Consider the following 142926-nt stretch of genomic DNA (forward strand, 5'->3'; position numbering starts at 1 on the left):
AATGCGGCACAAACATTCCAACGATATATGCATTCCGCACTGGCAGAGATGGATTTTGTCTTCGTTTACGTCGATGACATTGCGGTTGCATCAGTCAATATGGAGCAACACCAACTTCACCTCCGCCAAGTCTTTGAACGACTACGACAATTCAACCTCACTATTAATCCAGCCAAGTGCAGCTTCGGAAAGAAGTCGATCGATTTCTTAGGCCATCACTTTGATCCAAACGGCATCAAACCACTGCCAGAAAAAGTTAAAGCCATCTCGGATTTCCCTCTGCCCAAAGTCAAAGATTAATTTTTACAAGCGTTTCTTGCCAAATGCAATTCAACACCAAGCACCTCTAAGCCAACTTATCCCTGGAAATAAGAAGAAGGATTTAACTCCAATCACTTGGACTGACGCAACCATCAAAAATTTCGATGAATGTAAACGAAACCTTGCAGAGGCAACATTACTTGTCCACCCAGCACCGGCTGCGCAACTGTCTCTCTGTACAGATGAAAGCGATTTCGCTGTGCAGTGCTTCATCAAGTCGTCGATAATCGGTTCAAACCAATGGGATTTTTCAGCGTAAAACTATCAGAAACGGAACGCAAGTATAGCACATATGATCGAAAGCTGCTCGCTATATACCTCAGCATCAGACACTTTCGCGACATGCTAGAAGGAAGAACATTTGATATTCGTACAGACCATAAACCTTTGATATACGCTTTCTCGCAGAAACCGGAAAAATCCTCTCCAAGACAACTCAGACATTTGGATTTCATTAGCCAATTCACCACCTCTATAGTTCATATAGCCGGCATTGACAACACTACCGCCAATACTCTTTCTCGCATCTCAACCATCGAACGCGAAATGATCGACTACAAGCAACTAAGCATCGCACAAGCAAATTGCAAAGAGCTAAAGCGGCTAAAGTCAATCAGCATTCCGATCTGTCCACATCCAGCGTGCGACCTTTCGTTCCAGAGCCACTAAGGAAGAGCGTCATTAGCAAACTACATAACATCTCTCACAGTGGAATTGGATCAACAATAAAACTCATCAAACAAAGTTTCGTATGGTCCTCAATGCACAAGGATATTGCTTAATTCGTGAAACACTGCGTTCCTTCCCAAAAATCGAAGATTTCCCGACATGTTCGCTCGCCGCTACAACACTTCACGCTTCCTAGTAAAAGATTCGACCATATCAATTTGGACCTTATCGGACCATTACCCCAATCAGGTCAATATAGATACTGCTTAGCAATCATTGACCGTTATACACGTTGGCCGGAAGCCATCGCAATCGAGGACATGCACGCTAACACGGTAGCCTCAGCACTTAACGGTTCGTGGATCTCAAGATTTGGAGTTCCTGCTCGCATCACAACAGACCAAGGAAGACAGTTCGAGTCCAAATTGTTCCATGAATTGTCAGGAATGCTAGGATTAGATCACCTTCGCACAACAGCATATCACCCGCAAGCAAATGGAATCATCGAACGCTGGCACAGAACAGTAAAGGCAGCCATCATGTGCAAAAATCGCGTAAATTGGCCACAGAAACTTCCAATGATCCTGCTCGGGTTGCTATCAGCATTTAAGCCAGACATCCAAACAACATCAGCACAACTTGTGTACGGCACAGCCCTTCGCCTTCCAGGAGAATTTTTTCATCAAGAGTCTAATTTCCAACCGCAAACTGATTTCGCAAAGGAATTGGAGGAATTATGCGAGAAATACGGCCAATACAGACGGCGCATCACGACACATCTAAACCTTTCGTTTTTAAAGAGCAGGAACTCGCAACTGACGTCTTTCCACGCAACGACACTGTCCGTGGATCCCTTCAGCCACCTTACGATGGACCCTTTGAAGTGAAGGAAAAACAGTCCAAATATTTTACCATAAACACCGGCGCCCGATGCATTAAAGTATCTATTGACCGACTCAAGCCAGCCTTAATAGAGGTTCAACAGCCTACACCTTCATCCCAAAATCCATACGGAGACTCCAGAACCAGGACTGAAGACATCGCGGCGACCCCTGCGGTTAACCAACCTTCAAGACCTCGTCGTACAATTAGACTCCCTGTTCGTTTTAGAACATAAAGTCTAGGAGGGAGTACTGTGGCGGTCAGGTTTTGCCATCTGGCATCTCTGAAAAACTTCCCTGACTTTTAGAATTTAAGATTTATCCAGAATATATTATGGTCACTCTCTACCAAAACCGACGCTACGAAAGCCCACAAAAGAGAACACAAAATGTATAATATTTCATCAAGTTAACGGTTACAAAAATAAATTATAGTTTAAACTTAACGTTTTTTATATTTAATCAAACGCAAGATTGTACCTTTGTTGTTTAGCCAACCATAAATTTGTTGCTGAGACTAGAGTCAGATGGTGAGCTTGCAACACTTTGCAGAGTAGTATGAGTCCTTGCTTGGATCTTGTTGTATCTATCCACGAGAGGAGCGGCGAGCGGTTGTTTTTTTAACAGGATAATAAGTCATCGGGCGTCTAGGCCTCAAGTTTAGTTTCTTATTTTTTTCTGCTCTGACAGGGCAGCCTTTGTCTGTCGAGGTGAGTACGGAGCCTGACATTTGGGGAAAAATATTATCTGGACGCAGTAGTTTTTAGAATGCCCAAAAATTTTACATCCTTGACATTGTAATTTTCTACGGGAAGCACGTTCAACAGTGACTTTGTATCTACCAAATTGTGTTATTGTTAGAGACTGCAATTTTAGGGTCTTGCTTAAGGTTGATATAGAATTCATTTTGCCTAGTTATTTAATTAATTGTAGCTTCATTATCTTCCTTATTGAACTTTATTTTCTTCCAGTCTGCATTTTTGGGGCAACATGTATTTAGTACCACAAAGCCGTGGTCACTAAATAATTGTTCTTTCTCTGATTTGGAAACTTTAGCTTGGATTCCTTTGAGAACTATTCTGTAGGGTTTTTCTTCCTTAAGTGGCATTATGATAGAAAAAAGGAAGGAGGAAAGTAAGAAGAGGAACAGGAAGTAAAGGTGGTGTGGGGAATGCCTGTTCAATGCTATTTCCCATTTTTTATGACTATTAGTTAGTGAATATTTAACTTAGTTTTTACTCTTTCACTAATAAACGAATACCAAATAAATTAATAAATTAAATCTGCACTACCTGTAATGACCGGTAATCCGGACCTATTTTATTTTCATCAGACAGATCAGATGTATCGACGTCCCTGGTGGAACCACATCGCCACTAACACCTTCGGGTACAGAGTCAATTTGAAATACTATTTTAGCGGCGACTGCATTTGGCTGCATTGTTGCGATTCAAAGATCTGACTAATATAACACTGGTGATTTAACTTTTATAACAATGCTTTTTGTGAGCCGCCTTATAGATATCGTCGATGTCATTAAGACCCAGGCCAGAATAACAAAGCATTATCACTAAATGGGAAGGAACACTTTGTGAAATACAAATCTGAAGCTCCAGAACTTTAATTTTATTAAACCAATAAAATTTTAAAATTAGCAAAAGTATGTTTGATATAGAGCAGTTTTCTAGTACTTATTTTTTTTAGTATTAGTTGCGGTACATGTGACCATTCAACCCTTTTATCATTTATTTAATGCTTATTTATTATGGAAACATTTTGTAGAAAAATTTGTTTAGTAACTATAAGTTGAACTGTCCAAAATCCGTCCTTAAATGGCTCTTGTTTAGTTTTATTTTTAGCCAAGTTTTCCTTTTAGCTTTTCCCAAAAGGAGGGCTCTGCGGTTGTTTCTACCTGAACCTGCTAAAAGAGATAATTAAGTTAGTATTTTGGCAACTATTGCTAATTAACCGCTCACTTTTGACTGTTGTTGCGGGAGCACGTTTTTGCTTTTGGGTAAATATTGATCTTCGATCGCAGCTTGGTGCTGCCCCAGATCCTCCAACTGCTGGTTCCAGTAAGGCTCCTCAACCTGCTTCTGCTGCCCAAGATCGTCCAGTTTTTCCACCCATTCCACCTCCTCCACCTGCTGCTGTTGGCCGAGATCCTCTACATGTTGTAACGGTTCATCTCCAGCAGACCGATTCCACTTCCCTATGGTTACGGAGGCACTGGCTGGGGCTCCGGTGGCTCCTCCGCTAGCGGAGGCCGAGGACGAGGCTGTCTCTACTGGCACGTGGAAAGTGTAGTCCTGACGCTGGTACTCGTACCCCCCAACTGGCCCACCCTTGTTGTAGGGAACCGGCGTGCTCACATTGGGGGAGGCATGTAAAGGTCGAGAACGGGTCATCTCGACCTCCAGACCCGGTTCGTCACCCTCAACAAAGGTCTCCTCGTAAGTGTGCGGCGGCTGGTCACCGCGGTCTTTGGAGAATATTGGTTTGTAGACAGCAGTGGCGTTGGTGCTTCCTAAATCTATCACGTACCCACCGCCGTTGTCCGACGGAAGGTCAATAAGTCCCTGACTAAGTAGGAAAAGGGTTCTGCGCCAGGTGACCAACTCTTCTCCGAGTTTACCGTATCGATTCTGTAAACGGCTTAGGGACCACTGGTGCCGTTTCTCCCAATTTTGAATATCGGCGGTAGACATTAGAATGCGATGGTTCTCGGAGGCCAGATGGAGCAGTTCGCCCTCTCGAAATTGTTGCAGGTCGCTATTAGACATGCCGTAGTATCGAGCCAACTGGTTGATGCGCCCTAGCTCCTGCTTTTGCCAGTCCTTGAGCTGCTGCTCCGAGATTTTGTATCTCTGTGAGAAGTCTTGCAGTAAGCGGGAGTCCTGGGTCTGCCAGCTTATTAGCTCTGCCTGCGTCATGTTTTGGTTGCCGATGAATTCGTAAAGGCGGTCTCGCTCCCGCTGCTGCCAAGAGCTTAGATGATTTAGGCGGCGCTGCTCCAGCACCTGCTCGAGCGACATTTTTCTGATAAAGATGCGTTGCACTGGCGCCAACTGATCCAGACCCACTTGATAGAGCTGGGCCATTTGCTTCTGAAAGCTCGTGTCATGTGAGATAAACTCGAGGAGCTCCTGCTCTGTTATTACAACGCTAGCTGCCACTTTTCGCAGGCGGGTTCTCTCCTGATCGTGCCAGTTGGTGGCCTGCTGTTCGTTGTCCTCAATTAAACCCAAGTTCGAGAAACGACGCAGCTTATCCTGAATGAATAGTTGCAGCTCTTCGATATTGACTTGGTACTGAGGGGCTAAGAGGTGGACATCACGCAATAGTAGATTTTCTAGAAGCTGACGACTCTTTCCCGTATTTTTGACGGTCGAGTAGATCCGTTTTAATTCAACAGCCTGCCACGAGAGGCCTGGACCGCGGTCGATTCTGCGCTGCTGTAACTGTCTATTAAGCTCGTTCTTGTACCACGCCTTCAGCTCCTCCACAGTCACATGATACTGGGCAACGGCGTCCTGCACGTGCTTCTGATCGTTTTCCAGAAGGAGTTCCAGCTCCTCGATGGTCCACCTCTGCTGCTTGCGCTGTTGCTGGTTGATCAGATTTTCGATGTGTAACCGTTCCTTATCTTGCCACGGAGAAGTGACAAGGCCCTCATTACTGGCGCTATTTTGCAGCCAAAAGTGAATATCTTCGATAGTCACGTGGTACTGACGTGCGATCTGCTCAAATATTGGTTTGTTTCGGATCAAGTAGCTCTCAAACTCTTGCCGAGAGAAGGGTCGCTGGAGGGTAACGCTTCGAAGACGGACCAGTAGTTCGTTTTTCCAGGAGGCAGACCGGTCGCCAACCCATATATTGCTGATATCCTCGTATTTGACGTTGTCCTGCGGACGATCGATTACTCCGATGATCGAAAGTCGAGCGGCTTCCCTTTGAACCTGTTTATAAAAAGATTTTGAGTTGATTTTAATTTTAAATGTACCATTGCCTGCCAAAACAGACCAAAGTTACCTTTGCTTCATAACCTTCAACAATTTAAAATTTATTAATTTTAAATTTTTCAAGAATATTCTTTTATTTAATTATACCCGTTACTCGTAGAGTAAAAGGGTATATTGTATTCGTGCAAAAGTATGTAACAGGTAGAAGGAAGCGTTTCCGACCCTATAAAGAAACTATAACAACTAGAGGATTGGCATTTCGCATGTAGATTTTAGGAGTTCCTACGCAGCGCAAGTTTGTTTCAAAATGGTGCCACGCCCCCTCTGACCCCCACAAGCCACAAGCTGTGGCCACAGTTTTGATGAAATTATGAAAATGTTAATTGATATGTATTTGTTTCGTCAATACCTATCGATTGACCTAATAAAAGTTTGCAACGCCCACTCTAACGCCCAAAAACCCATTAAACGCTTAAGCCTGGCTAGCGCCTACATTTCCGTCTTTCATGGTGCCATCTAACGGATGACTTTGGATCAGCTGGCCAAGGTGCTCAACAGAGTCCACGTTAATTCTCGATAAGGATTTCTATTAAAGGAAATTGCGATGGTTTTCATTTGTCAATACCGAACTATATCCCAAGAACTATGCAAATCAAATCTAGTTAGCCACATTGGAGGTCTGAGTCAAACAATGGCGTATGTGTGTATGTATGTAAGCATATACATATGTATGTATTTACATTGTACACAGTTGCAATTGCCCGGCAAAGATAACTCCTTTCAAAGAAAGCTATTCGCTATACCCGTTACTCGTGTTGTGCAAACATTTAGACTTTAATATACATAATACTATTTAAGAATGTATGTGTTTAGCCAATATAAGTATGTATGTTCTTGGTCTGAGGAACTTGTGAGATGGTTCTGAAGCCGCCTAGCTGGGCGCGACCGAGCGGGTCGCAGGTTGCGGATAGCGGACGACCGCACTCGAGGCCAACTGCGAATAAGCTGGCGGTGGAAATCAAACACGGAATCGTGGACGGAAACCCCAGCAAATAAGCAGTCCCGGACAACCAGCGGGTATCTTGCAACGAGGCAGTACCGACGATGCGATTTGTTCAGCCGCATCTAAACAGTTGCTTTACACAAACCCAATATCCCCCATACACACCTACCCACTTCCTCTCCCAAACAACATCTCACTCCGGGCCGGACTACGGTGTAATTCGGACCGTGCCAAGAGTCAGCCTGGCTGGGGGCCCGGATCAACAACTAGCTCAGTCTCAAACGGTGGGCTCAGGGAGATGGCGACCCCCTGTTCTATCTATCGCCTTACCCGGGTAACGCGGATCTCTGCCCGGGCGGACCTTTCCCCTTCTCCGCAGCTCGTGGGACCAACTATGGAAGCAACAAATAAAAACACAAACAAAAAAACGAAGACGGGAACTCCACAAAAACCCGGCGCTGCAAAGACGAACGATGGTTCCACTGCAAGCACCAGTAGGGCTCAGAAAGGGCCCCATCCCAAACTAGGGATGTCGGGGGACAGAAAGACTGTCGCTAACGCCTCTGCTATGTGCGCATCTGCGCCAAAACCAGCGGTAGGCGCAGCAAAGTCGATCGGGTCACCCGCTGGTGCAAAGAAGTTTACATACGCAGAGAGACGGACTGCCGCCCAAACCCTGCGCTCGCATGCCAGAAGCACTGTCGCCACGCCTTCGCCCGAATGGCTCAAGAAGGTAGAGTGGGCAAGGAGAAGAAGGTGCTCAGGCGAAGAGGCAACGTTCCATAGAGCTGCCCGGTTCGTCGGCGAAGAGATCGAAGATCCAGCCGTCGGTCTCCTTTGCCGAGATCACCAAAGATCGGGTCCTACTTGGGCTCATAGATAGGGGAAATCCGGAGAACAGGATCCCCAGAAGTAAATGGAAGGCGGTTGAGTCCAAGCTGTCTCTCATTTGCCTGCGTATGGTACGCGAGAAGCCCGGTTCAGCGCCTTGCTGTATGGACGCGGGCTGGTACCAGGGCAGCGTAAAAGTGGTGGCCTGCGATAATCAGCGATCAGCTGACCTATATAAACAGGTGGTAGCTCAGCTCGGTGCAGTCTACGTAGGGGCGAACATAGTCGCACTAGATTGGTGTGACGTCCCCAGTAGACCGCGAGCCAGAATTTGGCTCCCAGCAGCAATCGCATCACCGGAGGACATCCTCTATATGTTGCAAGAATGCAACCCACATCTCCCCACAAAAGACTGGAAAGTCGTTAAGGTGGAGGAGCACGTAGGTGACGTGAACCAAGCGATCGTGGTACTAAATAAGGAGTCGGTCGCTCCCATAGAGGCTGCTCGGGGAACGCTCAACTATGGGTTCAGTGCCATACATATCAAGATATATAAAGGGGACTCTAATTCCTCGGGAAGTCCTGCCGGCAACCCAGCTGAGCAGGTGCTTGCGGAGGAAGTGGAGGCCCCTGGTGTGCCGGAGGACGGCTATTCAACCGACTCGTCGCTGAGCAGAGAGATGCGAGCGATGGGACCGGCAATCGACGAAGTGGACCTGAGCGATTCGGAGGCCGACGTTACTGTGGTGGAGGTTGCAGCTGGGGATGTCGCTAAGACTCCTGCAGATCAACCTACATCACAGTAAAGCAGCGTCAACTGCTCTTTTGCTTCGCCTGGCCAAAGGCGAAGCCGACGTGGTCTTAGTTCAGGAACCCTGGCTAGCAGGAGGCAGGGTTGCTGGACTAGGAACAAAAGACTACAAGCTTATGCTTGACCCCAAACAAGGTAAAATTCGAACCTGCATTTTAGCCAAACGGCATCTTAGTACATTTCTGCTTCGCAACTACAGCAACGGAGACAACACAGCAATAAGCCTGGAGCTGCAAAGCGGCTCTTTTAGGATGCTATCGGCCTACATGGCTTTTGAAAAGGTAGACCCCCCAGACGCGCTAGTCAGAGGACTGGTACAGGAATGTGAAGAGCTTAAGAAAGGTTTGGTGATAGGATGCGATGCAAATGCCCACCATACTCAGTGGGGCTGCCCTATCAACAACGACAGAGGTGAGTCTTTATTTGATTTCATACTTAATTCGAACTTATTTCTTTGTAATAGGGGCAATACCCCTACTTTTATAACAAAAACGTGCCAAACGATCATAGATCTAACCCTGGCATCAGATTCACTCATAAGCACAGTCACAAACTGGGCTGTCTCCGACGAGCACTCATTTTCAGATCATAGGTTTATAGAGACAACTTTGTCCCTAGTGTCACCTGCGCCGGTCAGCTTTGCCAACTCCAGGCGGGAAAACTGGAATAAATACAAAGAAATTCTATCGAACTTCCTCCCCAGGGAGCCACCAGAAAGCACTCTTTGCACTCAGGAGCTAGATAATATAGTAAACAAATTCACGGAAGCATGCAACGCGGCATTCTCAGCTGCATGCCCGTTAGGGAAACCAAGAGGTAGGAAAAAACCTCCTTGGTGGACCCAGCAATTATCAATCCTCAGAGCCAAATGCAGAAACCTGTTCAACAGAGCGAAAGCTGCAAATGAGGACATAAACTGGCAAAGCTACAAAAAGGAACTAGCCACATACAAAAAGGCCATCAGAAAAGAGAAGAGAACTGCGTGGCAGAACTTCTGCTCGGATATTGAAAAGACAACTGATGCCGCAAGGCTCAGAAAAATACTTTCTAAGACAGCCGTATCCCTGGGCTATCTCCAAAAGGCTGACGGATCATGGTCGGACTCTAGTGAAGAATCCCTAAACCTACTCCTAGGCGCTCACTTCGCAGGGAGCCTGCAAACAGGACATCCCCCAGGAAGACACACTGGAGAAGGAATAAACTTAAATCTCCTACTATCAGACCGTAATATAAACTGGTCCATTCATAGTTTTAAGCCATACAAATCGCCGGGACCGGACAATATAACACCGGCACATATTTAGCAAGCAGGAGAACTAGCTATAAACTGGCTGAGAAAAATCTTCCAGACCATTCTTGCAGTAGGAGAACTACCTACAGCATGGCGGGAAACGAAAGTCGTTTTCATCCCTAAGGCAGGGAAAGCCACCCATACTACAGCGAAGGATTTCAGACCGATAAGTCTGACTTCATTCCTGCTAAAAATCCTAGAAAGACTGTTAGGTCTACATATTAGAGACATCATTGACCCGACGCAGATATCAGAGGCGCAACACGCATACACCAAAGGTAAGTCGACCGAATCGGCGCTACACTTGGTAGTAAGCAACATCGAGAAATCACTCAGTATACAGGAATACACCTTGATCGCCTTCCTTGACATAGAAGGAGCTTTCAACAACGTGCTCCCCACGGCAATAACAGAATCCCTCACTGAACTAGGGGTTGAGCCACCGCTGGTGGGGCTGATCCACAAATTGCTGATAAGCAGACTGGTCACGGCCACACTAGGGACCTCGACCCAGACTAGATTAGTGAACAGAGGCACTCCGCAAGGAGGTGTACTATCACCCCTCTTATGGAATATCGCGGTAAATAAACTACTGCGGATTCTTGAAGGAGGAGGCTGTAAAATAGTGGCATACGTAGACGATGTCGCTATCATCTTTAATGGTAGGTATCCACAAACGTTATGCGATCTTATGAACGCAAAACTAAAAACACTATCGAAATGGACTACAAAGGGGTAAATCCCTCAAAAACGGAACTAGTCCTTTTTACAAATAGATACAAAATCCCAAAACTTAACCCACCCACTTTAAACAACTGTAATCTCTCTTTTAGCAAGCACGCAAGATAATTGGGGTTACTATTAGATAAGCGTCTTAAATGGGGCTTAAACAATCAAGAGAGAACCAAGAAAGCGACCATTGCACTTTACTCTTATAAAAAAGCAATCGGGCTAAGATGGGGTATGTCCCCTAAAATCGTCAATTGGATATACATAGCGGTAGTCAAGCCAATCCTACTATATGGAGTGGCTCTGTGGTGGACCGCTTTACACAAACAATGTATCCTAACTCCACTTAACAAAGTACAGCGCATGGCCGCCTTGTGTATTAGTGGAGCCCTTCGAACTACCCCAAACGAAGCGCTGAATGCGATCTTGAACCTCCAGAGCCTGGACTTAGCAGGAATGGAAAGGGCGAAATCGGCAGCCATTCGACTAAGGGATACAGGGCAATGGAAAGCCCAACTGTATGGTCACGCTAAGATTCTTCAGCATGACAAATTGATCCCGCTAAAAACGGATCTATGTAAAATCAGTGAATACAATCACACGCCCTTCGAAGTTTGGGATCGTGGCCGACCGGGCTCAATAGACGCAATCTGTTTATATACAGACGGCTCCAAACTAGACGGACACGTAGGTGGAGGCATATACTCCGAGCAATTAGAGATCAGGCGGTCTTTCAGACTTCCTGACCACTGCAGTGTCTTCCAAGCGGAAGTGTATGCTATAATGGAAGCACTTGTCTGTTTAAGGGACTTAAACACCCAGAACAGACACATAAACATATATAGTGATAGCCAAGCGGCAATTAAATTAATCTACTCGAGAAATACAAACTCCCGAACAATAGCAGACTGTCGCAAATCTCTCCACGAGATGGCTAGTCAGTTTACTGTCAGCCTTATATGGGTTCCGGGTCACCGGGATATCGTAGGCAACTGTATAGCAGACCAGCTAGCCAGGAAAGGCACCACCATTCCTCTCCTTCCAGGAAAGGAGAATGTCGGCATGCCTATGGCTACTTGCAAGCTAATTATTAAAAACCATTTCAGCAAATTAGCCAACACCTATTGGCAAAACACACCGCAATGCCGAATCTCTCACCAGACATGGCCTGTAATAAACAATAAGAAAACATCAGAACTACTCAATTTCAGCCGCACTGAGTGCGGCATGCTAATTCGAGTACTCACAGGCCACTGGCTCGTTGGCGCACACGCCGGCAGGCTAAAAGCCCCAAAAAACGATTTTTGTAGAAGCTGCAGGGATGAGGAAGAAGAGGAAACGGTGGAACACCTACTCTGTTCATGCCCAGCCCTATGCAGGCTTAGACTGAAACACTTAGGATATCCTTTCATAAATGACCTGACCGAAATATCGCAGACTAACCTGAAGAGTATAAGCTCTTTTATTAAATCCTCCGGATGGGGGACTTGCTGATCGACCAACCTACAGGCTGACTCTTAACGGATAGGGGTCCCAAAAATAGAGATCATACGGTATCACAATGGACCCACAGAGGTCTAAGTGTACCAGGCTACAGTCTGGCAGCCGTCCTAACCTAACCTAACCTAAGTATGTATGTTTAATATTTCTAGTCAATTTATTGCACTCAAAAACATAAACATAAACACAACTGCTGGTGCAGGACAAAAGCTGCCTGTGCTAAAGCAGTGCTGGTGCTGATGCTCGTGCTGTAAAGCTGCCAGCACTAAGAGATCGCCGAATTCAAATTGATAATTTGAACTTTTTGTCCTTTTTTCCTGTGGTCACTATCATTCACATTATGTTAAAAAAAAAAAAACAAAAAAAAAACTCAAGCAGGCATATTTATATTAAGTTGTGTAGCTGAGTAACGGGTATCTAATAGTCGAAGCACTCGACTATATAGTTCTCTCTTGTTTTAAAATAATATTATAGTGAATTTATTCTTGAAATGCGTACTTTGAAATATTGTGTCAAGGCCCTTTCGGCGCATTTGTGTGTTCAGCTAACTTTAGATTTTTCAAATGGAAAAAGTTAACGCTTTAATTGTTTGATATCTTAAAAAGTCAGCATTTTAAAGAAAACCGAAAATCTAATTGGTTTTTTATAAAGTGTTAGGAACAACCTTTATTTAGTTTAATCAGCCTAATCAAAAACAAAATCCGGCATACATAATTACATCGAGAATTACATAAGTGTTTTTGTCTATACCATGTCCCTAAGATATTTTGAGACTTACAGGCTACAGATGAAAGACATGAACAGAACAGAAGGACATATGGGCTTCGAGATGTATGACAGCCTCTCGGCCCCAACCACAATTGGCATGAACCAATCAGTGTATACTTCATTGATGCCACCAAATCCGTCTCTGATTTTAATTGGTTCTAATGAAGAAACAAATATTTGTTTTTCTCTTCAAGACAGAACCAAAGCCGATAGGAAGAATGTAAAGGTGAAAAAGTTTGAGTATTCTTACGCTAGGGACATTTCATCTTTCAAGATAACTGTACCAAACGAGTTTTTTGAAGCCATATGCTCTTGCGACTTTTGGGCGTAATAGGGTTTTTGATTGTAACAGAGTTTGAAGCTAAGATAAATATGAAGGGAGTAGGAGTAAAACTATTTAGTAGAGTCCAAGCCAATGTACCATCTTAATTGGAGTGGATTCAAACCTTACGTCAAAAGAGTTTTTTTTTGAGGAATTCAAAAGTTATCGCTCCCTGGTAACACTGTAAATCACTTACTTCTTGTTCGAAAACTTGACCGTTTGTGGTTTCCAGTTCATCACCTTATAAGCATCTTAAGTTATCTAAGTTTTAGTTCACAAAGATCAAAAATATGTATACTTTTTCTTTAGGGTGCCTAAACTAGAATGCAAATCTTATCTTTTGTTCTAGTAGAATATTGTTCATTAATTTACCCTCATTAGCCAACGATCCCTTGCGGGACACCGGAGGTAACACGGAGAATTTCAAAAATTGAATTTTTTAAAATGTCAAGTTTCTGAACAAGAAGTAAGTGATTTACATAGTCAAACGCTTTACTAAAGTCAGTGTAAATGACGTATTTTTGAAAACTACTATTGAAGGCCTTTATCACAAATATAGTAAGCTCCAGAAGGTTAGTGACTGTGGATCTGTTGACATGGAGAAATAATTGATCTACAAAGGTGCAGCAAATGAGGAGTGATGACTTTTTCAAGAAGCTTAGGAATAGCTGACAACTTAGATATACCTGAATAGTTACTGGATTCTAACTTGTTACCTTTTTTGTAAAGAGGAATAACAAATGATTTATTCCAAATATGTGGAAATTGGGAAGTTTCTAGAGATAAGGTAAATAACGTGTGAAGAGTTTGCACAGGGCCTTAGCGCACTACTTAAGCACGCACCCAGGAATACCATTGGGCCCTGTCGAATAAACAGGCTTATCACGAAAAAGATCCAAAGTGGGACAGAATATGAGGTTCGACTTGAATATGGTGTAAGAATAAGGCTGCGATAAATGATCTAAAGGTGTACACGATAACTGGTCACAGAATCATCTGCTTTGAAAAAATCAAATTACATTAGTTAAAGGACAAGATTCCTCAGGTAACGCTGTCTAGTTTTTTTTGTCAAAAACCCCGATTTTCGCCCAAAACGTCGACATATTTGTTGCTCTAAAAATAATAAATTTTGAAAAAAAACTCGACAGCGTTACCTGAGGAATTTAGTTGAGAAATACTGTGTAAAATCTTAAAACGATCCGTCCGATAGATTTTGCAGGATCGTGTACACCGACTTTGAAATGGCCACTTTTCAGGAGAGCGTTTTAAAGTTTTGGAAACCCAAAAATCGAATACAAAACGAGTTAACTAACCTACGTTCAACTGCCCATAACTTCGGAAGTTTTACTCGGATCGATCTAAAATTTCAACACAATATTCTCCAGATGTTGTGCATTCAGAAAAAAATTTAAAAAAAGGAAAAAACAAAATTTAATACTATACCCCCCTTAAATATCTTGCAAAAACAGATTGATAACCGGCATTTTTATATTTCCTGAAAAGTCTGGACTTTACATTTCTTAAGTGTGTCAACTTTTTGCTAAACCAAGATGATTTATTCGAGATTGAAAAATAAGTTTATTGCAGTGTAAAAAACATTAACTGCATTGTACATATTATTGCATAAAAAAGATCAGACCAATTAAAGCCAGAAATAAAATTATTTAGCCTCAGAAAGTCTGCCTTGCGAACACAATGTTGATTTTTCTGATTTTACTTCTATAACTGTACCCGTGTCAATTGTAAGTTCGATTGTAGGACGATATGGATCTTCAGGTTGCGTGAGTGGTGCAACTCTGGACAGAAACACACCTTCAGGATTTGATACAAAACACAAATGAAGTAGATGACTTAGTGAATTTCGAACATGGTTTACTTGAGATAACAATATGTCAAGCCGTCAGTTAAATCATATAGTGCTATAGGTAGAAAGACATTCGATCCGTCCTCACTGGACCAAGTAACTCCAGGTATATTAAAATCTCCTAGAACTACCAACTGATCCCTATCGGAAAGCTTATTTGCAACAGACTATCGGAAAGGTTATTTATGGGGGTATGGTTAATTTGGTCAAAAAAATACCAATTTTCATAAAATTTTCACACGATACGGTGAATGTCAGATCATTATTTCAATTATCATTTCAATCAATTATTTTATAAGCATATCAAAATACAATATTTATGCTTTGTTTACACAAATTATCATCGAAAAAAAAAAGAGCCGTTTGCTGCCAAGCTCCGAAGGCGCCTCCACGAAAAAAGGTTTTGCAGTGAACAGCATAACTCGTTACTGGATCATCAAAAAAAAATTGTTTATTAATTAAGACGTTTCTAAAGGTAACTACGTTGAGTTTTTTTTGTTCAATTTTTAGATTTTTGGTAACACTTTAAAGTCAAAAACGTGATTTTATCCGAAAAATTCGATATATTAGTTATCATAAAATGAAAAAAAATTGTTAAATAATTAGAAAGTCTAGACAACGGCGGAATATATAAGTAAGTTAAGTATATAAAGTTACCAGGAAGCGATAACTTTAAAATTCAAGGGTCATGAGTTCCTCAAAAAATAACTCCTTTGACGAGCGGTTTGAATCAACTCCAATTAAAACTCCACCTCCCCGTCAAGATTGATAGTCATACCTATAAAATACCGATAAAGTCGAGAACCCCTTAACTAGGATCATATATATTGTAGATAGGTAAAAAATACGAATCCTTTGTGTCGTCGAATCTTACCCACATCTCCACCTGTTCGATAGTCACATGATAGTCGGAGGCGATGCCGTTCAGGCGCTGCTTGTCTCGCTTGAGGAAATCAACAAACTCCTGGTAGCTAGCGCCGTTGCGCTGCTGCTGCAGCCAGTCGTTGAATCCATTGCTGATTTTCTGCTGCCACTGGGTCTGCTGTTCGAACTGAACGAGGCCGGAGCTTTGTAAGCGCCGCAGTTCCTCCCGCATCCATTGGTCGACCTGGTTGATGCCAACGTGGTGCGTATGAGAGAGGCTTTGCAGCCGGGCGTGATCCTGGGTCAGCTCCCGCTCCACCTGCTCGTATGGCATTTCTTGCTGCTTCTTTAGCAACAGTTCTATTAGACGCTGCTGCTCATCTACCTGCCACTTGCTTAAATTCTCCACCTTTGCCTGACCCGTGGTGCGGAGGTTGATCAGCTGATGTCGAAGCCACCGCTCGATATCAACAACGTTGACTGAATACTGGTTAGCCAGTTTTTGCAGCCGCTCACGCTCCTGGTTTAGCTCCATCTCGAACTCCACAAAAGTCAGGTGGTTCTGCTCTTTAACCAGATTCTGCAGGCGCTCCAGCTCGGACACCTGCCAGGCGCTAAGGCTCTTCAGGGATTCTTCTGTAGTGCCCCTCAAGCGTTTTAATTCGGCAATCATCCACTCCTCGATCTGTTCCACGTTCAGGCGGTACTGATCGGCTAGGTGCTTTAGATGAGCGCGATCTGCCAGAAGTTTTTCCTCGTACTCCGCTGTAGTCAACGCGTTTTTGTGTTCAGCAATTAAGCCCTTAATGTAGTCGCGCTCAACTCTCTGCCATGTTTGCAGTTGCTCGATTTCAAACTGACCGTTTTTGCGTAAGTCTTCGATCACCTGCTTCACATAATTCTCTACTTCTACAATATGCACGTGGTGTTGGTCAGCGAGCTTTATTAGAAAACGGCGATCGTTGTTTACCTGGAATAACAAAGAAGTCAAATTTGTAGGTACATTGTTTTTAAAATACCATATAAAAACAAGAATGAACACCATAGTCGAGTTCCCAGTTCAGGATAGCTAAGAATGGATATCTCTCATTTAAACAATGGACTTACCGGTAATGCGTTAAATCCTCCATTTTACAATCAAGTTTATTTTTTTCCCAATAAAAAATATAAAAATATGTTGTACAAAATTTAGAAACGTATATCTATATATATATAAAAAATGTGCAGAAAATCAAGTTTCGGTTAAATTGCAAACCAAAAAAAGAAAGATAGCTATCTTGGGCATGTCAAAATTTGTATACCCTTGCAGACTCTATATGAAAATATAATGTTCAAGCAAAAAAACCGACTCGAACGAACAATTAACTTTTCGATCTCTGGCATATATTTCTGATTTGGTAAATAACGACTACATTTTGAAGCCTGGGCGTATATTTATAGTAGTGTGGTAGTTTATATATTTTATTGATTTACTTGATTTACTATTTTATATTAAAATACTTTTAAAATAATTAATTTGTAGTGTTGTGTATATATTGGTGATGCATTAATAAATCCGTGTTGACACGGATAAATGATTGATCTGCAAAGGTGCTGCAAATGAGGAGTAATAATTTTTTCAAAAAGCTTAGGAATAGCTGACAACTTAGAAATACCTCTGTAGTTACTGGCTTCTAACTTGTTACCTTTTTTGAAAAGAGGAATAACAAATGATTTCTTCCAAATATTTGGGAATTGGGAGGTTTCTAGAGATAAGGTAAACAACTTGTGAAGCGGTTTGCACAGGGCCTTAGCGCAATACCTAAGCATACCATCGGGCCCTGGCGAACGAACAGGCTTAACACGAAGAAGATCCAAAAGAAGAGAGCTTTCTGTTAAAGTGGGACAGAATATGAGGTTAGACTTGGATATGGTGTTAGATTAAGGCTGAGATAAATAATCTAAAGTAGAGTAAGTTGTTTGAAAAAATTGGGCAAATAAATCGGCTATTGCCTGATCTGTGGTTCTCGTCATGTTTTCGAACGACAGCGAGGAAGGAAAAGAATTAGATTTACGCTTGGTGTTAACGAAATGATAGAACTGGACCTTACAACGGTTTAAGTAACTATTATAACACTGAGCATTAAGCACGGTAAATCTTGACCGAGCACTTAAATATCTAGTAAAAACAGATTGAGAACCGGTATTTTTATATTTCCTAAAAGGTCTGGACTTTACATTTCTTAAGTGTGTCAACTCTTTGCTAAACCAAGGCGATTTATTGGAAATTGACGGATAGTACCACGGAACACAGGAATTAAAAAATGAGTTTGTTGCAGTGTAAAAAACATTAACTGCATCGGACATATTATTGCATAAGTAAAGATCAGACCAATTAAAGCCAGAAATAAAATTATTTAGCCTCAGAAAGTCTGCCTTGCGAAAACAATGTATTCGTTTGGATTTTTCTGATTTTTCTTCTATAACTCTACCCGTATCAAATGAAAGTTCGATTGTAGGGTGATATGGATCTTCAGGTTGCGTGAGTGGTGCTACTCTGGACAGAATCACACCTTCAGGATTTGATACAAAACACAAATCAAGTAGGCGACCTAATGAATTTCGAACATGGTTTACTTGAGATAGAGATATGTCAAGCAGGCCGTCAATAAAATCATGCTGTGCTATAGGTAGTAAGACTTTCGATCCATCCTCAGTGGACCAAGTAACTCCAGGTATATTTAAATCACCTAGAACTACCAACTGATCCCTATCGGAAAGCTTATTTGCTACGGACTTAATAACGGATAGGTGATTTAAATAATCAGGAAGTTCAGACAACGGCGGAAAATATAAGCAAGTTATGTATATAAAGTTATCAGGAAGCGATAACTTTACACAAATAAATTCAATGGTATTGAATTCATCAAAAAATAACTCCTCAGACGGGAGGTTTGAATCAACTCCAATTAAGACTCCACCTCCCCGTCTAGAGGGACGATCATACCTATATACCTTTTTTGAAATTGGTACACTGGTTTGGCCTCGACTAGGAAGTTTTACTCCCACGGACCCCTTCTTCTTTATCTTAGCCTCGAACTCTTTTACAACCATATTATCCGGCCAAAAGTCGCCCGAGCATATGGCTTCAAAAAGCTCGTTAGGGACAGTTATCTTGAAAGATAAAATGTCTCTAGCATAAGAAAACTTAAACTTTTCAACCTTTACACTATTACAATCGGCTTTAGTTTTGTCTTGTATATAAGACAATACATCAGAAGATGTTTGATCAGGGGAAAGCCGAGAAACGAAAGGGATTTTGGTGGAGCAGACATTGTTTCTGCAAAACCAACTTGAGCCGGTTGTCCGGACTCAGTCCCTTGTGGTGGTGATGCTACATTCTGAGAGATAGGTGGATCCACTAATTGTGAAACCACTACGGACAAATCGAAATTCTTAGAAGTCCCTGGTTGCATGCATTCTGTTTCGGATTGTTCGGATACCGAATCTTTTTTAGCTGCTGACATTTGAGGGTTTGCTGAAATCAGCTGCTGATCCGCCGGAATGCTCTGTTGTTCTTTTGATTTCGGTTGCGGGGTGTTCCCCTTTTGCTCCTTATCACCAGCGGCCTTTTTGCGCTTAGGGGACTCTTCTAATAGCTTACGGCCATTAAACTGCGAGTGCAGCGCAGAGAGGAGATCATCAGCTCGGCTAAAACTATCTCTAGCAACTCCGAAACAGCTAATCAGCCCCATCAGGCCGCCTTTAGTTTGGCGCATGAACGATTTCATCTCGTTCGCAGCCTCGACACAAGCGTCACAACAAAACTGCAAATTGGGCCCCTTTGAAAGGTCATCACTTGTCCGGCCAGTAAAATCGGACTAAATTTTTATTATTCATTTTATTTATTGGAACCACTGTACCAAAAAAACGAATTGAAATTTATAAGCGAGCAGTTATAAGTACCGTAAGAGCGTAGAAACTGCACGCTTAAAACTTTCAAAGCAAAGTGAGCAAGAGAGCGGGAGCGTAAATTAGTTAAAGTGAATGCACAAAAGAGAAACGGCGGGGATATAAGAAAAGAAAACACAGATAAGAATTACGAAATCTAAAACAATTTATTAGTATTATTACAAGTGCACTCGCGAAGCGAACGGAGTTTAAATTTATGTTTGAATAACCGGAAGAAAATTAAAATATTACTCAAGTATAAATTTTATCTTGTCGCATGGACTTTCAAATCTGATTTTTACGTATACGACCTCTTAACAGTCAGAGTAGTCAATCTTCTAACAACGAATGGAATCATTTTAACAAATCTCTTTAAAATCTAAAGCAGAAATATTATCATACTTTATATCAAATTTTCTTTTAAAGGGATTCAAAGGTGGTGCTGCAATTGTTACAAATACACGCGAATAGGCTATCGGAACTAAGACAGAACTGGAAGCATACATGAAACCATGTCAAAATCCTCGAGAATCCTTGCCAAAAACACCAGACATATTGTTATCTCCAATTTCAACATTCAGCGCTGATTCCAAAGGACCATTTTTTTCTCAGCACTGGAGTAGATTTTTGCGTTATCTATGCAGCCATCTTTGTATGTTTAGCATCAAAGGCGATTCATAAAGAACTGGTACTGGAAATATCTACAAACAGGGTAAATAAACTTCGGCTTGCCGAAGTTTTCTTCCCTTCTTGTTAATCAATGATTTTAATATATGAAAACCATAATTAAATTTAATTACTAAATATATTTACCACTGCACTGAGATGACCTAACATGGTTTACTAGAACTTGAGATAAAAAACAAAATGAGCATGCAAAAAAAAGGTCTATTTGGCTTTAAAAAAAATGGTAAACAATTTCAGTAAAGTTTTCCAAACTTTCATATATGGAGTAAATTGTCGATTTAATTTTTTGGCCAGTTCTAAAGAGCTCTTATCATATATTAAACAAAACATTGTACTTTAAGATAAACGATTTGTAAAAAACGTTCTGTTATTCTTATAAACGTAAATAAATGTCTGCCGCACAAGAAATAAAGCCTACAAACGCTAACGGCACTTAGTTTGTTTCGAGTAGAAAAGTTCGATTTATGAAAATTCGAAAAGCTTTACTCCACGGTAAAAAAAATAGGCGTGACCTTTTTTTGGAATGAGCTTGCGCTGCGTAGAACTCATTAGGAAATTTATAATTAATAACATAATTTAAATCTCTAGATACATATTAATGAATTCCATAACTCTACCTTTTAAAAAATACAAAAATTAAGTATGTAAAATGAAATTCAGTATTAGAACCATATGTTCCTCTTATTATAATCTGCTAAAAATATATTTTTTTTTGGATCTTAGAGTACCTTTTTTCTAAAATCTTACAAACTTTTTTACATAACATTTAACACAAGAATGATAATGAACAGAATCTCACCTTAGCTTGGAACTGCTCCAATGTTATGTTGGAGTGTTGGTGGAGTAGCGAGAGGATTCGCTGCTGCTCAGTACGCTGCCAGGCAGTCAGTTGCTCAATGTTGAGTTTTCCCTGCTGCTTCAGTCGCTCGATTTCAGTATGAAGCCACTTCTCGATCTCCTCGACTGAGGTGTGGTACTGGAATGCCATTGTCTGCATGTGTTCACGATCCTTCTCCAGCTCAGCTCTGAGCTCCTCGGCGCTCCATTGTTTGTTCTGCTTAATGAGGGTTTCTAGACGCTCGCGCTCCGCTAGCTGCCAAGAGGTAAGGTTGTCTATCTGAAGTTGACCCTCATCACGCATTCGTGCCAGCTCCTGCTTCATCCAGTTCTCGATCTCCTCTACCTGGACGCTGTACTGGCGGGCTAGGCCCTCAAGGAGTTCACGATCCTGCTTTAGGCGGGCCTCCAGTTGCTCAGTGGACTTGTACTGCTGCTGAGCCAGGTTCTTTAGGTGCAGCCGCTCTACCTCCTGCCAATTGGTCAGCTTCTCACTTGGCTTTAACAGACCCATTCCGATGAAGCGCTGCTCCTCCTTCTTAACAAATTGTTCAATTTCCTCGATCTGCACGTTGTGCTGCATGGCCAGGCTCTGTAACTGGGAGCGATCCTTAAGAAGCCACTTGTGGAACTCTTCGACGGTGAAGTCGCGGTCCTGCACCATGTTGGTGAGATTGCCGCGCCACTCCAGCTGCCAGTTCTTCAACTTCTGCATCTCAATCAGTCCTTGGTCCTGCAACTTTTGGATCTGCTGCTTAATCCACCGCTCGATCTCCTCTACGTGCACCTGGTGCTGTTGGGCCAAGCTATAGAGGTGAGTCTGGTCCTTTCCAATCTTTAACTCAATCTCTTCGATGGACAGATTATTCTTATTGATAAGGTCTAAAAGGCGCTGGCGCTCGATCTTCTGCCAGTTGTTCAGCTGTGACTCCATCCTCAGCTGTCCCTCGTGTTGGAGTCGATCGCCCTCCGACTTGATCCATTGCTCTATCTCAGATACCTTTACATTATAGGTGTTGGAGAGTTCTTGCAACCGGGTTCGATCAGTTAACATCTTGCGCTCAAACTCGTCAAGCGAGTATTTATTCTGCTGAACCAGCAACGAGATCTGGGCGCGCTCATTCTGCTGCCAGTCTTTCAGAGTTTCCGCTTTGACCAGTCCCTCACTCTGCAAACGCAAGAGCTCTTTCTTTAGCCAGTCCTGAATGTCCTCGACGCTGATCTTGTACTTGTCGGCCAGCTTAAAGAAGTGATCCTGATCGTTCTTGATCTTAGTCTCCAACTCATCCACGGTCAACGAATTGTGTTGCACAATGGCCTGAAGACGCTCCCGTTCTTTTTGCTGCCAACTCTTCAACTCTCGCTCCACCTCCTTTAGCAAACCTTCTGACTGCAACTTTTTCAGCTCGCTTTTGATCCACTGTTCGATCTCCTCCACCCTGACCTTATAGATGCGCCCCATTTCCTCTAGATGACTGCGGTCGTTGATGATGGAGTTCTGGAACTCCTCAATGGTCAGTTGGTTTTGACCCACGATATCGCGCAGGTTCGTGCTTACGCTGGCCTGCCAGTCCTTGATGTGATCTTCAAGTTGCTGCTGTCCTCGCACTTGAAGGCGCTGCAGTTCTTCGTACTGCCACTTCTCCAGCTCCTCAACGGTCACTTGATACTTCGTTGCCAAATTCTGCAGATAGTTTTGATCTCGGTTCATCCGTTGCTGCATTTCCCCCACAGAGCCGCGGTGTTGCTGAAGAATGTTTTCCAGGCGGTTTCGTTCCGAGCTCTGCCAAGCAGTGATCTTGGTAACCTGTTCATTTTGATCCTTAATAAGTCCTCCAATTCGGGCCACCTCACCGCGGAGCCACTGCGTCTGGCTTTGCATATCACCCTGATACTTGATTGAAAGGTTCTTCAGTCGCTGTTGGTCGGTTTTGATGGAGTTTTGGAGAGCGGCGATCGTGGCGTTGTGCTGTCGAATTAGTTCTACCAGGCGCTGTTGCTCCATAGTGTTTTCTTCGGATAGGGAACTGGAGGTGGGGAAGGTGGTCTGCGTCACTGATGGCACCTGCGGCAATAGCGATTCATTCACCTGGTTCAGGTAGACGTAAAAGCGTTGCAGCTCCTCGCGCTGCCACTGCAGTAATTGGTTTTGACTGATGCCGTGCTGTTGTGCCGTCTGGGCAAGCTTGCGTTCGTTCTCATTCTGCCAGCGGTTTATATCCTGTGTCGTAAAGCCGTTTTGGTGAATCAACCAGTCTAAACGACTGCGCTCCTGCCTCTGCCATACGCTTTTGTCTTGAACCTGCGGCTGGTATTGCACCTGAAGAGCCTGGTAGCGTTCCAGTTCATGGCGGTGGAAATCCTTTAGCATGGGCAAACTTATCTGATAGCGCTGAGCAACGCCCAGAAGGCGTTCCTCTTGTTGCTGTTGCCAGTCGTCAAGTCCTTGCGGCGTGGTCAGATACCAAAATAGCCTCTCACGCTCCTCACGCTTCCACTCCTCGTCTCGCGGAATTTTTAAATGACCAAAGGGCTGTTGCTTATCGAACACTAATTTGCCGTCCTGCCAGCGCTGCTGCGACTCGGAACCACCTATGGAACTAGTTCCGTCCAGATTCATTGTAATAGTTTTGTTAAAGTTGTGTATTTCCACGGTCGAGCTGGCCCCTGGCGACGCAGAAGCCATCTGGTTAAAGGCGTTGTTCTCCAACTTACCGTCCACGTTAACCACCGAGTTATATCCGACCACGCTTGGCTCCATGTTCTCCCTTACCCAGTTTTGGATGGTCTTCTTTCGCGTAATCGTGGTTGTAGTGCTGCTAAGGGGAAGCGATGTCTGGTCAGGTCGGAGGATCTCCTGGTTTAGTTGGGCCGAGCTTCCGTATCCCGACAACCTCGTGGCCTCCGTGCAGTTACGGTGCACCACGTAGGTCTTGCCGCCGATAACCTTCACCTCGGCGGGATATGCGAAGTTTTTCACCTCGTCGAATCCACTTAAGTCCACGGGTTGAAAAGGACCAAGGCCCACTGTCTGTTGCAGGCTAGCGCTTTCGCCTCCAGCGTAACGTTCAAGCAGCTCTGCGGCCTTCGCTTCAAAGAAGTTGGGCTGCGCTATGGTACTATAGATAGTAATGCCTTCACGCATGTCCGCCACCAGCTGCTGACTGATTTCTGAACTCAGGACGTCCAGTTGGGCGGGGCTCCTTCCGGTCAATTCTAAAATAGAAGCTAAAAAACAGGATCCGTTAAAGATTGGGTTCAAATTGTGTATCCGGTTTTCTAATGCCGTTAAAAAGGAATGCCACTCTCAAAGATTTGTTATTTAGTTTGAAAAATTGTTATTAAGACTGAAAAATTGATATAAGAAAATAGTCATTTTTAATTGCATACAATTTAGTAAGAAGTCAATATATTTAAAACTAAATTGTTAGCAATTGTCAACAAGAAAGCTCATGTTGTTCCTGTGGCCCAATTCCATATGAATTCTTTCTACTTTCTGTTCAAACCTTATTACTCTTTTACTCGGCAAGTAACAAGAACTGGGAAACATTTAGGAACATTGATTTTACTTGCAACCAACTATTAAAAATGATAAAAGTGACCCAGTCGCACAGTGCCGGGACAGAAACATAAAACAGTTTTAAAAATTACATTTTTTGTTGAGCTTTTATAAATAAACTTTGTACTCAGCAGCGAAATTAGTTCAATACAGATCTTTGGTAAACACAGAACAACATTCTGTTTCATTGCACTTTTTTGGACTCACACATCAACGGATACCCACACTCGCATAACTAGCGAATTTTGGACCTGCACAAGGGCAGGTTGCCTTCACTGTCGGGTTGCACAGGAGCAAGACCATTCATTTGGCGACCGTGACAGGACACCTGCAGTCTTGGATTGTACTGGAATTGGAGGATCACGAGGGATCCGTCGACAACAGAACCTCTGCAGATTGGACATCAATTGGATGCACATAACCTCACATCGGGTAGCTACACAGTAAGAAACAACCCGAACCGTAAGCTAAACCAACCACAAAAAGTCATTATAAACCAGAATTATTTGGAAAATAAAAGCAAAAGGCCCTTTCATTGTGTTGAAAATTTTGCAAGTGCAGTGAGCAAATTCTAACCTGGTTAAAGCTTTCACTCAATGTTTACTTGGTAAAGCTAAGCTTTTGGAAAGTAGTTCAAGAAAGTTAGTGTTAACATTTCACTCAACGGCTTTAAAACTGTATCCACAATCGGTGTAATCTGCACATCACCTGAGTTTGTGTTTGTTTTCTGCTAATATATTAATCTATCCCACAAGATGACAAAACCGCCAGTAGAGGAGCAGCTGGTGTGTCTCAGGCGCAAGCGCAAAGAACGAGCTTTGTCTGCTACTGTCATCGATGCCAGCACGGCGGCGTGCAGAGTGCAAATGTTAGAGTCCCACTATAGGCAATTGGCTCAAATTCAGCTGCAAATCGAGGAATTGGATCCAACGGAGAATTCTAGCGACTCTGATGAAAAGGATAGCTTCGAATAGGCCGCAGCGGTCTGATGAGTTAAGCGTCACAAACTCCAAGTTCTTAGGTAGCGGAAACCACAGCATAAGGCATATCTACTTAGTTGCTTATCTGGTCCAGCGTTAAGAGTTGTGTCAGCCTTTCAAGTTTCAGATGCCAACTACCAAAAGGCTCTAAATCAGTTACAAGAGCGTTACGATAAGAAAGTATTTATTCTCATTGAGCATGTCACCAGTTTTTTCGGCATTTCTCACATGAAGAAGGCTGACCCGTGCTCTCTTCGCCAAATTTTAGATACTGTCTCAGCACTTCTTGGCTCGCTTCTTTCTTTTGGCACTGAGAAAGACATTCTTAGTGCAATAATCATTCATCTCGTCCTGCAGAAAGTTGATTCTGATTCTAAACAAGCATACGACAGAGCCCAGGTGTATGAAAATCTTCCGAATTGGGAAGATTGTTATAATATTATATTATGAGCAGACATTGTCAATTTTTAGAGTGTCATCTAAAATCTCCAGTTGAAGGTAAACTGTATGAGAAACGTTTTGAAAAACCCAGTTATTCTCGAAAGGCATTTATAGCTGCCAAACGGAGTTGTTTTAAATGCAATTCAACTGATCATAGCCTAGGATCATGTCCATTATTCATTTCACTCTCATTCGAAAATCGTCATAGCTGGGCAAAGCAAGCTACTTTATGCTTAAATTGCTTACATAAAGGTCACATTGCAGCAGATTGTCCTTCGAAATTTCGTTTCAGGACATGCCACGGATTACATCATTCCTCTTTGCATCGCCCAGCCGATCCCAAGACAGCGATTGAGAAAGGTGAAGAGCAAGACGATTCACAAGCCAGCTCATGAACCCAGGTGTTTGCTGGACTTACACGCAACTCAAAACGCTCGCTTATCCCAACAGCGCTCATCCTAATTAAGGACAAGTATGGCGTGTTTCACTCTGCTAGAGCTCTGCTAGACTCAGGGTCAGAAGTAAATTTTATGACAGAAACTCTAGCGAAGACCCTTCAGATACCATTTAAGCGAAAGAATTTTGAGGTATCGGGAATTGGGAACCTTCGGTCTCGGTTATCAGCTGATGAGTGGCCGCTGCAATTTTCAATTACGAAATCTATAGCTCAGCAGCAGCCAGAGCGCTGCATAGATACATCGCAATGGTCGATCCCTGAAGACATCGATTTGGCCGACCCACAATTCTTTAAGCCTCACAAGATTGATATTTTGATCAGTACGCAGGAGTTTTTTGATTTGCTGACTGGTCAGAAGGTATCGTTAGGATGGGCTTACAACCAGGCGCAAAGACGCACACATTTTCTTGCAATGGTTTTAAGACCCAGGATCTTAACGATGCCCTTGCACGGTTTTGGAAAATCGAATCATTTGAGGAGACTAGCAAAAATAGGTTTACGCTTAAAGAAGAAGAGTGCATTCAACATTTCTTTAAGCACGCTGTTATTCTTGACTCCGGTCGAATTCAAGTCCGTTTGCCATTTGCGCGATCCCCAACTAGTCTCGGAAGTGCGGTGGAAAATGCCAGACGGCGTTTTCTTCAGCGTGAACGGCGATTAGGACGCCTGCCTAAACAAAAGAAAATGTACACCAAGTTTATGCAAGAATACATGGATCTTGGCCACATGGAACTCGCATCTGATTTTAATATTAACCAACCTCATTATGTCATACCGCACCATCCAGTGTTGCGGCCACAAAGCTCAACAACTAAACTGCGAGTTGTTTTCCATGCCTCCGCAAAAACGACATCGAATTTGTCTCTGAACGACATTCTAATGGTTGGACCCACGATCCAACAAAATCTGATTCTAACTCTGCTGGCATTCAGACTACACAAATTCGTTTTCACAGCCGACATAACTAAAATGTATCGGCAATTCATGATTGATTCTAAAGACCGTAATTTCCAGCTCATTTTTTGGAGAGATTAGATTGATCAGCCCCTACAGCTATTTCGATTAAATATTGTAGCGATTCAAAGTCTTAACTTTATCGCCAAGAGATACGAAAACGAATTCCCAATTGGATCTCATACTTTACAGAATGATATGTACGTGGATGACCTTCTCACGGGAGCCGACAGCTTAGAGGACTAGCAAATGAAAAAGCTTCAGACCGAGAAAATTCTTCAACGAGCAGGTTTGAAGTTGTCAAAATGGAACTTTAGCGGTGAGAGATTTTTTAGGAGAATACCAATTCAAGGTGGATGGTAAAGAAGTGACAAAGGCCTTGGGAATGTCATGGAAACCGCAAACGGATGTATTTTGTTTCCGATTTGATCTGCCGAAATCCGAAGCTTCCTCCGAGAGGCAAGTTATTTCTGTCATTGCAAGTTTGTACGACATCCTTGGACTCCTAAGTCCAATCATTATCAGGTACAACATTTTTGTACAAGAACTTTGCAGAAATAGTCTTGAGTGGGATGAGCCGCTGCCTGATGCGCTGCAAGAAAGATTGCGGCAAATCGAGCCTGATTTACACATTTTAAACCAAATTGAAATTCCAAGGTTCGTCAATTCCTCGTCTAGTACGGAGTGCGAGATACACGGGTTCGCAGACGACTCAGAGCGTGCATACGGGTGCTGTATTTATCTCCGATCATCTCAAGAAAAACAAGCTATTTCGCGTTTAGTAATTGCAAAATCAAAAGTTGCGCCTGTTCAGACTATCTGTCTACCAAGACTTGAGTTGTGCGCACCATTGCTTCTTTGCGAAACATGGGATAAAATCAAACATAAGTTTGAGAACATATCCAAGAAAGTTACTTTTGGTCAGACTCGACAATTGTCAATTACAATGCACACATCCCAGCTTAAGTGTTTCGTAGACAATCGGGTGTCAACTATTCAAATAAAGTCCGCGAACATCAAATGGCGACATGTTCCGGGTCAGGAGAATCCAGCGGATATCGTTTCGCGAGGATGTGCCGCAGCCAATCTAAAAAACACAATCTGGTTCAACGGACCAACATTTCTTCGCTTCAACGAATGCACTTGGCCAAAGGAAAACCCAATTGCCAACTCTGCGGACAACGCATTAGAATTTTGTGGTAACTTTTAAATGTGGCGATAGCAGCATCGAGAAAACTATAATTGAAAGGCTTATCAGCAGAATCTCTTCATGTACTCGAATTGTCCGGATCGTAGCTTTCATATTTCAAGTTTTCAACGGCGTTCCTCCCAGCAAAGAGCTTCGTGCCTCACAGCCAAACGAACTTGATGCCAATGAAATTCAGAAGGCATTTATCTACATCGTCTCCACAATTCAAAGCCAAATCAAAGCCATGTCTGGAGGATCGAAATCCCAACAGTCTGACTCTCTGGCAGCGCGTCACATACCTCAAGCAGCAGTTTTGGGAGCTCTGGCGACGGGACTACCTTCATACGTTGCAACTTCGAAGCAAATGGTTGACGCCGCAAGCCAACATCACGCCTGGACAGTTAGTGATCATCCATGATGACAACACTCCACTTCAGCAGTGGCCTCTCGGTCGAATCTTAAATACTTGTTCTGGAGCTGACGGAAAAGTCAGAGTTGTCGACATAAAGACGATGAAAGGAGTTACTCTGCAAAATTGCGCCGCTCCCAGTTTAAGCAATCTGTTGCAAAAACCAGAGTCCTTCCAACGGGGGGAGGATGTTGGAGCACGACATTTAATTTATATTGTTAAAGAATCCTAAATTCAAACCCGAATTGTATATGTAAATAAGACCCACTTTACTGTAACTGAGACGAGGTTGGACGCTCGACACTTGTATGAATCTTTGTACTCAGCAGCGAAATCAGTTCAATACAGATCTTTGGTAAACACAGAACAAACTTCTGTTTCATTGCACTTTTTTTGACTCTAGTCTGCACACGGATAGACTAACATCAACGGATACCCACACTCGCATAACTAGCGAATTTTGGACCTGCACAGGGGCAGGTTGCTTCCACTATCGGGTTGCACAGGGGCAAGACCATACATTCTTTATAATGTCTCCTTAATTGCGTTTCAAACTTTTGACTGAAATTATAATACCCTCTGCAAGGGTATGATAAGTGGAGAAAAATAATGATAAGCTGATGACTTAGAGTCGACATAGAGTAAGAATCGTACTCTATGGAGTCGACGCTGTAGTGAGCCTTTGCCGGACGGGTAATATTTATTTTGGAGGAAGATTTTTCCATACATACATAATGATGGATACTCAAGTAATAACAATGAACATTCTAAGGAATCTAAGGGCAAGATCAGATAACACGAACTTTGCTTTAAATGAGCTTATAAGCTTCTGCAACATTAAGAAGAACTTCTAAAAAAGGTTTTAAATAATGGACAGAGGCCAATATATACATTGCAAATCGCTAATTAATATACAAAAAAAATTTTTTATTATTATGTTTTATGTAAAGTCAGGATATATCAATAAAAATATTGACACACATTAAAAATAATAGAATGCAGACATGGCCAATTAAAAAAAATATTCATCAGACTTTCCCTGTATTGCTAGCAGGTGTATTTAAGTAGACAGCCAGCAAGAGGATTTTAACGATTATATCAATTGAATAATTTCTGAAAGTAGTTCTTGTTTAGGCGCAGTGAGTTATGCATGTAAGTTACGTATGTATACGCAAATACCCTGGACACCAAACCCAACACACAACCTGTTTATCCCGAGATACACATTATTCCAACATTATTCCACATTATTCCAATCGTCAATAACATATCGCAGTTATTCAAATCTCTTCGACATAAGCATTTAAACCCCTTAAACATAAATTTTTCTCAAATTAATAAAACAAAGATGCAGCCTAGAAACCATTTCATCAAGTCACAATAAAAATTTATTAAGCAAAGTCCACTTACGCTACTCGCGTCGCTGTCACCGGTTTAACATTGGGAATATAACTGTAAAGAACCAAATAAACTTCGCTGTCTATTAAAATAAGAATAATATATACCGAAGCTAAAAATATCGTATGTACATAATAAATTTACTATGTCAGGCACAGATGTAAGCAAAGAACCAAATATCAAAACTTTTGCCAAGCCGTCGGCAGTGACAGTGATATTAGCTGTCACCACGATTTTCTATCCAGGCGGTAACCGGAGTGCTCCGATGCATAACTCAATTTCAACTTTCAGGTATATTGCACAATAATAATAATTTAATTTGCCGCTTTTAAATTTTAGCTTATTTATTTTTATACCCTTGCAGAGGGTATTATAATTTTGGTCAAAAGTGTGCAACGCAGTGAAGGAGACATCTCCGACCCTATACAGTATATATATTCTTGATCAGGATCACCTCATGAGTTGATATAGCCATGTCCGTCTGTCCGTCTGTCTGTCCGTCTGTCTGTCCGTCTGTCTGTCCGTCTGTCTGTCCGTCTGTCTGTTTCTACGCGAACTAGTCTCTCAGTTTTAAAGATATCGAATTGAAACTTTGCACACACCCTTCTTTCCTTTGCACGCAGTATATAAGTCGGAACGGCCGGGATCGGCCGACTATATCCTATAGCTGCCAAATAACTGATTGATCGGAAATGCCATAACTCTGCTGTTTGTTAAGTTAATAAGTTGGGACTCTCTATGAGTATTATATTTGGCCAATCAATCCGACGTACCAAATTTCATAAGGATCGGACGACTATATCTTATAGCTGCCATATAACTGATTGATCGGAAATGCCATAACTCTGCTGTTTGTTAAGTTAGGAAGTTGGGACTCTCTATGAGTATTATATTAGGCCAATCAATCCGACGTACCAAATTTCATAAGGATCGGCCGACTATATCCTATAGCTGCTATATAACTGATTGATCGGAAATGCCATAACTTTGGTGTTTGTTAAGTTAGGAAGTTGGGATTTTCTATGGGTTTTATTTTTGCCCAATCAATCCGACATATCAAATTTCATAAGGATCGGCCGACAATATTCTATAGCTGCCATATACATAACTGAACGATTGGAAATGCCATAACTTTGGTGTTTTTAAAGTTAGGAAGTTGGGATTTTTTATGAGTATTAAGAATGCATCATATGAATAATTTTGGAGAATATAATTTGCAGAATATTCTGCAAGGGTATTTCAACTTCGGCTCCGCCCGAAGTTAGCTTTCCTTTCTTGTTCTTAATGAAGAATCCATAACTCCAGGCTAATATTATTATGCATTTTGTAAATTAAAAAACCATTTTAAAATTTATCGGCGCGTTGCAAGACAAAATTATCCTAATGTGGGTACAACAATTATCTACAAAGCCTTTCCAATTTAAGCAATATATTCACTCACAGGCCGTGTTAAAGGACGTTTCTTCACGGATATTTGAGAAAATCGCTCAACAGTGTCTGAGTTAGCACATACAAAAAGGAAAGGAACAATTAATTTAGAAATAGAGTCCTTCAAAGAGAGTGTTTCTAAATACCGTGTACATACATAGGTTTGCTAAGTAATATTCCTGGAAAATTAAAAAATAATTGTACCACAGTATTTTAAAAATCGCATTACAGTAGGCGGAGTTTAGAGGAATTTAAAATCAACTAATCAACTAATTTTCTTCCATTTTAAATACCAGTTCGAACAATTGAAACAATTTTGAACAATTTTGAAAAATTGCATCGTCTTTCGCAGATCGTGTTCAAAGCTAACAGCTATTTAAAATTAATTACTATTCCCGGTTTCTTTAAATTAATTCTTTAAATGTAAAAACTTGTAGACAAACAGAATTTTATTTATATACAGCAGACTAATCAAGTTGTATACAACAGCAAGTTGTAGCGAATTCTTCCTGTTTTTTTATAGCAGAGGGTATTATAATTTCAGTCAAAAGTTTGCAACGCTGTAAAGGAGACATTTCCGACCCTATAAAGTATATCAGCATCACCAGGAGAGTCGATCTAGCCATGTCCGCCCGTCCGTTTCTATGCAAACTAGTTTTTCAGTTTTAAAGGTATCTGCTTAAAACTTTCACAAAAGTTGTCTTTCCATTGCAGGTAGTATATACATAAGTCGGAACGAGCCGGATCGGGCGACTATATCATATATACCAAAGGAACATAAGAATAAATAATTTTAAATATATAACTTTGTTGTTTTTTATTTTTTTGTTTTGTTCTTTGGGATTAGGTAATATTTAAATACTATGGAATTACGTTTTTAATTTAATTAAAATCGGAGATCTATGTATATCATAGCTTCCATAGGAAAATCAAAGAATTGATAAAAATAGAGGATGAAAAACATTTTATTTTGCTGTTTTTCAATGTATCAAAATATTCTTTTGAAATATAGTAATAATAGTATATCAGAATTACGCTTTTAGTTTCGTCAAAATCGGACAACAATATCATATAGCTGCCATAGAAACGATGGCAAAATGCAGCGCTAAATCGAGATAGCCTATTGTTTTTGGTAATATAAGTAGGCATAAAAATCGAAATGTAGTCGTTTTGTAATAACTGCAGGGGCAGTTCGGCAAGCCGAAGTTTGCTTCCTTTCTTGTTTTTGTTTATTTTAGAAAGTTACATATGCAAAAAAATACTGAGCGCCTTGCCTTTTTAACTGAAAAGCATAAACTATTTTAGGACGTAGACATAATTTCTCGGTCCTTTCGATCCTTGTCGTCGAAGTGAACTGCATTCTTTGGTGAATTCTCTTTTAATTCTTTTTTTAGATTTATGTATGTATATACTTAGTTGAATTTTGGAAATAAATCGTGACGGGCATAGTCTCTCTAAGCCCAAGTCTTCTCATTCGCGCAGTACCGCACGTCTTAAATAAAACCTAAATAGGGAAATAATTAATTTATATACTGTGTGACTAACCTACACGTTCACTTGACAATCGGTCATATTTTTCCCGGACCTGATTTGAGTTATACGATAAAGTTAGTTGACACGTATATACCGATTTTTCTTTTTGCTGGGGTACTGTAAAATAACTAGATTAAATACTAAAAATACTCATTCATTTTTGTTACTGTTTTTTAATATATTTGGATTTGAGTTGAAATTAATCATATCTATATACATTTAACCATATGGATTTGACAGTTGTTTGACGTCGCAGTCGGTAGAAAAAAATGTTAGGGAATTTAAAAATAAATATACTTTTCATTGTCAATTGAATTTATATATTATTTAGCATCGGGCTTTTCACTTTGAAAGATTTCTTGGGCATTCCCCAAAAGACCGGAACTATCAGTCCATCAAAAATATTTAAAAAATGTTCAATGGAGAAGCTGGTTTGGGACAATCAAAATTGCTTAAACCTACGGTCAGCTTTACTAATTTAACTATATTGTACCCAGCTGCCATCCGGGAATATTGCCGTTTTTAACTGATTTGGCTATTTATTAATTTTGCACTTTTATTGACAACAATAATTTTATAAAATTCTAAACAAATTATTCAATTTGTATATTTATAAATTCAGATTGACAGCTATTTACAGCAGCTAATTACGGGTGGTAACAATGCGCGTACCGTTCTTGCCGCCTAGGACAAAGAAAAGAGAAATACAAATAAGATTTTTCGAGAATCTTGCAAAATATGGTGGGTAATACCAAAATTTATGATAAAAAACTAAAATAATAAAGGCAGACTTTTCAGTGATCTTATGACATCGAAATAATGTTAGACATGTTTAAATATTTTAGGAAATGTATTACTCATCGCAATATGATTGTATCAATCTTAAAGAAATTTAAAAAGAGTAAAATTCCGGCACCATAATCTTGAAAAATATATGCATAAAAACACAAAAATGTAGTATTGTATTCCACTAAACAATACGCTGATAAATTAAAAGGCAGATGATAACGGAGACAGCTTAATCCGTATCCGGATATAATCAATCATAAAATATCTAGAAGCAAAAAGCATACTTTTATATTATAAAGAAAAATGTAAATGCCATTTTTATACCCTTGCAGAGGGTATTATAATTTTGGTCAAAAGTGTGCAACGCAGTGAAGGAGACATCTCCGACCCTATAAAGTATATATATTCTTGATCAGGATCTCGTCCTGAGTTGATATAAGTACGTCCGTCTGTCTGTCTGTCTGTTTCTACGCAAACTAGTCTCTCAGTTTTAAAGATATCGAATTGAAACTTTGCACACACCCTTCGTTCCTTTGCACGCAGTATATAAGTCGAATCGGGATCGGTCGACTATATCCAATAGCTGCCATATAACTGGACGATCCGAAGTGCCATAACTTTGGTGTTTGTAAAGTTAGGAAGTTTGGATTTTATATAGGTTTTATATTTGGCCAATCAATCCGACCTACCAAATTTTATAAGGATCGGCCGACAATATCCTAAAGCTGCCATTTAACTGATTGATCGGAAATGCCATAACTTTGGTGTTTGTAAAGTTAGGAAGTTGCGATTTTCTATGGGTTTTAATTTTGGCCAATCAATCCGACCTACCAAATTTCATAAGGATCGGCCGACTATATCTATGCTATTGTATGACCGTTACTGCCCGTTAATGTCACTCCCTTGCATTATAAAAGAGGCTGATATGTCAAATTCAAAAGAAGTATGAGTATTAAGAATGCATCATATGAATAATTTTGGTTAATATAATTTACAGAATATATACAAGGGTATATCAACTTCGGCTCCGCCCGAAGTTAGCTTTCCTTTCTTGTTTTTCTTTCTTTTAAGTGTTAAATATATGAATTATCTTAAACTTGAATGGTTGAAAATCTAAAAACTATGCACCATTGAACTTTCAGGTTTTTACTATTAATTTACCATTGCGCGGTAGTTTACATAGTTTACTCCTCAATATGACCATAGAGTAAGAATCTGTATATATATATATTCATACATTCTTTAAGACATTAAAACTTACCACTCCACGATGATGTGAAGCCAAAGTTAGTTGATCCCTGGGAAAGAACGTTGAATTTCTGCTTTAGATGGTTAGCCAGCTCTCGCACTTCGTTAAAGTGCGCAGAGGCCCAAGGATTAAGCTGTGGTACCAACTGTGGGGACTTTCCATCGCCGTAGGATAATGACGGGCTGGATATAAAACTGGACCGCTGAAAACTGCCGTAGCCCTGGCCTATGGCAGCCGCCAAAAGCAACGTGAGCACTTCCAGAGTCCTCATGCCGCGACACGCTGCAAAGCAATAATAGCAAGCAACATTAAAACGTATCAATAATTAATAGTAAGTAAGTACTCAACGAGCAAGATGAGGGCTCCGCAGAAATTATAAATTATTTTTAGGCAAAGTCTAAACATATTTAGGCGCTGATAACGAGAGGATGTCAAATCTAGTTCAGACCGTAACTCAAGATTATCGCACCGGCTTTGGACTGCGGGTCGGCAAAGGTTAATGCGTGCACTACTCGGTATCAGCCCATGAAAACGTTCACTTATTAAAAACTCACTGCTCAGTTCTGTATTATTTGTTTCTTTTTTGACCACATTTTTATGTATGTGCTCCGAATTCCATTTTCATCCGGTTTATATTGATAAGTCTAATGAACTTGGCGACGTGGAACTTTTTAGGCCCTTCAAATGGGTCACATATGCCTTTTCCAAATTTAGTAGTATTTATTTCTGGAACATATATTTGGGGCCACTGCAGTTTGCTTCTTGTTATTTTTAAAAATGTTCTTAAATTCTATATATTTTGATCTGTTCCTTGCAAAGCATCGTAAAACATACAGATCTTCTGACTTACACTGCTATTCACTTTCAAATAGAATTTTGGCTGCCCAGAAAAGTATTTTTCGCAGATAACTTTTGAATGGATTTGACTCGAGATACTTTACACAAGATTCACTCACAGCTATTTCCCAAATATTCGTTTATTCGAGAGGAAACCGTTTTGCCTTGTCGCGCTGTGAAACACAAACTGACAGCCCAGCACCAAGCACAAAGCTTTTATGGGAAGATCGCTTAACGGAAGAGGTTGTAGTATACAGAGACAGATTTTCTGCGGCAGAGAGAAATAGAATGCCTTTGGTTTTGAGCTAACCTAACATAATAAATATCAGAGAAATCAATTGCTGCGTCATGACACCAAGGCGGGCAGTCAAGCTGGTGAACGAATCAGACAATGATCCCATACAATTGATTCATAAGCCGGTAACCTGCTCTTCGAGCGCTTTGAGTTCGCTTGCACTCGATTGCATTAGACCGAAATAGTAATCGAATGCATAACTCATGAACTGCTGCAGAGAACGGCGTTCTCTTTGCATGACTCAATGGGTTAATCTTTATTTAAGTTCTTGAGATTATTTAAGTAAATTACACAATGCGACATTTATCAGGTCACAACAAAAGGACAACGTTTTGAGATAATTTCCTAAAATTTGTTATCGAAACTATAAATTCTGCATCATTTCTTTTTATAAGTTGCCCCTATGTTGTTGTCATAGTAAAAGTTTCTGCGCAACTTCGAAATCTTTTTCGTATTTTAAAGAGGATATAGGGGAAAAATGTTTTTGCATAGGTAAAATTGTAGGAAAATGAAAGCACAACAAAATTGTTTTGAAAAAAAACAACGTGGTGCCTCTCAAATTGGTAATTTCCCATTTGTTCATTTTTCGTTGATTAAAATTTTTGCAGCTACTTTACACACGTTATTCTGTTTTTCAAAACGTTTCGGCCTTTTTCTACCATTTTTTTCAAATGTTTTAAAACTAATTAGTTCACTGTTGAAAAAAATCTTTTACGAACACAGACTCGAAAAAACGACTGTATTCTAAAAAACAAATATGAAATAAAAATCTCCCAAAATATAAAAAAAAAATATTTTTACTAAAATACGAAAGGATTAATATAAAAGGCACTTAGTCAGAAATTTATCCTGAACGTTAAAAAAAATGTCTTGTCCAGTGTCTTTGCCAGTGACTTTCGTCAGGTCCTTTTTTCACCCCGGAACTCAGATCGACGAAAAAATCTCAGCTATAAACTTTAACTAACTAAATAATAATCAGTAAAAATAATTTGGTGAAAATTCATCGCATTTTAATAAGTAATTCATCACATTTTCATCAGTATTTTATCACAATTTTATCAGTAGTTCATCACATTTTCATCGGAAGTTCATAGCGTTTTCATCAGCAATTCATCGCTTTTGTATCATTTTCATTCATTCATTTCATTTCCATCAGTTAATAATCATCAATTTTCATCAGTAATTCATCGCATTTTACCTGCCAATTCATCATAATTTCATCAGTTAATTTCATCTGGAATTCAACGCGTTTTCATCAGTAAATAATGTGTTAAAAACTTCATTAATCTTTCCATTTATTACAAATTTATTACAGAAACAAAAATAATTTTATAATTTGCTGCTATTTTTTCCCCTACAAGGTGAAGTTTTATTTATATTAAACAGATAAAATTACATTTCTCCAACCTTATAACATTCTGCCAATATACAAAAGGTGTGTTATTAATTCGTTGTTGCTTATTTTAATATTAGTTTCTGCGATAAAATATTTGTTTTGTTTTTAAGTGCCAAGGGGCGAGCATTTGATAGTTTAAATGTTTAAATTGTCATGTGCTAAACACTTTCAATAATTAAATATTGATCCGTTCTCTGCGGTAATCAATGAAAGTGCATGTAAAAACCGCGAAATCAACTTCGAATCCTATTGTTCTTTCCTTTGCCCAATTCGTCTTTACATCTTTCCATTCGCGTCAAATTAAAAATGTCCGACTATGCTTAATATAATTTACATTTTTTAAATTTACCTAATAAATAAATCCATGTTAGTTTTAAAAAGTATATCCATAAGCTAAAATAATTAATAAGTATCGACTACAATATTTATTACAAGAATAAAAATGATGTTATGTCAATTTCATTGGGTTTTGATCTAAATATATTGTCCAGACTGTGTAGTCTATATCTGTTAAAATATTTAAAGTTGTATATGTTCCATTTGTATTTCTATTATAATTATTAGCTTTAAGAGGAGTTATGGTATTTAAATTTCTTTTTTGCCTTTTTTTTTATTTTTTTTCTGAATGCACAACATTTAAGGGAATATTGCGTTAAAATTTTAGTTTGATCCGAGTAAAACTTGTATTCGATTTTTGGGTGTCCAAAACTTTAAAACGCTTTCCGGAAAAGCTGCCATTTTAAGGTCGGTGAACACGATCCTGCAAAATGTGCTGGACGAATCGTTTTGAAATTTTAAACACAATTTGTGAGAATTTGTGGAATTCCTTGCGTGAATTACCCCCAGTAAATCTGTTTCGAAATAATAACGCCACGAGTGAACGTTAAGTTCATAGGAAATTATAACTATATTTGCTAGTAAGCCGTGTCTCTTCTTTTCACGGTGAAGTACAATGTCGAAGTCGTTTTAGTGTGAGTGATGTGACCAGTTTGTTACTTTGTAAATAATACTCCAAATTACAACACGCGCCCTGAAAGTAACCATTTATAAATTAATTGATACAAGTGATGCCGAGCCAAGAAATACAATTCGAATGCTTGAAACTATTAAGCCCTTTGGTCATGACATCAGCTGGCATCTTATCGGTTTGCATATACTCTATATCGATGTCACCACTCTTGTACATATCCTGTATAAAATGATGACGTACGTCTATTTGTTTCCTGCGTGGATGGAAACCGAAACCTTTGACCAAGCTCTGAGCGATTTGGTTGTCGTTAAAAATTTTGACAGTCTCGCAGGTCCAGCCTAGACTATTTAGAAGTGCCTTTAAATACACAGCTTCCTTGGCTGCGCTAGACATTGCCAGATATTCAGACTCCGTGCTGGATAGTGCCACGGTCCTTTGCTTGCGTGCCTCCCAGCTCACAGCCGCACCTGCTAGGATGAACGCCTGGCCTGAGTATGAGCGCCGATCGGTTAAGTTTGCGCGTTCAGTCTGCGTCGACAACGCCATACAAATCTTCGCTTGAGCCTTGAAAAAGTAGTCCCAGGTTTCCGATCTGCGTAGATATCGAAGAACTCGCTTAGCTGCTTTCCAGTGGTTTGCATCGTAGCTCGAGTTGAACTGACTTAAGAAGTTCACGGCGTAGGCGATGTCTGGTCGAGTCATAACTGAAATAAACATTAAAGTGCCAATTAAACTTTGATATATATGTAGGATCGCCGGTGATTGGTTCAATTACAACTCCAAATATAATTTAATGATTTTATTTGAAATGGAAAAACAAAGGGATTTGTGGTTTTACATCTTCTCTCCCGGAAACACAGAAAGCAAAAGCGAATACTTCGTGCCACGTTCTTTTCGTGCAGTATCGATATTCTAATATCGACAGACTTGCCAATGATAAGCTTACGTCAACAGATTTAAAATAATGTAAAGATAATGTTAACGTAAATAAACTAAAATAAATCTAATATGTTTAAGCCTAGTATCCAGATCGACGAAAACCGTACGCCAGTCATCAGAGAGAGCGAGAGGCAAACAGCTGGCGTTCACTTTTCGTTGGGCCTTTTTTTCACGTCGGTCCCCTGATCGAGGAAAAAAATACCAGAAAATTGCATAGCCTTGCCAGTCTGCGGAAATGAACTTTGGGTGAACCCTATCGAAAAGATTAAAAAATTTAATCTTTTGGCGTGCGCTTCTCACTGAACATTATAAGAAATGGAGCGAAAAACTCAAAAAACTCACAAAAGTCGATTGAAGGTGTTTACATGTGAGGACAAAATAACATTAATACTATTTGGGGTGCCTCTTGTCAGAGCAAAATGTTTTTTAGGTCCAGAATGTACGAAAAAACACAATAAATGTGCAGCTATGAACTTTAAATTAGCAAATAATTATCAGTAAATTAAAAAAAACAACTGTTAAATTTAAATTGTATTGTTTTTTAAGCGAACGTGGCACAAAGATTCACTAAAGTCTGAGTGTGTGTAATTGCGCAGCAGCATTGTTCATCGAGGAGGCGTTTTACGCAGAGCAGTTCACTGGCAGATCGTGTACACCTGAGAGGTGTAGCAAGGTGCGCATCGTGCGCAAAGGTCCTGCAAGGAGGAAGGAGACATCGAAACTTGGCTTAGGGAAAGCGGAATTCTGGTGAATAAGCCTGGAGAAACAGCGTCAGCGTAGGCACAGGGTGTGTCGTGTCAAAGAAGGAAGGAAGACCCGATTCAATAAGCGTGAGCTCAGTGTGTGCGTTTTTTGCAGAAGTGGAGAGTGAGCGAACTGTATCAATATTTTTCAACTATTATATTTAATCAAAATTCATTGTATTACCTAACCACTAAGTTAAGTTCAAAAATTCGTTTTAATCTGTCAAATTTTGTAAACAGAGAGCAATAATGAGTACAGAATGCAGAGGGCAGAAATTTTGTCGCTAAACGTAAACGCATTGAAAGAGCAATTGTCACAGCTTAATTTAGCTGCAAGCGGTAGGAAGCAGACATTGCAGGACAGACTTCTTGACCACTACAACATAGCAGCTGAGGAAATCGAGGATGAGGAGTCTGAGTACGGGGATGCGACGACGATGCACAGTTCAAGATCTACACCAGGCGAAGGTCGCAGTTCATTTACATTACGCGACATAGAGGACTCTGTTTCTCAGTTCAATGGAACGAGCCAGCCGTCTGTTCACAGCTGGATCCAGGAGTTTGAAGATAATGCAGCAGCAGTCCAATGGAATAGTCTTCAAATGTTCATCTATTCGAAGCAATTGCTAAAAAGATCTGCGAAAATATTCGTTCGAAGCCAGTCAGGCATTTCCAACTGGTCATCTCTAAAGCGAGCATTAGTAGCTGAGTTCGGATCTGAGGTTTCGGCAATTGAAGTTCACCGAATGTTAAAAAATCGCCGAAAGGGTCCAAAAGAGGATTACAAGGAGTATCTCTATCTGGATGACGCCAGTCTTATAGAGTACTTCATCGAAGGTATATATATATATTATATCAGGCCAGGACTTTGCAGGAAGCACAGCAGCAGGATGAATGGGTTCGCGCAGTAATGGCCGCCCTCGAAAACAGCACTTACGATGACTTTTTCGTTAGGTATGGTATTTTATACAAGGATCCTGTCAAAGAGTTGATCGTGGTGCCGAGTCTGATGGAAGAGGAAATCATTCGTATGGCCCATAAGCAAGGACATTTCTCAGTAAAAAGAACAAAGGAAGCTGTTGAGAAGACGTTTTACATACCGAACTTGTCGAAGAAAGTAGTTAGAGTGGTAAAAAGCTGCGTCGAATGTATTGTTTCTGAGAGCAAGGCAGGCAGAAAGGAAGGTTTCTTAACACCTATTAACAAAGCCAATAAGTCGTTGGAAACATATAACGTTGACCATGTAGGTCCAATGGAGCAGACCGGCAAGAACTATAATTACATTCTCGTGGTGATCGATGCGTTCTCTAAGTTCGTCTGGCTCCACCCGACAAAAACTACAACGGCTGAAGGAGTTATCGATCGACTTACTCGTCAAGCGGCAGTTTTTGGAAACCCTAGGCGCATAATTTCAGACAGAGGGGCTGCATTTGTTGCAAATACATTTAAACAATACTGCGACCAGAACGGCATTCAGCATTTGATGATTACCACCGGAGTTTCCCGAGGAAATGGTTAAGTGGAGCGGATCCATTAGATCGTGATTCCGATGTTAGCCAAGCTTTGTCAGGAAAAACCGTGTAGTTGGTATAAACATTTAGAAGTTGTACAACAAGTAATGAACAGTACACCCCCAAGAAGCACGAGATTCTCACCTTTTAAGATACTGACAGGCGTTGAAATGGGAACTAACAAAGTAACAGAGCTGAACATGTTCCTTGAAGCCGCCGCTATTGAAGAGCTAGACCAGGAAAGAGAAACTGTTCGTATGGAAGCGCAGGATAACATTGCCAAAATTCAACAGGAGAATCGTAGATCCTTCAACAAGACGCGTAAGAAGGAGTTACATTACAAATTAAACGAGCTCGTAGCTATAAAGCGCACGCAGTACGGCACCGGCTTAAAGTTGAAACAAAAGTTCTTTGGACCTTACAAAATAGTCAGGACTTTGCCCCACGGCAGATATGTTGTGGAAAAAGTTGGTGACCATGAAGGCCCAGGGAAAACATCAACCGTTGCTGAATATATGAAGAAATGGAGTCCTCAATCTGAATCTGCAGAAGAACCATCATTCGAGTCGAATGATAATTCAGGATGGCCGATTGTGGGAAAAGAAAGGAAAACAAGAAGTGGTCATGTCTACAACTGTTCTGCATAAAGCCTAGTTTCCAGATCGACAAACGATTACGCGAGCGTAAAAACTTTAATCTTTCCAGTGTGACCAAAATTTTGAAAGTTTATTAGATTTAAGCGTGCTACGGTCGTACTGTCAATCAGCTGGGTTTGTTGACAAGCAGTTAAAATTCAAATATCGTATTTGCGGGAAAGAGCCTTTAAAAGATATTATCAAATACCTTGGCAAGACAAGTCTGCCGGTGTACAAAGAAATTAAAAAACAATACAATTTAAATTTAACAGTTGTTTTTTTTAATTTACTGATAATTATTTGCTAATTTAAAGTTCATAGCTGCACTTTTATTGTGTTTTTTCGTACATTCTGGACCTAAAAAACATTTTGCTCTGACAAGAGGCACCCCAAATAGTATTAATGTTATTTTGTCCTTACATGTAAACACCTTCAATCGACTTTTGTGAGTTTTTTGAGTTTTTCGCTCCATTTCTTAAAATGTTCATAATTTTTTAATCTTTTCGATAGGGCTCACCCAAAGTTCTTTTCCGCAGACTGGCAACGCTATGGAATTTTCTGGTATTTTTTTCCTCGATCAGGGGACCGACGCGAAAAAAAGGCCCGACGAAAAGTGAACGCCAGCTGTTTGCCTCTCGCTCTCTCTCATGACTGGCGTACGGTTTTCGTCGATCTGGTTGAAATTGAACCAATCACCGGCGATCCTACATATATATCAAAGTTTTTCGAAGTAAATCCCACTTCTGACACCAATTTGGAGGATCGCCGGTGATTGGTTCAATTACAACTCCAAATATAATTTAATGATTTTATTTGAAATGGAAAAACAAAGGGATTTGTGGTTTTACATCTTCTCTCCCGGAAACACAGAAAGCAAAAGCGAATACTTCGTGCCACGATTCTTTTCGTGCAATATCGATATTCTAATATCGACAGACTTGCCAATGATAAGCTTACGTAAACAGATTTAAAATAATGTAAAGATAATGTTAACGTAAATCTGATCGTAACATTGGGGAGTTTCTGACGCTCTGCTTCCATCCCCGTAGATAGCTGATGAGTCTGAGGTGACGTGCAGACGAAACTAGCTAGTCCTATCATAGTCGGGTTCACTCCCCAGGGAAAGTTAAGGGAATACATCGTTGTGTTATAGAAGAAATTAAAATATAACCAACGTATGACCTCGAGTAATTCAATAACACTACAATTATTGTTTACAAGGTCGATAAAAAAACCAACGTAAATAAACTAAAATAAATCTAATATGTTTATGCAGAACAGTTGTAGACATGACCACTTCTTGTTTTCCTTTCTTTTCCCACATATATACCTTTCCATTTCATTTTCGTTGGGTTGTTCCGGTCGTTTAAGTGAGCACTTCGCCGCGATTGGAGTTGCAGCAGGTTTGCAATCAACCATTCCGAATCTTTTCAAAGTTATATCAATGTACTTTTGCTGGACATTGAAACAGTACGCTTTTGCAAGTTTTGATCAAATTCAATACCCAAACAGTTTTTAACAGGACCAATATTCTTCATTTAAATGATCTTTCTCTTGAATAAGCCATTTTGGGTGATTTGTGGCTAACAATAAATCGTCGACATAAATAGTGATAAACAAAATTTTCTGCCCTTCTCTCTTTGCGAAAAAACATGGATCCTGTTTCGTTGGCTCGCATCCAATTTCTTTAAGTTTTTCGGTGAGCTTGCAGTACCAGCGCAAACCTGATTGCCGTAATCCATAAAGCGCCTTTTTGATTAGGCATGTGGGATTTGTGGCTCTCTTTTCTCCTGGGGTCATCTCATTTGCCATAGCCACAATTTTGGGATCAGCTGCAATCTGTTTGGATCCGATGGGTTCACCTGCTTTTAATCGCCGAGCAAACTCCATGAAGTCATCGGGAACACTCATGTACACCTTTTCTTCTAGCTCGCCGTTGAGGTAAGCAGTGACGACGTCCATCTGATGGATTTGCATATCAAATTCTGCTGCTAGAGCTGTCAATAGCCTTATTGACGTAGATCGCACCACCGGGGAAAACGATTCCTGAAAATCCTCTCCAGGACGCTGAGAGCAGCCTTTGGCTACAAGTCGAACTTTCTTATTTCCTGTATTGGAGCCATCGTCCTTGGTTCGAAACACTAGTTTGTTTCCGACAACCTTTCTATCTCTTGGCCGTTCAACTATCTCCCACGTTTTGTTGATAATGTGCGCCATGTATTCGTCCTCTATTGCCTGGAACCAGCCGATAGAATCAACGGAGCTCTTCGCTTCGTCAAGGGTTTCCGGATCATTCGTGATGGCTACGTAAACACTTTTGCATTCCTCAAATACGTCTTTCGGTGGCAAATCGGCATCTTCAACTATTTTTTCCGATTTCTTGCTCGTCTTCGTAGAACTCGGAGTGAACTCTGTTAAATCCTGGAATATTCAAAAATTTAACATCTTTGCTTACGAAAGTCACTCGCCTCTTCGGCGAATACAAACGATACGCTTTGGACTCTGAGTCATATACAACCAAAATGCACTCTTCAGACCTTGATTCGAACTTGCCTTGATTTTTGCCTTTAACAAGTGCATATGCTTTTGTACCGAAAATACGCAGATGCCATACAGTCGGTATTTTACCTGTAAACTGGGTATAAGGAATTCAGCCATCTAAAGCCTTTGTCGGACATCTGTTACGGATGTAGCTTGCCGTGTTTACCGCTTCTGCCCAAAACGATGGTGGTGCCCTAGACTGCCTCATCATGCATCGGGCCATCTCGATTAAAGTACGGTTGTGCCGCTCCGCAATCCCATTTTGTTGCGGCGTGTGCGGTGTAGTTAGTCGTCTCCTTATTCCATGTGTCTTGAAAAAATCCTCCATTGCCTTATTGCAATACTCGGTGCCGTTGTCCGATTGAAGAGCCTTAATCTTCCTGCCTGTAAAGTTTTCCGCCGAGGCTTTATATGCCTTGAAAGCCTCAAATACATCAGATTTCTGCTTAAGAAAATGTGTCTCACAATAGCGGCTGTAATCATCTATAAAGGAGACAAAATATTTGCGGTCACCAATGGATTTGGTTCGCATTGGACCGCATACGTCGCTATGTACAATTTCTAATAAACAGCTGGTTCTCTTATCTTCCGCCCGTTTGTATGAAGATGCTGTTTGTTTTTCACTGATACAGACTTCACACTCGGATGGGCTTAAGTTCTCACCAAGCTCCAAACCATGCACTTTTCCTGATCTTGCCATACTTATTAGATCACCTTTATTTAGGTGACCCATTCTGCGATGCCACAAATCGAAATTGTTTTGATTTTCTGTCATGGCCTGATTTGCCTGATGCGCCTTCGTGTCCAAATAGTAGAGGTCTTCAAAACGTTTAGCAATTAACCATTCTTTCCCGTTGTTTAAAACGACTGCATAATTTTTCCGAAAATGCACCTCAAAACCTTTGTCTGTCATTTTCGACACAGATAATAAATTTTGGCGTAGATCAAACACATACAGAACTTCTCTCAGTGTTACTTCGCTCGTTTGTTCTGCACGTTTATATCGCCGACTCCGTTTACCTTGGTTGTTTCCTTATTTGTTCTTTTTTATCAGTGTTCTCTATATTTTTAAAAAGTCTCGCGTTCGAACTCATATGAGATGTACACCCACTATCAATACACCACATACTGCCTAGGGCTGCTGCACCTTTAGCCTCTTCTGCAATATTTAGCGTTGTTGCCATATTCCCTTTTTCGTCGCACTTCTCACTCTGTCTAGTGTTTCGTCTCCACGTGCAGTTCCGCGCTAGATGCCCTATTTTATTGCAGGCGAAACATTTTCTGTTCTCCTTTGGTGCTGTTTCCTTCGCATAGCTGTACTTCTGCTTGCTGTACTTATGCCGGCTCGCGTACATTGCGCTTTGATCGTCTCGTTCGCTTTTTGTTTTACGCGCACTAGATTCTTCTAGAATTTTGACACAAAGTACATTTGGACCTGGCAAGTCGTCTTTGGATTCCATTGCGCAACGAAATGTTTCGTACGATTCCGGTAAACTGTATAGCAATAGTATTGCTAACAGATCGTCACCTATTTTAACTCCAATTTCCTTGAGTTTGGCCACGGCGTCGAAGAAATCATGGATATGTTGGCGTACATCTCCATCCTCAGACATTCGTAATAGCGCGGTCCGTTTCAATAGGCCAGCTTTTCGCACAGGGCCTCTTGATTGAAACTGCTCCTGAAGTCTTAGCCAACAAGCATGTGAGGTTTCGCAACCGTCCAGTAGTGGCAACTCGGACGCGCAAATGGACAATATTATGTCGGCTCGGGCCTGATCTTGCCGCCACCATGCCACCTTCTTGTCTTCTTCAGACGGGCATTCTTGTGTACCGCTTACATACTGCCATAAATCGTTTTTCACTAATACGGCACGCATCTTTAATTTCCACGTATCGTAGTTTTCTGCGTTAAGCGCCTCGATCTTGATGAACGCACCCGCCATTTTTGATTTCGCGACTTGGTTACCCCCAGTAAATCCGTTCCGAAATAATAACGCCACGAGTGAACGTTAAGTTCATAGGAAATTATAACTATATTTGCTAATAAGCCGTGTCTCTTCTTTTGACGGTGAAGTACAATGTCGAATTCGTTTTAGTGTGAGTGATGTGACCAGTTTGTTACTTTGTAAATAACACTCCAAATTACAACACAATTTCTGTACCTAAGTCCGCAGGTATTGACGTCGATTGTTTTTTTTACTGATTATTTTTCATTTTATAATAACTAATATATCGATATTTTTAGGCGAAAATCACGTTTTTGACTTTAAAGTGTTACTTAAAAACTCATTTTGGCCGAATTAACCATACCTCCCCATACGGTTTTTACGGTTTTTAAGTTTATGGTGTTGCTTAATTTTCTAAGTAATATATCTGAGAGAAAATACGCTCAACTTTAGCATTCGACCATACCATGGCAGTGAAAGAATCTTTAGGCCAAATTCCGCTAACCTACTAAAAGGGTTCCCAAAGTCTTAGTAGTTCAGGACTTCCGCCCAAAATTTACTGGTTCTATCCACAAACTCCCACTTTATAAAATTTATTTTATCAATTTGATTTTTAATATCCTAAATGTTTTTAATTCCTAAATATTGAAATACATTAATAATGTTTTTATTTTTTAATGGTTTTAGCATATTTGGAACCGAAAATAAATTGATTTAAAAAATTACGAATGGCTAGATTTGTAGCTAATAGCATTTAAATCTGTAAGTAAGAATCTGTATAGAAACGAAACCTCTAAATAGATTCTTACTCTATGCCTTTTCCTCTACCAAGTGTTGGTGACGACTGTTCAAAGTCGCCTCACATTCGCTCAAAGAGGAAGCGAAGTATAGTCTAATTGCTCTTCCCATTTTCATTTAGTTCATGCATCGACTTTGCTCAGTACCAGATGTATTAAAATAGCATTAGTAATGCATCTATCAAGCAAGGAGTCATAAAGGACTGTGACTGTGTCGATGAGTGTTCTCAGGGCGGTAGCTGACGGCTGAGTTTTTTGCAAATTATAAAGTTGTCAAAAAATAAGGCAATTATTATCGTACACCCACTTTAGGATTGCAAGGGATTTGGGATAATTTCCGGCATTGACTTGAAATGCCCTAACTGTTCCTAAAGCGTCTCCAGCGAAACACGAAATTAAATGCTTAAATTTCTCAATATAGTGTAGCGTATCATCTTTATGAACAAACATTATACAATTTTTAAATTCGGAGTGTTTTCCGCTAAATGTTGGAAGAGCGACGATCGGCAGGCGGGACTGCGGAGCGGATTTTTCGACTTATTTCGTTTAGCCTCATTTAAAATGGAAATCAGTAATGATTTTGTTTAAACTGCACTCTCTTCCAACTCATCGCGAAAAACATCTTTTGTATCTCTCACTTCTATTTGGTTTTGAAGAAGTGAAGCATTTTCAATGTGCGTATTTCAAAACGTAATCGAAGTGTTACTATATATATATATATATATATATATATATATAGTGACATATTCACATATTTATACCAGGAAATAATAATATACAGTGTAAACAATCCACATCTGGAGCAGGCGATGCCGCTTTTCAATAACATAAACTCTCACTCTCAAATTATTACATACAATCAATATCACAAGCGGGCTACCAAATTTATGTAAACAAAAGGCAACACGAGAAAGATTTTTGTCACAAGAATTTAGTCTTAAGCCAATCTTCAATTAATAAAGTCTCAGAACCGCATTTAATTTTGTTTAAATTCAAAGATCGGTGTTGATCTAAACCCAACGTGTGTATCATTTATTCGACTCAAATCCAATAATTTCACTGTCGCAGTCGGTAGGATACAAAAAGTATTCCAAAAAAAACCTCGAGTGGAAAATAAATTAAATTTTATAATCCAAATCTCGATAAATAATTACGCAACACATTTCAAAACCATTTAATTTAGATTATAATTCCAATTCGGTTGTCCAACAAAAAGTGGAAGAATAAATAAATAAACAAGAAAAGAAAGCTAACTTCGGGCGGAGCCGAAATTGATATACCCTTGCAAAATATTCTGCAAATTATATTGGTTGGCAAAAATAAAACCCATACAAAATCCCAACTTCCTAACTTTACAAACATCAAATTTATGGCATTTCCGATCAATCAGTTATATGGTGGCTATAGGATAAATTCAGCCGATCCAGTCCGTTCCGACATACATATATACTGCGTGCAAAGAAAAGAAGGGTGTGTGCAAAGTTTTATTTCGATATCTTTAAAACTGAGAGACTAGTTCTCGTAGAAACAGACAAACGGACAGACGGACAGACGGACATACATATATCAACTCAGGACGCGATCCGGATCAAGAATATATATACTTTATAGGGTCTGAGATGTCTCCTTCACTGCGTTGCACATTTTTGACCAAGAGTATAATTAAACAAAATCTGTAATTATCGCCGCACCCCAAATCGTAGCGCTAAGCGACAACAGTTTTGCTGAAGCTCGTCGGCAGCTAAAAGACATCATGCAATTTAAGGGTGGTTCAGAAAAACCTTCGTCACCAGAGTGGACTATGTAATTTCACTCTACCAAACTAATGATGTGCGACAACAGAGGATTCTACTTGAAGCCATCGAAAGATCGAGACTAGTTGCAGAATTTAAACCCCAAACATCGAACTACAAACTACTGGAGATCTTTCGGGACACACTTTACAAAGGAAATCTGAGAGCATTCTTCGAAGAAGCTGAAAGACGACGTCATTTTCTTTATTTCGAAATTGCATCTGGAAGGTAACCAATCAGATTTTCTTATTTATGCTTAGGCGATAAAAGATTCCACTAAAATACTGACCAGAAAATTACGAATGATATTTCAGACTTAAGATCGTTAATTACTATTGCACAGAATAAGGGATATGCCTTATAGACATAGGATCCACAATAAATATGATCAATAAAAATATATTTTGTCTTCCTATTCAAAATACCAAATGTGAAGTTTTGACATAAATTGGTCCTTTTACGTTGAACAAATTGATTGTGTTACCCAGCAGTAGTATTTATACCCGTTACTCGTAGAGTAAAAGGGTATATTGTATTCGTGCAAAAGTATGTAACAGGTAGAAGGAAGCGTTTCCGACACTATAAAGTATTTATATTCTTGTTCAGGATCACTAGCCGAGTCGATCTAGCCATGTCCGTCTGTCCGTCTGTCTGTCCGTCTGTCTGTCCGTATGAACGCTGAGATCTCGGAAACTATAAAAGCTGGAAGATTGGCATTTTGCATGTAGATTTTAGGAGTTCCTACGCAGCGCAAGTTTGTTTCAAAATGGTGCCACGCCCCCTCTGACGCCCACAAGCCACAAGCTGTGGCCACAGTTTTGATGCTATTATGAAAATTTTAATTGATATGTATTTGTTTCATCAATACCTATCGATTGGCCTAAAAAAAGTTTGCCACGCCCACTCTAAAACTCATTAAACGCTTAAGCCTGGCTAGCGCCTACATTTCCGCCTTTCATGGCCCGTGGTACCAATGTCTTGGGGTAGATGGCGCAATACAATAGCGCCATCTAACGGATGACTTTGGAACAGCTGGCCAAGGTGCTCAACAGAGTCAACGTTAATTCTCGATAAGGATTTCTATTAAAGGAAATTGCGATGGTTTTCATTTGTCAATACCGAACTATATCCCAAGAACTATGCAAATCAAATCTAGTTAGCCAAATTGGAGGTCTGAGTCAAACAATGGCGTATGTGTGTATGCATGTAAGCATATACATATGTATGTATTTACATTGTACACAGTTGCAATTGCCCGGCAAAGATAACTCCTTTCAAAGAAAGCTATTCGCTATTACCGTTACTCGTGTTGTGCAAACATTTAGACTTTAATATACATAATACTATTTAATACTTAATCTTATATTAAGTTGTTTAGCTGAGTAACGGGTATCTAATAGTCGAGGCACTCGACTATAGCGTTCTCTCTTGTTGTGAAATAAATTTGCAAGTTTCGTGTTTCTCAATCAATTTGGTGTTTCAAAAATGATCCACATTATTTTTACTACTTTTACTTTACGCGCAGTTTAAGCGTTCTGGGATCATAACCTGTTGTAAATCAGACGAGTGATCAAGTAGTAAGATTATAATGTACGTACTTGGAGATAACTTCACGATTAGGGATGAGTACAATGAGCAATTTTGGGAATGATATTAAGAATATTATCATAATTGATCCGCCAATTATAACGATGCATGCACCCAACCAGAAGTTTCACAATTATGTTTGAATTCTAAAAATTAAAGTTTTATTATACTACCGATGGAATGAGCATGGACTTTAATTTTTCTACCCTTGCAGAGGGTATTATAATTTCAGTCAAAAGTTTGGTTGGAACGGCCGGGATCGGCCGACAATATCCTATAGCCGCCATATAACTGATTGATCAGAAATGCCATAACTTTGGTGTTTGTAAAGTTAGAAAGATGGAATTTTTTATGGGTTTTTTTTGGCAACTCAATCCGACCTACCAAATTTCATAAGGATCGGTCGACTATATCCAATACCTACCATATAACTGAACGATCGGAATTGTCATAACTTTGGTGTTTTTAAGGTTAGGAAGTTTTGATTTTCTATGGGTTTTATTTTTGGCCAATCAGACCTATCAAATTTCATAAGGATCGGCCGACTATATCCTATAGGTGCCATATAACTGAAGTTGGGATTTTTTATGAGTATTTAGAATGCATCATATGAATAATTTTAGAGAATATAATTTACAGAGTATTCTGCAAGGGTATATCAACTTCGGGTCCGCCCGAAGTTAGCTTTCCTTTCTTGTTTTTACTGATTTTGAAGTAATTAATTTGTATGTTTTATCAAAAGGGTAACTCTGCAATTTTGGTAATTTATAACTGATTGTGCATTTTGCAACAATTTTCTGCCAATTAGTATATCGTAATTATTAGAAAAACTGTGTACATAAAATGGTTCATTTGTTTTAAAACAAGAGAGAACGCTATAGTCGACTGCCTCGACTATTAGATACCCGTTACTCAGCTAAACAACTTAATATAAATAAGCCTTCTTGTGTTTTTTTTTTTTTTTTTTAACATAATGTGAATTATAGTGACCACAGGAAAAAAGGACAAAAAGTTCAAATTATCAATTTGAATTCGGCACTCTCTTAGTGCTGGCAGCTTTACAGCACGAGCATCAGCACCAGCGCTGCTTTAGCGCAGGCAGCTTTTGTCCTGCACCAGCAGCTGTGTTTATGTATGCTTACATGCATACAAATTAAATTTTGTGTTGTTCGATGAATTAAAAAAATACAATTTTTTTTATTATATTTATTTGGTGATAAACCTTTTACTTTCTAATTTTTTTACAACCGATCGCGGTCACGATGAAAATAGGACTGCCGCTTTATTTCTAAATCTAATCCAATGAACCTCGGCCAGGAGCTTTTCTTTTTGAACTTTAGAACTTCAATTTATGTTTAGATTAAAAGCTTAGGATGAAACTGTTGCATCTCATTGTGAAATTCAATTATGCTGACCGATGCAATTTGGTGGGAACTTGAAACGCAAAAGGGCGCAATTGATTGGGATTCAAACGGAAGCTGATGTTTACTTTAATTTTAATTTGCGCTCAAGATGAAACTGTCGCATTTCATTGTGAAATTCAATAAGCAATTGATTGGGCTTCGAACAGAAGCTGATGTTTACTTTAATTTTGATTTGTTTAACTTAGTTGGGGAACCAAGATCGGACCTCAAAGCCAAAGGCAAAGACAAAGGCAAATGCAGAGTTTGAAAATATTGTTTATAAAAGCCATAAGTGGCCTGGTTTCACGGGTTGGATAACTCTCCCCCTTCTAAAATGGATCGTCCCGATTCAATATGAAATTCATTTAATTGCTCTCTTAATTCTGTTATAAAATTTTCTTGGTTAATAGATTTTTCTGGATCTGGCCGTTGTTTTTTGGTTACAAATAATATAGCATTTTTGTATTTTATAATAAGTAAAAAAATCAAATATATAATGATTAAAATTAATAATGTAAAGGTAAGTGATATTTTAGTATTATTAATTTGATAAATGGATTTAAAATGTTTATATTATCTAAAGAAAGTTCCGAGTTATTTGATAGTATATAATCGGATATTTCATAATTTTTGAAGTGATTCGTAGTTATGTAATCAAGAATTTTGTTTTCCAAATTGGTATATGAGATATTATTAATATTGGTTGTGTCATTAAATGTTATTAAAAATGAACCGTTTAAATGGGAGTTGTTAACAATATTGTTACCATTTATAAGAATGGCACCATCTTGTATGATGTCAATTTTTTTATCTTTTTCTCTTATTTTTTTACAAGTCGATTTCTCTCCATTTAATAATCGGGTGAAACAACTTTTTTCCTTAATTAAAGTGCAATAATTATTAAAAAGTTCGTTTTTAAAGTTAGTCATTTCATAAAACATATTTGCGCATTTTGCGACTTCATTGCTTAATACTAGTTTCCCATCTTTTTGAGATATCGCTCTAGCGTGATAAATTTCGCATCTATTTTTAATTATTGGGTATTTTATATAAATGATTAAAAGTTATTTATGGAGTGCGATTTTAAAAACAGAGATGTCCATTAAATCAGCGATAATTACTGGTTTTTGTTCATGTTTTAATATTTCCATGATGTCATCATTGTTCAAAATTTTGGTATTAAAAACATCAATTTTTGCTAGTGTAATTGTGTCAATTAAATTTTGCAGATCAAATGTTAGTAATCGTAAACGATGTTTTCGCAGTGGTAAATCTTGATCAATAAAAACATTTTAATAAAAGATACTCGTGACTTGTATAGTCAATTATTAAAATCATCAGAAAGAGATTCAATTTCTTTGAACAATTTGGAATTGATAATAGATTGCTTATTATTATTTTCAATTAATTCATTGATTTTATTCTGAACTTTAATAAAATCATCATGATCCGGGGTTCCAGCTAACCATTTCCATACAGTGCCTAACTCGTTTATACCTCTTTTTGATCTAGTTGATATTAATTGTGATAAAATTAATTCGATTACTTCTATGTCATATTTAATTTCCCATTGTGACCTTTTATTAGAATCCCTTTTTATATTATCTGATTCCAATTTTATTATTTCTTTATAAAAACTTAAGTTAGTTACGTGGAATAAATCTGCGTATGAATCGTACGTCAATACGTCTTTATTGTCCTTGTTCTGATTTTGTTAATAAAATAAGGTGTAATATGAGCACCTGATAAAACATTTTCTGCAAAAGGTAAAAAAAAGTAATAAATAAATATTTAGAATTTTATATTATCTTTGTGAATAATCCTATTTCTATTGTTGATTATTATTTTGTTAGGTAAATTTTCTTTAACTACTTGTTTTTTATATCTAGTTTTAAGTTTATTTCTTTCCCCGTGTTTCTTCTCATAAACTACCTGTCCTACATGATAATCTTTGTTTTTTCTGTTTTCATTATGTATTTCTAACATTTTTTCTTGTGTATTTTTTAAAATTTTAGGAATGTTATCGTGCTCTATTTTATTATATAGTACGTCAAAGGTTTTTGGTTCGTTGTTGAATGAATGCTCTGATTATATTCTTGAGCGGCTCTTATTACTATTTCGGAATAGTCTGTTAAATTAAATTCTTCTTTTATGCATCGAGCTAATTCTGTTAATGTAGAATGTGCCCTTTCAACTTGTCCGTTTGAGGTACTGTGCCTCGGGTCTGCGTAATGTAAAGTTAAACCGCACCTTTGTGCAAAAGATTTAAATTGGGCCGAGGTAAAGCTCGGTTCATTATCGGTCATTATTATTTTGGCTTGCGGAAATTGTTGAAGAAGTTCCATTACTTTATTTTCGATATTTAATTTATTTTGGATTTCTTTTACTACTAGAAATTTTGAGTAAGCGTCAATACAAGTTATGAAAGTAAGACTTTGCGCGGAATATATATCAATGTGTAAATTTTCGCCTTCTTTACTTGGGATTGGGGCTTCTCCAATTGGAATTTTAATTGGATGTCTGTTATATTTGTTTTCGTTGCAAATTTTACAATTTTTTATATATTCTTTTTATTTTGTAAGTAAGTTTGGCCAATAATACAATCTACTGATTTGTTTATAATTTTCGTCTAGTCCCCTGTGCGCTCTACAATGTGTTTCTTCGATTATAAGTGCTCTGTCTTCAGAATTTTCTACATCTTGGACAAATATTCTTGTATACAAAAATTTATTCATAAAATTATCTTTAAGTGGTTTTTGAATTCTATAAAAGTCCTCTAAAGTACAATGAATACCGACTGTTAAATTAGGAGGAATATATTCCCTTAAGATTGATATCAAATTTTCGAGAGTGTCAAATTCTATTATATGTCTGGTCGAAAATCGAATATATTAACCGACTCATGTATTGTATACCTCCCCGTTGCTAATAGCAATTGTTGCTTAAACTGGTTTAAGGGTTTACGGGTTTCTTGTATAACATTCTCAAAACTACTCTCTGCTGAATGCTGAGTGTTTTGATCTGAGACCGATTCGTTACTGTCAGTTAAGTTGTTGATTTGAATCCTTGATAAGGCATCTGCAACTACATTAGTTGTACCTGGCTTATAAATGACTTTTGGAGTGAAACTTTCTATGAAGGAATACCAGCGTTTCATTTCGATATTAGGATTTTTATCAGAAATTGCGAAAGATAATGGTTGATGATCGGTTTGAATTTCAATTCCAATCACTCCGTATAAGTAATTTCTTAGATTTTTAAGGATTAGATTAGATTTTGAAATAAAAGTAATTGGTTTACCTTCTTGGGATAATACTGCACCAATTGCTACGTCCGAAGCGTCGGTGGTCAAGGTAAATTTTTTATTATAGTCCGGTTGAACTAGTTCTACTTGAGCAATGAGATTTTCTTTCAGCTCGTTGAAAGCTTTAAGGGGGTCTTCTAGTCTAGAAATTTGAGAAAATCGAAAAATTTTTTTTTTCATAATTCGATAGTTGTTATATTCACAAATATCTCCCTAAAAGGATTTTTCAAAACTCAAATTATTTTCAAAGTTATAGCCGTTTTAGTGACGTGGCAACTAGACCGGTTGAGCGAACGACTGGAACTTTAAACGCGTTTTTCTCGAAACTACTTTTTTTGATGCGGTCGCCACTCTAACTCAAGTTTTAATCAGTCGATTTACTTGAAATTGGGCATGCATATTCTTTAAATATATCGCTATCGCATGAACCAACAAAAAATAAAAATTTTTAATTTATAATATTTTTAAAAATTCGACAAAGTGGAAAAATTAGTGAAAAAAATCGCTTTTTTCTTTGAGTTAGCCGCCATTTCATGAAAAAAAAGATATTTTTTTTTTGGTGGTTCATGCCATAGCGACATTCGTACTCATTAAGAATCTGTCATTGTTTTATTTTTCAGATAACTACAAGCATAGATATCATGGCGACGCGGGCACGGCCTCTTTTTTTTTCCCTCTTCTTCAAGAAGGAATAACTCAATGAAAACTAATTTTTTTTTTTTAAATTTATTTTATCTACTCCTTTAAGTTTAATAAACAAATGATAAAAAAACGGATAGTAAAAATATCTATTGCTTTTTTTTTTTATTAATTGTTAAAAAAATGTCGAAATTCGAGCCTCTAGACTAGAAGACCCCCTTAATAGCTGGGTCATCCAGCTGAATTAACATTTTTGTTGACATTCTTTTTGAAATTTTGCCATTATGACCTCCAAGATATTTGGTTAGAGGTTTCGCTATGAAGGCGTAATTTAAAACAAATTTTCTATAATAGCCCGTAAGGCCTAGGAAACTTCTTAGTTCCCGAATATTTTTTGGAAGCGGATACTTATTAATGGTGTCAATTTTTTCTGGGTCTGTCTTGATGACGTTATAAGATACGATGTACCCTAGAAAACTGGTTTCGCGTTTAAAGAATTTTGATTTTTCTAAAGAGATTTTCATGTTTGCCCTTAATAATATATTTATAATTTTGTTTAAGTCTTTATAATGTTGTTCAATCGAATTTGAGAATATTATTATGTCGTCCATGTAGACATGACATGTTTTCCCTATTTGTTCTCTAAGGATGTCGTCCATTGCTCTCTGAAAAATTCTTGTTGCATTTGTTAGTCCGAATGGCATTCTTAAAAATTCGTATTTTCCATTATTTATTGAAAATGATGTTTTTTCGACATCAGATTCTTTCATTAATATCTGATGAAAACCTGATTCTAAATCTATTGTTGAAAAATATCTTGCTTTTCCCAAATTGGATAGAATTACTGATGGGTCTTGCATTGGGTACCTGTCAGGTATGGTACTTTCATTTAATTTTTTATAATCAATAACGAGTCTTAATTTACGGCTTCCGTCTTGATTTTCTCCTTTCTTTGGGACTACCAGAACTGGTGAATTGTAAGGGCTTCGGCTAGGCCTTATAATTTCTTCTGATAACATTCTACTGATTTCACTATTCACGAAGTCCGTGACAGATAAAGCATACGGATATTGTTTCCCATATATTGGCCTGTCATGAATAAGATTTATTTCCCCTTTTATGTCTGTTCTAAAAGGAATTTGCATATTAATCTTTGAATGCTCTTTTTCAATATAGTGAACTATTTTTTCCTTTAGTTCGTCTAATTGATTAGTACCTAAATTATTTATCTGTTGTTTGTCGGATAACTCAACGACGGCGGGCTTGAAATTTTTACATTTCAAACGATTTTTATTTATTTGATTTTTGACGGTATTTACTTCGTCGGTACTCTCAGGATTTTTAATTCCCAAGATATTTTTATTTTTATTGACGGATATTTCTACGTCGGCGTTCTCAGGATTTTTATTTCCCAAGATATTTTTATTTTTATTGACGGATATTTCTACGTCGGGGTTCTCAGGATTTTTGATTCCCAAGATATTTTTATTTTTATTGACGGATATTTCTACGTCGGCGTTCTCAGGATTTTCGAATCCCAAGCTTTTCTCACTATTTTCCACAAATAATGAATCTGTTTTTTCGCTACTTTTATCATCGAAATATTTTTTTATAATAAATTCTTTTAACGGAAGAATATTATTTACTTCAATTAAACTTATTTCATTTTTTTCCTTATTATCATAATATTTTAACTTTTCTATTTTCCCTTTATATTCCAAGACTCCCTTTTCTATATTTATTATAGCTCCAATTTTTCTTAATAAATTGAATCCAATTAGAAGGTCAGATTCTAATCCTTCGATTTCATAAAATAAATGTCTTGTTTCAAATATATTTATAATATGATAATATTTTATAATTGAATACCCATGAACTGTAGTTACCTTTTTGTATATTGATAACTCATTTTTATTTTCAAAAATTCCCTTTTTTATATAACATGCAGTGGCTCCTGTATCTATTAAAATCTTCAACTGCTTTTTTGTTTTCCTGTCTATCCTATTTAAGTAAGGCATTCCCCTGTAGGGGTCTGGTCTAAAAAATGATCTTCATTAATATTATTTAATCTGGTTATTTTATTAGCTGGTTGATTTACTGTTCCATTTGGTTCCCTTTTTTGAGCTTGAATTTGCTCTCTATTTTGATTTGTGTGATAATAATTAGAACGATTATTATTTTGATAATAATTATTATTATATCTTCCTTGATTATTATTTGCCTGCCAATTATTATTTCTTCCTTGATTATTATTTCCCTGCCAATTATTATTCGGCTGCCGATTATTATAAGGTTTATTCTGGAGTTGAATCGATGGATCAACATCCATTGGCTCGACGGCTTGTTGCTTTTGATTGTTATTTTGATTATTGTTTTGCCAAAAATTTCGCCTTTGTGGCCAATTATAATTTTGGTTATTACTAAAATTATTTCCCATTTTATTAGAATTATTATTTTGTCGTATTTGATTAAATCGTAAGTTGTTTCCCTGATATTTATTTTCATTTTTAAATCCATTAAACCTATTTGCAAATTGAGCACGGAAATTATTTGATTCTAATTCTTGGACCTTTGCCAAAGCATTGGGCAAATCTGGTGGATTTAATGAGAAAAGTGTTTCTGAGATAGATCCATTTAGTCCGGATATAAATATTCGTAGAGCATTGCTCCTTATTATTTTGTTTGTTTCCTTGGTAACTACGCTCTCCTTTCCGTATGTCATTATGGTTTTGTTTATTAATAAAGTCATTTTTTTATTGACTTCATTATAAAATTCTGTAACTGTCATTCGTCCCTGCCTGAGGATACTTAGTTCTGACTCGAGTATATGTATTGGTCGTTTATCGTTATATATAAAGTCCAATCTAGATAAGATTGCTTGAAAATTTAAAACGGTGCCATGATTGGTAAGAGCATCATGGGCAGCTCCCATAATTTTATTTCGTAAAATTGTTAAGGCAATAAAATATTGTTCGCTTTGAATTTTATAAAGACTCATTACAGTTTCTGCAGCTTCCCTCCATCCTACATATTGTGTTGGTTCCCCAGTGAATTTTGGTAAAGATTTTACCACTTCAAGTGTGGTATCGCATTTTATAGTTGGGTCAATTGCTTGAATTTTATAATCTTCCACAGTGTTTGCATCTGTGGCTAACCTTCCTTCTAAACCTTCAATTTTCCTGGTCACTTCATTCAACTGAACATTTATTAATCTATTTATTAATTCCACTGTTAAGCCTCCCGCTGTGGCTATACTACCTGCAGAAAAAGTTGGTGCTGAACCTCCGGTTGCCATTTTTAAATTTAATTCACCAAAGCTATTTATTAAATCTTCCAGATTGTTTCTTTATTAATTATTAAATCTAGGTTCGCGATTTAACTTACTATTTTTATCAATGTTTAATTTTTTTTTTAAAATATTTTTTCTCAATTCCCTAATTTTAAATTATAATCTTTTTAAAATAAATAATTTTTTGTTATTATTGAAAATTAATTCCTCACGAAACTGTCCCGATGGGGTCTTCCTTCTATGATGTTGAGGGTATCTTCCTTCTTGGATTCAGCGAAGATTAATGGCGTGAGAATGGCCTTCCTTCCTTCTTTAATTTTATTGTTTCAGCGTGTTGTTTTTTTTTGTTGTTGAAAGTTCTTGTTTGATAAAACAGTTTTTTTTTTTTTAATGCGTTTTCGGTTTTTTATTGTTTTTTTTTTTTATTTAATTTGTATTTTTTGTGTTCTTGTATTGTTTTGTTTAAAATTTTGGTCCACCTTTATTTTAAATTCACCTTTAAATGGATTATTTCATTTATTAATTTCCACTTAATTTTTTTTTTTTTTTTTTTTAACGATCACTGCCACTTGGTTGTGCCGTTTGGTGGATGTTTTAATTTTTCCACTAAAAATGAAGAGTTGTTGGCCGCGCGAGCTCCGTTTATATTTAACTTATATTTCATTAAATAATTTTTTGGAACTTTTTAGACGCGGCCCCACGTTGGGCGCCAATTAAATTTTGTGTTGTTCGATGAATTAAAAAAATACAATTTTTTTTATTATATTTATTTGGTGATAAACCTTTTATTCTTAAACACTTTTAATACAAGACACTTTTTACTTTCTAATTTTTTTACAACCGATCGCGGTCACGATGAAAATAGGACTGCCGCTTTATTTCTAAATCTAATCCAATGAACCTCGGCCAGGAGCTTTTCTTTTTGAACTTTAGAACTTCAATTTATGTTTAGATTAAAAGCTTAGGATGAAACTGTTGCATCTCATTGTGAAATTCAATTATGCTGACCGATGCAATTTGGTGGGAACTTGAAACGCAAAAGGGCGCAATTGATTGGGATTCAAACGGAAGCTGATGTTTACTTTAATTTTAATTTGCGCTCAAGATGAAACTGTCGCATTTCATTGTGAAATTCAATAAGCAATTGATTGGGCTTCGAACAGAAGCTGATGTTTACTTTAATTTTGATTTGTTTAACTTAGTTGGGGAACCAAGATCGGACCTCAAAGCCAAAGGCAAAGACAAAGGCAAATGCGGAGTTTGAAAATATTGTTTATAAAAGCCATAAGTGGCCTGGTTTCACGGGTTGGATAACTTACACACATACGCCATTGTTTGACTCAGACCTCCAATTTGGCTAACTAGATTTGATTTGCATAGTTCTTGGGATATAGTTCGGTATTGACAAATGAAAACCATCGCAATTTCCTTTAATAGAAATCCTTATCGGGAATTAACGTTGACTCTGTTGAGCAACTTGGCCAGCTGTTCCAAAGTCATCCGTTAGATGGCGCCATGAAAGGCGGAAATGTAGGCGCTAGCCAGGCTTAAGTGTTAAATGGTTTTTTGGGCGTTAGAGTGGGCGTGGCAAACTTTTATTAGGCCATTCGATAGGTATTGACGAAACAAATACATATCAATTAAAATTTTCATAATAGCATCAAAACTGTGGCCACAACTTGTGGCTTGTGGGCGTCAGAGGGGGCGTGGCACCATTTTGAAACAAACTTGCGCTGCGTAGGAAGTCCTAAAATCTACATGCAAAATGCCAATCTTCGACGGACAGACAGACGGACAGACAGACGGACAGACGGACATGGCTAGGCCGACTCGGCTAGTGATCCTGAACAAGAATATATATACTTTATAGGGTCGGAAACGCTTCCTTCTACCTGTTACATAATTTTGCACGAATACAATATACCCTTTTACTCTACGAGTAACGGGTATAATAATTCGCAACGAAAAAGAATAGAAAGAGGCAACGACGAAAAAGGACGCAATAAAAAACTTTCGGAAACAATGAATCAGAAAAAATTGTAGGACACAAATAAAAAATTAGTTTCGCGAACATTAAAATAGATTCCCTCGGAAGGGAAAATTATGATACGTGGATAATAGAAATCCAAGCTCTATTAATTAAGAACGATGTGTGGAAATCAGTCAGTTTAGTAGGCCAGCAGATTAACAAGAGTGGGACATAAATGACTCCAAAGCGAAATCGGATTTAATTCTATCCATTTTCACATCTGAGTTGAGGCAGGAAAAGAACTGCGAAACATCGAAACAGTTATGGGAAAAATTAGAAAGCATATACCAGTCAAACGCTGATATTGCTAAAAATGCAAAACGACGATATGCACAGTCACTTGCAAAAGTTTTTTGACAATCTTGACAAAATTCGAGAAATGGACTAGAAATGGATGGTCTCGTGACTATCCTGCTGCTTTACAGTGTTCCTGAGGAATACGAACAGTTTAGAGTCGCCATTGAAACACAGGACAAATTACCTAAGCCAGAAGTGCTAAAAACCAAAATGATGGAAGATATAAGCGCGTAAAAGGCACAACGTTGAACCCGTACACGACGCTATGCTTACGCGGAAATAAATTATAAATTCGTTCCAAATGCAACTACAAACTTTAAATTCAAGTGTTTCAATTGCGGTTGCGCCGCCGAGGCGGCCACGGCTGACGTAAAATCTCTGGCCATCTCACAGTTCCTGAAGAAGGAGGTGCGTGTCACCTGCCGGTGGGTGAGGGCGCCATTCCGACGCTTTCGATACCGCCGCTGAGACGCTATTGTCATCATTATCATCATCCAGATCAAGATGCGCATCATTCAGCACCAATCACGTTTAGCTTTTAGTGTGTACAGCGACGAAGAGTAATAAGTTTCAGTTTTTAGGTATTTTTAGGACACAAATCCCTCCAAAACCACAAAAAGCGATTCGGTCATCTTTTTAAATTTATTTACCGATTAAATTTGGCGAAATACGCATTGAAGGAATAACTATTTATTCGTTTGAAACTGCCAAAATTGTTCAAAGCAAAATGTATAAAATTGTTTTTGAAGGATTTCATCCATTTGATCAAAAATGTATTCCGAAAAATTTAATCGGTTTGGAAATTAGGAAGATCCAAACACATCCATTAACTAAATGTAGCATAATTTAAACTCGCACACAAACCACACACGAAAATACGTCCACAAGTCTTAGTTTAATCTTAGTTTAGCTCAAATTCCCTTACCCTCACAAAATCCTCATCAAAAATTTCGGACTATTCCAAAATCTGTCATTTTCAATATAGCTTTTAAGTAGTCAAGATTCCTTTTATCGTTTTTGTTTTTAACTGTGGAAATCACCTATTAAACTGTTTTTATTTTCTTAGCCATGTACTATTATCAAGTCAACGCTCAAGCAAAGTAAAGAAAGAAAAAAGTAAACTATGTAACGGAGACAAATTAAATTTAAACAAAAAACCAAAAGCAAATGTAAAAAAATATTAAAACAAAGAATAACAAGAAAGGAAAGCTAACTTCGGGCGGAGCCGAAGTTGATATACCCTTGCAGAATATTCATATGATGCATTCTTAATACTCATAAAAAGTCCCAACTTCCTAACTTTAAAAACACAAAAGTTATGGCTTTTCCAATCGTTCAGTTATGTGGCAGCTATATGATATAGTCGCCCGATCCGGCGACTTATATACTACCTGCAATAAAAAGACAACTTTTGGGAAAGTTTCAAGCAGATAGCTTTAAAACTGAGGGACTAGTTTGCGTAGAAACGGACGGACAGACGGGCGGACAGACGGACGGACAGACGGACATGGCTAGATCGACTCTCCTGGTGATGCTGATCAAGAATATATAAACTTTATAGGGTCGGAAATGTCTCCTTCACTGCGTTGCAAACTTTTGACTAAAATTATTATACCCTCTGCAAGGGTATAAAAATAGGGCATCTGTACTTCATAAATCAAGGCCGTGAGAAATGCAACGCAGTGAGTACCGTAAGCAAGGACAGTGATTTACAGAAATAACATGAAGTATTGGACACATAAAAGTAGTTGACTTAAAAAGTATGATTCGAAACGAAAAAGTGATTGGCATAAAACTAAATTTTAACGAAAACATGAAAAACTGTGAAATTTGCATTCAGGGGAAGCAATCAAAAAAACCATTCACAAAGTCGCACTTAAAATCTAGTGATCTACTAGAGTTAGTACGCTTAGACGTTTGTGGACCAAAGCGGGTCAAGTCGCACGGAAGTTCCAGATACTTCGTAACATTCATCGAAGATAAAATCAGGTGATGCGAAATATATTTTCTAAAACAGAAAATCGAAGTCAAAGAAAAGTTCAAAACGCTGCGTATAGACAATGGAAAATAATACGTGAATGACGAGTTTTCTTTTTTTCTCAATCTGGTAGATCGACCTACAAACGCGGAAATCATTAAGAAGAAGTGGGTTCTGCGAACAAAACAACACGCTAATGGTCAAATTAAAAGGCGTAAGGAAAGACTTGTCGCCAAGGGATTGGCAAATCCAACATTTGGATTTCATCAGCGCATACCTCAATGCGAAATAACCAAAGATGTCTACGTAGAAATACCAAAAAAATTTGAAGCGATCCTAAGTAACGACGACCTTAAAAAGTATACTTCAAATAAAGTCTGCAAAATACGCAAGGCGCTGTATGGTCTCAAACAGTCTGAAAGGCAATGGTATCGAAAGCTTGACGAAAAGCTGCAGAACTTGGGACTACAGCCGCTAAGTTCTGATCCTTGTGTGTACGTCATAAATAAAAACGACATGCTCGTTATCGTATTAATTTACGTGGATGACTTAAAGGTGGCATGACGAGAGGGCACTTACAGCATTAAAATGGAACTTTCAGGCCTGTTCGATATGAGGGATATGGGACTGCTGAAGTATTGCCTTGGAATCGAGTTCGAACAGAACCTTGACGAAATCAAAATGCATCAGCGGTGTTATGCAAAAGAGGTCATTAAACGGTTTGGCATGGAAAACTCCAATACGGTGTCAACGCCATTGGCCGCATATGACGTCGATCAAGAAGGATCTCCTGAAATCAAGGACCTACCGTATCAAAGTCTTATAGGCTTATTGATGTATCTGGCAGTATGCACTAGGCCAGACATTTCTTATTCATTTTAGGGATTTTAGACACATAAGATGTGTGTGCATTACTCTAAATCATTACAACTTCCTTTCAGTACAAGACTTTTTTGGCTTTTTATTTAACACTTGCGTACCTGTGTACCTATTGAGATAGCTAAAACTCATATTTTTTCCTGTACGTATAAAAACGTTTCCATTGGTAAAACTTGGGAAAGTTTAACAAGTTTGGAGATATGTAAATCCAAAGCTGAGTCAAGAATTTTATAACATGTCCAGTACCTGAGGTCACTAAGAATAAATATCCGAACTCAAAATACACTATCCCGTACAGCCGCTATGACAGCATTGGAACGCCTCGGACGTGGTCGGTTGTGTGGCCCACGGTTCGCCACTGAACCGCGTTCAAAAAATTCACAATTGAACGCCCATTTTCCAAGTCATCACTTCGACACGTTCTTTTGGTGTTAAGTTATTTATGGCTCAAATTGTACTGATGTTTCCAAAACGTACCTATACAGGCGCACCCTGTACTGCTACCAAAGATCTATACATTACGCATAATTTAGACCCATTTTAATTTTGCCCTAGCTATCAAAGGTCTTTGAAAATGTATGTTTAAGAATAATCATTATGGATTGAAATTGATCCATTGATCAACCATTTTCGAAATTTCAGACGACAATAGAGAGTGATAAGACGATAACTGTGTTACTTTTTTATTTATACTTGACTGTGGTAAAGCATTTAACATTGTGAGCAATGTACTGTGTGCTAAGCTACGTAATATATTTAACTTCTCAACAACTTTTGTTAATCTCATCTCCTAATACATTAAAAATTGTCGTCAGTCTGTTGACCACTTATATACGAATGATAATAGCTAAAACATGTCTAGTTCAAACCCCATGCTATGGCCTATAAATCTTTGCTCATTGTGACTTGATCAGTCAAAATTTTCCACCTACCCCAGCAGAACACGTATCTAAATTTGCATACCAAATTTTTATACCCTTGCAGAGGGTATTACAATTTCAGTCTATAGGGTGCAACGCAGTGAAGGAGACATTTCCGACCGATATCTTATAGCTGCCATATAACTGAACGATTGGTGTTTTTAAAGTTAGGAAGTTGGGACTTTTTATGATTATTAAGAATGCATCATATGATTAAATTTGGAGAATATAATTTACAGAATATTCTGCAAGGGTATATCAACTGCGGCTCCGCCTGAAGTTAGCTTTTTTCTTGTTGGGTATGAAATTGGCCGGCTAGATAAAGATTTTCTTCAAAAATTAATTTTCCAAATAGAACCAATTTATTTGTTTTAGGAAACTACGATTTCACCATGGTACCTTTCAGTTCCGGTGATTGCCTTGCAATTTAAACATTAATTTTTCCAACGCAAGGGAACAACAGATGAAATAGATATACTTTTTATACCCTTGCAGAGGGTATTATAATTTCAGTCAAAAGTTTGCAACGCAGTGAAGGAGACATTTCCGACCCCATAAAGTATATATATTCATGATCAGGATCACCAGGAGAGTCGTTCTAGCCATGTCTGTCTAACCGTCTGTCCGTCCGTCTGTCCGTCTGTCCGTCCGTCCGTTTCTACACAAACTAGTCCCTCAGTTTTAAAGCTATCTGCTTGAAACTTTCCCAAAAGTTGTCTTTCTATTGCAGGTAGTATATAAGTTGGAACGAGCCGGATCGGGCGACTGTATCATACAACTGCCATATAACTGAACGATCGGAAATGCCACAATTGGTGTTCTTAAAGTTAGGAAGGTGGGATTTTTTATTGGTTTATAATTTACAGAATATTCTGCAAGGGTATAGTTAGCTTTCCTTTCTTGTTCGCTTACATTTTAGTTGTTGATCGCAATAAAATCGAGTATTTTAGTTTTACTCACAATCAACTAATTCGTATCGTACACAAAATCAATATGTTTTTAGATACATAGGTTATATGTCAAAAGTTGAGGAATCTCGCTGCCCTTAAATAGTTAGTTGAATACTGTTTACTGTTTTCAAATTAGAACAACAAATTTATTTTTTAATTTTTTTGGTGTGTCTGTTGTCAGAGCAGAGTGTTTCTTATTAAAAAATGGACGGAAGACACATCAAAAAACCGAAAAAATTGCCTGCAAGAATTTAGCTCAGCTATGATCTCTAAGTTACCAACTAATTATCGGTAATTTAAAAAACTGTTAAATTTTAATTTTATTGTTTTCTAGTTTATTTTATTGAGATTAAAAAGCTCTTTCCCGCATTAAAATTTTTGAGTTTTAACTGCTTGCTAACAGTACGACCGAAGCACGCTTTCTACTGAACTATTAAAGTTTCAGCCACTTGCGAACTCGTTTTTCGATGTGAGTTTTAGGCTTATGGTCGCAGCTGCCAGTCGTTGGGCTTGTATGGAGCCGCGGTATAAACGCTTAAAGTGGATCGCCACTCGCTATGAAATATACATATAAAATATTTTATATATATCTAATAGCTGCCATACAAACGGATGAGGCAACTTTTCATAAAATCCTTTTTTCCAAGACCTAAATTAAATATTTGACCTCTTTATAAAAACGTTGGTGAAATAATAGTCCCTAAAAGTAAAATCAATCACAAATTCATATATTATGTATTTTATTCGTCTAGCAACAAATTAGCAACACAGTGGCCTGTGTTAATAACATTCCTTCAAAGTCCAGAAATAAACGCAAACAAAACAAGAGAGAACGCTATAGTGGAGTGCCTCGACTATTAGATACCCGTTACTCAGCTAAACAACTTAATATAAATATGCCTTCTTGTATGTTTTTTTTTTTTAACATAATGTGAGTTATAGTGAGCACAGGAAAAAAGGACAAAAAGTTCAAATTATCAATTTGAATTCGGCGATCTCTTAGAGCTGGCAGCTTTACAGCACGAGCATCAGCACCAGCGCTGCTTTAGCGCAGGCAGCTTTTGTCCTGCACCAGCAGCTGTGTTTATGTTTATGTTTTTGAGTGCAATAAATTGACTAGAAATATTAAACATACATACTTATATTGGCTAAACACATACATTCTTAAATAGTTTTATGTATATTAAAGTCTAAATGTTTGCACAACACGAGTAACGGGTATAGCGAATATCTTTCTTTGAAAGGAGTTATCTTTGCCGGGCAATTGCAACTGTGTACAATGTAAAAAAATACATATGTATATGCTTACATACATACACACATACGCCATTGTTTGACTCATACCTCCAATTTGGCTAACTAGATTTGATTTGCATAGTTCTTGGGATATATTTCGGTATTGACAAATGAAAACCATCGCAATTTCCTTTGATAGAAATCCTTATCGAGAATTAACGTTGACTTTGTTGAGCACCTTGGCCAGTTGTTCCAAAGTCATCCGTTAGATGGCACCATGAAAGGCGGAAATGTAGGCGCTAGCCAGGCTTAAGCGTTTAATGGGTTTTTGGGCGTTAGAGTGGGCGTGGCAAACTTTTATTAAGCCAGTAGATATTTTTTTGACGAAACAAATACATATTAATTAAAATTTTCATAATATCATCAAAACTGTGGCCACAGCTTGTGGCTTGTGGTCGTCAGAGGGGGCGTGGCACCATTTTGAAACAAACTTGCGCTGCGTAGGAACTCCTAAAATCTACATGCAAAATGTTAATCTTCTAGCTTTTATAGTTTCCGAGATATCAGCGTTCATACGGACAGATAGACAGACAGACGGACAGACAGACGGACAGACGGAAATGGCTAGATCGACTCGGCTAGTGATCCTGAACAAGAATATATATACTTTATAGGGTCGGAAACGCTTCCTTCTACCTGTTACATACTTTTGCACGAATACAATATAACGGGTATAACTAGCCTGGTAGTCAAAAAGCTTTTATGAAGAAAAGCGCCAGCATGCACCCCCAGACCATAAATGAGCCGCCACCGTGCTTGACGGTTTGCCGCACATTACTTGGTGAGTGAATTGTGAGATCTCTAGTCCATCTAAATTTCCAAATTTTTTTTGGGTTTCAAGGTTATATGGTCGGACGAATTCAAAATTAACAGATTTGAGTCAGATGTTCGCTCCTGGTATTGGAATAGAGATCCCACAATCCAGTCACCAATTATTATGCGGCAAACCGTCAAGCAGGGTGACGGCTCAATTTAGTCTGGGGGTACATCCAACAAAAAAAAAATTGAGTTGGTCCCTTGGTATTAATCGATGGAATAATGCGAAATTAACAATATTTGAACATTAATTTTATAGAAAATCTTCCAGAAGTCATTCGGAGTACGGGTCTTTCTGAAAAATTTCAGTCCATGAAGTGGCCACCACAATCTCCGGATATGAATCCAATTAAAAATTTTTGGAGCCATGTGAAATTCCCAATTGGCGAAATATGCAGTTCCTCCAAGTGGAATGAATAAGCTGTGGGAGAGGACGAAGGACGTATGGTATGCTATTCCGCCCGAATTAGTGCAACGCTACACCCAAAGTATGCCAAATCGCGTAGGCGAACTTAAAATGTTAAAAAGGCACATTATTAAAAAATTATTAATAACAAGAAAGGAAAGCTAACTTCGGGCGGAGCCGAAGTTGATATACCCTTACTCTTGAAATTATATTCTCCAAAATTATTCATATGATGCATTCTTAATACTCATAAAAAATCCAAACTCCCTAACTTTAAAAACACCAAAGTTATGGCATTTCCAATCGTTCAGTTATATGGCAGCTACAGGATACAGTCGGCCGATCCTTATGAAATTTGGTAGGTCGGATTGATTGGCCAAAAATAAAACCCATAGAAAATCCCAACTTTCGAACTTTACAAACACCAAAGTTATGGCATTTCCGATTAATCAGTTATATGGCAGCTATAGGATATAGTCGGCCGATCTTTATGAAATTTGGAAGGTCGGATTGATTGGCCAAATATAAAACCCATAGAAAATCCCAACTTCCTTACTTTACAAACACCAAAGTCGGATTGATTGGCCAAATATAAAACCCATAGAAAATCCCAACTTCTTTACTTTACAAACACCAAAGTTATGGCATTTCCGATCAATCAGTTATATGTCAGCTATAGGATATAGTCGGCCGATCCCGTATATACTGCGTGCAAAGGAAAGAAGGGTGTGTGCAAAGTTTCAATTCGATAGATTTAAAGCTGAGAGACTAGTTTGCGTAGAAACAAACAGACGGACAGACGGACATGGCTATATCAACTCAGGATCCTGATCAAGAATATATATACTTTATAGGGTCGGAGATGTCTCCTTCACTGCGTTGCACACTTTTGACCAAAATTATAATTATACCCTCTGCAAGGGTATACAAATATTTGCTTGTAAGATTTGAGTTTTTTTACAATTTGCTCCTACATTTTTTACTCCGACTATTAAATGGCTTAAAATTCTAGAAAACTAGTGTTTGGACATACCAACAAAACAAGTCTAAGATTTTTAGCGTGCTTAAATTACAACAGAAGAAACAGACATTTGAAGTTAGAGAATTTATTTATTCCGCTTTAAAATATCCAATTAACCAATCGTCAGAACTTTAATGATTGGGGAATAATAATAATAATAATATGATGTATTATTATGTGAAAAAACTTACCACTTGCCTTGTGTTTCTCCAGGTATATAATATTTGCCAACTGCTTAATTTATAACTTTTTTTCTGATAAAAGAACATTTTAATTCTATATTTAATTTCCTAAATGCTTTTCATTATTATTCTACTTAATATTTCGTCTGTTTGCAGTTTTGACAGCTTGAGTCGAAAATGTTAAAAATTAAATGACTTCAGAAATTGTACGGTGTTTCCACCTACTAACATGTGTTGCTCGTAGGTGTATTTATTACGCTTTAAAATATACAAGTAACCAATCGTCAGTACTTTAATGGTTGGTTAATAATAATGTGGGAATAGGTCTGGCAGCTCCGTTCAGCCCAACCCATCTCTAATCAGCTGATATCAAAAGTATTCGTGAAGAGAAAAGAGGTCTTGAACACTAAGAACGAGAGAAGCGAATGAGAAAGAATTGCGAACGAACGAAATTAAAAAAAACAACGCGATCAAAGTATCCAAAAAAGCAGTTTAATACGATATAAGTTCACTAAAATACCTCAAACTATTATCCGAACTACTTATCACTAATTTCATTTAAATAAAACTATCAACTTATTAAAATAAAACAACAAAAAGTGGGACTTCTTACTTAAATAGGAAAACGAATCCCACAATAATAACAATATGATGTTTTATATGAAAAAACTTACAACTTCCCTAGTGTTTCTCCAGGTATATAATATTTGCTATATATCCTATAGCTGCCATACAACTGATTGATCGGTAATGCCATAACTTTGGTGTTTGTAAAGTTAGAAAGATTAGAAAGAATTTTTTATGGGGTTTTTTTGGCAAATCAATCTGACCTACCAAATTTCATAAGGATGCCATATAACTGAACGATGGGAAAAGCCATAACTTTGGTGTTTTTAAAGTTAGGAAGTTTGGATTTTCTATGGGTTTTATTTTTGGCCAATTATTCCGACCTACCAAATTTCATAAGGATCGGCCGACTATATCCTATAGCTGCCATACAACTGAACGATTGAAAAAGCCATAACTTTGGTGTTTTTATACCCGTTACTCGTAGAGTAAAAGGGTATATTGTATTCGTGCAAAAGTATGTAACAGGTAGAAGGAAGCGTTTCCGACCCTATAAAGTATATGTCCGTCTGTCCGTCTGTCTGTCCGTCTGTCCGTCGGAAACTATAAAAGCTAGAAGCTTGGGATTTTGCATGTAGATTTTAGGAGTTCCTACGCAGCGCAAGTTTGTTTCAAAATGGTGCCACGCCCCCTCTGACGCCCACAATCCACAAGCTGTGGCCACAGTTTTGATGATATTATGAAAATTTTAATTGATATGTATTTGCTTCGACAATAAATATCGATTGGTCTAATAAAAGTTTGCCACGCCCACTCTCACGCCCAAAAACACATTAAACGCTTAAGCCTGGCTAGCGCCTACATTTCCGCCTTTCGTGGCGCCATCTAACGGATGACTTTGGAACAGCTGGCCAAGGTGCTCAACAGAGTCAACGTTAATTCTCGATAAGGATTTCTATTAAAGGAAATTGCGATGGTTTTCATTTGTCAATACCGAACTATATCCCAAGAACTATGCAAATCAAATCAAGTTAGCCAAATTGGAGGTCTGAGTCAAACAATGGAGTATGTGTGTATGTATGTAAGCATATACATATAAAGCTGCCAGCACTAAGAGTTCGGCGAATTCAAATTGATAATTTGAACTTTTTGTCCTTTTTTCCTGTGGTCACTGTAATTCACATTACATACAAGAAGGCATACATATTTATATTAAGTTGTTTAGCTGAGTAACGGGTATCTAATAGTCGAGGCACTGCAAGGGTATATCAACTTAAGCTCCGCCCGAATATAGCTTTTCTTTCTTGTGTTCTTTTTTATACCCTTGCAGAGGGTATCAGAAGTATGTAACGCAGTGAAGGAGACGCTTCCGACCCCATAAAGTATATATATTCTTGATCAGGATCAATAGAGGATTCGATATTGCAATATCCGTCTGTCCGTCCGTCCGTCTGTCCGTCTGTTTCAATACCGTTTGCGAGCTCAGTTTAAAAGCTAGCGATCTGAAACATTCACAGTCGTCCTAAAACATGTGTACGCAGATAAAGTTTGAAAACCGCCCCGATCGGATGTCTATATCCTATAGCTCCCATAGTAACAATAGGATATAACTTGCAAGAATGGAAGATATTTCGCGCAGTGTAAAAGCTATTAACATAAATCTTTCCAAATCTTATTTTTAATGCATACATTTGTGGATCAAAGCGGGTCAAGTCGCACGGAAGTTCCAGATACTTCGTAACATTCATCGAAGATAAAACCAGGTGGTGCGAAATATATTTTCTAAAACAGAAAATCGAAGTCAAAGAAAAGTTCAAAACGCTGCGTATAGACAATGGAAAATAATACGTGAATGACGAGTTTTCTTTTTTTCTCAATCTGGTAGATCGACCTACAAACGCGGAAATCATTAAGAAGAAGTGGGTTCTGCGAACAAAACAACACGCTAATGGTCAAATTAAAAGGCGTAAGGAAAGACTTGTCGCCAAGGGATTGGCAAATCCAACATTTGGATTTCATCAGCGCATACCTCAATGCGAAATAACCAAAGATGTCTACGTAGAAATACCAAAAAAATTTGAAGCGATCCTAAGTAACGACGACCTTAAAAAGTATACTTCAAATAAAGTCTGCAAAATACGCAAGGCGCTGTATGGTCTCAAACAGTCTGAAAGGCAATGGTATCGAAAGCTTGACGAAAAGCTGCAGAACTTGGGACTACAGCCGCTAAGTTCTGATCCTTGTGTGTACGTCATAAATAAAAACGACATGCTCGTTATCGTATTAATTTACGTGGATGACTTAAAGGTGGCATGACGAGAGGGCACTTACAGCATTAAAATGGAACTTTCAGGCCTGTTCGATATGAGGGATATGGGACTGCTGAAGTATTGCCTTGGAATCGAGTTCGAACAGAACCTTGACGAAATCAAAATGCATCAGCGGTGTTATGCAAAAGAGGTCATTAAACGGTTTGGCATGGAAAACTCCAATACGGTGTCAACGCCATTGGCCGCATATGACGTCGATCAAGAAGGATCTCCTGAAATCAAGGACCTACCGTATCAAAGTCTTATAGGCTTATTGATGTATCTGGCAGTATGCACTAGGCCAGACATTTCTTATTCATTTTAGGGATTTTAGACACATAAGATGTGTGTGCATTACTCTAAATCATTACAACTTCCTTTCAGTACAAGACTTTTTTGGCTTTTTATTTAACACTTGCGTACCTGTGTACCTATTGAGATAGCTAAAACTCATATTTTTTCCTGTACGTATAAAAACGTTTCCATTGGTAAAACTTGGGAAAGTTTAACAAGTTTGGAGATATGTAAATCCAAAGCTGAGTCAAGAATTTTATAACATGTCCAGTACCTGAGGTCACTCAGAATAAATATCCGAACTCAAAATACACTATCCCGTACAGCCGCTATGACAGCATTGGAACGCCTCGGACGTGGTCGGTTGTGTGGCCCACGGTTCGCCACTGAACCGCGTTCAAAAAATTCACAATTGAACGCCCATTTTCCAAGTCATCACTTCGACACGTTCTTTTGGTGTTAAGTTATTTATGGCTCAAATTGTACTGATGTACCTATACAGGCGCACCCTGTACTGCTACCAAAGATCTATACATTACGCATAATTTAGACCCATTTTGATTTTGCCCTAGCTATCAAAGGTCTTTGAAAATGTATGTTTAAGAATAATCATTATGGATTGAAATTGATCCATTGATCAACCATTTTCAAAATTTCAGACGACAATAGAGAGTGATAAGACGATAACTGTGTTACTTTTTTATTTATACTTGACTGCGGTAAAGCATTTAACATTGTGAGCAATGTACTGTGTGCTAAGCTACGTAATATATTTAACTTCTCAACAACTTTTGTTAATCTCATCTCCTAATACATTAAAAATTGTCGTCAGTCTGTTGACCACTTATATACGAATGATAATAGCTAAAACATGTCTAGTTCAAACCCCATGCTATGGCCTATAAATCTTTGCTCATTGTGACTTGATCAGTCAAAATTTTCCACCTACCCCAGCAGAACACGTATCTAAATTTGCATACCAAATTTTTATACCCTTGCAGAGGGTATAACAATTTCAGTCTATAGGGTGCAACGCAGTGAAGGAGACATTTCCGACCGATATCTTATAGCTGCCATATAACTGAACGATTGGTGTTTTTAAAGTTAGGAAGTTGGGACTTTTTATGATTATTAAGAATGCATCATATGATTAAATTTGGAGAATATAATTTACAGAATATTCTGCAAGGGTATATCAACTGCGGCTCCGCCTGAAGTTAGCTTTTTTTCTTGTTGGGTATGAAATTGGCCGGCTAGATAAAGATTTTCTTCAAAAATTAATTTTCCAAATAGAACCAATTTATTTGTTTTAGGAAACTACGATTTCACCATGGTACCTTTCAGTTCCGGTGATTGCCTTGCAATTTAAACATTAATTTTTCCAACGCAAGGGAACAACAGATGAAATAGATATACTTTTTATACCCTTGCAGAGGGTATTATAATTTCAGTCAAAAGTTTGCAACGCAGTGAAGGAGACATTTCCGACCCCATAAAGTATATATATTCATGATCAGGATCACCAGGAGAGTCGTTCTAGCCATGTCTGTCTAACCGTCTGTCCGTCCGTCTGTCCGTCTGTCCGTCCGTCCGTTTCTACACAAACTAGTCCCTCAGTTTTAAAGCTATCTGCTTGAAACTTTCCCAAAAGTTGTCTTTCTATTGCAGGTAGTATATAAGTTGGAACGAGCCGGATCGGGCGACTGTATCATACAACTGCCATATAACTGAACGATCGGAAATGCCACAATTGGTGTTCTTAAAGTTAGGAAGGTGGGATTTTTTATTGGTTTATAATTTACAGAATATTCTGCAAGGGTATAGTTAGCTTTCCTTTCTTGTTCGCTTACATTTTAGTTGTTGATCGCAATAAAATCGAGTATTTTAGTTTTAATCACAATCAACTAATTCGTATCGTACACAAAATCAATATGTTTTTAGATACATAGGTTATATGTCAAAAGTTGAGGAATCTCGCTGCCCTTAAATAGTTAGTTGAATACTGTTTACTGTTTTCAAATTAGAACAACAAATTTATTTTTTAATTTTTTTTGGTGTGTCTGTTGTCAGAGCAGAGTGTTTCTTATTAAAAAATGGACGGAAGACACATCAAAAAACCGAAAAAATTGCCTGCAAGAATTTAGCTCAGCTATGATCTCTAAGTTACCAACTAATTATCGGTAATTTAAAAAACTGTTAAATTTTAATTTTATTGTTTTCTAGTTTATTTTATTGAGATTAAAAAGCTCTTTCCCGCATTAAAATTTTTGAATTTTAACTGCTTGCTAACAGTACGACCGAAGCACGCTTTCTACTGAACTATTAAAGTTTCAGCCACTTGCGAACTCGTTTTTCGATGTGAGTTTTAGGCTTATGGTCGCAGCTGCCAGTCGTTGGGCTTGTATGGAGCCGCGGTATAAACGCTTAAAGTGGATCGCCACTCGCTATGAAATATACATATAAAATATTTTATATATATCTAATAGCTGCCATACAAACGGATGAGGCAACTTTTCATAAAATCCTTTTTTCCAAGACCTAAATTAAATATTTGACCTCTTTATAAAAACGTTGGTGAAATAATAGTCCCTAAAAGTAAAATCAATCACAAATTCATATATTATGTATTTTATTCGTCTAGCAACAAATTAGCAACACAGTGGCCTGTGTTAATAACATTCCTTCAAAGTCCAGAAATAAACGCAAACAAAACAAGAGAGAACGCTATAGTGGAGTGCCTCGACTATTAGATACCCGTTACTCAGCTAAACAACTTAATATAAATATGCCTTCTTGTATGTTTTTTTTTTTTAACATAATGTGAGTTATAGTGACCACAGGAAAAAAGGACAAAAAGTTCAAATTATCAATTTGAATTCGGCGATCTCTTAGAGCTGGCAGCTTTACAGCACGAGCTTCAGCACCAGCGCTGCTTTAGCGCAGGCAGCTTTTGTCCTGCACCAGCAGCTGTGTTTATGTTTATGTTTTTGAGTGCAATAAATTGACTAGAAATATTAAACATACATACTTATATTGGCTAAACACATACATTCTTAAATAGTTTTATGTATATTAAAGTCTAAATGTTTGCACAACACGAGTAACGGGTATAGCGAATATCTTTCTTTGAAAGGAGTTATCTTTGCCGGGCAATTGCAACTGTGTACAATGTAAAAACATACATATGTATATGCTTACAAACATACACACATTCGCCATTGTTTGACTCATACCTCCAATTTGGCTAACTAGATTTGATTTGCATAGTTCTTGGGATATATTTCGGTATTGACAAATGAAAACCATCGCAATTTCCTTTGATAGAAATCCTTATCGAGAATTAACGTTGACTTTGTTGAGCACCTTGGCCAGTTGTTCCAAAGTCATCCGTTAGATGGCACCATGAAAGGCGGAAATGTAGGCGCTAGCCAGGCTTAAGCGTTTAATGGGTTTTTGGGCGTTAGAGTGTCCGTGGCAAACTTTTATTAAGCCAATCGATATTTTTTTGACGAAACAAATACATATTAATTAAAATTTTCATAATATCATCAAAACTGTGGCCACAGCTTGTGGCTTGTGGGCGTCAGAGGGGGCGTGGCACCATTTTGAAACAAACTTGCGCTGCGTAGGAACTCCTAAAATCTACATGCAAAATGTTAATCTTCTAGCTTTTATAGTTTCCGAGATCTCAGCGTTCATACGGACAGACAGACAGACAGACGGACAGACGGAAATGGCTAGATCGACTCGGCTAGTGATCCTGAACAAGAATATATATACTTTATAGGGTCGGAAACGCTTCCTTCTACCTGTTACATACTTTTGCACGAATACAATATAATGGGTATGACTAGCCTGGTAGTCAAAAAGCTTTTATGAAGAAAAGCGCCAGCATGCACCCCCAGACCATAAATGAGCCGCCACCGTGCTTGACGGTTTGCCGCACATTACTTGGTGAGTGAATTGTGAGATCTCTAGTCCATCTAAATTTCCAAATTTTTTTTGGGTTTCAAGGTTATATGGTCGGACGAATTCAAAATTAACAGATTTGAGTCAGATGGTCGCTCCTGGTATTGGAATAGAGATCCCACAATCCAGTCACCAATTATTATGCGGCAAACCGTCAAGCAGGGTGACGGCTCAATTTAGTCTGGGGGTACATCCAACAAAAAAAAAATTGAGTTGGTCCCTTGGTATTAATCGATGGAATAATGCGAAATTAACAATATTTGAACATTAATTTTATAGAAAATCTTCCAGAAGTCATTCGGAGTACGGGTCTTTCTGAAAAATTTCAGTCCATGAAGTGGCCACCACAATCTCCGGATATGAATCCAATTAAAAATTTTTGGAGCCATGTGAAATTCCCAATTGGCGAAATATGCAGTTCCTCCAAGTGGAATGAATAAGCTGTGGGAGAGGACGAAGGACGTATGGTATGCTATTCCGCCCGAATTAGTGCAACGCTACACCCAAAGTATGCCAAATCGCGTAGGCGAACTTAAAATGTTAAAAAGGCACATTATTAAAAAATTATTAATAACAAGAAAGGAAAGCTAACTTCGGGCGGAGCCGAAGTTGATATACCCTTACTCTTGAAATTATATTCTCCAAAATTATTCATATGATGCATTCTTAATACTCATAAAAAATCCAAACTCCCTAACTTTAAAAACACCAAAGTTATGGCATTTCCAATCGTTCAGTTATATGGCAGCTACAGGATATAGTCGGCCGATCCTTATGAAATTTGGTAGGTCGGATTGATTGGCCAAAAATAAAACCCATAGAAAATCCCAACTTTCGAACTTTACAAACACCAAAGTTATGGCATTTCCGATTAATCAGTTATATGGCAGCTATAGGATATAGTCGGCCGATCTTTATGAAATTTGGAAGGTCGGATTGATTGGCCAAATATAAAACCCATAGAAAATCCCAACTTCCTTACTTTACAAACACCAAAGTCGGATTGATTGGCCAAATATAAAACCCATAGAAAATCCCAACTTCTTTACTTTACAAACACCAAAGTTATGGCATTTCCGATCAATCAGTTATATGGCAGCTATAGGATATAGTCGGCCGATCCCGTATATACTGCGTGCAAAGGAAAGAAGGGTGTGTGCAAAGTTTCAATTCGATAGATTTAAAGCTGAGAGACTAGTTTGCGTAGAAACAAACAGACGGACAGACGGACATGGCTATATCAACTCAGGATCCTGATCAAGAATATATATACTTTATAGGGTCGGAGATGTCTCCTTCACTGCGTTGCACACTTTTGACCAAAATTATAATTATACCCTCTGCAAGGGTATAAAAATATTTGTTTGTAAGATTTGAGTTTTTTTACAATTTGCTCCTACATTTTTTACTCCGACTATTAAATGGCTTAAAATTCTAGAAAACTAGTGTATGGACATACCAACAAAACAAGTGTAAGATTTTTAGCGTGCTTAAATTACAACAGAAGAAACAGACATTTGAAGTTAGAGAATTTATTTATTCCGCTTTAAAATATCCAATTAACCAATCGTCAGAACTTTAATGATTGGGGAATAATAATAATAATAATATGATGTATTATTATGTGAAAAAACTTACCACTTGCCTTGTGTTTCTCCAGGTATATAATATTTGCCAACTGCTTAATTTATAACTTTTTTTCTGATAAAATAACATTTTAATTCTATATTTAATTTCCTAAATGCTTTTCATTATTATTCTACTTAATATTTCGTCTGTTTGTAGTTTTGACAGCTTGAGTCGAAAATGTTAAAAATTAAATGACTTCAGAAATTGTACGGTGTTTCCACCTACTAACATGTGTTGCTCGTAGGTGTATTTATTACGCTTTAAAATATACAAGTAACCAATCGTCAGTACTTTAATGGTTGGTTAATAATAATGTGGGAATAGGTCTGGCAGCTCCGTTCAGCCCAACCCATCTCTAATCAGCTGATATCAAAAGTATTCGTGAAGAGAAAAGAGGTCTTGAACACTAAGAACGAGAGAAGCGAATGAGAAAGAATTGCGAACGAACGAAATTAAAAAAAACAACGCGATCAAAGTATCCAAAAAAGCAGTTTAATACGATATAAGTTCACTAAAATACCTCAAACTATTATCCGAACTACTTATCACTAATTTCATTTAAATAAAACTATCAACTTATTAAAATAAAACAACAAAAAGTGGGACTTCTTATTTAAATAGGAAAACGAATCCCACAATAATAACAATATGATGTTTTATATGAAAAAACTTACAACTTCCCTAGTGTTTCTCCAGGTATATAATATTTGCTATATATCCTATAGCTGCCATACAACTCATTGATCGGTAATGCCATAACTTTGGTGTTTGTAAAGTTAGAAAGATTAGAAAGAATTTTTTATGGGGTTTTTTTGGCAAATCAATCTGACCTACCAAATTTCATAAGGATGCCATATAACTGAACGATGGGAAAAGCCATAACTTTGGTGTTTTTAAAGTTAGGAAGTTTGGATTTTCTATGGGTTTTATTTTTGGCCAATTATTCCGACCTACCAAATTTCATAAGGATCGGCCGACTATATCCTATAGCTGCCATACAACTGAACGATTGAAAAAGCCATAACTTTGGTGTTTTTATACCCGTTACTCGTAGAGTAAAAGGGTATATTGTATTCGTGCAAAAGTATGTAACAGGTAGAAGGAAGCGTTTCCGACCCTATAAAGTATATGTCCGTCTGTCCGTCTGTCTGTCCGTCTGTCCGTCGGAAACTATAAAAGCTAGAAGCTTGGGATTTTGCATGTAGATTTTAGGAGTTCCTACGCAGCGCAAGTTTGTTTCAAAATGGTGCCACGCCCCCTCTGACGCCCACAATCCACAAGCTGTGGCCACAGTTTTGATGATATTATGAAAATTTTAATTGATATGTATTTGCTTCGTCAATAAATATCGATTGGTCTAATAAAAGTTTGCCACGCCCACTCTCACGCCCAAAAACCCATTAAACGCTTAAGCCTGGCTAGCGCCTACATTTCCGCCTTTCGTGGCGCCATCTAACGGATGACTTTGGAACAGCTGGCCAAGGTGCTCAACAGAGTCAACGTTAATTCTCGATAAGGATTTCTATTAAAGGAAATTGCGATGGTTTTTATTTGTCAATACCGAACTATATCCCAAGAACTATGCAAATCAAATCAAGTTAGCCAAATTGGAGGTCTGAGTCAAACAATGGAGTATGTGTGTATGTATGTAAGCATATACATATAAAGCTGCCAGCACTAAGAGATCGGCGAATTCAAATTGATAATTTGAACTTTTTGTCCTTTTTTCCTGTGGTCACTGTAATTCACATTACATACAAGAAGGCATACATATTTATATTAAGTTGTTTAGCTGAGTAACGGGTATCTAATAGTCGAGGCACTGCAAGGGTATATCAACTTAAGCTCCGCCCGAATATAGCTTTTCTTTCTTGTGTTCTTTTTTATACCCTTGCAGAGGGTATCAGAAGTATGTAACGCAGTGAAGGAGACGCTTCCGACCCCATAAAGTATATATATTCTTGATCAGGATCAATAGAGGATTCGATATTGCAATATCCGTCTGTCCGTCCGTCCGTCTGTCCGTCTGTTTCAATACCGTTTGCGAGCTCAGTTTAAAAGCTAGCGATCTGAAACATTCACAGTCGTCCTAAAACATGTGTACGCAGATAAAGTTTGAAAACCGCCCCGATCGGATGTCTATATCCTATAGCTCCCATAGTAACAATAGGATATAACTTGCAAGAATGGAAGATATTTCGCGCAGTGTAAAAGCTATTAACATAAATCTTTCCAAATCTTATTTTTAATGCATACCTTGATCAGGGTAAAAGCGCTTTTCGAGCGGACGTCTATATCCTATAGCTCCCATAGGAACAATAGGGTGAAATCGGTTAAATTTTAGTGATTTTTAGGATATTTCGCACAGTATATAAGTAATTGACATGAATCTTTCCAAATCGTATTTGTTTATGCATACCTTGATTAGGGTAACAGCGCGTGACGATCGGACGTCTATATCCTATAGCTCCCATAGGAACAATAGGGTGAAATCGGTCCAAATTTGATGATTTTCAGAATTTTTCGCGCAGTGTGTAAGCTACTGACATAATTTTTTCCAAGTCTTATTTATTTACGCATATCTTGATTAGGGTAAAAGCGCTTGCCGTTCGGACGTCTTAAATTGTTAAAGGCTGCGAAAGTATCCCCTTTCTTCTATTTATACCCGTTACTCGTAGAGTAAAAGGGTATATTGTATTCGTGCAAAAGTATGTAACAGGTAGAAGGAAGCGTTTCCGACCCTATAAATTATATATATTCTTGATCAGGGTCATTAGCCGAGTCGATATAGCCATGTCCGTCTGTCCGTCTGTCTGTCCGTCCGTATGAACGCTGAGATCTCGGAAACTATAAAAGCTAGAAGATTGGCATTTTGCATGCAGATTCTAGGAGTTCCTACGCAGCGCAAGTTTGTTTCAAAAAGGTGCCACGCCCCCTTTAACGCCCACAATCGTTAATATACGCTTTTAAAAATTTAAATATTTCGGAAAAGTAAAAATGCAGTTTTATTGTGTTTATCAATACCTATCGAAATGTAGAAGAAATTTTTCAAATCGGACCATTCGTTAAAAAGTTATGCGTGATCAAAGTTTCTAACTCCATCTCCCTCGCACTCCCTTTACCTGAGTAACGGGTATCTGATAGTCGGGGCACCCGACTATAGCGTTCTCTCTTGTTTTATATTACATTTTTGCAGTATAAAAGCAATTGACATCAAACGATGCAAATCTAGTTTATTTATGTATACCTTATTTCTTTCGCTACTTTTTCAGTTCTAGCAATTTCGGCAAAGTCTGCAAGGGTATTAAAACTTTGGCCTGCCGTAGTTAGCTTCCGTCCTCGTTTTTACTTGTGTTACACATGTCTAAAGGTTTTACCCTTTATTGAAAAGTAATTAAAACATTTTTGTCATATGAAATATCATCTTAGAAAATGTATTTTAAATATTTCGAATTTCACTGTTGCGACTTAACGAGTTCTAAAAAATTTTTTAAACTAATATTCTATATCTATCTCTTCCCCACAGAATTACAATCTATATTGTCAATTCATTAGTGCAATACTAATACAAACTTTGTGACTTTTCTGAATGAAAAGCGAAGTTTAAATCATATATGTTGGGGATCAATATCATCATTTTGAATTTAACTGAAATTATTTTTAATTGCACAAAGAAGAAGATTTAAATTTGAATTTGAAATCATGTCAATATTCCGTTGCATCAAAAGAGAGAGATAATTTTGTTATACGAGGAGAGCATCATTTGAACTAGATTCAGATGTGCATGGTGCCTGTGGTTTTTCTACTCTTAGTATAGTTGTAGCAAAGAATAGGACGAGAGAGGAGAAGGAGAAAGAGAGCGCAGAAGGGCTTGCGAATCAGTCAGTTCGAGAAGGCGAAGAGCAGAACAACGCAGGCGACTTGCAGTGCTACTCCAAACTTGAGATGGCAGAAAAGGATGAGACACCTCCATTCCCGGCGCAAGCTCGGTCATCTCCGACATCAGAAGTGGGATACGCTTCACCTTATTGGAAACACAAAACAAAAATTTGCTGGATATAATTAAATCCATGCAGACAGAAAAAATGGCAACGCAACCCAGCAACAAAGTGACTGTACCAAAGTTCTGCCCAGACTCTGCAAGTAACAGCACTATAAGCAAAGTGGAAGAAGATGAGCAATGAAGAGATTACGGTTTCGGTAGTGCTGGTTCACGCTATTTACAACAAACATAACAACACGAAGCGAACTGGAGCAACAACTGCGTGCCTATGCTTTTGGCAAGCGCAGTGATTCTCAAACACCAGACCACGCCAATGGCCCAGACCGGAAGAAGCAGAGATCGCCGTGGCAAGTGAAGTGTCACTTTTGTGGAAAACCTGGCCATAAAATTGCAGACTGTCGAAGCAAGAGACCTGGAGGCGGAAGTGACGTAAAAAGCAACTCGATTCGCAGCAACACCGTACAGAGGAGGGACATGTCAGCCGTGACCTGTTATAAGTGTGGCCAGTTGGGCCATATCGCAACCACATGTACAATGGCCCCATCATCGTCAAGCAAAGGCAACCCGTATGAGAAGAGAGTGGATGTGTGCACCGTCGTCGATCCAAAGGGAACCCTGTACCAACATGGTGAGCCCGTTCCATACTTTTTTGATTCCGGAGCAGAGTGCTCTCTAATAAAAGAGAAATTATCAGATAAGTTAGTGGGTAAGAAGATTAACAACACAGTGCTTATAAGTGGCATAGGCGAAGGCTCTGTTACATGCACAATGCAAATTCTAGCCACTGTAAAAATATGTGAACTTTCCATAGAAATTTTGTTTCATGTAAGGATGGATAAATTTTTAAAGTATGGCGTGCTGATTTGTCGTGAAATTCTAGGCCAGGACCTTGGTGTAACTATAGATGCTAACAAATTCATTCTGTACAAAATTAACACAGTCAATACACTGAACAACATTGCTGAATTAAATTTCATGGATTCCATAAATGGTGATGTGAATGAAAGCAGAAATATTAAAGGTACACGCATCAGCATTCATAAAGGGTATTCCAAGCCGACGAGTTACCACAGGCGAACTAAAAATCCGTCTAATTGATGTCAATAAAACGTTAATGAGGCGTCCATATAGGCTCAGCACGGAAGAAAAATTGCTAGTGAGGAATAAAATACAGGAACTGCTGGCATCCAAAGTCATACGACCAAGTTGCTCCCCTTTTGCGAGCCCAATGTTATTGGTAAAGAAGAAGGATGGAAGTGATCGTTTGTGTATTGATTTTAGGGAGTTGAATGCAAATACAGTCTCAGATAAATACCCACTGCCTCTGATTGCAGATCAAATTGATAGATTGCGTGGCAGCAAGTATTTCACGAATCTTGATTTGGCCAGTGACTTTTACCAGATACCCATACATCCAGACTCTATTGAACGCACTGCATTCGTCACGACAGATGGCCAATACGAGTTCGTAGCCATGCCGTTTGGTTTAAAAAACGCATCATCAGTGTTTCAGCGAGCCATCATGAGAGCCTTGGGTGAAGAGGCTTATTCATATGCAATTGTTTACATCGACGATGTCCTTATTGTCGCTAACACAAAGGAGGAAGCTTTCTTTAGACTCAAGGAGGTATTGCAAAGACTATCAAGTTCTGGGTTTTCCTACAACATAAACAAGTGTTCCTTCTTACAGCCTAGTGTAGAATATCTAGGATATAAAATTGAGATGGGTGAAATAAGACCAAACCCACGAAAAATTCAGTCATTGGCCGCATTGCCGCCCCCTCAGTCAGTTACGCAGCTCAGACAATTCATTGGCTTGTCATCCTTTTTTCGACAATTCGTACCACGATTTTCCGAATTAATGAAACCTTTATATTTATTAACTTCGAAAAACAGCAAGTTTGAGTGGCGTGACAAACATGAGCAGGTGCGCCAAGACATTAAAACTACTTTGGTTAGCGATTCGGTACTTATCATCTATGATCCGCATGAGGCACTAATGCACTTGGGCTGGGAGAAAACTTTAGACAAGGTATACACACAGTATTGGTTTCCGAGTATGTCTAAATACGTACGAAAATTTGTAGACAATTGCATCACATGCAAACTTTCCAAATCAACTTCGGGAAAGGCGCAGGTAGAACTCCATCCCATACCAAAAGTCAGTGTACCTTGGCATACAGTGCACATGGACATCAGTGGCAAGCTGAGTGGCAAGAATGACGTCGAAGAATATGTGATAGTGCAAATAGATGCCTTCACTAAATACGTTCATTTACATCACTCCCTTGGCCTTGACACGAACAGCTGCATTGAGGCGTTAAAATCAACTATCTGTATTTTTGGGGTACCAAGTCGTATAAATGCAGACCAGGGCCGCAGTTTTGCCAGTAACGATTTTAGGCAGTTCACCTGATCGCAACCGGCGCCAGCCGTGCCAATGGGCAGGTGGAGCGCGTAATGAGTACCGTGAAGGCGATGTTGACAGCGGTAGAGACTAGTGAGCGATCCTGGCAAGAAGCCTTAAAGGAGGCATTGGTAGAAGAATTAGAAACAGATATCGACAATGTAAGATCGAATGCACTACAGAATATAGAAAAGGCTGCCGAATATGAAAAGCAACGATTCGACAAAAATACGGCTAAGATAATAAGATACAAGGTAGGCGAACATGTCTTGCTCAAGAGTCAAGAACGGCACCAAACAAAGCTAGATCCGAAGTTTAAAGGACCCTTTGTGATTATAGAGAGTCTTGATGGTGACCGATATGTGTTAAAATCCTTAAAAAGTAAAAGGACATACAAGTAAACTACTTGGGGGCTACTTGGGTCCAGTGGGACCATGACGCAGATTGTGCGAGAGAGTGTTGCAAGGTGTGCAACATGAGCCTGAGAAAGAGCCTGAGAAAGAGATGGAGTTATGGTGGAAAAGTTGAGAGACGATTGAAGAGAAAGAGATGTAAGAAACAAATGTAAAAAAAAATATATTGAGCAAGGCATGGAGCGCTACACTAGTTCGTTAAACTAAATCAGTTTTGTGAATTCCTATTACATTTATGTTTGATTTATGACTGTATACTGAAGAGTAATGTTATGTTAATACCAACTTAAACCTTAAGGAAGGAAACAATGTTAAGTTAAGACAACAGAAAGATGAGAATAAAATCTATGAAAGAAATCTGCTGTTGAGTTGTGAATAGGGACATGGCCCGCGAGGTCGCGTGATAGTCAGGAAGGCCGTGTCGGGGATCAATATCATAATTTTGAATTTAACTGAAATTATTTTTAATTGCACAAAGAAGAAGATTTGAATTTGAATTTGAAATCATGTCAATATTCCGTTGCATCAAAAGAGAGAGATAATTTTGTTATACAAGGAGAGCATCATTTGAACTAGATTCAGATGTGCATGGCGCCTGTGGTTTTTCTACTCTTAGTATAGTTGTAGCAAAGAATAGGACGAGAGAGGAGAAGGAGAATGAGAGCGCGGAAGGGCTTGCGAATCAGTCAGTTCGAGAGGGCGAAGAGCAGAACAACGCAGGCGACTTGCAGTGCTACTCAAAACTTGAGATGGCAGAAAAGGATGAGACACATCCATTCCCGGCGCAAGCTCGGTCATCTCCGACATATACATATGTATACACATGCATAAATATACATAAGTCCATAAATCCTGAATGATTTGTGCGTCTTCACAGAGAACGGTCGTGTTTTTGTTTTGCGCTCCGAATTTTCATTTTTCTTATTGAAACCACCGGGGTTTACTTAAATCTCTTCATCGTAGCTACACCTTCAAGTGTTTTCTAACAACTTTCCGTTCGCTTCGCGAGTGCATCGTGATTAACTTGTGTTTAGTAAGCAAAAAGTTTTTATCATAATTTAATTCGGTGCTGGTTTGTTGTCTTTGCCTTATATTTTAGAAAGGAACGCCCTCGATTTTAGAAAAATGTACCCTAAAATTAAGGTGCGATGCCTTTGAAGACAAAAATAGGGCTAATTTCTTGTGTTTATGGTTAATTTTGGTATGAGTGTATAAAAAGCACATAGAACAAAAAAATAATTAATCTTTGGCAAGCCGAAGTTTATATACCCTTGCAGCTGTTAACTAATGAAATGTTCTATTACTGTGGGCAAAAAGTAAGGTGAATTTTCAATTTAAAATTCGCGGGCTTAAGATGGCGGACTAGTTCCTTTTTCTTGAGTTGGCAGGACCGTTGATGACATCTGGCGGTAATTTCATGTCAATGTCAGTATCAGTACTATATTTACGCTTGTGTTTACCAAACGATCAAAAGTGCATTTGTCGATTTTTACAATGTCTGATTTAATTGAGCAGAGAAGTGCCATCAAATTCGGTTTGCGGAATGAAATTTCGGCTGCGGAAACGTTGAGGATGTTGCGGAAGGCGTTTGGTGATTCTAACATGTCCCAGAAAAATGTTTATAAGTGGTACAAAGACTTCAAAGAGGGTCGGGAACGTGTTGATGACTTGGAGCGCTCCGGACGGCCATAAGACGTCAACAGATGACCAACACGTCAATGAAGTGAAGGAATTAGTGCTCAAAAATCGTCGGTTGACTGTTAGAGACCTTACTGATATGATCGGAAAGACCATTTTGGCCTACGAAATGTCAAATCTCGTTTGGTACCGAAAACGCTCAATTTCTGCACTCGTTCTTTGTGACCAAATCGCCAAGAATTCGACCCATATCGTGTGACTTCTGGCTATTCCCAAAACTCAAGAGACCACTCCGGGTCGAGTCGATTGAAGAGATAAAAGCGGAATCGAAGAGGGCGCTCATGGCTATACCGGAAAGGGACTATTTGGCCTGTTTCGAGGATTTGAAAAAACGTTGGTATAATTTTTTTTATGAGGAGGGGATTACTTTGAAGGGGATGAAATTGATTCAGGCGAATAAATAAAGAATTTTCACTTTACAAAGAATTTCACCTTACTTTTTGCCCACAGTAGTATTTTGATGTTCTATTATTATAGTCGTCCGACTATTTTAAAAGAAAAACTCTGAAGTCGTTAAAAATTACCATATCTGGGATTATATACTGCAAGAAAAAACAAAGTTATACTTGTCGGAGTTTTATTTGAAATATTAGATTTAATTATTATTTGTAAGTCTCTCAGTGTATAAGTTATGCAGAATAAATAAAGTTCAAAAAAGATTGCAGAAAGAGAGAGATTTAGTGTAAGAGCGCGGTGGGGAAGGAGAGCGAAATCCCTGCTGAGCGTGGCGCAATGATGAAGAGTAAGATGAGAGAACAGACCTAAAGTATTGAGTGTTGAGAAAAACCATTGCGACTCGCTGCGCTGTGTACTGGAAGAAACCCTGATTTATAATGGCCAAGGAACCTGACCCTTTATTTCCTACAGCAGAAGTGGGATCACCACCCCTGCAAGACAATTCGAAGCATAGCTGGCGCACGCTTCTAGAAACACAAAATAGAGTGATTCAAGAACTCTTGAAAGCGGCACAGTCCACGCCGGCGCCTGGCACGCGAACAGTTTCCGCAGTGCTACCAACGTTTGATCCCGAAACTGCTAACGCCGATGCAACAGCATGGTGCAAAACTGCTATCATGATTCTGTGTGAACATCCGCAAGAAGGTGCATCTTTGGTGATGAAGCTCAGCAAATCGCTTCTCGGAAGCGCGTCGCAGTGGCTATCTCAAATTTGATTTTCTGGAATGAGCTGGGTGCAATTCAAGGAATTATTCTTGGAGCGCTATGAAGGCAACGAGACGCCGGCTGCAGTGTTGCTAAACATGCTAAAGGGACGCCCAAATTCCCATGAAAGCCTTTCTGTGTACTCCAGCCGGTTGGTTATATCTCTATTGACCAAGAGAGTAATGACACAAGAAGAAATTGCCGTATCATTGGTCCTGGCACATACAGCGCAAATTGATTCCAGACTGCAGCGTCTAGTGTTTACGACACGACAACCACATTCACGAGACCATAAAGCACTTAGGCTGGCAAAAGACATTAGATAAGGTATACGAGCAGTACTGGTTTGAGGGCATAACGAAATATGTCAGGAAGTTTGTAGAAAATTGTGTGACATGTAAATTGTCGAAATCAGCGTCAGGCAAAAAACAAGCAGAGTTACACCCCATACCGAAAGTTGAAATACCGTGGCATACTATACATATCGATATAAGTGGAAAACTGAGTGGCAAGAAGGATGAAAAGGAGTACATTGTTGTACAAATTGATGCCTTCACAAAATTCGTCTATCTGTAACATACTTGGAATTTAGACTCTGTAAATTGTATCCAGTCAGTGAAGTCCGCCATATCGATATTTGGCGTCCCTAGAAGGATTATAGCGGATCAAGGAAGATGCTTTACGAGCAGTGAATTTCGCAAGTTTTGCTCCACGAATAGCATTAACTTACATGTGATAGCAACAGGTGCTAGCAGACCGAATAAACAGGTAGAGCGTGTCATGAGTGTGCTGAAAGGGATGTTAACGGCGGTGGAGACTAGCGCTCATCATTTTGAATTTAACTGAAATTATTTTTAATTGCACAAAGAAGAAGATTTGAATTTGAATTTGAAATCATGTCAATATTCCGTTGCATCAAAAGAGAGAGATAATTTTGTTATACAAGGAGAGCATCATTTGAACTAGATTCAGATGTGCATGGCGCCTGTGGTTTTTCTACTCTTAGTATAGTTGTAGCAAAGAATAGGACGAGAGAGGAGAAGGAGAATGAGAGCGCGGAAGGGCTTGCGAATCAGTCAGTTCGAGAAGGCGAAGAGCAGAACAACGCAGGCGACTTGCAGTGCTACTCCAAACTTGAGATGGCAGAAAAGGATGAGACACCTCCATTCCCGGCGCAAGCTCGGTCATCTCCGACATATACATATGTATACACATGCATAAATATACATAAGTCCATAAATCCTGAATGATTTGTGCGTCTTCACAGAGAACGGTCGTGTTTTTGTTTTGCGCTCCGAATTTTCATTTTTCTTATTGAAACCACCGGGGTTTACTTAAATCTCTTCATCGTAGCTACACCTTTAAGTGTTTTCTAACAACTTTCCGTTCGCTTCGCGAGTGCATCGTGATTAACTTGTGTTTAGTAAGCAAAAAGTTTTTATCATAATTTAATTCGGTGCTGGTTTGTTGTCTTTGCCTTATATTTTAGAAAGGAACGCCCTCAATTTTACAAAAATTTACCCTAAAATTTAAGGTGCGATGCCTTTGAAGACAAAAATAGGGCGAATTTCTTGTGTTTATGGTTAATTTTGGTATGAGTGTATAAAAAGCACATAGAACAAAAAAATAGTTAATCTTTGGCAAGCCGAAGTTTATATACCCTTGCAGCTGTTAACTAATGAAATGTTCTATTACTGTGGGCAAAAAGTAAGGTGAATTTTCAATTTAAAATTCGCGGGCTTAAGATGGCGGACTAGTTCCTTTTTCTTGAGTTGGCAGGACCGTTGATGACATCTGGCGGTAATTTCATGTCAATGTCAGTATCAGTACTATATTTACGCTTGTGTTTACCAAACGATCAAAAGTGCATTTGTCGATTTTTACAATGTCTGATTTAATTGAGCAGAGAAGTGCCATCAAATTCGGTTTGCGGAATGAAATTTCGGCTGCGGAAACGTTGAGGATGTTGCGGAAGGCGTTTGGTGATTCTAACATGTCCCAGAAAAATGTTTATAAGTGGTACAAAGACTTCAAAGAGGGTCGGGAACGTGTTGATGACTTGGAGCGCTCCGGACGGCCATAAGACGTCAACAGATGACCAACACGTCAATGAAGTGAAGGAATTAGTGCTCAAAAATCGTCGGTTGACTGTTAGAGACCTTACTGATATGATCGGAAAGACCATTTTGGCCTACGAAATGTTAAATCTCGTTTGGTACCGAAAACGCTCAATTTCTGCACTCGTTCTTTGTGACCAAATCGCTAAGAATTCGACCCATATCGTGTGACTTCTGGCTATTCCCAAAACTCAAGAGACCACTCCGGGTCGAGTCGATTGAAGAGATAAAAGCGGAATCGAAGAGGGCGCTCATGGCTATACCGGAAAGGGACTATTTGGCCTGTTTCGAGGATTTGAAAAAACGTTGGTATAATTTTTTTATGAGGAGGGGATTACTTTGAAGGGGATGAAATTGATTCAGGCGAATAAATAAAGAATTTTCACTTTACAAAGAATTTCACCTTACTTTTTGCCCACAGTAGTATTTTGATGTTCTATTATTATAGTCGTCCGACTATTTTAAAAGAAAAACTCTGAAGTCGTTAAAAATTACCATATCTGGGATTATATACTGCAAGAAAAAACAAAGTTATACTTGTCGGAGTTTTATTTGAAATATTAGATTTAATTATTATTTGTAAGTCTCTCAGTGTATAAGTTATGCAGAATAAATAAAGTTCAAAAAAGATTGCAGAAAGAGAGAGATTTAGTGTAAGAGCGCGGTGGGGAAGGAGAGCGAAATCCCTGCTGAGCGTGGCGCAATGATGAAGAGTAAGATGAGAGAACAGACCTAAAGTATTGAGTGTTGAGAAAAACCATTTATAATGGCCAAGGAACCTGACCCTTTATTTCCTACAGCAGAAGTGGGATCACCACCCCTGCAAGACAATTCGAAGCATAGCTGGCGCACGCTTCTAGAAACACAAAATAGAGTGATTCAAGAACTCTTGAAAGCGGCACAGTCCACGCCGGCGCCTGGCACGCGAACAGTTTCCGCAGTGCTACCAACGTTTGATCCCGAAACTGCTAACGCCGATGCAACAGCATGGTGCAAAACTGCTATCATGATTCTGTGTGAACATCCGCAAGAAGGTGCATCTTTGGTGATGAAGCTCAGCAAATCGCTTCTCGGAAGCGCGTCGCAGTGGCTATCTCAAATTTGATTTTCTGGAATGAGCTGGGTGCAATTCAAGGAATTATTCTTGGAGCGCTATGAAGGCAACGAGACGCCGGCTGCAGTGTTGCTAAACATGCTAAAGGGACGCCCAAATTCCCATGAAAGCCTTTCTGTGTACTCCAGCCGGTTGGTTATATCTCTATTGACCAAGAGAGTAATGACACAAGAAGAAATTGCCGTATCATTGGTCCTGGCACATACAGCGCAAATTGATTCCAGACTGCAGCGTCTAGTGTTTACGACACGACAACCACATTCACGAGACCATAAAGCACTTAGGCTGGCAAAAGACATTAGATAAGGTATACGAGCAGTACTGGTTTGAGGGCATAACGAAATATGTCAGGAAGTTTGTAGAAAATTGTGTGACATGTAAATTGTCGAAATTAGCGTCAGGCAAAATACAAGCAGAGTTACACCCCATACCGAAAGTTGAAATACCGTGGCATACTATACATATCGATATAAGTGGAAAACTGAGTGGCAAGAAGGATGAAAAGGAGTACATTGTTGTACAAATTGATGACTTCACAAAATTCGTCTATCTGTAACATACTTGGAATTTAGACTCTGTAAATTGTATCCAGTCAGTGAAGTCCGCCATATCGATATTTGGCGTCCCTAGAAGGATTATAGCGGATCAGGGAAGATGCTTTACGAGCAGTGAATTTCGCAAGTTTTGCTCCACGAATAGCATTAACTTACATGTGATAGCAACAGGTGCTAGCAGAGCGAATAAACAGGTAGAGCGTGTCATGAGTGTGCTGAAAGGGATGTTAACGGCGGTGGAGACTAGCGCTCGTTCGTGACAGGAGGCATAGGGCGAAATTCAATTGGCCATAAACTGCACTATTAATCGGGTGACTCAACATAGTCCGCTAGAATTGTTGATAGGGAAAGAGGCAAGACCCATGGGAATGTTGACCATCAATGAAGAGATGCGAGTAGATCTGGAGAGCGCTACAGAAAAGGCTAGGGAGAATATTGATAAGAACGCGAAGTATGACAAAGCAAGAGTTGATAAAAAGTATGCCAAAGTCGTTAAATATAAGATAAACGATCATGTGTTATTGAAAAGCGAAGAACGACACCAAACGAAATTAGACCCCAAATTCGAAGGACCATTTGTTATAGTTGAATTGCTCGATGGTGATCGTTATTATCATTAACTACTAAGCGAATGTATAAGTATCCACATGATATTATACGTAGTCTACCTGATGAGCGAGAGATTTGTGAGTTGATGAAAGAGCTTGACGACGTCGAAAAAGGCGTACGTAGAAGCAAGAGATCTGCGACCTAAGAGAGGTGCAGGTGAAGCTATACACAAGGACTGAGTTTATACATTGTAATCGTGTGTCGTAGGTCAAGTGGCACAGTGGTGCGTAGCGTCGCAAATGTGCAGCAAGAGTCCGATACTGTGGTATAAGCGAAGTGGTATCCAAATGGTTGAGTTTATGCAGAAGGGAGCGTTGTACTCTAATTTGTGTGTGATTAGCCTGCTAAACTAACCTTTGATGATCAGTGAATTGATATCCAGACGATTGAGCTTGGGCGGAAGAGAGCTTGTACTCTATGATGTTATGTTGAAAGATTATCCTGCCAAGTTAATGTCTGATGAAATGTTAATGTGTTTGTGCGGAAGAGAGGTTGTACTCTAGTAAACAAAGAATGTAAATGAATTATCCCGTCAAACTGACTATTTGAGAATTATAGAAATTTAACCAAATTTGAACTAAAAGATTTTGAGCAATGAATGCCATACTAATATTGTATTGATTAACACGAGGTCGTGTTATAGTCAGGAAGGCCGTGTCGGAGTTTTATTTGAAATATTAGATTTAATTATTATTTGTAAGTCTCTAATTGTATAAGTTATGCATAATAAATAAAGTTCAAAGAAGATTTCAGAAAGAGAGAGATTTAGTGTGAGAGCGCGTTGGGGGGTTGTTCCTATGGAATCTATATGATATAGTATTTTTTATTCAGATCAAAATCACGTTATAGAATATTTAATTTTTGTAATAGCTGCAAGGGTGTAGGTCTGCAAAAAATGACGTTGCACAATTAAAAATCATTTGAACTGTGTGCAACATCAACCACTTATAACGCTGTTATCGCAGGAGTTAGACTTAGACAGAGTAACCATAATTTAAGTTTTAAGGCGAAATAGTTATGTCATAATATTTCGCCTTAAAACCACATCAAACGGAATCGCAAGAGTAAGGTCAAACAAAATTGCTCAGATTTCACAAGGAAGAGGAAACTTGAAGACCACTGAAAATTTATCAGAATCTATTAAATATATAAAAGCTAAGCCACTAACTATAAAATCTGCTGCTGATGCAAGCCAACAGTGATTAATAAAGTAAAAAGTATATCTATGGCATCTGTTGTTCCCTTGCGTAGGAAAAATTATTGTTTAAATTGCAAGGGAATCACCAGAACTGAAAGGTACCATGGTGAAATCGTAGTTCTTAAAAAAAATAAATTGGTTCTATGTGGAAAATTAATTTTTGAAGAAAATCTTTATCTTGTCGGCCAATTTCATATCCAAAAATTTGGTAAGCAAATTTAGAAGATTTATAGGCCATAGGATGGGGCTGGAACTAGACATGTTTAAGCTATTATCATTCGTATATAAGTGGTCAACAAACTGACGACAATTTTTAATGTATTAGGAGTTGAGATTAACAAAAGTTGTTGAGAAGTTAAATATATTACGTAGATTACACAGTACGCTATTGCTCACAATGTTAAATGCTTTACTACAGTCAAGTATAAATAAAAATGTAACACAGTTATCGTCTTAACGCTCTCTATTGTCGTCAGAAATTTTGAAAATGGTTGATCAATGGATAGATTTCAATCCAGAATGATTATTTTTACATTTTCAAAGACCTTTGATAGGGCAAAATTAAAATGGGTCTAAATTATGCGTAATGTGTAGCAGTACAAAGTGCGCCATCTCGAGCTTTGTTATAGAATCATTGAATAGCCTGTGAAGGTACGTTTTGGAAACGTCAATACAATTTGAGCCATGAGTAACTTAACACCAAAAGAACGTGTCGAAGTGGTGACTTGCAAAATGGGCGTTCAATTGTGAAAACGCAGCGTGCGTATCGACGAAAGTACAGAGGCAAAAAAGAGCCTTCCGCCAATACTATTCGTCATTTGGCTAAGAGTTTTTTTTGAACGCGGTTCAGTGGCGAACCGTGGGCCACACAACCGACCACGTCCGAGGCGTTCCAGTGCTGTCATAGCGGATGTACGGGATAGTGTTGAGGAGGACCCCACCGTATCGAACCGGCGGCGTTCGCAGCATTTAATCGTTAGTGGCACCACGATGCGGCGTATTTTGAAGGATTTACAAAATACAGATAGATCGATTGATGCCCGAAGACAAGCCGCGACGGTTGGCCTACGCCCGAAAAGTAGCCGAGATTCTCGAAACGGAGTCAAATTTTTGGAATGAAATGAATGTCTGGCGGCATCAATAAACAGAACACGGCGAGGGAATGATAGTTTGGGCGGCTGTTTGTGCCTCAACCATCATCGACCCTTACTTCTTCAAAAGAGGCGAAACAGTCGACGGGAAACGATATCGGTGGATGCTGGCGCACATTGTGTGCCCGGAAATGCGTCGAAAGGGTCTAGAAAGGGGTCTTCTGGTTTCATGTCACACAGCACTTTTTGCCATCAATAACAAAGGTGACCATTTGGTCGATATTCAAAAACTAACTCAAATGAATTGAAAAGGATCAATCTAAATAAACATTAAACATTTTCCATACATTTTTGTTTTTTTCAAAAGTTATTCATTATTTTCATACCGAAGCTCGAGATAGTGCACCCTGTATTTTTATGAATTCTGAGTGAATGTCGTCAAGTGCAGTGGCCTCACTCGTAATTCTAAGCATACTCTGACGTACATTTCACTGACTAACGAACATACACCTAATTTTACAGACTATTTCAGGTATTCTGAGTTCAGATATTTATTCTGAGTGACCTCAGGTACTGGACATGTTATAAAATGCTTGACTCAGCTTTGGATTTACATATCTCCAAACTTGTTAAACTTTCCCAAGATTTACCAATGGAAACGTTAGCATACTTACAGGAATAAATGTGTGTTTTAGCTGTCTCAATAAGTATGTAAATTGATTGTTTTAATGACTTATTATTATCGCTTTTTGAATATTTTTATTAAACTATGGTTTCTCATATGAACGAATAATTTTGCTACGGACAGGTACGCAAGTGTTAAATAAAAAGCAAAAAAAGTCTTGTACTGAAAGGAAGTTGTAATGATGTAGAGTAATACACACACATCTTATGTGTCTAAAATCCCTAAAAAATTCTGTATGGGCATCGTATTGTAGGTCAAGTGCATATGTCAAGAAAATTAGGCTAGGCTTAGAATAGGACAGTAAAATAAGTTGATCATATAAAGCTATTTTGTCTAGCGCGTTTCGTGTTTAGGTAATATGTGAGAGCATTAATCATGTTTATTCCGAACGATTTTAATTTTTTTAGTAAGGTGGTATTCTTTTTTTATATCGCATTAAAGTCTCCTAATATTTTTGATGTAAATCAGACGAGTGATCGAGCAGTAAGATTATATTGTATATACTTTATTCAGTAATACGCGCGACACACACGGTAGTTGCAAAGACTTGGAGATAACTTCACGATTTGGGATGAGTACAATGAGTTCTTAACGATATATTGTAGATCGTTCAAAAGTCCTCAATCATCAAAAAGTCGTTTTTATTTTAGTTTTATGGACCAACAGGTCTTCTCTTTATTAATCGCCAATTCTCAATGTCAATTGCTTAAGCTTAAGTGTCTTTGCTGGGCATTTTGCAGCAGCTGGGGAAATATGTTGACCGTGGTGTTCTACATATATTCACCACGCTGGCAACCAAATAAATCAAAGCACAGCCCCTTAAGGTGGCTTGTGCTGAATGGGCATTTGAGATGCCAATATTCTTATAGACTACTTCTTGCCCATTAGTTGTATCCGAATATATTAATATTCGCGGTTTAAGCAAACAGGGGTATGCAGCGTGCTCGACATATAAATCATATTCAAGTAAGTCGGCCTGTGTGTAACATGCCAACACAGCGACAGTTGTCTGCTGGGGTGATCATGTTACCAATGCACTTGAAAATGTGCTGGCCGTTGAACTTTTGTGTATTTATAATTTAACGCTTTTAATGTACAGTATGTACCCGATATGTGCGCATACTACATCTCCCTCTTTTTGAAAAATAACGTAATATAGTGGAGTTATTTTCTAAAGATTATATATATTAAAGATAATGTTTTTTTTTTGTATTTAAAATGTTGTATCATTAAAAATATAAAGAAATTGGAAAAATTTTGTTTATATATGTAAATATTTTTTTTTTTTTATTTCGAATCAGAAAAATGGATATATATAGTAGGTATATTTTATTTTCTTATTAGTAGTATTATTTTTATTATTATTTTTTTTATTAGTTAGTATTATTTTTTTTATATATATACTTGTATAATAAAAAGATTTATAAAGGGAAATTTTAATAAATGAGTTAATTAATGAATTAATTATAATTAATGAAATTGTAAGGTTTTTATTTAAAATTAAAAAAATTATTAAATTAAATGAATTGAAATTAATTGTTCTACGTATTAAACATTTTTAATCTGTCTTTATGTACTACCTGCTGCTTGTTCTTATTGTCTTTTATCTTAATATTGTCATTTTTATTAATTTCGATTACTACGTAGGGTCCTAAGTACTGTTTATCTTCCTTATGACCAATTTCGTTTTTATACCCTTGCAGAGGGTATTATAATTTTGGTCAAAAGTGTGCAACGCAGTGAAGGAGACATCTCCGACCCTATAAAGTATATATATTCTTGATCAGGATCACCTCCTGAGTTGATATAGCCATGTCCGTCTGTCCGTCTGTCCGTCTGTCTGTCCGTCTGTCTGTCCGTCTGTCTGTTTCTACGCGAACTAGTCTCTCAGTTTTAAAGATATCGAATTGAAACTTTGCACACACCCTTCTTTCCTTTGCACGCAGTATATAAGTCAGAACGGCCGGGATCGGCCGACTATATCCTATAGCTGCCATATAACTGAACGATCGGAAATGCCATAACTTTGGTGTTTGTAAAGTTAGGAAGTTGGGATTTTCTACGGGTTTTGTATTTGGCTAATCAATCCGACATGCCGAATTTCATAAGGATCGGCCGACTATATCCTATAGCTTCCATATAACTGATTAATCGGAAATGCCATAACTTTGGTGTTTGTAAAGTTAGAATGTTGGGATTTTCTATGGGTTTTATATTTGGCTAATCAATCCGACATGCCGAATTTCATAAGGATCGGCCGACTATATCCTATAGCTGCCATATAACTGATTGATTGGAAATGCCATAACTTTGGTGTTTGTAAAGTTAGGAAGTCGGCATTTTCTATGGGTGTTATATTTGGCCAGCCAACCTACCAAATTTCATAAGGATCGGCCGATTATATCCTATAGCTGCCATATAACTGAACGATTGGAAATGTCATAACTTTGGTGTTTTTAAAGTTAGGAAGTTGGGATTTTTTATGAGTATTAAGAATGCATCATATGAATAATTTTGGAGAATATAATTTACAGAGTATTCTGCAAGGGTATATCAACTTCGGCTCCGCCCGAAGTTAGCTTTCCTTTCTTGTTTAATAAAACTTTATCTCCTATTTTTATTTTAAAATCTTTAATGTTTTTGTCATATATTTCTTTTTGCCGTTTTTATTTTGTTCAATCATTATTCTTGCTCTTTTATATGCATTTCGAGTCTGAACTTTGATTCTTTGGCATAATCATCTATCTCTATATATAAAACTGTTCATTGAAAACTAAGAATCAACGCACAGCCTAAACTAATTAAATGACCCTATTAAAATTTTTTACCATTCAATTCTTATAACACTAAACTGATTTGCTAAGATTTATTTTGGCCACAAACTTGCCCCCATTTTCTTCCAGTGGCAAAAAACCCCCAATTTCTTTAAAAAAAATCTGGACGCTAAACGCGTTAATCAATCGATGCGATTTTTGGCCAAAATTTAGTCCTCTACATAATAAAGATTCTATTTAATTTAATATTCGATATTTTAATGTTTACTATTTTTTATCGATCTTTGAAAATCTAAGAATCTTCCTCATTTTTTCCTAACGGCAAAAAAACACTGATCTAAGTCAATTAGCAATATGAAAATTTTTCGAGGGAATCCTGATACTTCAGGTCAATTCTAAAAAAAGTTACATTAGCCTAAAGTAGGAATAATAATTCCAACAAATTATACACAAGCATTGAACACCGAATGCATTCTCTCGCACTGTCTCTCTCTCTCTGACTCTGTGTAGTACAATATTTGTGCGGCGGCTGATCTTGATTTCTTTTTAAAACTTAAAATTAACAGGAGGGAACGCTATAGTCGAGTGCCTCGACTATTAGATACCCGTTACTCAGCTAAACAACTTAATATAAATATGCCTTCTTGTATGTTTTTCGCCGCTCGAATTAGCTCCCGATTTTTATGTTAAAATCGGTACCCAGGGAACACCACGTGGAGGCCGTTGATTTGCAACGGGGTCTTTCAAACCAAAATAAAATTTGGGGACCTATGAGTCGACTTGAGTTGCCAAACTTTATTCAAGTTTGGAATCTCCATGTTCCCCAAAATTTTGTTTATCCGTAACATACGGAAGGCATACTTATGTACTTACTACTAATACTACTAATACTTAATTGACTTTACTAATTAGTTTTTTTTTGGGTTTTTTTGGTTTTTTTTTAATAAAAAAAATTTTTGTTTAATTTAAGTATATACATACTATAAAAAAATTTTGCATGCAACTATTTAATTTTTTTTAGGGTTTTTTGTTTTATTTAATTTACTATAAAATTTAATTTAGTTAGTATAAAAAAAATTTAGCATGCAACTATTTAAATTTTTTTTGTTTTTTGATTTTTTGTTTAATTTAAATATATACATACTATAAAAAAAATTGTGCATGCAACTATTTAATTTTTTTGGGTTTTTTGTTTTTTGGTTAATTTAAATATATACATACTATAAAAAAAATTGTGCATGCAACTATTTAATTTTTTTGGGTTTTTTGTGTAATTTAAATATATACATACTATAAATATAATATATACAATTATCCCTACCTATTCAGCCTCCCTAACGCTAACTAATATACCACTGTGGTAGCTATATGTAGTCTCAAATGTGCGCGCAGTGGCCCTATTATCGAAAATATTTGAAAACGCCCAATCAATATGCGTATTGCAATTGGTTGTCGACGAGTCCAAATCTAGCAACGAACTAAACCCTTTTACATCTGCTAGAAAATCGAAAACTCTCCTACAGCAGCCAGAGATGGAGTGAAGGCATAAATTGAAATCTCCTAACACTAAACTATTACTATTTAAAAATGTGTGCCGCTGAAATAACTCCTTAAACTCTGTTTCAAACTTTAACAACGGATAGGTCGGACTTTTATAAATAACTACAATCCCTAAAGACCGGTACCTAAAGATGGCAAACTCGAACACTGGAGAGGCTAAATTTGAGGAATTAGCCAGAAAGCGACCACTTGAACAAAGACTGACATTCTCAAAGAGTTCGTTTCGAACGAATACGAGAATGCCTCTTTTTGGTCGAGCTCCGTTAGCTACTGACTGGCAATCTAGTCGCACTGCTGTGGCGAAGCCAGGAATGTCGTATGCTTCATTTGAGTATGTGGAAGCCTCAACGAAGCACAGAATGGAAGACTTAAGCATTAGCTGATCGGAACACACATCGCTAATGTGGCAGTGCAAGCTTTCCGTATTATGGAAAAAGACATGAAGGTTCGGACTATTGAGTAAACAATCGAAATGGGTACTCAGTAACTTAGCGGAACGCAGTTCTCGGAGCTCTTCCTCGGAAGCCGATCCCTGGGCGGATCTTGGGGGGACGAAAGGTCCAATAATATAGAGACCTGCTGCACTTGTGGCTCTGCTACAGGCTACGTACAGCGCAGCTCTCTGCATGCTAGGACTAGTGTGAACCACCACTTTGCTGTACGTAGCGCCTTGACTTTTGTGAATAGTTATTGCTTCTGCAGGTACCACTGGAAACTGCTTTCGGTCAATGGTTGTGGCCTGGTTAGAATTAATCTGAAAGCTTTTTATGATCTTAACTACTGGGGTCCATGAAGCCTCTTGGCGATGACTGCACTTTGATCGTGCAGCTACTCCTATACTGTCATCTAAAAATTGTATCCAAAGAATGTTTGGAGAGTTGGACGTGTTGAAACCTATCTCCCTAAGGACACCAGTGGCTCCGTTTACGAGACCATCTGATGTGTCTACATTGACCGTCATCATGTATTTAGCAGTGGTTTTTAAAATGAGCGAGGTACACAAACTTTGTGTCTCAGATGTTTTTAATGCCCTAGCTTGTTCCAGACATCTGTTCCCCTGCTCTGAGCTAATATGTGCAGATTTTACAGAGTCAATGGCTTCCGAAATGAACTGATCAGTGGGAATCGAGTTGAGCTTCTCCCTATTGTATCGGTCTGTGTCCTGATTGCTTGAAAAAAGGTGAATGGCGTCATTTGGAATCTAACTTTCTACGGAAATGCGGCCTCTAAGTAGGACAATATCTTCAGACGACATTTGGCCGGACGCCATGTTGTTGAGTGCTATTGCAAACGGCTGGTCATCTCGCTGTCGCATTATCTCTGTGAGCTCGAAAAACCTAAAAGGACTCCAGAGGTGGGATCCAAATATAGCGCTGTATGGATCATGCGACGGCGGCTGGAAAATCCAACGATCACAAACTGGCCGCAATTGCCTAAGATCGCCGAACACGATGACCGAAATGCCTCCGAAGGGAGTACCAACGTTGGAGAAAATTTGCTTAAGGCGAGAGTCCAGATGGGAAAACATGGTTGCGCCGACCATAGAAATTTCGTCTATTATAAGAACTTTAAGATCAATAAATCTTGAACGCAGGGTATTTAACAGATCAGGGCTTAAACTCCTAAATGCAGACCCAGCCTGATTTACAGGGAGAGAGAACATGGAATGGAGAGTGGAGCCTCCGATTCCAAAAGCAGCTTTGCCTGTGGGAGCACACAGCAGTATTTTAACAGAAGTTGGGTCGCATCCTACTCTACCATTATACTCCTTGGAAAGGGACTGGAATAAGGTGGATATAAGTCTACTCTTGCCGACACCTGCTCCGCCTCCTACGAACTCATGGAAACTAGCATTTCTCCTTGCATTGTGCAAGACATGCGTAAGGAAAGTTTTTTGCTTTAAATTAAGAGACCTAACTAAGGTGGCTAAATTTTCAGGGGAAATAATTGGCGTGAGCTTTATTATGCGGATATTGCTATCCGGATCTACTTCCTGAACACGGTCGTCTAAGTTTAAGCCCTAAGCCCTAAACTCCTCATTAACTGCGGCCTCCTCATCTACATTTTCCTCGCTATTTTCCTCAGCCTCCATGGCCCCTCTGAGCGCGTCTTCTAAGCTGTCTATGGCATTATACCTATCAAAGTTGGCTTTAATAGCCTCCTCGTGCTCATAATAAAACTCCTCACAATTTCTCTGAAACAATTCTACCTGTTCATCTCTCCATGGAGAATATAGCATAACTAATGCTCTAAAATAGTTGGGCCTATCAGAATTAATATTAAAGGGGCTATACCTAATGATACTTGGCTGGTTTCTTTCCCTAATAAATCCACTACCATCGCGAAGTGCAAAATTTGCATATTTTGCAGGACGCTTGTAGATCTAAGCATACGAACTCGTTGTTCTGGAGGGAAGGTGTTTATAAACACGCATTTATTGCTTGTTTCTGACAACGCCAATCCCATACAACAATATACGGCCTCCTGAGCAGAGATCTCAGTGCCCGAAATAAACTTGTGACCGAGATACTGTAGCTTTTGACGAATGCTTGAGTTGCCTCTTCGAATGTCATTAGCTGCTTCGCGCATTAACTTCGAAATACCCCTTTGGGACTTGTTAATGTAATTAATTATGTAGCTACAGCACGCAAAAGGGTCCAAAATTAACTGGATATCCATATTTGCCCTTTGCATTGAAAGAATGTGTTTATTATAGGCGTTAACTTGAATTTCTGCAAATGTTCTCTTCAGAAAAATCTGTGTTTTTTTCAAACTAGACCTAATAGCATATATATAGTCCTCGTAACTGAGGCTCACCTCATCGTGAGAAAGAAAATTTTCGAATATGCTAAGATGGCTAATCAAATCCTCGGATTGATCGCGAAGTAAAAGACTGCGAATTTTCTGATAGTTTTCGTGATGAAGAGACAAATTGGGAGTTTCTTCGGGAAGTGGCTTCAATATTTCCGTGCGGGGCATTGGGGGGTATGGAATACCGAATCGACAAACGGATTCGCGCACATTTTTAAGGCACGAATGCCCGTGCTTATGCTTTTGGTATTCAATGTACGGAGCCAAATCTGTGTTTGTAACATCCACAGTTACAAACTGATCAATGAAGGCTACTACACTAGCAATAGATTCTTCACTGTTGAAATCCACTTCCGGGGCGTCTTTCAGCCAAAACATGCCGTGAATGTGAGGGGAACCCCTCTGTTGAAACTCAACTCGCCAATAATAGGTAGTAACAAAGTTACTTCCAAAGACTCCCCCCGGCTTCTTCATAAGCTTTAGAACTTCCCTATACCTATAATCGAAATACCTAGCACACGTCACTGGGTCAGTTCTGATCAGCCGCGCCTTTTCTCTAAACTGTAAGTTCAAAGCTTCCTCCTCACTAATGTCAATCCTATCTACATTGCGCTTGAGCAGTACTAGCAGCTCTGGCCACCTAGTTTCTGCGGCCGACAGAGTTATGAAGAAAGTTGGCAAACCAAATTGGCGAATCATAGCCATGACTTTCTTCTTCTCATCTTCCCAGTGAGCAGGAGACGTGCGAATGTCCTTAAGAATTCGATATCCGTCATCATGGGAAATTAAGTTTCCCATGAAAGCTTCATCGAGTACGTTGGCGGCAGTTATCGCGCTAGAAGCGCTCCGCTTACGTAGGCAAGTTGAAATATTGTTTCGAATTTTCAACAATTCCAACGTCTTATAATTGAAGAACAACTTGTCAGTTCTACAACCTCTTCTATCTACGTTCCTAAGCTCTGATCTAACTATGGTTGTATAACTTTCCGAAGATGGTCTCTTGACGCCAGCATAAATGCTTGGGAACGCCAATTCTTCGGAGTCGACATCGAGAATCACGTCGAGAGGCTTTTGGCCCTCACCTGGAGCCATTGTGATTCTCGGAATTCCTACATTGTGTGCCTGGTTATTCTCAAGCAGAGTTTCCTGTCCTCCAGGATTTAGCTCTTCGGCTTCTTCATTCTCTTCGGAATTTCCCGCCTCCAAGTTTACATCCTCCTGCTGGATGGCTAGTTGTCCCTCTACAAAGGCTAAGTCCGCTTGAGAAGCTACGAATGGAACAGTTTCGGATGTGAAATCAGAGATCCACTGCTCGTTCACTGACACATTGTGCTTTCTGTAAAGCTCTGTACTAACTAAGTACCTGATGGCGTCAGCAATTTTGGAAGGCCTAATGGTCTCTGCCATGAAATCATGTCCGTACTCCATTCTTCGCTTGAGGTGGAGCTGTACAACCTCTGCCTCGTGGAAAGCTCGTGGAAGGGACGTCACGATGTTGCTAACCGGAATGGGGACATTTACAACAGCTCCTTTTATTGCACTCTGGCGCTCATGACCTATCGACTTAATTATCATAAATGGAAGGCGAGGTGAAATCAGTCGCTCCTCCAAGGGAGTAAGCCCCCTCAAGGAATGAGGAATTTCTGGGAAGTCTAGGCCGTTGGAAATGGCACCTTTGGGCTTTCTTCCGGCTTTTATATTGCCGTGGCATGTGCCACAGAACTTAAAGGATTCCCCAGTGAAAGCAAGCTGGCTTGCATTCTGGTAAATCTCTTCCTTAAACTCGCAATTTTCTTCCAAATAGGCTCTAGAAAGCTTACGTATTTGCTTGGGGAACCACAATCCCTTGCAGCAGAAGCAAATCTGATCGGGGCCAAGTTTTACTAACCTATTGAATTTGGCTATGTGAGCATCCAATCCAATAGGTATATTTCTAGGAGTCCTATTTCCCTGGGATAAATCAAGTCGAATCTCCTGACTACGGTTTGCGTTCCGAAGGTTTTCTGCATCCCTATTGCCACTGAGGCTTCTATACTGACTAACTCTCTGACTAATATTTCGAATAGCATCGATAGTTGCTTGTCGAGCAGCTATACGAGCACTTCGTCGAGCCAGTGTATTTCTCGCCGGCTCGACGGCCCTACGTTCCCTAAAACTCCTAGCCGTAACTCTCCTAAACCTATCCTGCGCTCTTTGCAATAAGCGATCCTGAGTTGATCTTGCCTGCGCTCGTTGCAGGGTATTTGCTTCTTGCTCACCCGCACGATACGTAGCATCCAACCGCCTCAGAGAACGCCGTCGAGCATCGGCTGCTCGTTCATTCGCACGAAGAACGGGGTTCGAGCGAGTTTCCCTACGTCTTTCAGCATCTGCTTCTTGTTCCCCAGCACGCAGAACGGGATCCAACCGCCTTAACCGATGGTCAGCGGTATTACCAACTTGCTCGGTAGCTCGGACCTCTCTAACTTGTCGCCTTATAGCGCGACGCCGAGTATCGGCTGCTTGCTGACTCGCACGCAGAACGGGATCCAAGCGCCTTAACCGATGGTCAGCGGTATTACCAACTTGCTCGGTAGCTCGGACTTCTCTAACTTGTCGCCTTATAGCGCGACGCCGAGTATCGGCTACTTGCTGACTCGCACGCAGAACGGGATCCAAGCGCCTTAACCGATGGTCAGCGGTATTACCAACTTGCTCGGTAGCTCGGACTTCTCTAACTTGTCGCCTTATAGCGCGACGCCGAGTATCGGCTGCTTGCTGACTCGCACGCAGAACGGGATCCAAGCGCCTTAACCGATGGTCAGCGGTATTACCAACTTGCTCGGTAGCTCGGACTTCTCTAACTTGTCGCCTTATAGCGCGACGCCGAGTATCGGCTACTTGCTGACTCGCACGCAGAACGGGATCCAAGCGCCTTAACCGATGGTCAGCGGTATTACCAACTTGCTCGGTAGCTCGGACTTCTCTAACTTGTCGCCTTATAGCGCGACGCCGAGTATCGGCTGCTTGCTGACTCGCACGCAGAACGGGATCCAAGCGCCTTAACCGATGGTCAGCGGTATTACCAACTTGCTCGGTAGCTCGGACTTCTCTAACTTGTCGCCTTTTAGCGCGACGCCGAGTATCGGCTGCTCGTTCATCCGCACAAAGAACGGGGTTCGAGCAAGTTTCCCTACGTCTTTCAGCATCTTTTTCTTAACCGATGGTCAGCGGTATTAACACCGTGCTCTGTAGCTCTTTCATCGGTGTTTCTTCGCCTAATAAAGCGACGCCGAGTGTCGGCTGCTTGCTCTCCGGCACGAAGAACGGGATCCAAGCGAATTTCCCTACGTCTTGCAGTAACTGGTCCCTGCTCACCCGCACGAGTGTGCGGATTAAAGCGTCTTGACCTACGAGACGCTGTATTTACACCCTGCTCTGAATTCCTGGCTACTGCATTTTCCCTTCTCCTACGCTGAGATTCAGAATTTTCTACCCTCTCCATCTCTGCATACTCTGAATTTTCCCTATTGGCCCTATTTCTCAACAATTGGTTCCTAACCCGCTGAGATGCAGTGGGTCTATTCAAACGAGGCATTTTTTTAAAATCTGAAATTTATATGTCTACTACTACTACTACTATGAATACTATACGCTGATTAGGTATATTAATAGAAATATAAGAATAAAGCTTTAAAAAAGCTTTAAAAAAGCTAAATTCTTATATTTATATAATAAAAATTTTATAATATAATATAGTTAAAATAAATTATATAAATAATAGAATTATAAGTGTAAGTCTTAAAAAAGACTTAGACTTATAGTACTATTACTAAGATAAATACGTAAGTGTATAGAAATAAATATATATATATATATTATTAACAAATCTACCGTAAAAGGGGCAGAGCGGCAAAAAATGAATTACGTTACAAATTTGCAAATGTGAAAAATATGAATAATAATAATTTAAGAGTAAGTCTTGAAAAAGACTTAATCTTATATTATTATTAACAAATCTACGTTAAAAGGGGCAGAGCGGCAAAAAATGAATTACGTTACAAATTTGCAAATGTGAAAAATATGAATAATAATAATTTAAGAGTAAGTCTTGAAAAAGACAGACGGACGGACAGACGGACATGGCTAGATCGACTCGGCTAGTGATCCTGAACAAGAATATATATACTTTATAGGGTCGGAAACGCTTCCTTCTACCTGTTACATACTTTTGCACGAATACAATATACCCTTTTACTAACTAAATTTAACTTAACAATAAATTAACAATAAATTAAAATTAAATTATACCAGCAACACACACGAATAAACCCCGTCAAAGCGTTCAAGCCGTTGGGCTTTGTGAAAAGGGCAGGGGGGCAGTCATCTCTATATATAAAACTGTTCATTGAAAACTAAGAATCAACGCACAGCCTAAACTAATTAAATGACCCTATTAAAATTTTTTACCATTCAATTCTTATAACACTAAACTGATTTGCTAAGATTTATTTTGGCCACAAACATGCCCCCATTTTCTTCCAGTGGCAAAAAACCCCCAATTTCTATAAAAAAAATCTGGACGCTAAACACGTTAATCAATCGATGCGATTTTTGGCCAAAATTTAGTCCTCTACATAATAAAGATTCTATTTAATTTAATATTCGATATTTTAATGTTTACCATTTTTTATCGATCTTTGAAAATCTAGGAATCTTCCTCATTTTTTCCTAACGGCAAAAAAACACTGATCTAAGTCAATTAGCAATATGAAAATTTTTCGAGGGAATCCTGATACTTTAAGGATTCATATGGTGGTTTTACTGAAGCTCTAGGTCAATTCTAAAAAAAGTTACATTAGCCTAAAGTAGGAATAATAATTCCAACAAATTATACACAAGCATTGAACACCGAATGCATTCTCTCGCACTGTCTCACTCTCTCTCTCTCTCTGACTCTGTGTAGTACAATATTTGTGCGGCGGCTGATCTTGATTTCTTTTTAAAACTTAAAATTAAAAACTTAAAACTGAATTAAAATCTATATATATAAAACTGTTCATTGAAAACCAAGAATCAACGCACAGCCTAAACTAATTAAATGACCCTATTAAAATTTTTAACCATTCAATTCTTATAACACTAAACTGATTTGCTAAGATTTATTTTGGCCACAAACATGCCCCCATTTTCTTCCAGTGGCAAAAAACCCCCAATTTCTATAAAAAAATCTGGACGCTAAACGCGTTAATCAATCGATGCGATTTTTGGCCAAAATTTAGTCCTCTACATAATAAAGATTCTATTTAATTTAATATTCGATATTTTAATGTTTACCATTTTTTATCGATCTTTGAAAATCTAGGAATCTTCCTCATTTTTTCCTAACGGCAAAAAAACACTGATCTAAGTCAATTAGCAATATGAAAATTTTTCGAGGGAATCCTGATACTTTAAGGATTCATATGGTGGTTTTACTGAAGCTCTAGGTCAATTCTAAAAAAAGTTACATTAGCCTAAAGTAGGAATAATAATTCCAACAAATTATACACAAGCATTGAACACCGAATGCATTCTCTCGCACTGTCTCACTCTCTCTCTCTCTCTGACTCTGTGTAGTACAATATTTGTGCGGCGGCTGATCTTGATTTCTTTTTAAAACTTAAAATTAAAAACTTAAAACTGAATTAAAATCTATATATATAAAACTGTTCATTGAAAACCAAGAATCAACGCACAGCCTAAACTAATTAAATGACCCTATTAAAATTTTTTACCATTCAATTCTTATAACACTAAACTGATTTGCTAAGATTTATTTTGGCCACAAACATGCCCCCATTTTCTTCCAGTGGCAAAAAACCCCCAATTTCTATAAAAAAATCTGGACGCTAAACGCGTTAATCAATCGATGCGATTTTTGGCCAAAATTTAGTCCTCTACATAATAAAGATTCTATTTAATTTAATATTCGATATTTTAATGTTTACCATTTTTTATCGATCTTTGAAAATCTAGGAATCTTCCTCATTTTTTCCTAACGGCAAAAAAACACTGATCTAAGTCAATTAGCAATATGAAAATTTTTCGAGGGAATCCTGATACTTTAAGGATTCATATGGTGGTTTTACTGAAGCTCTAGGTCAATTCTAAAAAAAGTTACATTAGCCTAAAGTAGGAATAATAATTCCAATAAAATAATACACAAGCATTGAACACCGAATGCATTCTCTCGCACTGTCTCACTCTCTCTCTCTCTCTGACTCTGTGTAGTACAATATTTGTGCGGCGGCTGATCTTGATTTCTTTTTAAAACTTAAAATTAAAAACTTAAAACTAAATTTAACTTAACAATAAATTAACAATAAATTAAAATTAAATTATACAAGCAACACACACGAATAAACCGTCAAAGCGTTCAAGCCGCTGGGCTTTGTGAAAAGGGCAGGGGGGCAGTCATCATCTCTATATATAAAGCTATCAGTAAGAAAACTGGGGCTCCCCAAGTGGCCCCAATCGATTCCAATTGGAAAAAAGGTCAATTTTCCTTTCAAAAATTCTGGACGCTAAACCGTTTTAGCAATCGAATCCGTTTTTGCCCAAAAATAGTTTAAGACATTATAAATGTTTAAAAAATTTGACCGCTTAGATTTAAGGCTTTTTACTATTTTTAACACCCGTTCTAAAATTACAATTTAGCCAAAAATATCTTCAAACTGAGTATCAAAAATTCCTTCGGTAAAGTTTTTCCTTAAGCTTTAACGATTCATTTAATGGTTTCACCAAAGCTCTAGCTATCTTCTAAACAAAGAAATTAAGCAAAAAGTCGATCTTTTATCGAATTTAAGTGTCTCCATAAGCATCATACGTTTTCTGCCTGCATATTGCTATCTCTCTCTGCATTTTCATACAAATTGTCAACAAATGATTCCATCTCCCTCCCTCTCTCTCTGCCTTGCATTTCCGTACGCTTCCTTAAAAATATAAAATGAGCTTTAATACGGTTTTAATATCTGTAGACATTAGTTTATAGTTATTGGTGACCCAAAAGATTGCAAAGACTTCAAAATGGTCATTAACGCTGATAAAAAGCCAGCAAATGCTCATAGAGGTCGTTATAATGCACCTCAAACAAATGAAGTGGGTTTCAACAATTTTCAAGTCGGGACATTGTTATTGAGAGTCATAATAGCAAAGTGAACTTTAAAGATCTTATGACTGTCTACAATATCCATTAATTTTTTGCCACGGATATGATGGATATTCCATAAATATTCCCCAACGGGATCCGTTAACAAAAATGATCTAAAGAAGACTGTATCTGCATTTAGCTTTTACAGTTATCGAATAATTCTAAGGGAGACTAAAGTCAATCACGTGCATTATTATTGAGCTCTGTTTAATCAATTTTTGGTTGATATGAGTGCAAAAATGGAAACCGAACGGCTTAATTATATTCGAGCAAATCAAAAAAAGTTGGGAGCAGAAAGTTACATATGTACATCTTCAAGACGCTATAGGTAGGGGAGATGGAGATATGACTCAACTTGGTCAGATGGTGATTTTACCTTCCACTTTTACAGGCTCTCCTCGATATATGCATGAAAAGACCCAGGATGCTATGACTTATGTTCGACATCATGGCCGACCTGATATTTATACCCTTGCAGAGGGTATTATAATTTTGGTCAAAAGTGTGCAACGCAGTGAAGGAGACATCTCCGACCCTATAAAGTATATATATTCTTGATCAGGATCACCTCCTGAGTTGATATAGCCATGTCCGTCTGTCCGTCTGTCTGTTTCTACGCAAACTAGTCTCTCAGTTTTAAAGATATCGAGTTGAAACTTTGCACACAGCCTTCTTTCCTTTGCACGCAGTATATATGTCGGAACGGCCGGGATCGGCCGACTATATCCTATAGCTGCCATATAACTGATTGATCGGAAATGCCATAACTTTGGTGTTTGTAAAGTTAGGAAGTTGGAATTTTCTATGGGTTTTATATTTGGCCAATCAATCCGACCTACCAAATTTCATAAGGATCGGCCGACTATATCTTATAGCTGCCATATAACTGATTGATCGGAAATGCCATAATTTTGGTGTTTGTAAAGTTGGGAAGTTGGGATTTCCTATCGGTTTTATATTTGGCCAATCAATTCGACCTACCAAATTTCATAAGGATCGGCCGACTATATCCTATAGCTGCCATATAACTGATTGATCGGAAATGCCATAACTTTGGTGTTTGTAAAGTTAGGAAGTTGGGATTTTCTATGGGTTTTATTTTTGGCCAATCAATCCGACCTACCAAAGTTCATAAGGATCGGACGACTATATCCTATAGCCGCCATATAACTGATTGATCGGAAATGCCATAACTTTGGTGTTTGCAAAGTTAGGAAGTTGGGATTTTCTATGGGTTTTATTTTTGGCCAATCAATCCGACCTACCAAATTTCATAAGGATCGGCCGACTATATCCTATAGCTGCCATATAACTGAACGATTGGAAATGCCATAACTTTGGTGTTTTTAAAGTTAGGAAGTTGGGACTTTTTATGAGTATTAAGAATGCATCATATGAATAATTTTGGAGAATATAATTTACAGAGTATTCTGCAAGGGTATATCAACTTCGGCTCCGCCCGAAGTTAGCTTTCCTTTCTTGTTTTATAACATTTACCTGTAACCCTAAATGGGAGGAAATAACGAATGAGTTGTTTCCAGGCGCTGTTGGTTAAAGGCCAATTGTTTGGTGAAGTACAGTGTTTTATGTATTCTATTGAATAGCAAAAACGTGGTCTGCCCCATGTCCACATACTTATTACATAAGAAAAGTAGGATATTGGGGTTATCCATCGCAAGCGAAGCTGCGGGCACCCTCCTAGTCTCTATATATAAAACTGTTCATTGAAAACTAAGAATCAACGCACAGCCTAAACTAATTAAATGACCCTATTAAAATTTTTTACCATTCAATTCTTATAACACTAAACTGATTTGCTAAGATTTATTTTGGCCACAAACATGCCCCCATTTTCTTCCAGTGGCAAAAAACCCCCAATTTCTATAAAAAAAATCTGGACGCTAAACGCGTTAATCAATCGATGCGATTTTTGGCCAAAATTTAGTCCTCTACATAATAAAGATTATATTTAATTTAATATTCGATATTTTAATGTTTACCATTTTTTATCGATCTTTGAAAATCTAGGAATCTTCCTCATTTTTTCCTAACGGCAAAAAAACACTGATCTAAGTCAATTAGCAATATGAAAATTTTTCGAGGGAATCCTGATACTTTAAGGATTCATATGGTGGTTTTACTGAAGCTCTAGGTCAATTCTAAAAGAAGTTACATTAGCCTATAGTAGGAATAATAATTCCAACAAATTATACACAAGCATTGAACACCGAATGCATTCTCTCGCACTGTCTCACTCTCTCTCTCTCTCTGACTCTGTGTAGTACAATAATTGTGCGGCGGCTGATCTTGATTTCTTTTTAAAACTTAAAATTAAAAACTTAAAACTGAATTAAAATCTATATATATAAAACTGTTCATTGAAAACCAAGAATCAACGCACAGCCTAAACTAATTAAATTACCCTATTAAAATTTTTTACCATTCAATTCTTATAACACTAAACTGATTTGCTAAGATTTATTTTGGCCACAAACATGCCCCCATTTTCTTCCAGTGGTAAAAAACCCCCAATTTCTATAAAAAAAATCTGGACGCTAAACGCGTTAATCAATCGATGCGATTTTTGGCCAAAATTTAGTCCTCTACATAATAAAGATTCTATTTAATTTAATATTCGATATTTTAATGTTTACCATTTTTTATCGATCTTTAAAAATCTAGGAATCTTCCTCATTTTTTCCTAACGGCAAAAAAACACTGATCTAAGTCAATTAGCAATATAAACATTTTTCGAGGGAATCCTGATACTTTAAGGATTCATATGGTGGTTTTACTGAAGCTCTAGGTCAATTCTAAAAAAAGTTACATTAGCCTAAAGTAGGAATAATAATTCCAACAAATTATACACAAGCATTGAACACCGAATGCATTCTCTCGCACTGTCTCTCTCTCTCTCTCTCTCTGACTCTGTGTAGTACAATATTTGTGCGGCGGCTGATCTTGATTTCTTTTTAAAAATTAAAATTAAAAACTTAAAACTAAATTTAACTTAACAATAAATTAACAATAAATTAAAATTAAATTATACCAGCAACACACACGAATAAACCCCGTCAAAGCGTTCAAGCCGTTGGGCTTTGTGAAAAGGGCAGGGGGGCAGTCATCTTCTCTATATATAAAACTGTTCATTGAAAACTAAGAATCAACGCACAGCCTAAACTAATTAAATGACCCTATTAAAATTTTTTACCATTCAATTCTTATAACACTAAACTGATTTGCTAAGATTTATTTTGGCCACAAACATGCCCTCATTTTCTTCCAGTGGCAAAAAACCCCCAATTTCTATAACAAAAATCTGGACGCTAAACGCGTTAATCAATCGATGCGATTTTTGGCCAAAATTTAGTCCTCTACATAATAAAGATTCTATTTAATTTAATATTCGATATTTTAATGTTTACCATTTTTTATCGATCTTTGAAAATCTAGGAATCTTCTTCATTTTTTCCTAACGGCAAAAAAACACTGATCTAAGTCAATTAGCAATATGAAAATTTTTCGAGGGAATCCTGATACTTTAAGGATTCATATGGTGGTTTTACTGAAGCTCTAGGTCAATTCTAAAAAAAGTTACATTAGCCTAAAGTAGGAATAATAATTCCAACAAATTATACACAAGCATTGAACACCGAATGCATTCTCTCGCACTGTCTCACTCTCTCTCTCTCTCTGAATCTGTGTAGTACAATAATTGTGCGGCGGCTGATCTTGATTTCTTTTTATACCCTTGCAGAGGGTATAATAATTTTGGTCAGAAGTTTGTAACGCAGTGAAGGAGACGTTTGCGACCCCATAAAGTATATATATTCTTGATCAGGATCAATAGGGGAGTCGATATAGCCATGTCCGTCTGTCCGTCCGTCCGTCTGTCCGTCTGTCCGTCTGTTTCAATACCGTTTGCGAGCTCAGTTTAAAAGCTAGCGATCTAAAACTTTCACACTCGTCCTAAAACATGTGTACGCAGATCAAGTTTGAAAATCGCCCCGATCGGATGTCTATATCCTATAGCTCCCATAGGAACAATCGGATATATCTTGCAAGAATTGATGATATTTCGCGCAGTGTAAAAGCTATTGACATGAATCTTTCCAAATCGTATTTTTTTATGCATACCTTGATCAGGGTAAAAGCGCGTGACGATCGGACGTCTATATCCTATAGCTCTCATAGGAACAAAAGGGTAAAATCGTTTAAAATTTAATGATTTTTAGGATATTTCGCGCAGTATACAAGCTATTGACATGAATCTTTCAAAATCGTATTTTTTTATGCATACATTGATCAAGGTAAAAGCGCGTACCGATCGGACGTCTATATCCTATAGCTCCCATAGGAACAATAGGGTGAAATCGGTCAAAATTTGATGATTATCAGAATATTTCACGCAGTGTGTAAGCTACTAACATACATTTTTCCAATTCTTATTTATTTACGCATATCTTGATTAGGGTAAAAGCGCTTGCCGCTCGGAAGTCTATATCTTAAAGAAGATAGGAAAAATTGTTAAAGGCTGCGAAAGTATCCGTTTTTTTCTATTTGTATATGACATTTTTGCAGTATAAAAGCAATTGTCTTGAAACGATGCAAATCTAGTTTACTTATGTATACCTTATTCCTTTCGCTACTTTTTCACTTTTAGCAATTTCGGCAAAGTCTGCAAGGGTATTAAAACTTCGGCTTGCCGAAGTTAGCTTCCGTCCTCGTTAAAACTTAAAATTAAAAACTTAAAACTGAATTAAAATCTATATATATAAAACTGTTCATTGAAAACCACGAATCAACGCACAGCCTAAACTAATTAAATGACCCTATTAAAATTTTTTACCATTCTATTCTTATAACACTAAACTGATTTGCTAAGATTTATTTTGGCCACAAACATGTCCCCATTTTCTTCCAGTGGCAAAAAACCCCCAATTTCTATAAAAAAATCTGGACGCTAAACGCGTTAATCAATCGATGCGATTTTTGGCCAAAATTTAGTCCTCTACATAATAAAGATTCTATTTAATTTAATATTCGATATTTTAATGTTTACCATTTTTATCGATCTTTGAAAATCTAGGAATCTTCCTCATTTTTTCCTAACGGCAAAAAAACACTGATCTAAGTCAATTAGCAATATGAAAATTTTTCGAGGGAATCCTGATACTTCAGGTCAATTCTAAAAAAAGTTACATTAGCCTAAAGTAGGAATAATAATTCCAACAAATTATACACAAGCATTGAACACCGAATGCATTCTCTCGCACTGTCTCTCTCTCTCTCTCTCTCTCTGACTCTGTGTAGTACAATATTTGTGCGGCGGCTGATCTTGATTTCTTTTTAAAAATTAAAATTAAAAACTTAAAACTAAATTTAACTTAACAATAAATTAACAATAAATTAAAATTAAATTATACCAGCAACACACACGAATAAACCCCGTCAAAGCGTTCAAGCCGTTGGGCTTTGTGAAAAGGGCAGGGGGGCAGTCATCTTCTCTATATATAAAACTGTTCATTGAAAACTAAGAATCAACGCACAGCCTAAACTAATTAAATGACCCTATTAAAATTTTTTACCATTCAATTCTTATAACACTAAACTGATTTGCTAAGATTTATTTTGGCCACAAACATGCCCCCATTTTCTTCCAGTGGCAAAAAACCCCCAATTTCTATAAAAAAAATCTGGACGCTAAACGCGTTAATCAATCGATGCGATTTTTGGCCAAAATTTAGTCCTCTACATAATAAAGATTCTATTTAATTTAATATTCGATATTTTAATGTTTACCATTTTTTATCGATCTTTGAAAATCTAGGAATCTTCCTCATTTTTTCCTAACGGCAAAAAAACACTGATCTAAGTCAATTAGCAATATGAAAATTTTTCGAGGGAATCCTGATACTTTAAGGATTCATATGGTGGTTTTACTGAAGCTCTAGGTCAATTCTAAAAAAAGTTACATTAGCCTAAAGTAGGAATAATAATTCCAACAAATTATACACAAGCATTGAACACCGAATGCATTCTCTCGCACTGTCTCACTCTCTCTCTCTCTCTGACTCTGTGTAGTACAATATTTGTGCGGCGGCTGATCTTGATTTCTTTTTAAAACTTAAAATTAAAAACTTAAAGCTGAATTAAAATCTATATATATAAAACTGTTCATTGAAAACCAAGAATCAACGCACAGCCTAAACTAATTAAATGACCCTATTAAAATTTTTTACCATTCTATTCTTATAACACTAAACTGATTTGCTAAGATTTATTTTGGCCACAAACATGCCCCCACTTTCTTCCAGTGGCAAAAAACCCCCAATTTCTATAAAAAAATCTGGACGCTAAACGCGTTAATCAATCGATGCGATTTTTGGCCAAAATTTAGTCCTCTACATAATAAAGATTCTATTTAATTTAATATTCGATATTTTAATGTTTACTATTTTTTATCGATCTTTGAAAATCTAAGAATCTTCCTCATTTTTTCCTAACGGCAAAAAAACACTGATCTAAGTCAATTAGCAATATGAAAATTTTTCGAGGGAATCCTGATACTTTAAGGATTCATATGGTGGTTTTACTGAAGCTCTAGGTCAATTCTAAAAAAAGTTACATTAGCCTAAAGTAGGAATAATAATTCCAACAAATTATACACAAGCATTGAACACCGAATGCATTCTCTCGCACTGTCTCTCTCTCTCTCTGACTCTGTGTAGTACAATATTTGTGCGGCGGCTGATCTTGATTTCTTTTTATACCCTTGCAGAGGGTATTATAATTTTGGTCAAAAGTGTGCAACGCAGTGAAGGAGACATCTCCGATCCTATAAAGTATATATATTCTTGATCAGGATCACCTCCTGAGTTGATATAAGCATGTCCGTCTGTCCGTCTGTCTGTCCGTCTGTCTGTCCGTCTGTCTGTCCGTCTGTCCGTCTGTCTGTTTCTACGCAAACTAGTCTCTCAGTTTTAAAGATATCGAATTGAAACTTTGCACACACCCTTCTTTCCTTTGCACGCAGTATATAAGTCGGAACGGCCGGGATCGGCCGACTATATCCTATGGCTGCCATATAACTGATTAATCGGAAATGCCATAACTTTGGTGTTTGTTAAGTTAGGAAGTTTGGATTTTTTATGGGTTTTATTTTTGGCCAATCAATCCGACCTACCAAATTTCATAAGGAACGGACGACTATATCCTATAGCTGTCATATAACTGATTGATCGGAAATGCCATAACTTTGGTGTTTGTAAAGTTAGGAAGTTGGGATTTTCTATGTGTTTTATTTTTGGCCAACCGATGCGACTTACCAAATTACATAAGAATCAGCTGACTATATCCTATAGCTGGCATATAACTGATTGATTGGATATGCCATAGCTTTGTTGTTTCTTAAGTTAGAAAGATGGTACTGGCTATATCGTATAGCTGCTATATACCTGAACGATCAAAACGAGATAACTGTGGTGTGTTCTTCAGACTTAACTTTAAACCTAATTTAGAATTGTTATTGAGCACTAAGAAAATTTTTACTTAGTCATAGAATATGTCATATAATGTGGCTATCATAGCTATCATCATCAATAAATCAATAAAATTCAACCCCCTCGAATTTTTCCTTAATGGTAATGCCAACTTTTGAGAAATAGACTTATTAAATATTGTTTTCCATTTTGAATCTGGCGTCGATTTATTTTTATACCCTTGCAGAGGGTATTATAATTTTGGTCAAAAGTGTGCAACGCAGTGAAGGAGACATCTCCGATCCTATAAAGTATATATATTCTTGATCAGGATCACCTCCTGAGTTGATATAAGCATGTCCGTCTGTCCGTCTGTCTGTCCGTCTGTCTGTCCGTCTGTCCGTCTGTCTGTTTCTACGCAAACTAGTCTCTCAGTTTTAAAGATATCGAATTGAAACTTTGCACACACCCTTCTTTCCTTTGCACGCAGTATATAAGTCGGAACGGCCGGGATCGGCCGACTATATCCTATGGCTGCCATATAATGCTGATGCTGGTTTCCGTGATATTTATTATGAATCCTCACATACTCAGCCCCCTCACCACGACAAGGTCTCAATCCACGAGAGGGAAATATTATAATACCTTAATCTATATTGCACTGTATAAATAAAAAAAAAATTATCACAATCTTTAAACAATATAATAATCTATTTCTATTTTACTTAAATATATACAATTCAAATAAATAAATAAGTTAATAAATTGATAAATAAATTAATACACAACTCTTAATATCTATATTTAAAAAAAATTCCATCATGATGACTATAGCTCGTTTTGTATGTAAGAGCAACAGCATTCCCCAGCTCATTTTCAGCAAAAATCCAATCAATTTGCGTCAAATGTTTTGTAGTTGCATAATTATTGATTGGAATTAGATTAAATTGATTTAAAGCTTCCTCAAGTCGATCAGTGGTTGTGGATCTGCAAATATTAAAATCTCCTAATATAACCAATTTGCTATTATTTTGTAAGCTGCGTATCCTTTCTACGTCCGACATAACTTCATTACGAAATTGTGCTATAGGAAACGTTGGATTCCTATAAACAACAATGAAGGATGTATTAAGATATTTAAATGCAATTGATTGGTATATAGTTCTTGAGCACGAAGACTTATTTGTCTCAAACAAGAAAACTACATTTTCGGCAATCATAATTCCATTTTTGCCCATACCATTCAATCGATTGCTATCTTCTTATTATTTCGAAACCTTGTGAAGAAAAGTCTTCGCTGGGAAGAGTCCAAGTTTCGACAAAACAAAGAAAATTTGCAGAACAAATAATAGGGTCGTTAAAAATATCTTCGCGATGGGTTCGAAGAGACTCAACATTATGGTAATACAGGGTGATGTCTTCGTTTCTGTTAATCACAAACTCATAATGCGTAGTCAAAAACTTTTCCTCTCTTAACTTTTGAAGTTCGTCTTGGACATTTGGAGCTCCAAATCTTGTTGGAGGAACAAAGTCGCCTAGAAGGAAAAGTCCTGATGCGCTAGTGGCTCTGCTGCATCCAACATATAACGAAGTTATGTCGGACGTAGAAAGGATACGCAGCTTACAAAACAGAACCACCGAACCGCGTAGACGTGTCTTTTTGCTCGCCCTGCCTCTTTTAAGATGCACGGCGACTTTACTATATGTTGCTCCTTGGCTTTTGTGGATGGTAATAGCCTCAGCAGGAACAATTGGAAATTGTTTTCGATCAACGGAAGCATGCTCCGATCTTCCACATTGAAAAACTCGAGAGGCTTTTACTATTGGAGTCCATTCGGGATCGGGACTATTCCGAACTTTTGATCTGGCGATAGTGCCAACTGTGGGTTCAAAAAATTTAATCCAAAGTCGCGTTACTAAATTTGAGACATTCACTAAGCAATGGTCAATTAGCATCAGCTGACCAGTTGCTCCATTTACAAGTCCGTCACTTGTGTCTATATTGACGGTCACCATATATTTAGCAGTTGTTTTGAGATGAAGAACATATGGCAAGCCCTGTGTTTCAGAGGTTTTCATATTTTGAGCATATCTTAACGTGTTTTCTCTGTTTCGTGTAGATATGTTCGCAGTTTTCACTGTATCAACAGCAGTGGAAACCAATTCCTCCGTCCCAATTTGCGCTAGTTTTAGGGAATTGTAATTGTTAACTTCTTCGTTAGAAGAAAATAAATGAATGGCATCATCAGGAACTTCGCTGGGTGAAACAACTCTTTGTTTAAGGAGCTCTATATCTGCAATTTTCATGCAAGCCTCAATCAAATGATTTAGGGCTTGAGCAAATGCATGGTCTCCTCTTTGGCGCATTATTTCTGTGAGCTCAAAATACTTAAAGTTGTTCCATAAGCTATTTCCTACTAAAACGCTATAAGGATTAACTGTCCTCTCCGAAAATATCCAACTGTCTCCGACTGGGGAAAGCTGCTTTAGATCTCCAAAAACTATAATTGATTTTCCACCAAAACTCAAGTCAGGGCTTCGGAAAATTTGACGAAGCCGTTCAGATCAATCAACTTGCAATGAATTGTGTTTAAACTATCATTGCTTAAAGGTCTTAAGGGACCTGAAGCCTGATTAATTGAAAGAGAAAACACTGAATGTAGAGTCAGTCCTCCAATTCCGAAAGCAGCTTTTCCAGTCGGAGCACATAATAAAACCTTTGCTGAATCCGTAGCACCAGGAAGCTTATTTGCTCGCCAAGTCACAGACTGATAGATGGTGGAAATCAGTCTGCTTTTTCCTACATCGGCCCCTCCACCAACATATTCGTAAAAAATATTTTTACAAACAACATTATGCATCACATGTGCATAATATTGTCTTTGTTTGTAGTTGAGGGACTGAGTTAGCGAGCAAAGGTCATCATTGGAAACTAACGGGGGGAGTCTAATTAATTAAAGTTCGCCGTCTTCTTCAGGGTTGTTTATCGCATTGTCATCCTGAAGAATATTTACGTTCCGCTCTATATTTGGTACTGCCAAAGCTCTAAACTCTTCGTCTAAAAATTGGGAGGCAGGTTCTTCCGCATCAGGAGCATTATCTCCCCTATCCTCTTGCAAATCTTCCAGAACTCCTTCTAACTCCATATCATCAAACACATCATAGTTCCTTTTCATTATCTTAATGGCTTCATGGTTTACTCGAAATGTATTTTCAATGTCGTTGGAAAGAAGTTCAGCTTCTTCATTTCGCCAAGGATAGAAGAGCATTAAATGCTCTCGGAAATAATCGGAAGGTGAAGAGTTAATGCTAAAGCGAACCCACCTTAAAATCAGGGGATGCCTACGTTTCTTAACGCAACCAGACCCATCCATCAGTGGATAACTTTGCTCAGCAACTTCATCTTCGTCATCTACCTCCACATCATTTGCTTCATCATAGTCTTCCCTATGATTAGCGGCAGATCGTGTATTTCGCTTGACAAATCTGTACCAAGCTGCGAAATCTGCTAAACAAATTCCTTCCAACTGCTCATGCCTTTGCACATATCGGTCAAGAATATTACGCTCAAAAATATCCACCGAGTTGTTGGGAAGTCGCTCTAATTCTTCATTTGAGCGAGCCAATCTAACTCGTTTGTCTGGATGGCAAGTGTTTAAAAAAATAATACCTTCACTTGCCTCCGACATATGAAGACCCAAAATATTGTAGGCTGCTTCTTGGGCCGATATTTCAGTAGCGTTATAAACTTATTCCCTAGGTGCTGTAATTTCCTTTTAATGGAAATATTCCCATGGCTTATTTCTGCCATGGCTTCTCGGAGCAACTGCGATACGCCTCTGTTTGATTTGTTTATGTAGTTAATGATATAACTACAACAGGCGTACGCATCTAGGATAAATTGAATATCCATATTAGCTCTGTGTAAGCCTAGAATATCTCTATTATAAGCATTGAGCAGTCGGTCGGAGAATTGTCTGCGAAGAAAAATTTGTGGCTTTTTAAGCTGGAACGTAAGGCTAGCTTGTAGGCTTCAAAATTAGTTTCAAGGTGGGACAGAAAATGATCAAACTTGTTAAATAAAGCTGCGTCTTCATTTGAAATGGACCTTAAAGCTTCCTTAATTTTTTTAAACAAAGTTTTATAATCTTCAATATTGACTTCGTTTTCTTCAATTGGATGCAAAATAAGCGTTTCGGGCATAGGAGGATATGGCATATTGAATCGGCAGAACTCTTGTCCGCGTAACTCTCTTAGGCAAGAAGCACCATGCTTGTGGCGTTGATACTGAATTACTTCTTGTAGTTCAGTATCGTCTCCATTTGTAGTAATAAACCTATCAATAAAGTTTATTACTTGCTCGGTATTTTCGGCGTCTTCGAGCTTAGGAGCACCAGCAAGCCAGTACATGCCATGAGAATGCGGGGATCCTCTGTGCTGGAATTCGATTCTCCAATAAAAATGAGAAAGATTGAATTCCCCAAAAATATCGGTTTTGAACAATTTCATTAATTGTCGCAACCTGTAATCGAAGTATCGAGAGCACGTCACTGGATCGGATCGGATTAACCGAGCCTTTTCGGAGCTGGAAAGAGCTGCCGCTTCTTCCTCGCTTATAGCCCTATTATCCAATAGAAGAGACAGGATAACTAAAAGTTCATTCCACTTACTTTCAGCAGCGGAAAGAGTTATAAAAAACGTTGGCAGCCCAAATTGTCGAATCATGGCATAACTTTTTTTTTCTCAGCCTCCCAATGAGCTGGTGCAGACCGTAAGCCTTTCAGGATGTGGTAGCCATCATCATGTTGCACAAGACGGTCAACAAATGATTCATCCCGCAGATTACCAGCGGTAACCGCTCCTGACTTTTTGCGTAAAGCAATTGAAATTGAATTTTGTATGCGCTGCATTTCGTAAAATTTATACATGTATAAAACTTTTGGAACTACAGCGCAACGACGGTCGTAAAAACGGATTTGGGATCTGGCTTTTTTCGCATAGGTTGTATTTCCTTTAAATATTTCTCCGCAAGAAATAGTTGGAAAGGAAAGTTCCTCTGCGTCTTCGTCAAGCGTTAAGCTTGTTGGCCGACGGCCTTCACCTGGTGCCAATGCAATGCGCTGAATTGCAGTATCATTATTTTCCAATAATGTTTCATGGCCTCCGGGATTTAAATTTTCTTCGAGCTCTGCAGCATTTTGGGAGTGGTGCTGCTGGTGAAGAAGTTGCTCTACTGCTTCGCGATCAGATTCGTCCGCAATAAAAGGAATATCATTAATTCCTTGAAGTTCTGTTAGCCATGATTCGTTTAGTGAAATGTTGTGTTTTCTGTAGAGCTCGGTATTTACTAAGTACCGTACAGCTTCAAGGACCCGAGCGGGTCGAATAGTTTCAGTCATGAAATTGTGAGCGTACTCTAGTCTCCTTTTTAAATGGACTTGGATGACATGGGTAGAGTCGAAAGAGCGTGGAAGCGCAGTCACAATATCGGGAACTGAAATTGGAACATTCACCACTGCCCCTCTGATTCCACATTGCCTTTCATAGCCGAGGGAAATAATCCTCATAAAAGGGATTCTCGGTGAAATAAGGCGTTCTTCGAGGCAGGTGAGTCCATTTAAGCACTCAGGGATTTCTGGGAAATCGAACCCATTAAAAAGGCAGAGTAATGGGAGTTTGCCAAGAGAAATGGCACGACGACAAGTGTGGCAAAAGTTATATTTGCCGGACGGACTGGGAAATTTTCTTGACAAATAAAAGGCGTTGCCAACGTTTAGGAGAGGAAATTTAGAGGAGATAGCCAGGATGGATAATCCACTTACCTGCGAACGGAACCATGTTCCTCCACAGTAAATACAAATAACCGTTGGGCCTTCCTTAATGTTCCTGTGATACAGATCCCTCGCTGATGATCGAATCCTATTTCGCTGTTGTCCTCGTTCCTGTTCCAGTTCATCCTCCGAAAGTTGAGCTCTTGCGTCCATGTTTCTTTGTGACTGCCTTTGGGAGGCATACAGTCGATTTTGTGAGTCCACCCTAAAGTTTAATAATCGATCCTCTGCCATTTGCCGAATTTGTTCTTCCCGAATCCTCCGCTGTTGTCGTGTTTCCCGGCGTTGTGATGTGTTTATCCGTTGCTCCTGTGATCTAGCGATGGGATTTCTCCTGGTTGCTCTCCTGTTATCGGCGTCCCTTTCCCATTCTCGCTGCCTGTCTTCCATATCCCTTCGTCGCTGTCGGTGCTCTCCAGTGTTCCTTTCCTGTTCCCTTGCACGTTCCTCTGGGTCCTCGCGATGAGCAGCTCGTGCTGCGGCGTCCCGAATCCGCTCTGAAATTCGAAATTCGGGATTGTTCCTCCGAGTGGCATGGTCAGCAGTATTTTGCACCTGCTCTTGTCGCCGCTCCTCTGTGTCCTCTCGACGAATAGCACGCGCTGCGGCGTCCCGTACCCGCTCAGGATTTCGGTACTCCGGAATAGTCCTCCGAGTTGAGTGCTCAGCAGTGTTTCGCAACTGCTCTCGTCGTCGATCCTCGGGGTCCTCTCGACGGATCGCGTGTGCCTCCATGTCCCGAATCCGTTCAGGAATTCGAAGCTCCGGAATAGCCCTCCGAGTAGAGTGTTCGGCAGTGTTTCGCAACTGCTCTTGTATTCGCTCCTCAGAGTCCTGTCGACGGGTCGCGCGTGCCTCCATATCCCGAGTCCGCTCTGAGACACGATAGTCCAGGTCCTGTCGACGATTCGAATGCCTTGCAGCATCCTGTATACGCTCCGCAGAACGCATTTCTGGGTTAGTCCTCCGAGACGCATGCTCAGCAGTGTTTTGCAACTGCTCTTGTCTTCGCTCCTCAGAGTCCTGTCGACGGGTCGCGCATGCCTCCATATCCCGAGTCCGCTCTGAGACACGATAGTCCAGGTCCTGTCGACGATTCGAATGCCTTGCAGCATCCTGTATACGCTCCGCAGAACGCATTTCTGGGTTAGTCCTCCGAGACGCATGCTCAGCAGTGTTTCGCAACTGCTCTTGTCTTCGCTCCTCAGAGTCCTGTCGACGATTCGAATGTCTTGCAGCATCCTGAATACGCTCCGCAGAACGCATTTCTGGGTTAGTCCTCCGAGACACATGCTCAGCAGTGTTTCGGAACTGCTCTTGTCTTCGCTCCTCAGAGTCCTCCCGGCGATTTGAATGCGCTTGTGCGTCCCGAATCCGTTCAAGGTTGCGAACCCTTTCACTTCTTCTCCGCTGCGGGCGGGCAGTGGAATCCTGAGCACGACTTTCCTCCCGAAAGTTAGGGTTATTGTCGCGAACATTGGCGATATGTTGAGAGTTTCGAGCTCTTATTTGGGACGCATTCCGTTCATAGCGGGCTCTACTGCGACTTAAAGCAGCTTGGCGACGTTGCTCCTGTGACAAATGTGATACACGTGGCATTTTTTATAGTGCTGCATGAAAAAATAAAAATTATGAAATTATATATATAAATTATCACCTGCATGGAATGCCATTTTAGGAGAATTTGAAAGTCATTAGTAAAATGTACTTACCAAAGTTTGTGTTTCGAATAGCACGCTATTACATTTAATTTTTATCACTTGTAAAAAATAATTTTTATCACTTGTAAAAAATAATTTTTATCACTTGTAAAAAATAATTTTTATCACTTGTAAAAAATAATTTTGTAACAGACAGAGTAATGTCGTCACTCGATAAATTTTTTCATTGACTGATCTACGGATTATAGGATTTCTAAATATATAGCAAAGTTATGTAATATCCCAAATTAAAAAGAATTATCCCTAGACCCTTTAAAGGTTCCCTAGTTTGACCCTTTTAAAAAAGGCAATCAAAATCATGTTTTTTTATGAACCTGTGCTACCTGTTGTGCAATTTAAATATTATGAATAATTTTGGTCCTACAAAAGGTATTACCTGATATTGTACAGTTACAAAGCCACTCTACCTGCGTTACCGGTTGCGAAATTCAGGACCTTTGTACAATTCCTGCCCTTGCACGTGTTCATTGAACCAATTGAACGATTGCCAAATTTTACCTGTTTATCAGGTTATAATGGGATAATCCCGTGGATTTCTTAAAAAAAATGTCTCTGTTATCTAAAAAGTAATGGGTTGTAAACTAAAGCATGTAAACCCAGTCGTAATTTTTATGACCGTTACTGCCCGTTACTGTCACTCCTTTGCATTATATAAGAGGCTGAAAAGGGTGAACATATATTCAATTCAAATTTTGAAGAATTTACAGAATACAAATTGTATTGTATTCTGCAAGGGTATATCAACTTCGGCTCCGCCCGAAGTTAGCTTTCCATTCTTGTTAAAACTTAAAATTAAAAACTTAAAACTAAATTTAACTTAACAATAAATTAAAATTAAATTATACAAGCAACACACACGAATAAACCGTCAAAGCGTTCAAGCCGCTGGGCTTTGTGAAAAGGGCAGGGGGGCAGTCATCATCTCTATATATAAAGCTATCAGTAAGAAAACTGGGGCTCCCCAAGTGGCCCCAATCGATTCCAATTGGAAAAAAGGTCAACTTTCCTTTCAAAAATCCTGGACGCTAAACCGTTTTAGCAATCGAATCCGTTTTTGCCCAAAAATAGTTTAAGACATTATAAATGTTTAAAAAATTTGACCGCTTAGATTTAAGGCTTTTTACTATTTTTAACACCCGTTCTAAAATTACAATTTAGCCAAAAATATCTTCAAACTGAGTATCAAAAATTCCTTCGGTAAAGTTTTTCCTTAAGCTTTAACGATTCATTTAATGGTTTCACCAAAGCTCTAGCTATCTTCTAAACAAAGAAATTAAGCAAAAAGTCGATCTTTTATCGAATTTAAGTGTCTCCATAAGCATCATACGTTTTCTGCCTGCATATTGCTATCTCTCTCTGCATTTTCATACAAATTGTCAACAAATGATTCCATCTCCCTCCCTCTCTCTCTGCCTTGCATTTCCGTACGCTTCCTTAAAAATATAAAATGAGCTTTAATACGGTTTTAATATCTGTAGACATTAGTTTATAGTTATTGGTGACCCAAAAGATTGCAAAGACTTCAAAATGGTCATTAACGCTGATAAAAAGCCAGCAAATGCTCATAGAGGTCGTTATAATGCACCTCAAACAAATGAAGTGGGTTTCAACAATTTTCAAGTCGGGACATTGTTATTGAGAGTCATAATAGCAAAGTGAACTTTAAAGATCTTATGACTGTCTACAATATCCATTAATTTTTTGCCACGGATATGATGGATATTCCATAAATATTCCCCAACGGGATCCGTTAACAAAAATGATCTAAAGAAGACTGTATCTGCATTTAGCTTTTACAGTTATCGAATAATTCTAAGGAAGACTAAAGTCAATCACGTGCATTATTATTGAGCTCTGTTTAATCAATTTTTGGTTGATATGAGTGCAAAAATGGAAACCGAACGGCTTAATTATATTCGAGCAAATCGAAAAAAAGTTGGGAGCAGAAAGTTACATATGTACATCTTCAAGACGCTATAGGTAGGGGAGATGCAGATATGACTCAACTTGGTCAGATGGTGATTTTACCTTCCACTTTTACAGGCTCTCCTCGATATATGCATGAAAAGACCCAGGATGCTATGACTTATGTTCGACATCATGGCCGACCTGATATTTTTATAACATTTACCTGTAACCCTAAATGGGAGGAAATAACGAATGAGTTGTTTCCAGGCCAAAAACCTCAGAATCGTCATGACCTGATATCTCGAGTCTTTCATTTAAAAGTTAAAACATTAATGGCGCTGTTGGTTAAAGGCCAATTGTTTGGTGAAGTACAGTGTTTTATGTATTCTATTGAATAGCAAAAACGTGGTCTGCCCCATGTCCACATACTTATTACATAAGAAAAGTAGGATATTGGGGTTATCCATCGCAAGCGAAGCTGCGGGCACCCTGCTAGTCTCTATATATAAAACTGTTCATTGAAAACTAAGAATCAACGCACAGCCTAAACTAATTAAATGACCCTATTAAAATTTTTTACCATTCAATTCTTATAACACTAAACTGATTTGCTAAGATTTATTTTGGCCACAAACATGCCCCCATTTTCTTCCAGTGGCAAAAAACCCCCAATTTCTATAAAAAAATCTGGACGCTAAACGCGTTAATCAATCGATGCGATTTTTGGCCAAAATTTAGTCCTCTACATAATAAAGATTCTATTTAATTTAATATTCGATATTTTAATGTTTACTATTTTTTTATCGATTTTTGAAAATCTAGGAATCTTCCTCATTTTTTCCTAACGGCAAAAAAACACTGATCTAAGTCAATTAGCAATATGAAAATTTTTCGAGGGAATCCTGATACTTTAAGGATTCATATGGTGGTTTTACTGAAGCTCTAGGTCAATTCTAAAAAAAGTTACATTAGCCTAAAGTAGGAATAATAATTCCAACAAATTATACACAAGCATTGAACACCGAATGCATTCTCTCGCACTGTCTCTGTCTCTCTCTATCTCTCTCTGACTCTGTGTAGTACAATATTTGTGCGGCGGCTGATCTTGATTTGTTTTTAAAACTTAAAATTAAAAACTTAAAACTGAATTAAAAAAAATATATATAAAACTGTTCATTGAAAACCAAGAATCAACGCACAGCCTAAACTAATTAATTGACCCTATTAAAATTTTTTACCATTCAATTCTTATAACACTAAACTGATTTGCTAAGATTTATTTTGGCCACAAACATGCCCCCATTTTCTTCCAGTGGCAAAAAACCCCAATTTCTATAAAAAAAAATCTGGACGCTAAACACGTTAATCAATCGATGCGATTTTTGGCCAAAATTTAGTCCTCTACATAATAAAGATTCTATTTAATTTAATATTCGATATTTTAATGTTTACTATTTTTTATCGATCTTTGAAAATCTAAGAATCTTCTTCATTTTTTCCAAACGGCAAAAAAACACTGATCTAAGTCAATTAGCAATATGAAAATTTATCGAGGGAATCCTGATACTTTAAGGATTCATATGGTGGTTTTACTGAAGCTCTAGGTCAATTCTAAAAAAAGTTACATTAGCCTAAAGTAGGAATAATAATTCCAACAAATTATACACAAGCATTGAACACCGAATGCATTCTCTCGCACTGTCTCACTCTCTCTCTCTCTCTCTCTCTGACTCTGTGTAGTACAATAATTGTGCGGCGGCTGATCTTGATTTCTTTTTAAAACTTAAAATTAAAAACTTAAAACTGAATTAAAATCTATATATATAAAACTGTTCATTGAAAACCAAGAATCAACGCACAGCCTAAACTAATTAAATGACCCTATTAAAATTTTTTACCATTCAATTCTTATAACACTAAACTGATTTGCTAAGATTTATTTTGGCCACAAACATGCCCCCATTTTCTTCCAGTGGCAAAAAACCCCTAATTTCTATAAAAAAAATCTGGACGCTAAACACGTTAATCAATCGATGCGATTTTTGGCCAAAATTTAGTCCTCTACATAATAAAGATTCTATTTAATTTAATATTCGATATTTTAATGTTTACTATTTTTTATCGATCTTTGAAAATCTAAGAATCTTCTTCATTTTTTCCAAACGGCAAAAAAACACTGATCTAAGTCAATTAGCAATATGGAAATTTATCGAGGGAATCCTGATACTTTAAGGATTCATATGGTGGTTTTACTGAAGCTCTAGGTCAATTCTAAAAAAAGTTACATTAGCCTAAAGTAGGAATAATAATTCCAACAAATTATACACAAGCATTGAACACCGAATGCATTCTCTCGCACTGTCTCACTCTCTCTCTCTCTCTCTGACTCTGTGTAGTACAATAATTGTGCGGCGGCTGATCTTGATTTCTTTTTAAAACTTAAAATTAAAAACTTAAAACTGAATTAAAATCTATATATATAAAACTGTTCATTGAAAACCAAGAATCAACGCACAGCCTAAACTAATTAAATGACCCTATTAAAATTTTTTACCATTCAATTCTTATAACACTAAACTGATTTGCTAAGATTTATTTTGGCCACAAACATGCCCCCATTTTCTTCCAGTGGCAAAAAACCCCTAATTTCTATAAAAAAATCTGGACGCTAAACACGTTAATCAATCGATGCGATTTTTGGCCAAAATTTAGTCCTCTACATAATAAAGATTCTATTTAATTTAATATTCGATATTTTAATGTTTACTATTTTTTATCGATCTTTGAAAATCTAAGAATCTTCTTCATTTTTTCCAAACGGCAAAAAAACACTGATCTAAGTCAATTAGCAATATGGAAATTTATCGAGGGAATCCTGATACTTTAAGGATTCATATGGTGGTTTTACTGAAGCTCTAGGTCAATTCTAAAAAAAGTTACATTAGCCTAAAGTAGGAATAATAATTCCAACAAATTATACACAAGCATTGAACACCGAATGCATTCTCTCGCACTGTCTCACTTTCTCTCTCTCTCTCTGACTCTGTGTAGTACAATAATTGTGCGGCGGCTGATCTTGATTTCTTTTTAAAACTTAAAATTAAAAACTTAAAACTGAATTAAAATCTATATATATAAAACTGTTCATTGAAAACCAAGAATCAACGCACAGCCTTAACTAATTAAATGACCCTATTAAAATTTTTTACCATTCAATTCTTATAACACTAAACTGATTTGCTAAGATTTATTTTGGCCACAAACATGCCCCCATTTTCTTCCAGTGGCAAAAAACCCCCAATTTCTATAAAAAAATCTGGACGCTAAACGCGTTAATCAATCGATGCGATTTTTGGCCAAAATTTAGTCCTCTACATAATAAAGATTCTATTTAATTTAATATTCGATATTTTAATGTTTACTATTTTTTATCGATCTTTGAAAATCTAGGAATCTTCCTCATTTTTTCCTAACGGCAAAAAAACACTGATCTAAGTCAATTAGCAATATGGAAATTTTTCGAGGGAATCCTGATACTTTAAGGATTCATATGGTGGTTTTAATGAAGCTCTAGGTCAATTCTAAAAAAAGTTACATTAGCCTAAAGTAGGACTAATAATTCCAACAAATTATACACAAGCATTAAACACCGAATGCATTCTCTCGCACTCTCTCTCTCTCTCTCTCTCTCTCTCTCTCTCTCTGACTCTGTGTAGTACAATATTTGTGCGGCGGCTGATCTTGATTTCTTTTTAAAACTTAAAATTAAAAACTTAAAACTGAATTAAAATCTATATATATAAAACTGTTCATTGAAAACCAAGAATCAACGCAAAACCAAGAATAAAACTAAATAAAAAACCAAAAATGGCAGAACCAGTGATATTATTGTCAGAAAACCATCTAAATCAAGCCCTGAACCAAATCAGGCAAGTGCCGCAATTTGGAGGCAATCGAAGTATCGAGAGCACGTCACTGGATCGGATCGGATTAACCGAGCCTTTTCGGAGCTGGAAAGAGCTGCCGCTTCTTCCTCGCTTATAGCCCTATTATCCAATAGAAGAGACAGGATAACTAAAAGTTCATTCCACTTACTTTCAGCAGCGGAAAGAGTTATAAAAAACGTTGGCAGCCCAAATTGTCGAATCATGGCTATAACTTTTTTTTTCTCAGCCTCCCAATGAGCTGGTGCAGACCGTAAGCCTTTCAGGATGTGGTAGCCATCATCATGTTGCACAAGACGGTCAACAAATGATTCATCCCGCAGATTACCAGCGGTAACCGCTCCTGACTTTTTGCGTAAAGCAATTGAAATTGAATTTTGTATGCGCTGCATTTCGTAAAATTTATACATGTATAAAACTTTTGGAACTACAGCGCAACGACGGTCGTAAAAACGGATTTGGGATCTGGCTTTTTTCGCATAGGTTGTATTTCCTTTAAATATTTCTCCGCAAGAAATAGTTGGAAAGGAAAGTTCCTCTGCGTCTTCGTCAAGCGTTAAGCTTGTTGGCCGACGGCCTTCACCTGGTGCCAATGCAATGCGCTGAATTGCAGTATCATTATTTTCCAATAATGTTTCATGGCCTCCGGGATTTAAATTTTCTTCGAGCTCTGCAGCATTTTGGGAGTGGTGCTGCTGGTGAAGAAGTTGCTCTACTGCTTCGCGATCAGATTCGTCCGCAATAAAAGGAATATCATTAATTCCTTGAAGTTCTGTTAGCCATGATTCGTTTAGTGAAATGTTGTGTTTTCTGTAGAGCTCGGTATTTACTAAGTACCGTACAGCTTCAAGGACCCGAGCGGGTCGAATAGTTTCAGTCATGAAATTGTGAGCGTACTCTAGTCTCCTTTTTAAATGGACTTGGATGACATGGGTAGAGTCGAAAGAGCGTGGAAGCGCAGTCACAATATCGGGAACTGAAATTGGAACATTCACCACTGCCCCTCTGATTCCACATTGCCTTTCATAGCCGAGGGAAATAATCCTCATAAAAGGGATTCTCGGTGAAATAAGGCGTTCTTCGAGGCAGGTGAGTCCATTTAAGCACTCAGGGATTTCTGGGAAATCGAACCCATTAGAAAGGCAGAGTAATGGGAGTTTGCCAAGAGAAATGGCACGACGACAAGTGTGGCAAAAGTTATATTTGCCGGACGGACTGGGAAATTTTCTTGACAAATAAAAGGCGTTGCCAACGTTTAGGAGAGGAAATTTAGAGGAGATAGCCAGGATGGATAATCCACTTACCTGCGAACGGAACCATGTTCCTCCACAGCAAATACAAATAACCGTTGGGCCTTCCTTAATGTTCCTGTGATACAGATCCCTCGCTGATGATCGAATCCTATTTCGCTGTTGTCCTCGTTCCTGTTCCAGTTCATCCTCCGAAAGTTGAGCTCTTGCGTCCATGTTTCTTTGTGACTGCCTTTGGGAGGCATCCAGTCGATTTTGTGAGTCCATCCTAAAGTTTAATAATCGATCCTCTGCCATTTGCCGAATTTGTTCTTCCCGAATCCTCCGCTGTTGTCGTGTTTCCCGGCGTTGTGATGTGTTTATCCGTTGCTCCTGTGATCTAGCGATGGGATTTCTCCTGGTTGCTCTCCTGTTATCGGCGTCCCTTTCCTGTTCTCGCTGCCTGTCTTCCATATCCCTTCGTCGCTGTCGGTGCTCTCCAGTGTTCCTTTCCTGTTCCCTTGCACGTTCCTCTGGGTCCTCGCGATGAGCAGCTCGTGCTGCGGCGTCCCGAATCCGCTCTGAAATTCGAAATTCGGGATTGTTCCTCCGAGTGGCATGGTCAGCAGTATTTTGCACCTGCTCTTGTCGCCGCTCCTCTGTGTCCTCTCGACGAATAGCACGCGCTGCGGCGTCCCGTACCCGCTCAGGATTTCGGTACTCCGGAATAGTCCTCCGAGTTGAGTGCTCAGCAGTGTTTCGCAACTGCTCTCGTCGTCGATCCTCGGGGTCCTCTCGACGGATCGCGTGTGCCTCCATGTCCCGAATCCGTTCAGGAATTCGAAGCTCCGGAATAGCCCTCCGAGTAGAGTGTTCAGCAGTGTTTCGCAACTGCTCTTGTATTCGCTCCTCAGAGTCCTGTCGACGGGTCGCGCGTGCCTCCATATCCCGAGTCCGCTCTGAGACACGATAGTCTAGGTCCTGTCGACGATTCGAATGCCTTGCAGCATCCTGTATACGCTCCGCAGAACGCATTTCTGGGTTAGTCCTCCGAGACGCATGCTCAGCAGTGTTTCGCAACTGCTCTTGTCTTCGCTCCTCAGAGTCCTGTCGACGGGTCGCGCGTGCCTCCATATCCCGAGTCCGCTCTGAGACACGATAGTCCAGGTCCTGTCGACGATTCGAATGCCTTGCAGCATCCTGTATACGCTCCGCAGAACGCATTTCTGGGTTAGTCCTCCGAGACGCATGCTCAGCAGTGTTTCGCAACTGCTCTTGTCTTCGCTCCTCAGAGTCCTGTCGACGGGTCGCGCGTGCCTCCATATCCCGAGTCCGCTCTGAGACACGATAGTCCAGGTCCTGTCGACGATTCGAATGCCTTGCAGCATCCTGTATACGCTCCGCAGAACGCATTTCTGGGTTAGTCCTCCGAGACGCATGCTCAGCAGTGTTTCGCAACTGCTCTTGTCTTCGCTCCTCAGAGTCCTGTCGACGATTCGAATGTCTTGCAGCATCCTGAATACGCTCCGCAGAACGCATTTCTGGGTTAGTCCTCCGAGACGCATGCTCAGCAGTGTTTCGGAACTGCTCTTGTCTTCGCTCCTCAGAGTCCTCCCGGCGATTTGAATGCGCTTGTGCGTCCCGAATCCGTTCAAGGTTGCGAACCCTTTCACTTCTTCTCCGCTGCGCGCGGGCAGTGGAATCCTGAGCACGACTTTCCTCCCGAAAGTTAGGGTTATTGTCGCGAACATTGGCGATATGTTGAGAGTTTCGAGCTCTTATTTGGGACGCATTCCGTTCATAGCGGGCTCTACTGCGACTTAAAGCAGCTTGGCGACGTTGCTCCTGTGACAAATGTGATACACGTGGCATTTTTTATAGTGCTGCATGAAAAAATAAAAATTATGAAATTATATATATATAAAATCACCTGCATGGAATGCCATTTTAGGAAAATTTGAAAGTCATTAGTAAAATGTTTGTGTTTCGAATAGCACGCTATTACATTTAATTTTTATCACTTGTAAAAAATAATTTTTATCACTTGTAAAAAATAATTTGTATCACTTGTAAAAAATAATTTTTATCACTTGTAAAAAATAATTTTTGCACTTGTAACAGACAGAGTAACGTCGTCACTCGATAAATTTTTTCATTGACTGATCTACGGATTATAGGATTTCTAAATATATAGCAAAGTTAGGTAATATCCCAAATTAAAAAGAATTATCCCTAGACCCTTTAAAGGTTCCGTAGTTTGACCCTTTTAAAAAAGGCAATAAAAGTCATGTTTTTTTATGTACCTGTACTACCTGTTGTGCAATTTAAATGTTATGAATAATTTTGGTCCTAATTTGTAGTGCTATTTTTTCCGATTCGACCAATCAAAAAAGGTATATTACCTGATATTGTACAGTTACAAAGGCACTCTATAATTGCACTCATACCTGCGTTACCGGTTGCGAAATTCAGGACCTTTGTACAATTCCTGCCCTTGCACGTGTTCATTGAACCAATTGAACGATTGCCAAACATTACCTGTTTATCAGGTTATAATGGGATAATCCCGTGGATTTCTTAAAAAAAAATGTCTCTGTTATCTAAAAAGTAATGGGTTGTAAACTAAAGCATGTAAACCCAGTCGTAATTTTTATGACCGTTACTGCCCGTTACTGTCACTCCCTTGCATTATATAAGAGGCTGAAAAGGGTAGATATGTTCAATTCAAATTTTGAAGAATTTACAGAATACAAATTGTATTGTATTCTGCAAGGGTATATCAACTTCGGCTCCGCCCGAAGTTAGCTTTCCATTCTTGTTAAAACTTAAAATTAAAAACTTAAAACTAAATTTAACTTAACAATAAATTAACAATAAATTAAAATTAAATTATACAAGCAACACACACGAATAAACCGTCAAAGCGTTCAAGCCGCTGGGCTTTGTGAAAAGGGCAGGGGGGCAGTCATCATCTCTATATATAAAGCTATCAGTAAGAAAACTGGGGCTCCCCAAGTGGCCCCAATCGATTCCAATTGGAAAAAAGGTCAACTTTCCTTTCAAAAATTCTGGACGCTAAACCGTTTTAGCAATCGAATCCGTTTTTGCCCAAAAATAGTTTAAGACATTATAAATGTTTAAAAAATTTGACCGCTTAGATTTAAGGCTTTTTACTATTTTTAACACCCGTTCTAAAATTACAATTTAGCCAAAAATATCTTCAAACTGAGTATCAAAAATTCCTTCGGTAAAGTTTTTCCTTAAGCTTTAACGATTCATTTAATGGTTTCACCAAAGCTCTAGCTATCTTCTAAACAAAGAAATTAAGCAAAAAGTCGATCTTTTATCGAATTTAAGTGTCTCCATAAGCATCATACGTTTTCTGCCTGCATATTGCTATCTCTCTCTGCATTTTCATACAAATTGTCAACAAATGATTCCATCTCCCTCCCTCTCTCTCTGCCTTGCATTTCCGTACGCTTCCTTAAAAATATAAAATGAGCTTTAATACGGTTTTAATATCTGTAGACATTAGTTTATAGTTATTGGTGACCCAAAAGATTGCAAAGACTTCAAAATGGTCATTAACGCTGATAAAAAGCCAGCAAATGCTCATAGAGGTCGTTATAATGCACCTCAAACAAATGAAGTGGGTTTCAACAATTTTAAAGTCGGGACATTGTTATTGAGAGTCATAATAGCAAAGTGAACTTTAAAGATCTTATGACTGTCTACAATATCCATTAATTTTTTGCCACGGATATGATGGATATTCCATAAATATTCCCCAACGGGATCCGTTAACAAAAATGATCTAAAGAAGACTGTATCTGCATTTAGCTTTTACAGTTATCGAATAATTCTAAGGAAGACTAAAGTCAATCACGTGCATTATTATTGAGCTCTGTTTAATCAATTTTTGGTTGATATGAGTGCAAAAATGGAAACCGAACGGCTTAATTATATTCGAGCAAATCGAAAAAAAGTTGGGAGCAGAAAGTTACATATGTACATCTTCAAGACGCTATAGGTAGGGGAGATGCAGATATGACTCAACTTGGTCAGATGGTGATTTTACCTTCCACTTTTACAGGCTCTCCTCGATATATGCATGAAAAGACCCAGGATGCTATGACTTATGTTCGACATCATGGCCGACCTGATATTTTTATAACATTTACCTGTAACCCTAAATGGGAGGAAATAACGAATGAGTTGTTTCCAGGCCAAAAACCTCAGAATCGTCATGACCTGATATCTCGAGTCTTTCATTTAAAAGTTAAAACATTAATGGCGCTGTTGGTTAAAGGCCAATTGTTTGGTGAAGTACAGTGTTTTATGTATTCTATTGAATAGCAAAAACGTGGTCTGCCCCATGTCCACATACTTATTACATAAGAAAAGTAGGATATTGGGGTTATTCATCGCAAGCGAAGCTGCGGGCACCCTGCTAGTCTCTATATATAAAACTGTTCATTGAAAACTAAGAATCAACGCACAGCCTAAACTAATTAAATGACCCTATTAAAATTTTTTACCATTCAATTCTTATAACACTAAACTGATTTGCTAAGATTTATTTTGGCCACAAACATGCCCCCATTTTCTTCCAGTGGCAAAAAACCCCCAATTTCTATAAAAAAATCTGGACGCTAAACGCGTTAATCAATCGATGCGATTTTTGGCCTCTACATAATAAAGATTCTATTTAATTTAATATTCGATATTTTAATGTTTACTATTTTTTATCGATCTTTGAAAATCTAGGAATCTTCCTCATTTTTTCCAAACGGCAAAAAAACACTGATCTAAGTCAATTAGCAATATGAAAATTTATCGAGGGAATCCTGATACTTTAAGGATTCATATGGTGGTTTTACTGAAGCTCTAGGTCAATTCTAAAAAAAGTTACATTAGCCTAAAGTAGGAATAATAATTCCAACAAATTATACACAAGCATTGAACACCGAATGCATTCTCTCCCGCACTTCTCACCTCTCTCTCTCTCTCTCTCTCTCTGACTCTGTGTAGTACAATAATTGTGCGGCGGCTGATCTTGATTTCTTTTTAAAACTTAAAATTAAAAACTTAAAACTGAATTAAAATCTATATATATAAAACTGTTCATTGAAAACCAAGAATCAACGCACAGCCTAAACTAATTAAATGACCCTATTAAAATTTTTTACCATTCAATTCTTATAACACTAAACTGATTTGCCTTCCTTAATGTTCCTGTGATACAGATCCCTCGCTGATGATCGAATCCTATTTCGCTGTTGTCCTCGTTCCTGTTCCAGTTCATCCTCCGAAAGTTGAGCTCTTGCGTCCATGTTTCTTTGTGACTGCCTTTGGGAGGCATCCAGTCGATTTTGTGAGTCCATCCTAAAGTTTAATAATCGATCCTCTGCCATTTGCCGAATTTGTTCTTCTCGAATCCTCCGCTGTTGTCGTGTTTCCCGGCGTTGTGATGTGTTTATCCGTTGCTCCTGTGATCTAGCGATGGGATTTCTCCTGGTTGCTCTCCTGTTATCGGCGTCCCTTTCCTGTTCTCGCTGCCTGTCTTCCATATCCCTTCGTCGCTGTCGGTGCTCTCCAGTGTTCCTTTCCTGTTCCCTTGCACGTTCCTCTGGGTCCTCGCGATGAGCAGCTCTTGCTGCGGCGTCCCGAATCCGCTCTGAAATTCGAAATTCGGGATTGTTCCTCCGAGTGGCATGGTCAGCAGTATTTTGCACCTGCTCTTGTCGCCGCTCCTCTGTGTCCTCTCGACGAATAGCACGCGCTGCGGCGTCCCGTACCCGCTCAGGATTTCGGTACTCCGGAATAGTCCTCCGAGTTGAGTGCTCAGCAGTGTTTCGCAACTGCTCTCGTCGTCGATCCTCGGGGTCCTCTCGACGGATCGCGTGTGCCTCCATGTCCCGAATCCGTTCAGGAATTCGAAGCTCCGGAATAGCCCTCCGAGTAGAGTGTTCAGCAGTGTTTCGCAACTGCTCTTGTATTCGCTCCTCAGAGTCCTGTCGACGGGTCGCGCGTGCCTCCATATCCCGAGTCCGCTCTGAGACACGATAGTCTAGGTCCTGTCGACGATTCGAATGCCTTGCAGCATCCTGTATACGCTCCGCAGAACGCATTTCTGGGTTAGTCCTCCGAGACGCATGCTCAGCAGTGTTTCGCAACTGCTCTTGTCTTCGCTCCTCAGAGTCCTGTCGACGGGTCGCGCGTGCCTCCATATCCCGAGTCCGCTCTGAGACACGATAGTCCAGGTCCTGTCGACGATTCGAATGCCTTGCAGCATCCTGTATACGCTCCGCAGAACGCATTTCTGGGTTAGTCCTCCGAGACGCATGCTCAGCAGTGTTTCGCAACTGCTCTTGTCTTCGCTCCTCAGAGTCCTGTCGACGGGTCGCGCGTGCCTCCATATCCCGAGTCCGCTCTGAGACACGATAGTCCAGGTCCTGTCGACGATTCGAATGCCTTGCAGCATCCTGTATACGCTCCGCAGAACGCATTTCTGGGTTAGTCCTCCGAGACGCATGCTCAGCAGTGTTTCGCAACTGCTCTTGTCTTCGCTCCTCAGAGTCCTGTCGACGATTCGAATGTCTTGCAGCATCCTGAATACGCTCCGCAGAACGCATTTCTGGGTTAGTCCTCCGAGACGCATGCTCAGCAGTGTTTCGGAACTGCTCTTGTCTTCGCTCCTCAGAGTCCTCCCGGCGATTTGAATGCGCTTGTGCGTCCCGAATCCGTTCAAGGTTGCGAACCCTTTCACTTCTTCTCCGCTGCGCGCGGGCAGTGGAATCCTGAGCACGACTTTCCTCCCGAAAGTTAGGGTTATTGTCGCGAACATTGGCGATATGTTGAGAGTTTCGAGCTCTTATTTGGGACGCATTCCGTTCATAGCGGGCTCTACTGCGACTTAAAGCAGCTTGGCGACGTTGCTCCTGTGACAAATGTGATACACGTGGCATTTTTTATAGTGCTGCATGAAAAAATAAAAATTATGAAATTATATATATATAAAATCACCTGCATGGAATGCCATTTTAGGAGAATTTGAAAGTCATTAGTAAAATGTTTGTGTTTCGAATAGCACGCTATTACATTTAATTTTTATCACTTGTAAAAAATAATTTTTATCACTTGTAAAAAATAATTTGTATCACTTGTAAAAAATAATTTTTATCACTTGTAAAAAATAATTTTTCACCTTGTAACAGACAGAGTAACGTCGTCACTCGATAAATTTTTTCATTGACTGATCTACGGATTATAGGATTTCTAAATATATAGCAAAGTTAGGTAATATCCCAAATTAAAAAGAATTATCCCTAGACCCTTTAAAGGTTCCCTAGTTTGACCCTTTTAAAAAAGGCAATAAAAGTCATGTTTTTTTATGTACCTGTACTACCTGTTGTGCAATTTAAATGTTATGAATAATTTTGGTCCTAATTTGTAGTGCTATTTTTTCCGATTCGACCAATCAAAAAAGGTATATTACCTGATATTGTACAGTTACAAAGGCACTCTATAATTGCACTCATACCTGCGTTACCGGTTGCGAAATTCAGGACCTTTGTACAATTCCTGCCCTTGCACGTGTTCATTGAACCAATTGAACGATTGCCAAACATTACCTGTTTATCAGGTTATAATGGGATAATCCCGTGGATTTCTTAAAAAAAATGTCTCTGTTATCTAAAAAGTAATGGGTTGTAAACTAAAGCATGTAAACCCAGTCGTAATTTTTATGACCGTTACTGCCCGTTACTGTCACTCCCTTGCATTATATAAGAGGCTGAAAAGGGTAGATATGTTCAATTCAAATTTTGAAGAATTTACAGAATACAAATTGTATTGTATTCTGCAAGGGTATATCAACTTCGGCTCCGCCCGAAGTTAGCTTTCCATTCTTGTTAAAACTTAAAATTAAAAACTTAAAACTAAATTTAACTTAACAATAAATTAACAATAAATTAAAATTAAATTATACAAGCAACACACACGAATAAACCGTCAAAGCGTTCAAGCCGCTGGGCTTTGTGAAAAGGGCAGGGGGGCAGTCATCATCTCTATATATAAAGCTATCAGTAAGAAAACTGGGGCTCCCCAAGTGGCCCCAATCGATTCCAATTGGAAAAAAGGTCAACTTTCCTTTCAAAAATTCTGGACGCTAAACCGTTTTAGCAATCGAATCCGTTTTTGCCCAAAAATAGTTTAAGACATTATAAATGTTTAAAAAATTTGACCGCTTAGATTTAAGGCTTTTTACTATTTTTAACACCCGTTCTAAAATTACAATTTAGCCAAAAATATCTTCAAACTGAGTATCAAAAATTCCTTCGGTAAAGTTTTTCCTTAAGCTTTAACGATTCATTTAATGGTTTCACCAAAGCTCTAGCTATCTTCTAAACAAAGAAATTAAGCAAAAAGTCGATCTTTTATCGAATTTAAGTGTCTCCATAAGCATCATACGTTTTCTGCCTGCATATTGCTATCTCTCTCTGCATTTTCATACAAATTGTCAACAAATGATTCCATCTCCCTCCCTCTCTCTCTGCCTTGCATTTCCGTACGCTTCCTTAAAAATATAAAATGAGCTTTAATACGGTTTTAATATCTGTAGACATTAGTTTATAGTTATTGGTGACCCAAAAGATTGCAAAGACTTCAAAATGGTCATTAACGCTGATAAAAAGCCAGCAAATGCTCATAGAGGTCGTTATAATGCACCTCAAACAAATGAAGTGGGTTTCAACAATTTTCAAGTCGGGACATTGTTATTGAGAGTCATAATAGCAAAGTGAACTTTAAAGATCTTATGACTGTCTACAATATCCATTAATTTTTTGCCACGGATATGATGGATATTCCATAAATATTCCCCAACGGGATCCGTTAACAAAAATGATCTAAAGAAGACTGTATCTGCATTTAGCTTTTACAGTTATCGAATAATTCTAAGGAAGACTAAAGTCAATCACGTGCATTATTATTGAGCTCTGTTTAATCAATTTTTGGTTGATATGAGTGCAAAAATGGAAACCGAACGGCTTAATTATATTCGAGCAAATCGAAAAAAAGTTGGGAGCAGAAAGTTACATATGTACATCTTCAAGACGCTATAGGTAGGGGAGATGCAGATATGACTCAACTTGGTCAGATGGTGATTTTACCTTCCACTTTTACAGGCTCTCCTCGATATATGCATGAAAAGACCCAGGATGCTATGACTTATGTTCGACATCATGGCCGACCTGATATTTTTATAACATTTACCTGTAACCCTAAATGGGAGGAAATAACGAATGAGTTGTTTCCAGGCCAAAAACCTCAGAATCGTCATGACCTGATATCTCGAGTCTTTCATTTAAAAGTTAAAACATTAATGGCGCTGTTGGTTAAAGGCCAATTGTTTGGTGAAGTACAGTGTTTTATGTATTCTATTGAATAGCAAAAACGTGGTCTGCCCCATGTCCACATACTTATTACATAAGAAAAGTAGGATATTGGGGTTATTCATCGCAAGCGAAGCTGCGGGCACCCTGCTAGTCTCTATATATAAAACTGTTCATTGAAAACTAAGAATCAACGCACAGCCTAAACTAATTAAATGACCCTATTAA

The 142926-nt window shown here is 38.5% G+C and overlaps 3 protein-coding genes across 6 annotated transcripts; 1 reads left to right on the forward strand and 2 right to left on the reverse strand.

The window, feature by feature from the left end:
- Window positions 1-3476: 3476 nt before the first annotated feature.
- Window positions 3477-36713, reverse strand: LOC108041036 (tiggrin). 4 transcript variants are annotated; one of them, XM_044460787.1, is made up of 6 exons: window positions 36613-36713; window positions 35669-35938; window positions 21233-24498; window positions 15827-16786; window positions 3848-5830; window positions 3477-3792 (listed from the first exon to the last, which is right to left on the reverse strand). In XM_044460787.1, the coding sequence occupies exons 2-6, from the start codon at window positions 35925-35927 to the stop codon at window positions 3727-3729; spliced, it is 6534 nt and encodes a 2177-aa protein (XP_044316722.1). In that variant the 5' UTR covers window positions 35928-35938; window positions 36613-36713; the 3' UTR covers window positions 3477-3726. The 4 variants fall into 4 exon arrangements, with proteins under 4 accessions (XP_044316722.1, XP_044316724.1, XP_044316721.1 ...); XM_044460789.1 differs by having other exon boundaries at window positions 3477-3789; window positions 36507-36701; XM_044460786.1 differs by having other exon boundaries at window positions 36507-36701.
- A 2143-nt stretch (window positions 36714-38856) lies between these two features.
- Window positions 38857-97534, reverse strand: LOC123037909 (secreted RxLR effector protein 161-like). Its single transcript, XM_044460761.1, has 2 exons — window positions 97378-97534; window positions 38857-39858 (listed from the first exon to the last, which is right to left on the reverse strand). Exon 2 carries the CDS (start codon window positions 39854-39856, stop codon window positions 39236-39238), a length of 621 nt encoding a protein of 206 aa, XP_044316696.1. The 5' UTR covers window positions 39857-39858; window positions 97378-97534; the 3' UTR covers window positions 38857-39235.
- A 36387-nt stretch (window positions 97535-133921) lies between these two features.
- Window positions 133922-139823, forward strand: LOC123037924 (extensin-like). The gene is made up of 8 exons (XM_044460780.1): window positions 133922-134020; window positions 134218-134316; window positions 134407-134505; window positions 134596-134722; window positions 138550-138677; window positions 139314-139412; window positions 139503-139601; window positions 139692-139823. Exons 1-8 carry the CDS (start codon window positions 133922-133924, stop codon window positions 139821-139823), a joined length of 882 nt encoding a protein of 293 aa, XP_044316715.1.
- The last annotated feature ends 3103 nt before the right edge of the window (window positions 139824-142926 follow it).

Source organism: Drosophila rhopaloa, unplaced genomic scaffold (genome assembly GCF_018152115.1).
Source record: "Drosophila rhopaloa isolate 14029-0021.01 unplaced genomic scaffold, ASM1815211v1 contig_218, whole genome shotgun sequence".
NCBI lineage: Eukaryota > Metazoa > Arthropoda > Insecta > Diptera > Drosophilidae > Drosophila > Drosophila rhopaloa.

Excerpts from the sequence above, each read along its gene's own strand:
- LOC108041036 (XM_044460787.1), bottom strand. The coding sequence starts at position 35,927 with ATGAGGACTCTGGAAGTGCTCACGTTGCTTTTGGCGGCTGCCATAGGC. Across the intron at positions 24,499-35,668 it reads CTTCACATCATCGTGGAGTG|CTTCTATTTTAGAATTGACC; the intron begins GTAAGTTTTAAT and ends CCTGTTTTTTAG. Across the intron at positions 3,793-3,847 it reads TCCCGCAACAACAGTCAAAA|CAGGTTCAGGTAGAAACAAC; the intron begins GTGAGCGGTTAA and ends TATCTCTTTTAG.
- LOC123037909 (XM_044460761.1), bottom strand. The coding sequence starts at position 39,856 with ATGACTCGACCAGACATCGCCTACGCCGTGAACTTCTTAAGTCAGTTC.
- LOC123037924 (XM_044460780.1), top strand. The coding sequence starts at position 133,922 with ATGGTCAGCAGTATTTTGCACCTGCTCTTGTCGCCGCTCCTCTGTGTC. Across the intron at positions 134,317-134,406 it reads CGAATGCCTTGCAGCATCCT|AGTCCTGTCGACGGGTCGCG; the intron begins GTATACGCTCCG and ends TTCGCTCCTCAG. Across the intron at positions 134,723-138,549 it reads TCCGCAGAACGCATTTCTGG|ATCCCTCGCTGATGATCGAA; the intron begins GTTAGTCCTCCG and ends CCTGTGATACAG.